We start from the raw sequence: 144,179 nt of genomic DNA, 5'->3' as shown, positions 1-144,179 counted from the left end.
TAAATGTATGTATAATCCATGAAATAAACTATGTTGTAGCCTTGCTTCAGCAAGCAGCCCTGCGAAAATGCAGTTATACTGTCGCCCAGCTGTTTTCTTTGTCAGAGCCTAAGACTGTGTTGGAACTCCCAGCCCTTGCCGTGCTGCAGATCCATCAGTGCCAGGAATATCCCTCTTCTGTAGCATCTCATAAATGTATTCACTTGCTAACAAAATCAGGTTCCAAGATACACAGACTAAGGGCTGCAACCATTGGCTAACTCTTCTTGCAGTTAGATGATACCTTCTGCTCACACAACCAACAAAAACTGAACCGGAATTCCATTAGCCTCAGGAGACATCCTCCTTCTGGATTGCTTGCAGTATGCTGAATATCTACCCCTTCTCCCCAAGACCTTATGACATATAAAAGAAAATAAACATAATTTGTTTTGCTGGTGCAGCAATAAGTTTAATTTAATTCCCTGTGCTGAAGAGAAGAGAGGGTATGACGAAACCACAAAAGAGTGACTAAAATGCTTGCAGGGCAATGCTCAGGAGGTGTTTCTGGCTGATCGTCACTGCGTGGTTTTGCATGTTGAAAAACCATGTAGCCTCTTTAGCTCTGCAGCAGTGTAGTATTTCTGATGTTCATAACCTCTGCACCTCTACCTTTCATCCTTGCATCCCAAGCTTACCTGTTTTCCCTGGGTAGGTTAAATTCTTAGGAGTCTTAAGTCAGACTTATATTTATCATTTGTTCTGAAATGTCACTGATTTTTAAAACCACATGTGAGGGATTTATTCTACATTTAGATTTCTTGTGATTCTAAAACACAGAAACTTCTGAAATACTTTCTGGTAGTGCACTAATGCAGCAGATCTGGAGTGAGATACTTGTGGAGCACAACTCTGTGTCATATGGATCAGTGCAGTTTTCTTTAAAAGCTGACATTTTATTTGTCAGCTAGCAGCTCTGTACATGAGTATAAGGAAAACAAGAAAACAATTCTGTTAATTTGTGCTTTAATGCGATTGTGGAAATGGATCTTGCATTTCTGGAAGCAGCAGTTTTTTTTAAATAATAGTGCAGGAGTTTGTGATCTCTTTGACCATTTTTGAAATGATTTTTGTGTAAAAAGCATGGCTGTTTGGCAGTTGGGAAGTGAGGAAAAACTAAGCAGAAAAGAAATTATCAATTAGTTCTGTTGTTGAATTCTGTCTACTACTATATCTCAAAGGAAATCTGTAACTTCCTTTCCTGTTTCTGTGGATCTGGGTATGAAAATAAGCACAGAGGCAAGTGTAATTGACAGTAAAATAACGATGCTGTATGATTTCATAAACAGTAACCAAACTCATTTTCTTTGAAGTCCCTTTCTCTTTTTCATTAGCATTTGGAAAAATTTATTCTTTTGCTCTTCTAAGTGGTGAAAAGACACGATTGCAGTTAAAAATATAGGACTAATTCTCTTTGTTTGACACTTCTGTTAGTGCTGTGACTGTTTTCTTCTTCTAAATGGGTGCTAGTGATTGTAGAAATAGATGCTAGGATGAAATAGAATTGATGTGTTATAGTAGTAAAAGCTTTTTGATGCCACATGGCTACTGCAGATTAGTAAATGTTTCAATGAAATAATGACGGTCGATAAAGCATTTTATTTTCTAGGATTCCTCTTACAATGTAGTTAATGATTGTTTCTAACCAGATATAGACACAACTGACTACTGAATCAAGTAATTACAGCATGTGAGTGTTTGCATAAGTTCACAAGTTAAGTGAACGTGCTCAGTCAGCCCCAGAAGCCTGCTGGCAGCGCTCCTCCTTGCACCACACAAATAACATGCCAGGCACCATTAGTAACAACAGCGCTCCAGATCCCGTAAACAGTAATCATTTGAAAAATGTTTTAGTGAGCTCACATAAATATGGCAAGGAGAGGGGAATGGGTACTTTCATGGTTTTATTAAGCTGCAGCTTTGCCCTGATTTCAGTGGGGTTTTGGAAAACGCTTCAGAACTCCGCATGTGAAAAGTAAATGATGTGGTGCGAAAAAGAATGCACATTTTGTGTTGCACATTTTGTGTTGCACGTTAGTAGAGATGGCCATTGCTTATTTTTTTCGCAGCCATAAATGTAACTGAGAATGTTGTCAGGCAGGTAATGTGGTGCCAGAGCTGAGTGCAAAGTTATTGTATTTGACCTAGAATTTATGTGATCTGAAAATAAGCTTAGACACAAAATCAGGGAATAGTTTTCAATCTCTAAGGGCTTACGTGGCAGAACTACATTCAGTTCTGGGTTTTTAGAGCTGATTTCAGTGGGATAAACTCATATTTTAGAGGCCTGCATGGGCGCTGGACAGTGCAACTCCTTCAGCAACTCCTTGCATGAATAATTCTCTGTTTCTCAGGCTCCTGCCTGCTCTCCTTAATAATCTGCAATGAAGGATACCTACCCTTCAAAGTTCCCTTCAAACTGATTATTTTCAAGCACCTCATCCTGAAAGGGCCATCCTCTGTAATTGCCTTTCAATCTGCACCATTTATTAGTTGCCCATTTGAGCGATCATCAGGAAGTGAATGCTACAAGCAAAGCCATTTCTAAAGCAATATTTTTGGTGGTGCTGAATGGGGACCCCTTAAAAAACAATACCTCTGTGTTGGTATACAATGTGCTCAGTCAAGAAACGACTGAGACAGGTAGTGGGGCAGTGTATGCATAGAAAATATTTGGTTATCATAGGTTGAAAACTTCAAGGAAAAAGGAAAGGAATGCTGTAGCTTGCAGCGTTAGTTATTCCATGCTGAGCTCCATACTCTTTCTGTGTGGATTACTTCGACAAAAACATTCCTTTACTTTGAATTCTGCAGTGTTTCTCGTAACAGCATGGAGATCTGAGAAACTTAAACTAACTCTGTCAGATCAATCATTTTTAGAAAGTTCTATGTACTCATTTTGGAAAAAGATAAGTTTTAAAAATGCAAAAAATGAAGGTAAGGAACTGTTTTTAGAAGACAAAATTGTTTTAAAGTTTTTCACATGACCCTCTCATCGTGTGTCTGTTTTTGGTTCAGTGATTCTGGTCCTCAGCACATTTTGTTGTCCACTCAATTATTGGATCAGTTATTGTAGAAGCACATTGCAGCAGTCCTTGCTGCACATCCCCTCCCCTTAGGCCACTTCTCAGAGCAGGCTGGTTCTTTTTGGTGTTTATGTGGTAGCCTGGCATTTTCCAAACTAAAGCACTGAAAAAAGGTGCTGATGAAATCAGGACACTTTTTCATCTGCACCATCAAATCACTGCTAATTGCAATTGGAAGGGAATAATGTCTGTTTGCTGATGTGAAGATTATATGAAACACATCACATTTGAAAGAAAAACATCAGCTCTAAACAATTAGGTGTGTGGTCTCTGCCTGTTCTACCTATGCAAAGTAGGGAATTTGTATTTGCTTCTTTGTGTAGGTGGCAATTTCACTCCTAACAAATATATGGAAAATGTTTACAAAACAAGAATGTTTTTTTCCATGTCTGCAGTTACAGCTTTCGTCTAAACACATTTCTGGAGTAAGAAACCTGAGTAGAGACTTCTGTGCTCCATCCATAGTAGAAGCCACAGGAGAATTAGGATGGAGCATTCCAAAGGGGGGAGTAAATGTTGGCAACTTGTTTTGAGCATCATCCCAAGGTTAGCACCCATTTTCAAAATGTCACAGGATCTTTCTATAATGAGCAAAGGTGCATCTGGGTCAAGACAGTCAGCTGAACTGCTTCTGTCTCTCCTGTGTACAGACTCACATGCCCACTGAGAAATGACAGGCCTGCAACTTACGGCCTTCGGCCTCGTGTTGCCCCCCCTGAGATCTTTGTCACTCATTTTAGAGCAGAGGACAGAGACGCCTGAGACTTTCCATCCCTAACAAGTCACTGTGAGAGAGCTGGTAGGCCTGTTCCGCAGCTGGGTTGGCACTGTGTTTGCTAGCAGAACCCCAGCAAGACTGTATGGTGCCCACCAACTGGCTGGGATTGCGTGACCTCACATCCTAAAGATGTCCCTGACATTGTGATAGGTCATTGTGCTGACACATGCACTGGCAAGGGAGATGCTTAAAAGACCTGTGAAAGAGGCAGCAGCTGTGGATAAATGGAGAGGCATGCTTAATCTTGACAGGAACTGCTTATGGCCAAGCACTTCTGAAAATTCAGCAAGCTGCAGTTAGATGGCTGAATAGGTGCCAGACTCAGTGGAAAATTAGGACTCCATTGTGAGGGCTGAGCACTTCTGAAAATGCAGCCCAGAGAACGGCTGCAGATGGCCTGGCCCTCTCTCAACAGGGACAGGCCGCATCATGGAGGGCAGTGAGCGGGATCAGGCTCATGTAGTTGGGGAGAGGAGGCAGATGTGAGCTAACAAAAGGATGGCTGTCAGGTGCAGCAGCAATCCCAAGGGGCGTATCTGCCTTGCTGGGATGTTGCTCTTGAACTGTTCAGGTTACTGAACTTTTCTTTCTCTAACTAATTGTATTTGCTTTTCACAATCAGTTTTATAATTTTGATTTGATGGTTGTATATTTCTGTTGTTCAAATTGTGCCAACTACTGGCTGAGGAGGAGAAGTAAAAATGTGGAATTAAGCACATCCACCTGGGATTATTCAGACTTGCTTGTTCTCTGGCAAAACAAAACAATCCACCTCTCCCCAAGGTTCTCCAGGCTAAAAAAATATTTTTCCCCTCCTTTTTTTTTTCTCTTGAAAAAATGTATGGTTTGCCTCAGCCCTTTCTCATCCTACTTGAATTCTCAGAGAAATGCTATGGTATTCTAAACCTTATAAATGCACACCTGAGTAGCCTTTAGGAAAAAAATAAGTTTACATTAAAAGATGTTCCAAGTACAGAATTACTGTAACCCAAGTTTAACACTGAACCCAAATGGAAAACAGAAACAAAAATTGTGTGACTACGACTTCCTGCTTCCTCAAAAACGAAATCACTCCAGCAGGTAGAAGTTTGTAAATATGGACAAAGGAAGCTAGTGGAAGGATGCCACTGCAAAATACTTGCCTTGTTTTCTGGAGAGTTAAAAGCTACAGTCTAGGTATCTAGTTTCAATTGAAATGCAACCAGTAAGATTTCTTCTAGCTATAGAAAGAAATGCAAGTGCGCTGCCTTACAGTAGAACTTAACAGAGGCTTTATGCAATCAGGGAAGAAGTGGTGACTAAAAAGCCTGTAAGAGTAAGAAAGGTGGAGTGGTTTAACAGCATGTTAGCTAAGTTGCAGTAGCTGTGGGAGAGCACATACGTAGTCTAATTCCAATCCAGTAACACACAGAAAGTGTATCCCTATCTTGCATCTGAACCTTTATACTAATGACCCAACGTGTCTTGTGGTTGCATGTATTACAAGTGAACTTATAATATAGAAAGAATATTTTGCAATAAATGAGTTTAAGTACAGAAGGGACACTGAGAGGTTTGAAGTAATGGTATTTAAATGAGAAGATCGGCACAAATTAAGGTCTTAATCAGGACTGCTGTTCTTTCTGTTCCTTTGAATAGTCAATTGGGTAAAAATAAAGAAATTGTGAAAAGTCCAACAGTGATAAATTTCCAAAATTGTCACTTACTGTGTGAATGAATTAGTGAGTCTTTCTGGACCAGCGTCTCCCAGCATTTCTGTTGCTTGTAATGGACATATTCTGTGGCAACTTGTGGTTTCAGACAGTTAGATCAGAAGGCACCAGTACCATGGTAACTAAGAAATGAGGAGGTCCTCATCTCTGGCGTTTGTAGGTATGGAAGATGATCCACAGGGAAGAATTCATATTACCAGGCTATCTATGCTATTTCAGATTGCAGAACTCCACAAACAGCAGAGAATTTGCTCTAGTAAGTGGCAATCTACTTAGCTGAAGTAGGAGTGCAGTATTTGTGGCTATATCAGATTGAAACTGTTGAAAAGCCTAAATTGCTGGTTTGCCAAAGATGACCTCCTGCTCTTTTTAGTCAGTTTTGAGTTGTTGAAGACAAACAAAAATATCTTTTTTTTCAGGTACTAGTTTGATAAGTTGCCCATGGCAGTCTTTACCATGTAAAAATCTGCTTTCTATCACTTATTAGTAACTAATATCTTTCTGTTAACAGTAGCCAAAAAAAAAAAGAACGAAAAACCAAACCCCAGATATAATGACAGAGCAATTTTAAAGGTGATTGGTGAATTTGGCTTGTACTGGAGCTGAAATGTTTACCTAGTTTTTTCACTGAAGGTAAGACCCTCACTGTGAAAAGCTGTGTCATTCAAGTAGTCGTGTATATTTCATTGCCTAGGTTTTTTGGAAAAATGTGTTAACCTTCCCTTGTGTGCCCTTCAACAGCAGTTAATCATTATAGCAGGATCAGTGCTCTCCGTAAGAGGAAAAGAAGCATTGTTCCTGATTGCAGCTCTAATGATTCAAAGATTGCAATTTCATAATTAGGTGTGTATTTAGAAGTTGTTTACTTCACTTGACTTTGCTTCTTCAGAATTCATGGAGGTGCCTGTTATGACAGATTTCTTTTTGCATACGCTGATAGTATACTCTAAAATTCTACTCAACGTGTCCCCGTGCTGAGTCCCTGTGATTTGAGCACATTTAAACTTTGCAGGAATTTGGATTCCCATCTGAGCTGACATCTGATGGTTATCACCGAGGCATAGCCTTCGGTTTCAGCAAGTGATCCGGACTGAGCAAACCCAGGGCATTTACATATTTTACAAACCCACAGCTTATGCAGAGATTATTTTTTGTTTAAGTATCACTCTCAAGCAACTGGGACAGAGCCTGCTGCAGATCTGTATGAACAACAGATTTTACACATTAGATAGTTCTTATGGATCTAGTTTAGAGCAAAGTACAGTGAAAATCTAGGTATGCCCTTGTCCTGATAAGGTGTTTTTGTTGTTGTTGTTATTGTGTTTTTTCTCTGTGTGTGTGTGTGTGTGGCCAAGGAAAGTACTAGGGTAGCATTTAGGCCAAGAAAATACTGAAAGCAAATCAGATATGTGTAGTGCTATGAATGAGGAGTTGCTGGTTCTTTAAATGACTGCCAGATGTCAAATAGCAAAAGTAACAATAGCTGACTAATAACAATTCAGTCTTGAAGGTCTAGAATTTCTGTCAGAGTTGTATTTCAGCATGCATTTGATACAGCCTAGGGGAGAAGCTGCAAACATGAATGTAATGTAGTTTACCCTGTAATTGGAGGAGAAGGAACAAAAACCTGTGAATTTTAGGACACTAGGCCTCCATTTAACAAGAATTAAAAACAACTATCAAAAGTAGTTTTCTTCTATTGAAGAAGAAACAGTAATTTCTGACATAGGTTAAAAATCAGGGCCTGTCTGAGAGCATATATTTGCTTCTAAGAAATTCTTTTATTCTAAGAGGAATCATGGCTGAACAAAATGTGGTATACTTCTGCATACATGTGCAGATACCCATGTTTCCGTATGTGCAAGAGTAAGCAAAAATTACGTCTGTTTAGATTACTTTTTCAGTTTCTATACTTCAGTGAGTTTTGTATCACATGTAGTTACATTAAAAATTAAGTCCAGTTGTGCACATCTCCTACGAAGTCTAAACTCAACATGTTTATGAGTTGCAGTGTACACAAATTTTTATCAGAAATGTTTCCTTAAATTTGTTGTAAAATATTCAACACAATTAAACTGTGAAAGTTGATGGTCTAAAAGTCTTAATTCTGATGATGTTTAATCATTACAGATTCTACTAGAGGAAGTCATGTTGCACTATTCATTACAGTATTTAGAATAAGTCCATACACCAGCGGATAAGGAAAGCAGTCCAACTGTGTAAGTTGTTTACATTTCAAAAGACTTTAGAGAAGTTTAATCACAGGAGGCCAGAAAAAAAATGAAGAAGTCAGAGAGTCAAAGTTTAGCAATTTATCAAAAGAATGCGTGAGGTAAAAATTAGAATATTAAGAATAAACAGTTGGCTTTCATTTTGGAAGAATACTAAAAGCAAGCTGTCATAAGATTTTGTGCTAGGAAAAGACCTTATCTGGAAAAGAAGAGTATGCAGGAGAGCAACATCATCTGTTGCTTTTATGAAGGAGAAGGTTTGGAGAGGTTTGGAGCAGGCTGAAGTTGTAACAGCATCAAATCATGTTCTTTCTTCTACTGGAGTCAGTTTACATGCAAAAAATTAATTTCTTTAGTCTGTCAAACAATTCTATGACAAATTTTACAGTTTTTACCCTTAAGTGATGATCCTTGATGAAGGAAATTGCAACAGGTTTTATTAAATGTCTTAGAAATGGTTGAAAAATGGACTGCAATCAGCAAGAACCTGTATGAGGCTGTGACTAAAATATGCTGCATGCATTGTCCAACATTGCGTCCTGGTATTCTAGGAATTTTAGTTAAACATAAGAATGCATTGGACATAAGTGAATATGTTGTATCTGTAAATTGGAAAATATCTGTATATATTTTAAGCCAATTTTTTAAAAAGAGAGAAGATTGAGATAGATGTTTTCCAAGCATATATACAACTTTTCTTAATTCTGCTTTTTTAATTATTTGCCAAGCCTGAATTACAAAAACAGGCTTGTTTCTTTCCTGCTTGTTGTAATGCCTTAGTGACTCTTCAGCCACCTACAAAGAACTGCATGCTGTGATGATTTATGGATGCCACCTTTGGGCTTTTCAGAAATGTATCTTGTTCTGTAATGAGTTCTTTTTAAATTGTCCTAAACTGTTTCACAAAGACCTTGGGCTGTCCAGGCTTCCAATTAAGCATTACAATCTAGGGACAGAGTTAAACCTATCCCCTCATTTATAAAACAGGAAGCTTTACAAAGGCTTAAGAATGACTGCTGGAATATCTGCTCGATTTATATACAAGGTATAAAAGATACTTCTATTAAATTTATTGTTAGTATATGTTACTTCATGCTCTCGATAAGTAACCGTTTGGGGGGCAACTTAGAGGACTGTGATTCTTACATGAGAATGTAGGAGGTGAGAGAAGCTGAACCTTCCTCATCCCTTGCATAAAAGAGCAAGGCAAATATGGTTCCTTAAGATTGCAATATTCTTGTAGTGTCAGACACATGTGCTGCAAACACTTCCAAAAAAATGCTATCTCCTGTTCCAGCAAGTCTGTAAATTGAAGTGAACAGAACATAACTGGGGATGGTAGTGATGCATGCGGGAGGAGTTGATCTCTGTTGTGGTATGCTGTGAAAGAAGCTATTTTGGCTGAAAGGAGCTACAACCTGGAGGAATGAGATAGTATAACAAGACTGCTGTGGTGGTTTTAAGTGGCAATCATCTCACACTGACATGGTGAGTCAAGTGAGATCTGAGACTATGGAGGATAATTGTAGGGTGCCAAAAATCATACTCCTACTTCTATATTTTTCCAGCATCTAGTTTCTGCTCCTCCTTCTCCTACACTTCTACTGTGCAGACTTTATTTCACACTTGCAAGTTAACAAGTCACTGTCACTATCATCTTTAACCAGCACAGTAATAAAATTAAAAATAAATTAGCCTTTTAAAGCATCCTCTTATATTCTTATTTCCATTTTATGGTAAAGAAATTGTGCTTTGGTGTAACGTCTGTGCAGGAAGATTCATGGTGCATGCAGGTGAAGCCGGGAGCAGCCAGAGGAGCAAACTGGCTGATTTGTTGGGTAAAAGCTAGGAAGGGACATTTCCTCAGTTGGGACTTGGCTGTGGTTTGCATCTATGGAGAACATATGGTTTAACAGTCACGTGGGGTTCCCCTGCATTAATGGACTGTGTATTTAATGCATTTATTTGCCTGGCTCTTCCATTCCTGTTTGCAACCTGCTTGTTTCTGCAGCTTGTTTCTCTCACTTGGAGTCTGGAGTGACCTCTCTGACTCAAGATCAGAGCCTTCTCCTTTCTTCTGTGTTAGGCACCGCATCACACTGTTATGTGGCATCTGTCTCCAGCCCTGGCATTTACTCTAGTGTTGGTTTTGTTTCATTTCAGGAAATTGAACATAGACAAGGGTCAATTGTAGGACAGTGCAGTGTTGGTAGAAAATGACAGCTTAGTTTAGTGGTCCAAATACTGTCCTCTTTGTTGTGTATTAAGTTGTTTCTCTCTGAAAGGGGATATTACTCGGGGGAAGTCCTTTGCAGAGCCTTTGCATTGTTACTATGTGCCTCAAGCACAGCTAAACCTTCCCTTTTTATATATATATAAATATATATGTGTATATATATATATATATATATATACACATATATATATTTATTGCAATTTCTGAAGAGCAGAATTTTTCTATTGGGTTTGCTTTGCTTTGTATGTGTGCGTGTGTGTAAGTGACAGGAAAGAGGGGGAGTCGGCTGGTTCCATTTACTTATCTTCATCTTTCTGTGCAGCCTGTCACTTTTTCAGTGATGCTTTTAGCAGGGACTAATCTGTACAATGTCCGTAAGACATGCCATGCTTTGGAACAGCATTTCAGTAAAGTAGTTCAAAAGTAACATACCCAGAGCTTAGCCATGCAGTGTTTCAGCAGCTGCACTTAATTTTGTCAGTAAGTTAGCCACAAGTGCGTCCATTCATATTCCGACCCATATTATGGCAGAGCTGCTAGTTATGGTGTACATCAGTCTTCTTTAATTTCTATTTTTTTTACTCCAGAGGCAAAGCTCTTTTAGCTTGCTAAGAAGCAATCTTTTTTTCCTGTGATATTCAGTCTTCAAGAAAACTATTTTTACATCAGTCAGAAATCTATTTTGCTCTCTCTTTCTCTCTCTTTGTCAACGATAGCACATCAGCACCATGTTACCTTCAGGAAGGTCAGTGAAAAAAAGAAAGAAAACCTGTAATTTAAACAGATGTGTCTGAAAGACACCTGCACATTCTGTTTGTTGGCATAGCCAACCACTTCATGAACAGTTTTGCTATGTTCAACAGCTGAGAAGACAGATATGCAAAATATACTCAATTATTATATTAGCAACTGTTGATGTCAACAGCATTGGTTCCTTCTAAAACTTTAATATTTTACCGGCATTTTTGGTCATGTGTTTTGGGAGTGAGGTTACAGTTTAGGAGCTCTGGTTTGATTCTTAGCTCTGTCAGAGGCTCCTTGTGGCATTATGGGAAACATATTTTGTTCTCTCAGAGGTCAGTTCCAAATCATAAAGTGATGATAGCAAGGCTTTTTTTTTTTTCCATTGTATGCACTTCTTGTCCAGTTATACTGCAGGCACGATTTCTCCCAGTAGATGCTTGTATTTTTACAGACTCAAGCATGTCTCAACACAAACACATGTATAGTATACATATGTAGTTTGCATTTATTCACTACAATAGAACTTAAGTACTATTGTATCTGTATTACATATGAAAAAGAAATATTAATGTGTAAAATTTTTTGAGTGATAATGTTAACTGTCACAATAACTTGTATGAATCATTTAAAAATTGCAAGTGTCATAGCTGCCACTCTATGCATTTTAAATAGCGAAAGTGAGATATTATTACATGTAAATCAAAGAGAGCTATGTTGTGCAGGGTGGCATTTAAATTCATATAAAATTATTCATGCTTCTTGTTCTGTGCTCCTGATAGTTTAAAAATCTCTTTATATGTATTTGCCTTCCATAAGCATTTGGATGCTGGAGAGCTATTTTCAATAATTACAATTAATTTAGAATGAGAATTTAGTGTATAAGAAAGATCACTCCTCACTGGTTTTAAGCTCCCTTGACAGATTTAGTTACTAGAAGTTAATTGAAAAGAAGAAATAAGGATAAAATTTGGTTTATCAGATTGAATTCTGTTAACATGACTACCTGTTTTGTAAGGAAAGTCAACAATAGGTCAGTCCATCCTATCACCACCTGATTATTTTTAAGGACTGGATCAAAGGGACAAAGAGGATGCTTGGTTACTCCTGAGTGCCAGTTGTTTGCACTTAGGTCTGCAATCTTTGTGTAGCTAATTGCATTATTGGAACTGCTACCTGACTGCAGTTTCAAGCTGACTGAAATGCTAAATTACGTCAGAATTGTGTTCTCTTTCTCATAAAAAGAGTTCTTTGGAGGGAACATTTTTTTAGGTTTCCTGTCTTGTGTTATATGGGCATTGGTGAGAACATCTGAGACAAATGTGAAGGTCTCCTCTGCCTTGCAAAAACACACTAGTTATGTAATGCTTCTGCATGCTGGTGGAGGTGGTGAGACAACCAGTAAGCCTCTCCTCTAAAAAGCCCTCTGTGAAAGTCTCCAAACCTCTTCATATTTAAGCTTTTGCTGGATCTAGAGGCAGACTAAAAATCGAAAATGTTCTTTTTGTTTGTTTGTTTATTTTGTCTTATTTCTTTTCCTTCTTTTATTTACAAATTAGAAAAAGGAGGAGATGATGCAAGATCTGTATACGTTGGGTGAGTGGAATAGATATTTCTTTTACAAAACTTCTTAAGGAGTGGACATTTCTCTCAGAAACATTCCATTAAGGATATATTTCTGTGTGAGAATTTTCATTTTAAGACAGTGAAGGCAAAGATTACATTCCAGTATTAAAATGATGTTGACGTAATTTTTTGCTTGGCTGAGTTCTAAAGCTGATATGATCTTCTGTACTGCCCAGGGGATTTGGCTGCTCAGATCATTAGGAAAATCTCAATCTTCTTCTCAATATTGATTGGAGGAGTCATTATATTCAATTCTGTCATAGGTTGTTATCTACAATGCTCAGTGTTGAGTGACAAGAAGTAAACGATAATGTGTTCACCTAGGGACTGTAAGACAAATGTTTTATGTGTTCTCTGGACTTTTAAAAATAACACTGTAGTCGTATTATGCTGAATAAACATGGATTTTGCACGAAAAAAGGAATTTGAATTATTGACACATACAGATTCTTAAAACTCAGAAGATGGTAATTTTTCAATATGATTCTTGAGACGAGTACATTTTCTTGAATTTTTTCAAAACGCTAAATTTCTAAATATTTTAATTATTTGGCACAATACAGTTCTGTTAGTTCAGATTAGACCCTTCAAGTTAAGCTCCATTCTTGGCCATAGGAGGATAGAGTTTGTCACCTAGAAGTCCATTCACCAGTCATCAGCTGCCTGGACTGTGAGTGTAGCCCTCTACAATGTGCTACAAAAAGTCCTTAGCCTTGTGCATGTGGTCAGCATGCTTGTGCTTAGAGAAGTGCTCAACCGTATTTTTCACTTTTATCATTTCAGACAGGCTAGAGATGGAAGTGCTGTCAATTTGCTTGCTTTCATAACTGACCTATTTTTGGATACCTGTAATAAGAACATGTTTCTTATACATTTACAGCCTGTGGTATTGCTTTGAGAGTGACATACTATTACTTGCTTATCTTGGTGAGGTTCAGGGGACTTCTAAACTTGAGAGCAAAATTACATCAGTTGTTGTAATAGAAAAACAACTGTTCTGAAACAGGGTTGATATGAGGGCATATCAAAATAATCAGTATGATCTTAAACTATGAATAATAATGTAATACTCTAATAAAACTTGTAATGCTGGGTAGACTGGGAACAATTATCTTCTTTTTCTATTTGTCTTGGATGCTAATAGAAAATAGAAATACAGTGTTATAAACTTCACAAATGATCAAGCCTCTCGAACTGTCAGATTCCTGTAATAAAATGAAACTCAAGAAGATATTTTTCAGTTCAACTGTCATATTCAAATACCAATACATTCTCAGTGATTATGTTTCATAGACCTCTATTTCATCTCTTATAAATACAGATAATTCCCCTCAACTTTATGAAGCTAACAAAGGTGACTCCAGTGAAAACATTTGAAGTGTGCTTTCACCTCCCCCTCACCTCTTAGTGTCATGATTCAAACTGAAGATAAAGAGGGCTTTCAAAGGCATGTTTTTTTAATAAATAGTCTCAGAGGAACAAAGAACCGTGAATTTGCTTGTAAGATACAGTAGCTTCATGACTGAGAGCAGAAGAGCAGAAAGATTCACATTCCCTTGTTGCTCAGTAGCTCTTTTCAAGATGTTTCCCATTTGACCTTTGCCACAAAGAACAGTTCTGTCCAGAATTTCTGAAAAAGAAGTAAGGCAAGATCATGCAGAGATGTCTTAATACTTCCTTTGCACAGAACTCTTTTCATATCTACCTAAAAGCAGTGGACTGCAGCAAATAACTTGTGGATAAGACCACTCAAGGCCAAATGGCCTGAAGGGGCACCATTTAGAATGACCTTTTAACATCCTTTGTCAGTAAGCCTTATAAGTGAAGTCAATTGTCTTAAAAGTCTATCCTTGACTAGCAAGTAAAGATCAGTGAATGTTTTAATTGCAACTTAATCTAATTTGTCTGCAGAAATGATGTAGAGTAACTGTTAGATTTTTAACTCATGTTATATGAGATTCTGGAAGCTCTTAACACTGAGACACAAGAGTGGCTTATCTATTTTATGTTAACAGTCAAGAGCAAAAACTAAACCTGACTACAAAATTTTGCTTATATTTTCAGTTGCTTTTCTGCATTTTCATGGTTCTGGTAGAAAGTGCCATTTTCTTAAAAAATGGTATAGGAAAGTAAGAAAATTCATTAATGTCTAGTTTTGGAGCTGTATTCATTTTTCAAATAGTTTTGGAAGACTTTATTTCTAAGTATGCTGGTGTTTTTTTTTTTTTTTTTTTTTTTTTTTTGACAAAGTACGCTGTGGAAAGGTTGCAGTTGTTGCCAGCAAGGTGACTAGGTTTTGAGTATGTGATAAAAGAGTCAAGACCAACTGAAAGGTCTAAGTAAGATAAATAAGATGACCAACCTAACAAAATGTCAGTTAAGTTGTAATCATGCGTGTGGGAGAGAATTCACATTAGAAAAGAGAGATTTGGAACACCCGTCTTATGAAGACAGGCTGAGGGGGCTGGGCTTGTTCAGCCTGAAGAAGGCTCTGGGGGGACCTCATTGCAACCTTACTGCACTTGAGGGGTGATTACAAGCAGGAAGGAGGCAGGCTTTTCACATTAGCTGATAGGACAAGGGAGAATGGCTTTAAACTAAAAGAGGGTAGATTTAGGCTAGATGAAAATTTTTTACTCAGAGTGGTAACACACTGGAAAAGGTTGCCCAAAGAAGTTGTGGACGCCCCATCCCTGGGGGCATTCAAAGCCAGGTTGGATGGGGCTCTGGACAGCCTGATCTAGTGGTTGGCAACCCTGCTCATGGTAGGGGCTAGATAATTTGTAAGGTTCTTTCCAACCTAAGCCATTCTTTGATTCTATGTTATGATACAAAAGCCCATTAGGAATCAGACTACTAAAGGGCTTAGGAGGCTGTAAAAGTTAACACTTCTAATTAGCTATTTAAGCCGTACCATCAGACAGACTTCAGAAGTAGACTTGTGAACTGCCTAAGAAAGGTTCTATATAGGGATTTTATTGTAGATTCCAGAACTGACGAGAATAGAAAGGGAGCTATTAAAAGTGACATTTCTGGGGGATCTCCATCTTTCTCCTGATATTCACCACGCAGTTAGATAAGAGGAAATGGTACAGTATAGTAGCTGACTTTTTAAAAAGCCTTTTGCATGGTGATCTATCTGGCAATCAAAACAGAACTGTGTGGTTGATTTGGCCAAAACCTAAGATAACCTAGAGTCAGAATATTTGTCCCTACAGAACTCTTGTTTTCCATGTAGTAATGTGTATTTGAATAAGTCACAACATGCTTGCAAGTATTCCATCAGCATTAGTTTCTGAGTTAATTCCGTTAATGATTTATTCATTATTATTGATTCAATATGGTTTTTGCAGCAATACTTACGGATCTACTTCTGCTCTACTGCTCTACTGCTAAGGAATTAATACTATGAATTATATAAATGTACACGTATGAAGCTCCTAATAATTCTGAGCATCTTTGCTATATGTACAGTGTGTTCCTTAGTAACTGACAGTTGCCATCAGTGACAGTTATACCATGGATTTCACTGGCAGCATGCTTGGGTCTTATTATTAGGCGGATTGATTAATGAATTCATCAGTAACCTAGCTGGTCAGCATAAGGGAATATGTTTTTGTTTGTTTTGTTTTGTTTGTTTTTCCTGTGGAAATAGTATCAAGTTTCAGTACTGGAAACTAGCTGATAAACTAGTTGATATGTTGTATACAATCTAGGTTTCTTAGGAAAGAAGAAATGACAGTTGGGCCAAGCCAACTTTTGCCCAGTGAGTGACATTGAATCGGGCAACTTTGTATTGTGTAGGAGAAGAGTCCTGATTGAACACCAAAACAAACACCTGCATTCCTCAGTTATATTCACATTAAATGAGTGCATATGCCTCCTGTTTCTATAATAAGTAGAATCAGCCAGGGATTGCAGTGTCCCTGTATTCTGAGGAAGCCAGATTACAATCTAATATGTGCAGTTTGGACATCTCCCTAATTTGAAACAGAACTGCTACCACTTTGTGAATATTTTGAAAATAATTGAGGTCTGAAAAAAAGCATTTAGTGGTTTATATGAAATTCATTTATTTCCTTTTCTTTTTTGTATGGCAGCATTCTGTCTCCTGGTTTATGAATGGAAAGTATGTTGAGAACAAGTGGTTTTCTTGATACTGGCTAATGATGGCTTTTCAGTATCAGACTTTCCACTGAGCCATAGAAAATTTCCAATTCTTAATTGTTGCCATCAGAAAATTGTAGTATCCCAAAATTAATAGTAATATTTATGGTCTTTCAACTCAAATTTATCTAATGCATTTTTATTTGTACAGAGTTGAACTGAATGTTACTGAAAAGAAATCCCAATTTAATATTTTGAAGGGCCATAACTACTTGGAACACTTGAAGGCAATGGACCAGTGTCTGACCAAAGTGAACGGTCATCTGGCACATTACTGATGTACCTCCTTCAAAACTGAAAACATTCCTGACTTCATTGTATCTACTTTTCAAGCAGACAAAACAATAACTTTTGGATCTGCGTTGCTCATAAAAGTCAACTCTGACTAAGCTCTAGCTGAGCTTTTGAGTCAGGAGACCAAGCATCTTAAATTCCGAAGTGAAGGCTTCTTTCTGGCCAGTTCAAGGGTGCTGAGCACCGGACTTAAAACATACTTCTTTGCCAGCTCATCCACGTGAGTGTGCATTCATGCTTATATGACGTGTGCTGTGAACAGAAAGCAACACACATCTGTATGTTCTAAATAAATGCCTTCTGTAGATGGATCATTCCCTAAATGATCTAGCTGTTTAATTAGGGGCTGGGGGAAAGGAGCTCATGTTTGAAGGATCAGGAACATTTTCGCAGGTCACTGACTATTTTTGTAAGCAGCTGAGACTGATGCAGTGTGTGTATCAAAGAGAGTGAGGGCAGACAGTGACAAAGGTGGAGCTGATAGAGTTTTTCCTTGGTGTTTGAGTATGAACTGCATTTCGTGAGTGATGTTTTTAGTTTGCGTGTGTATGCAGCTCCAAGAATTGAAGACATAAGCAGACTTCACTGTTGAAGACAAGCTATCAGTGTAGTTCAGCCCTTCTCCTCAGCAAGGATCTGGACGAATATGAACCCTGAATATTACAACAAAACATCCACTGAAAGATGGGAGAGAAGAGAGAATTCCAGCCAAGTAGGTATTTCCAAGTAAGGAAGGCTCATTTTGCAAAGCCTAATGAGAGCTAAGAAACCATGCCTCTGGGATCCATACAGATTCCATGAAAAAGCCAGAGAGGGATTGATGAAAGCTAATAATGCTCCATGGTTATAATCTCAAATTCCTCACTCACATTTGTGTTCATCTTAGGCTTGCAATCATTAGTGGAGAAGTGGTTTTGGTCCTGCAGCCCTGTGCCAGAACCAGCTTCAGCCACTGTTGCTGTTGGCCACTGTGTGCCATTAAAAATGGTTTGTTTTTACAAACATGGTCCTTTTCATTAAAATATTTTTTCTGGCTCTCAGACATTTTTTATAAAGGCACGTTTGAAAAATTGCTTTATAGTTTCTCTTATGAAGTCTTACTTCTTACTCTGCAAAGCCTTTCTGATGGACAGCTTGCTGACTTAATCCCACTCTAGTACGTGAAAAGCAGTTGGGCAGCATAGTAAATAACAATATGCTGGCATTACTCAACTAAGCTTGAGGAAAGGTGCAAATTTGGCTGATTTTGTTTCTTAGAAATAAAAATCATCGAGACTGTAGCTGATGCTTAGTGGAAGGCATATCAGAAAAACCCTCTCTCAAGGCATAACTCTCATTCATGTCAGGTAAACTCCCACATTTAGCCAGGGAATTAAGTTTTGCTGTCAAATCTCCTGTCTATTAGTTTCTGGCAGATTTTTGGCATATACTTCAGCCTAACAAGATTGATCCTGCACAACTTAAATCAATGGAGACCTTGTGACTTGAAAAGGATGGAGGGTCATTTCATAGAGTCTGTAATATGAACGACTTGGGTGCTAAATCCTTGACAACTATTTGTGGTTCACTTAGATTTTTTAAAGTTATTTGGAAATCTTGAAGAGCCCTTAATAACCCTATCATTTCCTCCCACCTCAGAAATAGGCTGAAAGGTGAAAAAAAGCAAGGAATGACTGGGAGTTAAAATTGTAAATAAGTAAGGTGTTCTATCCTGTGTACTGCTGGTTTAGGTAAAGTGCATCATCTATGAATTTGCCTACAGAATAGCACTCATATCAGGTGGAATTCACAGACAGTTCATGGCAAGTTATTACAAATTGCTTTTTTAAACCATAGATTGCTTTAGGCTGCTGTGATAAAAAAATAAATGCCAGTGATCAGTACCATATGTGATTTTTATATATGGTTTTCTTTTCTTTGAAGAACCCCCAAAGTAGATTGATTAAGAAGAAGATAATAGCAATTTTTTTTTTTCCCAAAAATTTGGAGACCCAAGGAATCATCTCTTTGCCACGTTCAGCTTACTTTTGTGATTACATAGGGTAGTAGATTTCTTGATGTAGCATTACAAAAACAATCAGGAAAAACTTATGTGTTATCAAAGGGATAACAGCACACTTCTTACTTCAGGGATTGTATTAGTACGCTTAGAACAGCAGCAGAAATGTGTTGGGGAAAAGAGGATGGTGTTGCCAATTGTCAGTTCCTCTCTCAGGTTTTCACTTCTCTTGGAAAACTAAATGAAGACTACAAGATCTCTGTTGGGTTCATCATGTTGAATTTTGTATTCTTACTCATCTTTTCCAAGCTAAACTGCCAAAAGCCCTATTAGGGGGAGAGCTAGAGAGGGAAGGGACAGAGAGGCATTTTCTTTTGCTTTGAATGTCTTTTCCAAATTTCCACATGCTTGTCCTTCATCTTTTTCCCTCTTGGTCCTCTTATTTCATTGGCACCTTTCTCATTCCTCTTTTTTTCTCAGAGAAAGAATATTTTTCAGATATTTCACTGGCAGTTGCCCTTGGGGTTTTCTTTCTTGGTCTCCTTTTTGCTGTTTGCCTATGCAAAGATAAGACTTTCTTGCAGCTGGACTGGTGTGCTCTCACAGGTCATCTGAGGCTTATGTAGGAGAGATGCAGAGAGTTTGGTCGGTTATTTACTGAGCCTGTGTAAGAGCTGCTGTAGTTCACTGCTCTAGGGCATGGCAGGAGAGCAGAAAGGTTGGGATGAACTAATACCTATTACATCTCCAACTGTCAGAGAATGTAGGTGGCATGTGGTTGGGTGGATTGAGGTCATGATGAATCCTCAGCTTTCTTGCTCCTCTTGTCTGTTCTGCACTTCTCAAAACCTGTCTGGCAATCTTCTTCCACAACTGTTTCCTCAAATTGGGAAATACTGTTTGCCAACCAGTATAACAATACCAAATGTTTTCCTGCAATTCAGTTATCAATGGAAGTGAGTGTTTTGCTTTGGTAGATGACCATTAGTCACAAAGATCTAGTTTTATAAAAATAGGTTACTGTTCTTGTTGTTGCATAGCTGAAATGATGTAAATGGCACAGTTCAATGTTCAGGATGGGAGCTTGTGCAATGCTGAATGAGGCAATGGTTAATCCATTGAAATGCTTGGCCTATCTTTTTACAACTCGCTCTAACATGTTGTAGGGAGGCCTAGATAGGGCTATTTGTGTAAACCAGCATAACTTCACTCCTCACGACTTTTCAGTATGTTTGCTAGAATTCAAAATCAAAATGTAGATGTTTTCACTCTCAGCACATAGATAAGTGACTTCCTAGATGACAGAGTGGCATTGATTCCAGAAAGTACAACTTTCTTAAAAATAATAATAATAAACTAGTGTGAAATCTGGGAGATAAATTGTCTGGTAGTATTTGTTGGTTCAATTATACTTTTTTTCATTCCCTGTTACTGCACATGGTGCTGTTTAGTCAAGAGCCTAATCTCAGTTTTGCTTCCATCGTGGTACTCTAATATCTGAAAGAGAACCATATAACTTAATTTTAAATTATGTGTGCCTTGGTCTTTCATAGCATGACAATTAGTAAAAGTGTTAAATCTCAACCAGGAGGAAAACTATGTATTCATCTTAATGGAGTAGGTAGAGTTTTCTTTATTCTGAGGTACCTTGGAGAAAGGTGGTAGGCTGTACTCAGAATTATCCTCATATCTTGCAATTTCTTTTCATGAACCATCATCATTTCTAATTTGACAGTGACCTATTGTCCTGTATTTCAGTTCTACAGAGCAGATTTTGTTTCAGTAGTTTAATCTGGTTTAATTTTAACCAAAGATTGCTGAGTTTGGGAAAGGGGAGAGGAGGAAATTCACTTATTTATTTTGGTCCAGTTAATTTAGATGAGATGTTGTTTTATGAGCAGAAATACAGAAAGGAGCTCAAGAAATTTGTTAGTGGCTCCATTATCCTAACTTGTAAGATGGTGAGGGTTACAGCTGGCTTGAAGCAGCAGAAATGGCCATGATTAAATGCTCCTACTGCTTTACAGCTAAGTGGGTGGGAAGGATTTTGTTTCCTCTTGACCTTTGATGACTTCCATTTGTGTAAAGCTGGTAACTAAAACTTTGAATGGAGAGCCACATTTGTTCTTAGTACAGCTACACATATTTTCTCATAAAAAAAAGATGAATGGTGCATTCCAACCTAAGTCTTACATAGCATTTGACTTTTAAATTGGGGTAGAGACTGTAGGAGTTGAATAGTTCTATCATGGGCTGTTCTTCACTCTGTTCCCTCTGTGTGGAGTAAATACTCCTAAAGGGTCTATGATCTTCCCCTGAGGTAGCCCCTCAATTTCAAACATTTTAATGAATCAGTTTGGAAACATCTCTAAGTTGCAGAGAGAGCTGATTCACACATTTGAAGGCTGTAGACAATTTTTCACTGTTTTCTAGAAAAAAATGTCACTGTCTTTAACAGATTCACATTGAATTTAATTCCTTGCACTTTAATGATGGCCTCTTCACTTCCCTGGACTTACTATTTCAGGAGGTTTCATTTAAGAAGGTTCTTTTTGTAAATTAATGTACTGCAGATTTATTCTCCATCATGTCTACGTCTGATATATACAGTATTAAGTTTGTATTCACTTAGCAAAGCATTTACTCCATTATCATGTAATCATTTCCAGTCCAAATACAGAATCTAGAGATTAATGTACTATAAATTTCTTCTTGCAGCAGTTTTATTGCTATATGAGTTATTAAGTTATGTTTTCATGGAACTTCCACAATTGTTTATGTTTTAAAGTTAGTCTTTTAAATGGTTAAGACTGAAAGACTGAAGATTATAATGTGCAGTATCTTTGCAATTGGTAAAATGTTACCATTCGTATTTGGAAAAAGAAAGTTTCCATTATCACAAATGCTTTTCCTTTTTTCTTTTCTTTTTTTTTTTTTTTTTCTTTTCCCCTGGGTGGTGATGGAATTTTTTTCAAAGGCTACTAAAAGCATGAATTGGAAAATGTGGAAAGAATACTGTATTTCTTTTCAGCCCTTTTTTTTACTAGCTCATGAAAGGAAACTATCTCACTCTTGCAATTTCTTTTCTATTCGAAGTCCTGAACTCCTTCACAACAAGGAAACTATATGGCAGATAAATAGCTAAGGTTACCCCTTAGTTCCTAGGCATGCTTGCTTAAATCCAACTGGAGATGGTTAGTTGCTCAACACGGAATATAAGTACTTACAGCAGCTTAAGACAGGGCACAAAAGTGTTTTAGGATTCAGTTAGACATAGGTTCACTGTATCTGGATCATCCATGAGGTCATTTTTTTCCCTGTGAGGCAGAATGCTGTTAACTGAGAGTCCCCACTGATATCTGCTCCACTTAAGTATCCTGATGTATTTGTGATACTTGAGGAAGGAAAATTGCTAGTCTTAGTCCAATCTGTATGGAAAACTCAGAAATCAAAAAGAGGAAAAGGAATAGGTTATTTTTCAGTTTTATCATCTTTCTATCCAAAATGTTGTCTTCTGCTTCAACAGCTTCAAGACTGTTAGAAGGAATGTCCATCATTGATCTCTAATCACTAGATTTGATATTCAGAATGGCAGTGATTATGATAAATAACAGAATAGCTCATTCTGTGCTAGATGAAGTACACATGGATGTCAGATTTAAGAATAAACATACAGTACCAAAGGCTATATATGTACTTCTGTTTATCATACAGATACTGATGGTGGCATAGGGGCAAGTGATTCTAATTGGTTTACTGTTTCTTCTGAGTTCTCCAATCTTAGCTACTACTATGTAGCCCTACTCTCTATTAATAACCAAGCAAATCTTTCTAAGTATGCCATGTGTTTTGTCATGATAAAATATATATGTTCTACACAATATTTGTGTTACTGTACATATACTGAGGTGTATAATTAACCTATTTTATTAGAGATGTGTGTAATTTTATTGTCCAAAATAAATTTCTAGCCACTTAAAATATGAATTGAGCACAAGAATGTTTGATTGGTCAAGAAGAATTTACATTCTCTGCCTCACTTCATGTCTGTCATTCCTGTCCCTTTTTTCCTCAGTTATTAAAATGCACAAAGCCAATTCTGCCAGCCCACTTATCCCCTGCCACATTGAATCAGCATTTCCACACAGGGTGTTTCCTCTGAGCTTGGAGCTGTCACAGATGGACTAAAAAAGCTGCTTTCTGGTGATTCAGTGCAGCAGGGGACAGATGCTCAAATGGCAGCAGCAGTGCACAATTAACATAGGCTAAAAGAGCATAAAGGAAATTGTAGGGCAGACTGAAAAGCTGTAGAACTCATAGCTGTAACTCACACAGGGCTTCCCAGTTCTCCTTGCAATTTAGTGAAAATGCAAGTTAATAAAGCACTGAATATTTTTGTATGCCAAACTATTGCTCTGTTTTTATGTAGAAATATGAAATATTTCTAAAGACTAAGAAAAATATTCTTAGGGAGAATTTGTGGAACCAGATGATGAATTGTCCTGGTTTTGCCATTCGTTAGAGAAGACTTACCAAATGCTCACAACCTCAGTTTTCTTGATCATTTTAATACTTTGGAAAATAAAAATGTTCTCAAGTGATCTTTACTGAGAAGTCGGTTTTGCTGTGAGTTCTCTTGTACTGCCAAGCTAATCAATAGCCTTGACTGATTGCTATAACTGTTCTGTAAGATATGGGACTGAAGCATGTAGAGTATTTCAAAACATTGCTTAGCATCTCCCAGGAGGGGAGCAGGCCTTGCACTTAGACAAGGTGATCTTGTTCCAAGCTTTGCTTACTGCTGTGCTTTCATAATGCTGTCTCTCTGGGCATGGAAACATCACACTATCTACTGTATCATACTGTCTTTCCTCCTCCAGCCCTGCAAGAATCACTGTAACATCCACATGCTTGCCTGTTAAAATAAATAGTGCTAATGATCTCCGCAGCAGACTCGGCAGACTTTGGAACTTCTTCCTTTTCAAGGTCACAACTCTGCTTGAGGTTGATAAATTCATGAATTAATAATGTTTAGCACTTTTCATCCATGAATGTCAAAGGTGACAAACCACTTTATTCCCATTTTTATCAAGGAGGAAATTGAGCTGTAGAACTCCCATACAAAATCACATCGGAAGCAAACAATAGATCCAGGAAAAGGTGATTCCTGTCACTCAGCCTGCATCTCAGCCCCTGCATCCCACTGCGTCACCGTGCACTTTGCACAACAGTCAAGTCTTATTAAAGTTGAGATTTAAGTCCCGCAAGAGTCAGGAAATTAAACTCAGTCACACAGTGTGCTCACTGCACATTTTTATTGGGCTTAGCTTATGCGTTACCAAGTGGTTATGCTTTTTTCAAAGGGCAACTTTCCGAGGACCTCATACTAGTAACTGATGCATAGCTTATCGTTTACTGTAAGTCTTGTTTATTTTACACTATAACTGCAAGCAAAGCTACATAAAGTTCATTACTCTAAGTTCTGCGATTATTCTAATCAGAAACATTATTGTTTTGGCTTTCCAAAAAGGAATTCAGGAAAATGTCATTCAGTACAAATAAATGTCTGCGTCACTTTATTGGGGTAGTCCAACAATGACTCAGACGTCTCCATGCTCTTCTGGAAGATGAGAATATCACCCAGGGTGAGGACCATCCCCTTCTGGAAACAGTCTCTGGCCATGCTTGATTTTGACATCCCTCACAAAAACCTTTTTTTGACATCCATTTGACAAGGATGTTCTGTCTTTTCCAGTACCTGTCTGATTTTTCCAAAGGATCTCTTGAATGTCTGTTATAATTTTTGTTTCATTCTCAAGGCATTTATTAAAATGAATAATTGTAATAAGCTCCTCTATTCAGATAAGCACTTCAGAAAATCCTCTAGATGTTAAGAGGACGTGCTGAAGAAACACTGAGAGCTGTCAGAGTAATGCTTTTCTCTTCCATACAACTCTGTGAGTTACTCTTGAGAAACCCTGAATGCTCTGCCAGGCTCTCGAGCTGCTATTCAGCCATTTAACAAATGAGACAGCTTCAGCTCTAACCCTATGTAGGATATTCAGACAGAGTGTGGTTAATACCCGGGGGCTGAGACAGGCTGGTTATAGAACAGTCTGAGCAGATCCTCCTTATCCGTTTTGTTAAAATACTGAAATTGCTTCTAAGAAACTAACTGTAAGGTAACTTTGCTTTCTAAAAACTGGTTTAATCTTAAATTAAAGATTAAGTTTTTACACAGTTTGTTTTGGCAGAAGGCAGACACGATGGACTACGTCTTAAAATAGCAATGGTTCTACCTTTGCTGATTTTATTGTACTTTTTCCTTTTTTTCCTAATCTTGAGTTGTAACAACATTATCACTGAACTACTTGTGTGCGATTTCCCATGCTGCTTTGGACTGTATGGGGTATTTGTTTTGAAAGGGAACTTTGCAGAGGAAGAAAAGAAGTCTGAGAAAATATTATAATGGCAATATAGTGGTTGGTGAAAAGTGGCAGATTTATGGCCTCGAGGAATTAAAGATGTTGTTTATCTGTGTGGCTGGTACAGCACGCTCATTGGCAACCTCTCCATAGTAAAAGAGGAGAACTGGGCCTGCTGTAGTTTTGCAGAAGCTTTCTCAGTCTGTACCAGGGATCTGCTCCTAGAGGAGCGATCTTGTTATTTGGTTGGGTGGACTTGCTGCCTTTTCTGTTTACATGATTTTCATGTACAGTTTCTACTACTCCGCACACTTGTCTCACGTTTATTTCTATATAGAAAGACAGAGACCTTTCTGCTAACAGTTTCTCGTTTTCCTCTCCCTGCTTCTAAAGACAGATGCATCTAATTTCCTGTTAAAGATCCCAGATAAAGCAGTTTAGTAATGAGGTAATTTCCTATGACAATAAATAGTTTAACTGGAACTACCACTAGGGGGCTTTAAAAAGGACTAAACCTTATGTCTGTTACACCCTTTTCAATCTGGAGTAATTTAATGGAAAATCTTGTTGCCCATCTGTCTTGAAATTTGAAAGACTGACAGCTTTTTTTCCTTTTAAAGAAAAAAAATCAAAGTTCAGCTTAATAAATCACATAGATGGTTCGTTTCTTTAAAGTTCGGTTAAAAGGGAGACGGGAATTTTCAGAGAGGGCTTGGAAAATGAAAAGCTTTTCTTAATTGTGAAGGAAAAAAACCACCTCTTTAGAGCTGGTTTGCAGAGGGGTGGTTGAAATGCTGATAGTGGCTCTGTTCATGGACAGGAGCTCAGGGTTTGGCACTCAGCAGTGCAGAGCGAGACCCAGTGCTGGGATTGCTCACATGGACCAGCAGCCACAGCTTGGCATGGCTCACACAGTAATACAGAGCAACAAGATTTCTCCAGAGCCTAATGACTAACATTCATCTAATAATACTTAGCACTTACCACTTTGGGTACATCTTCAAAGAGCTGAACTAATAGCAGCTAATTTAATCTTCAAACAAGCTGAGTGAGGAGCATTATCGTGGCTGTTTAACTGGGGCCCATAGCAAAGGAATGGCACTGCAGAGAAACAGAAACGTATGTCTCTGCCCAGCTGCTTTGTGCCTGACTAATAGGAAAGGTTTTTAGCGGATCTAATCCTGATAGGACTTTGGGGGACTGCTGACTCTTCTCAAATTCCAAATAGCTGTTATTTTAAAATCTAAAGGTAGGGTCAAGGTTGTAACTATGAAAAAAAACAACAAACACAACAACCTGAGGGTGCTTTCTATGAGCCTGGAAACACTCTCGCTGTTGTAGGAGGTGGCTAAACCAGCAAAGAGAAGTTTTAGGTCCTTCTCCCTGGTACTGTGATTCTCAAGGGTGGCTTTTATTCCTGATTCTCTTACATTATATTGCAATGGAAGCTCAGCACGCTTAGCCAGGTACCTGGCAGTGCTCCTGGCAGGCTGCTGCCTCCGTGCTGCCTAAGGGTGCTGCAGCCCCTGGAGGGCCCTGTGATGACACTGTGAGCCCTTCAGGGTCACATCATGGGGAAGTTTTGGGCTGGGAAGCTCCACCAGAGAACAAGTGTGCAGGGCATTATGAAGCAGAGGACAGTGTCCTCGTTGCTGCACAACTTGCAGCGCTGAGCCCCCATGACTCTGCCTGAAGCCCATTGAACCCCATGCCAAACCCATCTTCCCCATCCTGCTATGATTGTCTTTGTGAGTGAGATCTGCCACTGTTTCTGCTGTGATCAGGGCATCTTGAGGAGACTCAGCAAAAACATGGCAAAAATATTAGAAACAGACATGAGATTTGTATGAGAAGTACTGGGGGCAAAGGACGATAGTGTCTGATCTGTAAAGAAACAGTAATAGAGGAAAAGGTCTGACCAGTGGCTTGTTTGATTTAATGAAGACGTTGACAGGTTTTTATGAAGCAACCCAGAGATATGGCCAGAGGTGTTTGATGAACTTTCCAAAGTCTGTGTTCAGTCTCCCCTGAGACCTACAAGGAGTATGAATTTATAGTCAGATGCAAAATTAACAATCTCAATACTGCGTAGGCTTAAGAATATTCTTCCTGTTTCATGCTGTCTCTCGCCTGTTGGCGAGGAGCCAGTGATAGTCAATGACATGCACAAATAAGTCTGAAATTTAAATTTAGGATATGTGCTATGTGGAATGTCCCAGACTCACACTCTTGATCTGTTCATTTTCCGTTGGTCATTTCTGGAGCTGATCAAGTCACATACAGATCTTAATCCCTTGAACAGCCACTGACATTTGCCTTCAGGAGAAGAGTTAGTTAGCGAATAATTGAGGTTTCATTTCTGTCATTGCAAATCCCAAAACCGAGTGCACACACTTTTTGTGTACATATGCTTATACTTCTATGCATAAAATTAAGATTGAGTTTTAAGCAAATAACCCAATTTTAAACAAATGACTTGTAGTTTTCAATACATGCCTCTACATATTAATATGTGTAAGTGTTAACTTCTTGAGGAGCAGACAAAATGCCTGAGTAAAGCGAGATGGTTTGGTTAAGGAATCTAACACCTTTCAGTATTTTATGTTTTAGTAAAACTGAAGGGCGTTTGAAAGAAAAAATACTTTGAATTAAAGAGCCAAAGCCCCTAGCTCTATGAGATTTTTAAAAAGTTACTTTCTAATATTAATATTTTTTATTTTATTTAATACTTAAGGTTTTTGTTTGTTCATTTGTTTGTTTTACACGAATAGCTTGTTATCCAGAAGGTTGCAAGTATATTTCTTCCTCATTCTGAACAACTTATGGTATTGTTCACACTCCAAAACCTTGGCTCTGATCCCCAGTTCTCCCTGATGCATGCTGACTGGTTTAGTTCAATGGAGTGATGCTCCCTTTGCCATCCCAGTCTGTATTACTGTGATGTGGCTTTGCTGTGACCATTGCTCCCCTCCTGTCACCATCTTCTTGCAATTGCACTCTTGAAGTATCTAGAGATTTATGTACTTTTGGAGCGATCTACATGGAATCCAGAGTAGCTTCAGGACTTCACACCTTAAGGGACAAGATAATGAAAAGTACATATCTTGATCAAGATGTCCTGAGCCCTTTGTATATCTGTTTTGAGGTGATTACCTTTTTATAAGCACTTTCTGCTTTACACAAAATGGTACCCATCAGAGAAACAACAATTATTTGAAGTTGGTTCGTTTTCATGGCTTTGACCTTGTTATAGATCTAATTCGGGTGAAAAGGGAAAAAGGATATATTGCCCAGTTGGCCATTTCTTTAGCAAGTGGGTGCAGGGCAGAAATTTGGGTTGCCTCAGGCAGGTAAGCAATTACAGGTTACCTACCTACAACAGCATTAACTCAAAGAGCAGTTATAGCCACTTCTGTGTCTACAGGTTATCTTTGAAGAGGAAGAGGTGTAATGTGATCACAGAGCACTCAGAAACAATTGCTCTGCTTTTGTCTTTGTAAATCTTTCCAGTGTTCACAGCCCTGCCGTGGCTGCTAGCTATTAGGGCTGCACACTGCTTTTCAGATTTACAGCTCTGTGCTTGTCATTTCCAGATGCAGTTTTACTAAGACAGTCGCTCAGGAAACGTTGTGAGAAGCAGCAGGTTTCCAGTAAAACATGCCCATAAACACTATGGTTGCTGGCAAAATAAGGCTTACACCCAGATGCTTTAGGAAAAAAACAACAGTCTATTCTTTGTTCACTTTTACCCTGAGGGTTCAACCCATGTCCATAAATATGTACAATGGCACAGCTCGTCCAGCCCAGCCAGTGGGATGCATAATTCCACGTCTCAGACACTTCTGCTGTTTCTATTGCACATCAGTACAAGGGTTCTAGCTGATGAAAGTAGTTTAGAAAGATATTTCAATCAAAACTCAGCTGCCCAGGCACTGCTGTCCTTGCCATCAGATGGAAGCACCGACCTAAACCAGTTTCTCTGGGAGCAGCAGTGGTTCCTAACAGCGTGCTTGCCTGTGTTTCCAGGAAAAGTGCCAAACTTTGGTTTGCCACTATGAAATCAGTAATGGTTAATGTGGACGCAGAAGCCAGAAAGTTCTATATATATCTTATGTTTCTCAGCATGTATATTGACCATATCAGTGAAGTCTAAATACCAGAAATAGACACACCTTAACGCCTTGAGAAAGCTTTTGATCCTCTCCTCTCCTCTCCTCTCCTCTCCTCTCCTCTCCTCTCCTCTCCTCTCCTCTCCTCTCCTCTCCTCTCCTCTCCTCTCCTCTCCTCTCCTCTCCTCTCCTCTCCTCTCCTCTCCTCTCCTCTCCTCTCCTCTCCTCCCTCTCCTCTCCTCCCCTCTCCTCCCCTCCCCTCCCCTCCCCTCCCCTCCCCTCCTCTCCCCTCCCCTCCCCTTCCCTCCCATCCCCTCCCCTTCTCTCCCCTCCCCTCCCCTCTCCTCTCCTCTCCAAGATTTCCTATAGTATTCTTTATTATTATATGCTGCATTTTATAAATTAAGTATTAATTTAATTAGCTATTAGTGTTTAGTGTGGCTAGTAAGAGCATATCACATGCCACTTTTTTTTTCTTTGTTTCTCCTGGCTTTTTATTTAAGCGAAACAAATTCCTCAATCAGTTTCCATTTGAATGGTGAGCAGCATCGCGTGGAAGACTAGAAACTGTATGTACCTGTATTGATGATGTTTGCACCCCTGGTCAGAAGGGGAAGGGTTTATAGTCTACTTAAATTCAGATGGTGTAACCTAAACAGAGCACTTTATCTTTCTCCTTCATCTCTGATGGAGTAGGGCATTTATTTTTCTGGCAAGTGTTGTGTTTTCTTTTTAGTCTGTGTACCCCCTCTGTAGCACAGAAATCATTTCCTTATAGCTGTTTTTACAGAGCAGGGTAAAAGTTGATGTATTCATTACCAAGGCTCCCCAGGCATTTTTTGTGTGCAGTATATAGAGATGTACTGAATGAAAGATATCCACTGCCAACTTGTCAGCCCGAGCATGGGGCTGTGCAGTGCTCCTCGGCATGCCTTGTCTTGTGACTCCTGCCTGCTCTCCAGTGGCTCTAACAAAAAAGCCAAACCATAAGTGATAAATTGAAATGTAGAAGTGATACTTCAGACCATCTCCTTCCCGTGCACACATGGTGCAGGATGATCATTGCCCCTTGAGATGCTGGCTCCTTTGTCAGATGTTTGTTTTATTTCAAAAAATAAAAGAACAAAGGAAAGAACACAGTTTTTTATTTCCTGTAAACTTAATTAAAATGCAAGAGGTCATGCCAGTAGCATATCAGTAGTGCTGAAATATAAAAACGTTGCACCTATTGCATGTTACCTAGAGCTGAAGTTTTTTGTAGGAGAAAAAATACGTTTCCGAGGATAAAAAGAAGAAGTTTATGCTGACATTATGCTTAGAGTTGTGAGCTGAGAATGCCATTCCTGGCCAATGTCGTGTTTTCTTCCTAAAGGATGACTAGGTTCATTACAAGTGAAAATCCTTATGGTCTTAGGAGCTTCTTTTCTGATCTGTTTTCTTCTGCTCTTTCTTCATAGGGACATTTCCCATATGAAAGTCTTTCTTTCACACTTTATTTTTTTCAGGCTCTCCACAAGATTGGCTAAGCAGTGTATAAAATGTCAAGTTCTTGACATATCAATACTAGGGATTTTTGCAGTCCATAATAGAAGAATATATTTTTATGTATTTTGATAAAATCTTTTTTGGGTTTTAGATTTTCTTTCACCGTTTCTTTCTATCTCTCTCTCCTTTTTTTTCTTTTTGCCACAGGTGTGTTGTACATCTCACTGGCTGGATACTCAGGCTTCATTGCATTTCCTTTTGTTCAATTTTAGGTTTTAATTTTACTTTTGAGTAATAGTCTTTTCTTTTAATTTTCCTTTCTCTTAGTACTAAAAGTCAGCCTGAACATATGTAATTTTTTAGGAGTTTTAATTATTTCATCTTAGTTTATAGTAATAGACTTTCTGTCTGTCTTCAGACCGACTTTTCAGTTTACCTGAAGTGACATTAGCTGGCACAGCTTTGGATGAGGATGAGGTCCTCCACAGCTGTCCAAAGAAGCAGCTGTGATTTGTGCTTCAGTTATGTTCCTATGTGTTTGTGCAGCTTCAGATTCCCTGATTTTGTCTTACCCCATGTGTTGGCGTCAGTACAAGCAAACCACATAATGAGACATGCAACTGAGAAAAAGACAAATGGTACAAAAGAGAAAAACGCAGTTACTGTAAATGAGAGGAAGAAGTGCTGCTTTACATTGAACAAGAGGTTTCATTAGAGTCTTATTCTCTTAGCAGAAGGTGTGCCTTCAGGTTGTGGTTGAAAAAATAACTAAATAAATGTTTGTTTTGAGTCAGCATGGCTAACAAGCAAAAGTTATTAGTGAAGCCTCCCTGGGAACATCTTAAGCTTTAGGTCCCATTCTGAATTTCTCCATTTTCTCTAGTTACGCCTAAACTTGTACAGATGGTATAATGTCAACAGTTTGTCTTTGGAATTATTAATTGAAGTATATGCTTGAAAGTGATTGTCTAGAAAGATAGGCAGTTACTCAGAGAAAGAGAATGATTCTTCTCCTCTTGTATTTTATTTTCATGGATGATGCTGATGACATCATTCAGGCAGGGCAGGGTGAAGTACAGTGGTTAGGTCACCTTAATGAGAGCAAATAAAATGTGTTTCTTCCAAAGAGGTGGAGACCCTTTTTAATTAGACATTTGTGAGGCACTGTTATTTTTTATGCGTTATTTTTATTGGTGTTGTTTTCCCAGGAATCTACACTTAGCAGAGGGATGTTTTATGTGGCGTGTTCTGGTTTGTGCATGGAGGCAGGAGTTTTAATGTAATTGTTTAGGAGCAAGTAATATATACAATGTATATATATACTAGTTATACCTGCTGTTTAGATATACTATCCAAGTTTTTATGACTTCAGAATAATAGAAGAAGTAAGCTTTTATACATACCATTTCCTACATAGTGTATGTAACATGACTTCTGGGGATCTGTATGGTTGTGCTCCGCAGTTCCCTAGGTCTAGCACTGTGGAATAAAGAGCTCTGTATGTATTTCTTTATCATTATTTTAATAGACAAACCTTCTTCATTAAGAAGTTTTCCTCTCTAAAACAAAAAATCTCCAAGATAGGTAGTGACTCCATGCCTCCACTGTATTTTGTAATGGCTGTGAAAAGCTTTCAGATTGAGTTTCTTGTTTGAAATAAATCGCCAAAGCATCAGAGGGACCTAAAGGGGCTTTTTGAGACCGAAGCTGGAACACAGAAATCTCAGATACTTGGCCACCTTCTGGAAGGAACAAATTCCAGAACAGACTCCCTGAAGATGTGTGTGGATGTCTGAAAGCAGAGGAACGAGAACCAAAAAGCATGCAGTTGCCTCTGCTTTTGACATGACATGCTAAGAACAAGACTGTGTCTCAAGTGTTGCCCCACACCAGGACTTCAGTGTTTGCATGCTGGGAGGGCACCTTCTTACACTTGGGGTTCCCATTCAAGTGACAACTTTTCTTGCTGGATTTCAAATCCTTTTCCTTCAAAGCACAACTGCCATGGAGGAGCTAATGCCCTTATTTAATGTAATAACTCAGTGATTAATTTATCCTGTCAAAGTGTGGGAAACCTGAATTCAATTTCCTTTTCTGCCTGAGGGATTTGAACTCCAAGACCACACAAAGTGACCTGATCAGCAAGCTATGGTATTTTGTAGCTGAAGAAGATTTTCATTCATGCTTTCTAAGATGTGCAAGCAACATGAAAAAGACATGTATTAAGAAGGCTAATTGCTCTGTTACTTGGTGGTCAGTGTTCAGAAAACTGATCCCAGCTTTTCCCACTCTAAGCTGTGGCTATTATGGTGCTGGGTATCAGGGATGCCTGCTTCAGCCGTGTATGTATGGGCTGGGAGTTTGTGGGCACTTTCCAAGCTTGGGTCTAATAGAGCTCTGCGCATTTAGGACATGAATGCACAAGTTACTCAGGTCCCATAGGACCTTACAGGCAAGTGTAAGTATCAGGCTTCTCTGTGCTCTCTGAAAACAGCCAGAAACACAGCTTTAATGACCAGGACATCTTGAACACATCTTGCAGCTTTGGGTGGCTCTTGAGCAGGAATTCTGGCATGGACACAGGAACCCACAGCTTTCTGCAATTCCAAGGCCCATCTTTCAAAAGCTGGAGGAAAGGGTGACACTTAATCACTTCAGTGCATGTGCAGGGCAATACCATGCTTGGCTGATTGCATTGGGTACGGTTGCCTACTATTCCAACTTGCTGTTATACTGTTACATTTTTTTGGTCACTGAATTATTTTCATTCCCAGTGCCACGGCAGTCCTGAAACAGATTGTGGATGTGTGTAGGTCAAGGGGAAGGAAAATTAAGGGTCATTGTAAGTTTATACAGTGGTGCTTTTTCATTTTCTATAAAGCTAGCTACATTTAGGCTCCCTGTGGGGTTGGCTTTTTTTTCCCTTGTCTATTATTTTCAAAGAAGAGAGTGCATATGACAGTCTGAGAATAGCACCAGCCTGAACGCAGATGGTAGGGATTACACCACACTGAGCCCTGACCTTCAAAAGCCTGCCGTTTCTTTTCAAGGTTTCTCTTCTTTGACAGGTGGACTGGCTTTTGTCAATTACTTTCATTAATGCATTTTTTTCATTATGATCAATTACCTGTGCTTTAGTCTTTGTCTCAAGATTACAGCAAAGCAGGTTCCAAATAGAAAAACTGAAACAGTTTCCCTTACTTATTCCCTTTTTTGTTGCCCCAGGGTTCTCTGAAGCGCTGGAACATTTAACTCACAGTGAAGAAATACTGCCCAGCTTCTGCTCAACATCATCGTCAGCCACTTGGTTCGGAGGCTCTGGCCAGTGCACAAGGTAAAAGATACTCCATCTAACCACAGATCAAGTTTTCAGGGGGCTATGTTTAAAATATATTATTTTCTGAGCTAGTTATAAATGACCAAAACATTAGAAATGGAAGAAGTTAAGCATTTATTTTATAATCTGAATGGCAAGAATGCATAAGACCAGATACAGCCATTCTGTGTGTATCGTAATATTATGTGAAAGTCAGCTACTCCAGAGAAAGTCTGCTGAACTCAGTGGGAGTGCACTGGTATAAGTGAAAACAGGATTTCTTCATTAGAGATACTGACAGACAGGTTAGAAATTCAGATGCTTCTTGGAAAACTCACATCTCCACAAGCCAGAGCACAGAGTCCAGAACTGGCTGCTGATGTAAGAATCTACTCTTGGAAGTGTGAGTTCTTCTCTACTGTTTTGCATTCTGCTGAAAATATTATCAGTGGTTTTCCTCAACATTACAGAGTGTCTGTGACTGTCAGAAACAAGGAAAGCGGTGACCAGTTGTTCCTGCAGCTCAGCATTTCACCAAATGAGTCTGGTCTGCATTTTTTTTCCAACAGACATACAGATTTCACTGGTCACAGTAACTTATTTGTCCCTAACCTGAGATTATCGTTGCTGAAAATAAACCCGTGACCTTATGACAATATGGCAAAATGAGGTTCTTCAATTCCTTAGTCCTTTATGCAGCCTCTCTGCATCTGGAATGAGCAACAGAGAGGCTGGGTGCTGCTCTGCCCTGCCCTGCAGTGTTTGCCCTTAGTCATTCAGAAAAGCACCTCCTAAAATACCGTGCAAGATTTGGCCCAACTTTCCATTTCCAAATGAGCGTCAGCAGACAATTTCTCAAGAGCTGTAGACACAGAGGGAAGAATTTGCAAAGGACTGAAATGCTTTCCTGTTTTGGTTCCTCCTTTTACAGAGGGATGGTCTCGGTCCGAATCAAACCTGAAAAGGTGCTAATGTACAAGGCAGCCAGACTTGTAGTACGCAATGGAGGTAAGCAATTAGTACTCAATAATGCTAGTAAGAGTTCCCACATAGATCCTCTGTTTCCTGGCCCAAACAGGTCAACAAACACAATAAATCTGTCTCAAATTTGGTAATGTTTGCTCCAACTGTGGTACAATCTTTAGAATAACATTGTGGTGCTGTAAAACATGTTGAAATACAGTGTTACATCATCAGTGCTGTTCATTCCTACAATGTTACTACAGTAAATAATGGTGCAATGCATGCCTTGGGATTAAAAGTACATTTTTAATATGGTGTTTTTAATTTGCGCAAGATTTACAATCCAAGACAGTAAAGATTTTGATACAATGTAAAAAGGAGGTGATAAAAAAGCCTAATGAGGTTTGCTTTATTTTAAAACTTCATTTAAAAGAGATTTGTCATTGGCACCAAATGTGTGGGGTCAAAATCAAGACCTCAAACACACAATAGATGCACTGCATTTTAACAGTGAGTTATCACTTAAAAATAGTTTTAAATACTTGTTTCCAATAGAAGCCACTTACAAAAATGAGCTTTGAGAGCTATAAGGTACCTAAAAATTGGAAACAATTGGAGTGTTATTCATTTTTTTTAAGGGAGAAGCGAATATTATTTTCAGACTTCTGATTATATGAATGAGAATTTTGCCTCAGATTCTAGTAAAAAAAAGTAGGTTAGGTCTCTAATGAGTGCTACTGCTCTGAGTAGCTTGAAGGAGGCAAGCCAAGTATGTGCAGGGTTCTGATTTTTTGAACAAACAGAGCAGGAAGATATAATGCATTCTAGAAATTCAGCTATTTAGGAAGAACTTTGCAGGTGGCATCCTCCTAAAATTTAATTATCTACATTACTTCTTATTTATAGGTCTACCAGCTGGTTTAGTAGTCACAGAAAGTATTTATCATAAACAAAGGCTTTGGGAAAAGGGAAATTACATTGCAATCTTCTATATGTACCAGCCCTTTGAAAACGTACTAAAACATTTTACAGAGTAAAGCCCTGAGAGTAATTTCATCAGGGAAGCGATGCACTTCACTCTGCACAAAAGCTAATTTGCATCCTTCCACTGCAAGCCAACGACTGCAGAAAGAGCTGGCCTTTATTTAGACGAGATGCTTGCAGACACACAGGAACCATACCAGCAGCTGTCTGCAGGAGCCAGCCACACCTCGAGATTTTTTCCTTCCTGTACAGCCTGCCTTGGGGATTGCTTTTACATCTAGAGTGGAAATAGCAAGTGAGAGCTACTGACATAAACTCTGAGTATTCATGGCTTATTGTTGCATTCCTCAGCAGAAAAGCTACAGCATCTGTCTGAGCACCCTGGCGAGTAATTGCAGTAATACATGATACAAATAAAAGCCAGTTCCTTAGAAATATGTCGGTTTTCTATTTCATAATTCTTGTCAGTGACTCCTCATCCAACTAGTACCACTACAGGTGGTAAATAAAAATCTAATGATCTCTCTACTGTGGTTTAGTTCGTGCTTATTAAATTATCTGATTACTGATGGTACGCTGTGGAATCATGACACACCATACATCGAAAAAGCACATGAGAAGACCAAAAGCATAGCCTTTGTCTAAACCATATATAACTATTTAAATATATATATAGTTCTGATAAATAAATAAATATGTAGCTATCTAAAAGCACTTGTCAGAAATATTTTCATTCACCACTGGAAGAATATCTAATTTGAAAATGTGTTTCACTCTCCCTCCCCTTCACCAACCCAAAAATGAAGTTGTTAAAAGTTTTCAGTAAAATACCTTTTCTCCCATTATCTATGATCACATTCTGTTATTAAAAAAAAAAAAAAAAAAAAAAAAAGGCAAGAAGTTACTTCTTTGGTTGTTTCAAAGAGAAAGAGAAACATTCTGTATAAGTAGTTAATATTTTATGATTATTACCTTTTTCCTTGTTAATTTGTGCTCAAATTCAGAAACTCCTTTGTTGTCAAGCATGTGCTTGGATCTTACTAAAAGGTACAGGTAAAAAGGACTGACTGTGCAAATAAGCTTGGTGGGATATCTCAAATGTTGGATTATTAATAACCTGTGCTTATGTTGTGCTGAAATGGGTCTGACTGACATTAATGCTAGTGGAAAAAATAAATTTGTAAATTACAAATATAAAATAGTGATTTTTTTTTCCATTGGATCATTCCTATTGGATTTAGTGGTTATGCATGAAAGAAACATTCCCAAAGAATTTGACTAAGTGAAATTTGCACAGGAGTCTACATCTACTGAAAAGCTACGAACTGAGATCTGAAACCAAATTTTATTGAGAGCAGAAGTTCAGTTCATATTTCTAAGAAGTTAACAAGGAGTAATAGGTTTAAAGATCTGCCTTAATATGCTATGCTGTGTGAACTTATCCCCAAACTTTGTGTGTGCTTGCTCTTTAATTCCTTGCTTTGTTCTTAAATTAGCAAGCTCTTAAACATATAATATGACAAATTTGTGTAAAATAACGTGTTATTTTTCTCATTAGTGACATAATTATGTTGCACCACTATAAGATTACTTTGTCTAATTATGTCTAGGCAGAGATTACAGGTAATTAATATAACAAATAATTTTGACTACAACTACTAATAATTGCTTTCTTGAAGAATTTTCTGAGACCCTTAAGTAATTTTATTAGTTCTACATACAGCATTACAATAATTCCTTAGCAGTTGGTAATTAATTACTTAAAGAATTAATTAATTGCTACATTGAATTACATGTTTAAAACCCAGGAAGAACAGAATATACTTTTACTGTCAGAAACGAGGTTTGTAGCTGGCTCCTTCTGGTCAATGAGTCACAGAGTTCCAGCGGTTCTCAGCCTATTGCTGAGTTGTGGCTCAGGTGTGAGACTCAGAAACACTGTCCTAACTGCTGCTCTGCTCCATTCCAGGAGCTGCAGGAGCCCTTCAGTGATTACAGGACACCACCTATGTCCTGAGACACTTACTTTTCCCACAGATGGCATCTGCACCATGGGGATGATGCTGCTGTTTTTGCTGGCAGAAGCTTTGGAAACCTAAAGCAGGAGTGCCAAGAAAATTCCTGTACTCACAAGGTAAAAGAGTAAATTTCTTTCATTGCTGACTAATGTTTTATGTTTGTATATGCATGTGCACTCGTAGCTTGATTGCTGGTAGGGTGTGTGCAGCTCTGGTTAGGAATATCTTTGCAAGGGTGAGGGGTCCAAGATGGTTTAGGCAGTTTTGCCTAAAAGGTGATCTGTGCTGTGAAAGAATCAGAACCACTGATATACTATGTTATCCCAGGACATGCCACATTAAAATATGGGTCTGTGAAAGCCTGTTGTTTAAAAGGCTATCTAGTTCCATGTTTTATAACAGCTGATGCCTGTTTTATCTGCAGATTTTTTTTTTAAAAGATGCGTGGACTAAAATTTAAAAGTAAAATTTAATTTCCTCTCCTTACAAAATACTGTGCCTTAGTACCAGGCTCATGCTTCAAGATCCATTTCACTAAGAAATCATTTTCATCTTCTATACTGTGTTGTCTCTTTATGCCAGATATTTATTTGTGTTTTATGGTTTCCCTGGGCCTTATTTTTCCCCTAATACTGAGCACCAATTGCTGCTGTTGCCACTCATGTCTATCCATTCCCTCAAGTCCTGAAGTTATCGATCAAGGGAGAAGTTTCATAACTCTGAGAAAGAAAGGCCAAATGATTTATCCAAATCCAAAAGAGTTATACTTCGGCTATAATAAGCAACAAAACATAGTAAATGCTGTGTGGCACATGAATGTCTAGAAGACCAAATTAGAGGTATGATCCGGTGCTCATTCTGCCAAACAAGGTGGAAAGAAGCAGCAGCTCAGTGGACCTGGGTAGAAATTTTCCAGCTTAAATTGTTTTCATCAGAAAACCTGTCATTTGTCCAAGATTTACTGAAGCACAGTCAGATGTGACCTCTGAGCAAGGTCTGTTTTGGCCAAATATTTTTCTATTTCATTATGTGTTTCGGTGTTTTCAAATTTCCTACAGTCAGGTGAAGCATGAGCAATCTAACCTAAAATTAAAGAGTTTGACTTGTTCAGAATGCACTTATTTTTTTCCAGAGAATTTCATTTTGCAAGACATCTCCCTTATTTCCTGAATTGATTTCTTTCAGTTAGAGGGTGCAGTTCAAAAAACATGACTCTGAAATTTCCAGTACCCTCAGTCTAATAGATGTACGAGACAGCAGCATGAATTGCACACTAATCTGGTGCCCCTACCAAAGCACTGCTGGCCGTGTCCTCTGGGGTGTCAGCAGGACATCAACCAGAGATGTTAACAAAGTAAACTAAGAACAGTTCTTTCTCACTTTTAAAATAAAACTTCAGTTTTAAGTTTTTCTCACACCATTGAGTTTTTTATTGGATATGGAGATGTTTCACAAAATGCAAAGTTTATTTTGAGACTTGAACAACATTTTGGGCTCCTAAATTTAAGCCATTATTTTGAATATTATCCTTATTATAATTATTAAGCTAAATAAAATCCAAAATGGACCTCATGTTTTTCCTTTATTTGTAGGAATTAAGAGATCAAAATGTTCATTTCCAAACATCCTATAAATTTTGAGCAAAATACCGAATAAGGGTCATAATCCTCCTTTATTATGTTGTCCTATTAATGCACTAAGCTAAAAATATCCTATACATAGTAAAAAGAGTAAGTACACTCTGAATCCTAGCCTAAAGGTTTAATACTGATACACTGATTCAAACCTTTTCCTGGGAAAATTGGGTCTTGAGTCATTATAGGTTAGATTTCAGAGAGCATTCCTCAAGCTGCTATTTGAAGGCTAAATTGGTTTTAAGGAAAGCCTTATTTGGGAATTTATTATTGCACTTCTCATAAAACAACATCCCATAGTTTTATTTCACTTTCTTGTGACATACAGAAATCAGAAAAGGATTAGCTGACGGTAATACCAAACATATTAGAACAATCCCTTTGTATCTGACAGCAAATTGCAAACAGGAGCACTGATCCTATAAGCTGTCGAGTTCATATTTCAGAAGTGCTGAAATATTCAACAGCTTATTAAAAGTCAATACTCACTGTTTCATCTGATGGAAAAATGCAGTGTTCCTCCAGTAATTCCAGTTGCAGCAAGAGATCTACGTAGTTGAGAACTGGAATCTTGGGAATTTCAAAGTGACCTTTTTATTAAATTAATATACACCAATAGTGTAATAATGAACTTTCCTGTCTGCATGGATATGCATAAGCTCGCCATCTTCATGCAGTGTAGATCTTGGTATTCAGTGCTGTGCAGGAATACTTGCTGATTCATAAGCATAGCAAAGTTTGGAATAGGCTCTTAAAAACTTAATAGCATCTTTACATCGTGGTTTGCACAACAAAGTTCTTCACAGGATCAACATACCATATGATTTAACTAAAATTAACACAATTAAATCTATTACAAGGCCTTAGTAGATAAATGTAAAGTTAATAAATGCTAAATTTGGTATGAGAGTGGTTTGAAGTCTAGCATTAGCTCATAGACAGAGCTGAACATGAGCAATCTCTTTTCCCAAAGGAAAGCAAAGGAAATGAATAATGACTTTTTTCTTTTTCATTTTTAAGACATTAGATGTTGCTGTACTGGATAGAGAGCAGGAAAAAGGTGCTTTGTAGGAGTAGCTGCACAAGATGTGTAAAGATTTAACATATATATATAAAATTCAGCAGGAAGTCACACAAGTATGTGGAAAATTTTATTACTTTGTTGAGCATGTCATACAGCTGCTTCTGTATCAGGCTTTGTAGAGAGTCCTTATCAAAAATGTGGAAAGACATCCAAATAATGCTTCTGTTATCAGTGTCAAAACTGAATGGTGGTGAACCCCCAGCAAAAGTCTTGGCAGCTTCCAGGATCACAGCAGAAGTTCTGCACTACTTCTGAACATACAGCTGATGAGCATCATCACAGCTGCACTTGTAATATTACTCTTCTGTGGAGGTTCTGCTTTACCTATGTTCATTATCACACAGCATCTGCATTTGCTAGGTGAAAAGAGAGGGAATTTGTTCTTCATGGAGAAAATATACACAGTGTGTTGGCAGCCAGAGACAGGTCTATAAATGTGGTCACTGATACAGTTCCATGTAAAGACTCACAAAAAGATGTTCTATGATAACTCTTATTAATACAGGCATTCCGTTATTCATAAAGGTCATTGAAACAGGATAGCAGAAGTATTTGAATGTTTTTTGTTTGTATGTTTTTTTATTCATCAGTGCATTACTACAGCTTTTCCTCTTTTGCTTTGTATAGTTTAGGTAAAAAATGTTTAAAGACTACTTTAGAAGAGAAAGGCAATGTTAGAAGACAAAATGAAGTCAAGATGTGCCCTTCTTACAGAGGTAACTGTCATAATGAAGTATGCCAGGCAACTGTTACCATGAGGTGTTTAATATTCGCTGTTTATTTTATTTTTTAATACTAGAGGCAAAAGTACATATAAATCAGAAATTTTCTTCTCACAGTTTAACTGTGTGTATTGCAAAGGATTACTTGCAGTGCTCTGCAACTCCCAGTTCCTTTCCTGTGTTGCATTCATGGTTTCCTTCAGTATGTGAAGAAGAAAAATTCATAAGCAATCTATTCTCTGTTTTAAGAAGCTGGTTTAGGTTCCTACCTTTCAGTAAAGGAAAGAGATTCCCCCATTAAAAAAAAAAAAAAAAAAAAAAAAAGCACTTGAGACCATGTTGTGTTCTTTGCATTCTGCTAGATCCATTATCATTAGTTAGAGCAGGTAAGCAGATGTGCAGGTTGTATAAATGCAAAGCAACCCCTGCAAAACAAAAAGAAGAATAGAATAAGCCATTCTTATTAATTTGCACACATGCTAGACTTGTCCAAACACATTAGGTGTGATAGTTTCACTTCCCAGAGATCTCTGATACGTACTGTAGTAGACCATAAGGTCAGGAGAAAGGGTAATTGCAAAAGCACCTGTCATTGAGCAAAGTACTTAACTGAAAAGTTACCCAAAGGCTTCCTGCTTTTTTTAATACCCCTCTACAAAATCTAGTGCTTCATAGCTCCACGTTAATATTGCTGGTATGAGGTGAATCAGAAACATTGCACAAATGTGATTTGTTTTCTTATGTTGAGCAGTGGCAAGATGTAAGGACATGTTCATTGACTGATGTATTTTCATTTAGTAAAACCATGATATTTTTTGTTATCTAGAGAGCTAACATGAAGCATCCTGTACTCAACAATGTGAAAGATCATTCCTTAAATCTCACTTAAATCTTACGCCTATGTAAATCAGAACAGATATAGTGCAGATCTTAAATGCAGTCTCACTTTGCACTTCTGTCAATGAAATTAAAATTGGCCAACTGTGGTAGTTAAAAAGATATCAAAAGACATCAAATCTGGGCAGTGGCAATCAACGTGATCTGCTGGGCAGTTTGCAGTCAAGACTTAGGTGTAGAGAAATGGTCTTACATGCCTTTGGAAACTGATTTGACAAACGAAAAGTCAATTTCAATTTCCAGAAAACATCCAGAGTTAATAATTTGTTCTTGAAATGTCAGAAATATGTTTGCTGTTTATGTATGTGGGTGTTACATGAGCAATTCAACCTAGATAGACAGGTGATTCCTCACCATGAATCCTCTCATGGTTTGTTTTTTTTTTTTTTTTTTTTTTTGCAATAAATAAATAAATAAAAATCCAAACAACAACAGAACCAACAACCCTACAATTGTTTATTTGGAGCACAGCCTAGTTATTCCTTGTTGGAAAGGTTCTGTATCATGAGTGTGCAAGACCTTTCAGACATAGAATATGTTCAGTCTTGTAAAGGCACAGTTAAATAGTGTTTGTGGTCTAGTAATCTACTGTCATTCTAAAAGAGAGACTTCTCTTTTAAAACATACACAGAATACTAATATTCTGTAGATATTCCCATGCTTTTATCAAAAGTTTCACAGTGTTGGGTATTTCTTCTCAAGTCCAATTGCCTAGAGTGGTGTGATCATGTAAGACTCTTGGGCATCGTTTAAAAAATTAATTTCTTCTTCTTTTAGCTGAACAGAAAAGCATGAAAACGTGACTCAAGTGCTTCTAAAAGCCAAAGGCAAATAAAAAGAACCCAAGCTCTGTTATTTAAAAAACAAGTTCCTTAAATTGTATATTCATAATTTTCAGAAGGGTAAGACCATTTGTTTCTCAACACCCAAGACGATCAATTCTGCACAGCTATAATTGGAGACTTACAGTGTATATATGTGGAAATATATTTTAAATTAAGAGAGTGTCCTTTCATGCTAGTCTGTTTTCTTAGCTTCCTGCATAAGAAATCAGTTATTTCCATTTGCTTAAGAAAATGATGTAATTGTTTTGCTCTTGTAAAATTTAAAGCATTGTAAGCAATGCTGAGCTTTTTCATTATTATCAAACACTTTCTAGACGATGACATACTAAGCTGGCAAGCAATAAATCAAAGTTAGCAATTAAATTACCATTAATTTATTAAAGTTGCTTAAAGTTCCTAGGGGAAACAATTCTGGTTATTCATTAATATCCTCTTCCTGCATTCTTACTGCTCACAGAAAAAAAAGAGCATTCTCCTGAGTCCTAAAGTTCTAAGGACTACTTAAGTAGCAGGTATTTGTAATCTAATCTGTAGGTGCTATCTTCAAATAAATGCAGGAGTAGGATGGAGTGAGCTACAGTAAGTTCAGGATGCAGTACTTCATTTAAAAAATAAAAAGAAAATTAAAAAAAAATCTCATCCTAATTCCATTGTGAGGTACTAATACATCAATTCAAGTTATTTGTGGTTAAGGTTGCTATCTTTATTTCAGTAATATATTAAAGTTACCAAATATTCAGTTTTATATGCAAGTCATAATGCAGACTTCACTCTTAACTTAAATCATCACAGCCATCTGCAATAGAAATCATACTCTCTGTAGTTTTCAGAACCATTCTTAAGCTCCTAGACTAAACATATAGCAGTTGCTAGCAGTCAGCAGCTTTATTACTTCTACTGCCCTTGCAGATGCATCCTGGATTCAATTTGTCCATATACATCAAAGTATTTTAATTTTTAAATACCCTAAGCATTTAAATACCCTAAGCATTTTCAACTTTCAACTAAGACTATTTGTCTTCTAAAATGTTTGAAGGTAAACAAAAATTGAAAATTGTCTTGATGATTATTTTTTTCCAGTTTTAAAGGATTGTCACATTTCTGTTCTGAAAAGGCCCCTAAAGCTCAATTGTACATGAACCTATGATAGGTCATTTTCCCTTTTTTTCCCCCCAAGTAATTTTAATTCAGTCAGTTTTAGGTTACATAGTCAGCTTCAGCTCCTTCATTCTGAGAATTGTCTCTTCCGGTAGAGTTCAATGAATTAAACGCTTATTAATGCCATCAATTTGTCTCAACTTCATTCTAAATTTTTTTTTTCTTCTTGTCTTTTTTTCCCAGCACTAGACTGCAAATAATACATGGTTAATTGATCCATCAGCTTAAGGGAACACATAAACACACAGCTAGTCTTAGACAAGAAAGCCTAAACTGGTTAAACAGTATTTAGCCAGCACAAAACTAGATGAAATATGGGTAGCTGGCTTGCAAAGACAGTCATATAGTCATTTTGTTTGAAAATGCATTCATTACTTTGCAATATTTGAAATATTGTGTAACTAAATTTTAATTCAATTTAACGTGAGTTGCTCAGAAAGTAATGCCTCCTATTTACTTCCATGGAAACTACAACAGGCACAAAGAGCACAATAACACTGTGTGATAGAGAAAATTCTCAGCAACAAATCACTACTTCTCTATATAGTCAGCTATGCATTTTCACCAGCAGTGAATGAGCATGTCATGCTCATAAAAATCTCTACACCAGCGGAGGTGACCTGCTACTTTACAGCTGCTATGATGGTGTCATTGCTGAAACACACCACCCACCACCTCACTGTGCTCACATCCACTGTTTGGTCTCCAGAAACTTTAAGCATCAGTGAATATCAGTGGGTGCCATTTTTAACTCATGGAGGAATTAAATTCCACTCCTTTGGTCCATTTGCACTTCCATGTCAGATGCCATTTTGTCAGACTGCTCCTCTGCTGCCATCTGTGACACAGCAACAAAATGTAATGGGATATTGGTGGGAAGGTTTGACTTCTACTGCCATCCCACCAGCATTCACCTCTGCTGGTGCGGGCCAACATAATAAAATAGGAGGGCATTACGTTCAGAGCAGACCTTGTACATTGTTATAGCTGTTTTTATAAGCTTTAGAAATTAACTAATAGAAATGCATATATATGCATAACCAAAAGTTTATTTTGGTCAGTGTGTACATATTAAATCAATGCCTGGATAGGCTTCCTCATAGCATTTTAGTCCATTCAAAACTCCAAAGGAGTCATAAAACTCTCTTGAAACAGATGTACATTTTTGCTACCATACTCATGATCTGGATGTTATACACATGGATGCATGCAACCATACTTATAAAACCGGAAGACTGGAAAGATTTTGAGAGGTCAGCTTTGTTTATTCTGCATGTCCAAGACAGAATCAGCTCTGCCTGTGTCACTTCTACCAGATGTTTGTCAAAATTATCATTAAAGAGATGATGGCAGTGTGAGAAGATCACAGGCCCACCTGTCTTGGTGAGTCCTTATCACTCCATTTTTTCTCTCCTAATGTGAATTCTCCTAATTTTTATTTTGATTCATTAACATACAGAACAAGTTATAAACTTCCTCTTTACATTATCTTTCTATGTACTTGAAGACTGTTCTTCCATTTCTAGTCATCCCTTTCTACTTTACTGCCAATCTCCTGCTTGTCTGTGGATCGTTCTTTGCTGATCTTAGGGAATTTGTGTACTGACTCTCCCTGTTTTCTGGATCTTCTTTAATACTCTCTCCCCCTGTTTCACATCTTGGTTGAATGCAGCCTCCAGAGCTGAGGCTCAAGGGATGGGTGCACGGCTGTGGCTGCAGATAGCACAAACCAGCTTCTCCTTGGCTTTTTTTTTTTTTTTTGGCTTAAGGATATCCCCAGTATCCTCAGCTGACAGTATGGATGGCATACTGCAGCCTACAGGCATTTGAATAAATGGAAATTTCTAAATATGTCAGTCCTAATTAGTGAGAAGAACCTGATTCACTGGAAAACCCACTCTGCTTCAGCAATCAAAACAGCCACAGAAGCCTTGTAAACTTCTGGTTTGTGTGTCCTAGAATGAAGCGTTCTGTAAGCATGAAATCCCATTTGCGTTCTTTTTTTTTTTTTTTTTTTTTTTTTTAAGGAAGGACAGGCTGGTTAAAATTGTTGTGCAATAATGCCTTCTAACTTATGTGTCTACATACAGTTTCAGTTCCAAAGGATTAGTTACCACAAAATTACAGACTTGTGAGAACAAAAATGCAGCAGCCTAAGTTAAAGGATAGTTAAATATATTCCTTATTTTGTAACTTGGGCATCGTGCTCCCATTTTAAAACTGCCAATGAACCACTGGGAATTTTCGTCCTCTTGCTGATTCTCTTTAAGACCTCCATGAACAGCAGAGAAAACATTTCCACTGTAATAAAAACAGGGGTTTGTTTTCCTTTTTTAAAATTGAGACACTGGGTAAAATAAAGGTCATTGCAACAACCTTTGAAAGAAAAAAAAGAGTAATTTTCCTCCTTTTGCTTTTTTACTGGTTTTCGATGCAATGTGAAAAATCATTTTTAAGTTTGCCCATCTGTTTTACATAAAACCTTAGCTGACCTTACACAAAGTGAAACAAATGCACAAAAAGCTTTGCTGTTGGGTTCTTGCCAGCAAGACAGAAGAGAAAGAAAATAATACATAAAGTTCGATCCTGTTCTTGTGTAGATTAGCCTAGCTCCAGTGGGGACTTGTGTTGATTTATACCAGCAGAGGCTCAGGCTTGTATTTCTTATAAAAGCCAGACTTGTCAGACCCAGTCCTGAAACACTGAAATCATCTGAAGTTTTGATACTGATTTTTGTGGGAAAATGGACACTCGCTGAAGGAGCCATGCTTATTAAAGGTAAACAGCACATATCTGTATAGTCAGCGTGTGCTATTGGGCATATGAAGTGGAAGGACACAGTGTAAATGACTCTGAGATTTGTGGATTAGCAGGTGTGGATTAAGGCTTGAGCTGCACCTCAGCTTTGTATGCTTTGTGTACATGACTGAGTTCAAGCCTTGTCTGATGAAGCTGAGGAGCTCATTTGACATCACACTTGAAGCAAAGAGATTCTCAGAACACACAGGTGAGTCTCATGTCCCATTGCTTCTTTTTTTGTTAGCCTGGCTTCTCTCATGCAATGTGACCAGGTGGATCAGAAGTGAATCTTGAGGAAAGGCAGTAGTGCCAGGTACAGAATTAGGCTAGGTTATGTGGAAGAGCAGCTAAAAGAAAAGTAGAATTTCTAAATCCTCAAGCAACTTAATATGCATTTCAATAAAATTTCTATTAATGTGACTGAGAGGTGAACTATGCCCACTGTATCAACACTCCAATCTAATATGATTAATGAGTATAAAGTAAGGTTCAAGCTTTTAATTAAAAAGGCAATCATGAGTTACTGAACAGTGAAGATCTAGCTAAGTTTCTCAGAAGTAAGTTATTTAACAGAATGAGATACCCCAAAGAGGCACTAGGCCAAAATTCTTTCATTTTGTAGACAGGTATTGACTATGATTTATAACAGAGAGCAGAATTTGATGTATACTGAAATAAGCACATATGGCAATGCCTACATTTAGAGATTGCCTAAATGTACTTCAGTTATTTGTTAATTTGCTGTACTTCAGAGAGTGAAAATTCTTCTTTGTAGTTTATCTATCTGCCACACTTCTTCAATTTTCATTGCATGTTAAAAAACCCTAAGATATTTTATTTTCACATAACCAAGCAAAGACTTTAGGAAAGAATCTCTACATACGGACTGTAGACTCCTAAGAAAGATTCAGTATTTGGATCAAAAGTAATTGCTGTGTATTCATCAGGCAGATGCTTCTTCTTTCTTTTTGTTGAAAATTGTTCAAATTTGACCGCGTAATAAATTCCAGTTCACTCACGTCCAATCAAGATCTGATGGTTGTTGGCATATGCTGTAACTTTATCACTTTTAATTATATTTTAATTAACTTACTTTACAGTATAGCTTATTCCCTAAGTTTTTCTCAGGCCTCTGTCTATGTGAAATGATGGAATTAGATGGAATAGTTGCAATGAATAGCAAGTTCTTTTCTGCAGAAAAATAAATATCTGGCAATAATCATCTACATTTTTAAATGTAATTAATATACAGTGAGGCATATGAATACAACAGATAGTAATTCTACTTGAATCCAACAGTCCATCCCTTAGTTTCTTGTTGACAAAGGATGGCAAGAAAGATGAAAGAAAGGTGAGCAAAACTTTCACCCAATAATTGTGTGGTAACAAGTCCCTCAGGAAGGACAATTCTGGGGGCAAATAATAATAGCATTTACTGTGATACTTGAGATTTTATATCCTTATCCATTTCTGTTCTATCTACCTAAAATAAGCTATTGGTCATTAAAAGGGAAAACAAGTGACATCTAATGCTTTCCATTTATTTTACTTAGAAAGATAAGATCTACTGAAACAAAGGAATCTAAAATATGAATGGAATCATTGGCTTTCTTCTGTGCTAATGTGGTGCCATTTAAAATGGAGGAAAATCATTAATTTTTTCTACTGAAACCAGTTTAGCAGTCAGAAAACTGTGGGCTAGAGGAGGAAACAATGGCAACAGTAATACTCAAAATCACTTTTTTCCATCTAGGTTAGTTTTTCATACATGAACACCATTTCTGACAAGTATAATGATTTTTTTAGCTAGAAAAGAAGTCACATATGGCAGAAACTGTGAATACCAAGAGAAAATGCAAAGAATTTATGTTACCTGCTTGTCTGTGTGAGCTTTTTCTGACCATTTTAAGTTTGCTGACCTATTTCAGCAAAATGTTTTTTGTTTTATAGGCAAAAGGAATAAAAATTTGTGGTGAAGTATTTATAGAACCACAGAACAGTCAGCTTGTCTTTTTTGTCAGCCTAAGGCTGCTGATGGCAACCTAGGGATCTGTGGCACATTTAATACTGCATATATTAGCACGCTTCCAAGGACTTTATACCCTCTCTCCCAGATTAGAGGACAAGCCTGTAACAGCTACCTGCAACACAGAAATCATAGAATAACAGAATGGCCTGGGTTGGAAGGGATCATGAATCTCCAACCCTCCTGTCACATGCAGGGCCACCAACCTCCCCATTTAATACCAGACCAGGCTGCCCAGGGCCCCATCCAACCTGGCCTTGAACACCTCTAGGGATGGGGCATCCACAAGCTCGCTGGACAGCCTGTTCCAGCACCTCACCACTCTAATCCAACAGCAATTACAGAACTAGCAACAGTACCTTGGCCAGCCAAGAGACACTATTCCTCAAAAAGACAAGATAGCATGGAGTAGTGGCTGATAGCTATTGCTAACAATGATACACCCCAGTATCAACTGGGTGTTAAGGTTCAAAACAGCCTCCTGTGAGTGGATATGCTCCCGACCAGCAGACACCCCTGGAATGAACTCCTGCCAGGCCATTTCGGCAGCTGGCTAACACTGCTCCTTTGGGCGCCTGCCTGGAATGTGTTGGAGTGTCTCTGCAAACTCTGCTTCAGCAGCTTGTCCTGCGGTACTCTAGAGCAGCTTTGTGGTTTGGTGCAAGAGGAGACAAACATATAGAAGCTAATAGTTGTGGCACTGCTCTCTAACAGTGTTTAAGTAATTGATAGTATTTATCTTGAACCATTATTTTTCTTTACATCCAATTTTTGCTGAAAAAATAATAAATAACCAGAGCAATAGTTTTTATTTCTGAATTACTACACAGGAACTTCAGGTCTATTAAAGGCTTAGTTGTGGGACTGAGAATTCCCATGGAGTAACTTTATTTATTCACTGCTGCCAGAATTATGGCTATCCTGTACAAGAGAACAAGATGAGGTAGAACTTAACCTTGTAGCAGAATATATAGAAGATTCTCATGACATGGTGAACACATAGAGGATGGGAGGACTGCACTGGGCTGTGGACATTCTGCATAGTCATTGATGAAATCTGTTCCTCCCAGTAGATTTCTGGTCTTTCAGAGGTGGCATCCAGAATCCTTTAGAATACGTCACCTCTGCTCACTGCCCTTCTTCATTTGTCTGGTATGAAAATGTCAATGGCCCTTCTCTCTCACCTTTTAGCTTTCTGTTTGCCTGCTGGCACTGTGAGATCTTCAGGGAACAGCCTGTTTTATATTTGATGTTTGAATAGCTCATGTCCCCAGACATAAAATTATCTCACCTATAAAATTTAGGTCTACTGGAATACAGACAAAAAAGAGCTGACTGCTAAAGTATGCAAATGAGTGAAATCCCTGTGGTCTCTACAGGTGTCACTATGAGGCAGATGAATCTAACTAAAGATAAGAGAAAAAAACAGAAAGCTAGTGTAAATGAAAGGATTGCTGTTTGTTTTGCCAAGATCTGCTGAAATTTTAAGATATGATGCTTTGAATGCATGCTGAGATGAAGAAAGGTGCTATTTTTTTAAGTGCTTTGAGGCATTCTTCCAATAATTTAAGGAGAAAGCACTACATATTCTAAGAAAATATTGCATCCATCCTTGTAATGAAGGTTCATTAGGCATCAGATTGATTTATTGTATTGTTTCTTTTATAAATTATTTTCATTATGTTTTATCACAGTACATGACTACTGCCCTAGGGGAATATGTAGGAATGAACTGAATGGCAAGCGTAATAGACTGCTTTAATTAAAATAGTGTAATGCATATTTCAGTGCTATTAACAAAAACAAAATTGATTTTGTTTTCTGGATAATTGAATATATTAAGGCCCAGGTGCTATGCTTCTATTGTTTAACCCTCTGAGTTCAGTTTCATTTGGTGTTTTGCAGTAGGAAATGCATTTATTATGAAGCATTTCAGAAGAATTTTCTTCTCTGCTGGCAACGTTCCTTTCTTTTCCCCCTTCCTATTCCCTTGTGCGTGTGCATACCATTATTGAGGAACAGAAAAACATAAACATGAATTTCAGTAATGAAAGCCCCTTGATCCTTTCCAGCATCTTCCCAAGCTCCAGACAGTGAGGACACTGATCTTTGATAACGGAAAACCCATTATTTATCTGAGCTTTTTAACCTGATGTTCTGGCAGCAGCAGTCAGCCACCATAATTCCATTAGTTAATGAACACTTCAGAAATTTGTCCATCATAAGAAAAGACCCTTTAAAATTACAGTCAATCAATGACACCTACTCTTCTAAGTGGCTTCCTTTTCTCCTTTTTCTTTTGATTTATATAGGCTATGAGTCTTTTTTATTTCCTTTACCCTCCAGGTACCCAGTTTACCTTATACTGTGAAGATGCATTATGCTAGAGACATGACAGACATGGGCAAATCAGGTTAATGATTTCTGAGTAGAACTGTCAAATGAACCAACCAGCCTAGAAAATGAACAGCATCAGGGAGCTACGCTACATGACCTATTGCCATCTGCCATACCCTAAATAGCAGACAGCCCCTTCACTTTTGTCACAGGAATTTTCTGGAAACTACTACTTTGCAATAAATACTGTAAAGAGTCAGATGGTTCCGTTTCAGCTGTCGTGATTCTCTGAGTTTTTATCAGTTGTTGGGATGGCATGCTGTATTTTATAGAAATGACTTCCTTAATATCAAGGCTTGTGTCTTCGTCACATTCACCCCTGCTTTCTAATTCCAGGAAAAGAACTCATTCTCAGGTGTCTTTCTCGTGCAGTCACTGCAGATAGTTGCAGCTGCAAAAAGGAAAAGAGAAACATTTTAACAGACATCTTTTCTATTCTCTGCAGAGTTAATTGCAGCAGGGTCATAGGAAGAAGATATGTTTGCAGGACTGATGCAGAGCTCCATTGCTTGGTGTGGACTCCGAGGAATAGCTGCTATTTGTTGCAGCCCAACGTACTGGAATTCAAAACCAAGGAGATCGATCATTCTCTCATCAGCTCTGAGGTGTGTATTGTTTATAGCAGAGATGTAGTTATGTAAGATCTTATTTTGCGTTTTACTGGGTGAAAGATTTTGGTCATCCAAGTAAACAATAAAATTCTCATTGATGGCAACAGGAGGTAGTTCACCATTTTGTAAAGCCTGCCCTACTTTTTAGATATATGCAACCTGCTGAAACTGACCTGTGTTGTAAGAGGAGGAAATAGTAATTTTAGTGACAGCAAAAGCAATGAATGCTCCAACTGAATCAATGTCCAACTGAACTATGGCATTGTCTCTCTGGGATATATGAAACTTAGGAATAAGGCAAACAGCTGAACAGAGAGAAAATATATCAGAAATTCAAAATAAGAAAAAGCCAGACTGCATAAAAATAGCTACTTTAAATCTCTCTAGTTGCTCAGGAGCACTCAGACAACACTAATAAGTACGGTAGTCTGAAGACATTCTCTATAAATCTTAAACTCCTTAAAATAAAATATGGGTATCTTTTTTTTTCCTATGAAAGATTTTCTGTTCAAACTCATTTACTCAACAAGAGCCTTTTAAAAATAATTGTTCTGCTTTTATAACAGAAGAGTAGGCCATAATTAAACTGGTGAGTCATCAGTCCACTGAGTTTCATAGGAAATCCCTTATTACTTTAAAGCACCTGCTGTAGCTCTTCTACTCATTTCCCACAGAAGAGTTGCAGATACAGATTGATTCCAAATAGTTCCCATAAAAGAGTAGGCCGCTGAACTGGTTTTACATAAATTTCAGTCTTTATGGTTCTATTCCTGTGCAATTAATGAGATCTGGCTGAATCCCCAGCCTCTTCTAGGTTGTGATTTATAAAGCACAAGTCTGGATTCAGACTTTTTGAAAATGATTTCCCACATTTTAATGTTATTAGCTCACTTTTTATAATGCACCTCTCTCTGTTTCTTCTCCTTCTAACTGGTCACCTTTAATCAGTTAAAGGATGTGTTTCAGGATTAGGAGGAATATGCTGAACTGAAAAGTAAATGCAGCATGAAAAAATGACATCTGTACAGAATATTCTTCTATTTGGATAAATGACTATTAACTATTTAACTTTACAATATTGAATTTAATCAATATATTAAAACAAGCTAAAACTTAATATAATATCAGCAGTTCGTAGGCAGTAGAAATCAGCATTAGATAGACAGAAATTTGTACTTGTTCTTCTATAAAATTTTTAAAGAAAAGACGTATAGGAGCATGTGGAAAAAAAATCATTTAATTATAGTGAACAGTTGAAATCAGCAAAAATAGATTAAGTATTCTGAAATATGCCCAAATATTTAAAAATACGTCAGCAGATATGAAAAATATTTTAAGTACTAACTTAATTAAACTGTATTGATCAAATAATCCTGAACAAGGTGCAATAAATTCAGTAGTTTAAAAAATGTTTCAGAACGATGAAAATATTATTTTTATAGATAAAAGTATTACTGAGCCAGAATGGAGACAATTTAGCTTTTAGAGAAGCAACAGGACTTGACTATTCATGATCAAGCACAGTTTATACCCTCATTTATATTGTGGTATTTATTTTTCTTACAAATGCCCATAAGACAAGTATAAGGCCATATATGCTAAGCAGCTGCTTAGAAAGTACATGTTTTGACTGTGCAAGAAAAAGGAATCAAGAGATGCATGAAAAGAGGTAAATGTGGAATTAATAACAATTGAAACAATAAAGAATTGTCAGAAGTAATTCACTGCTTTAAAAGAAAAGTTTAGAGTTTAAAATTTCCATGTAGTTCAGAAGTAAAATGGGAGGGCTTTTTTTTTTTTTTTTTTTTTTAAATAGAGAATAGCAGAAAAATAGTTTCTTTCAAAAATGTGATCTGGGAGATAAACTTCTACACTTTTTTTTAAAGCAACCCATCTTTGAGAAGCACAAAAGAGAATTCAGTTTGTGCAGAAACATGCAGACCTTTCTGGGTCAAATCTTCACCTTAGTCATGGAGCACTTCCATTGAAGTCAACCTGCCTTCCCTTTAAAGCTTTCTCTTCTCAGCTACCCAGCCCTGGTGTATTCTATGAGAAAAACACATCCTCAGATGTCAGGCTGTGGTGTGTTCTCCGAACAATTGCAACAAGGAAAAAAATGGAAGCAAGTATACTGAGCGTCCCAGGTTGCTGTAGCAGGCTCACAGCTTCTGTAACCACTAAAAAGGGACTGGAATTTGCTCAGAAGAAGACAGCCAGAAATGCACAGGACTCATATATAAAAAAAATAAAATACAAATTTAATTTAGATTTGTTTGGTTTGAAATGTTACGCTCTTGTCATTTATCTTTTATTTGTCTATCTCAAAAGTTCATGTAGTACTAATCCTGCTGCAGTCAAGGGAGGAATGTGGACAGTGACCAATACATACGCTATTGAGGTACACACCCAAATCTATGCAGTCTCCTTAAACTGTAAAGGCTTCAAGATTCAAAGATTCAGATTATTATTGTTTTTTTACTTGTATTTGCAGTTTCTGCAGTGCCCAATGCACACCTTGTTTTAGAAACAGTAACTTATTACAGTATGTTACATTTTCCTTCCTAAGACCAAGAATTAAGGATTAGTTATGTGACCATCAAACTTTCTGCTATTAGGTGAGACACTTTCTACTATTCTCTGCCATTACCAAAGAGAGCTTGGCCTGCTTTCCTTCTGTACTTAAGTGAATATGAAATGGAAAAAACAGTAAATATCTGCTCTCAGACAAGCTGCTAATGTAACATTATTTTCTATAAATAGTCCACATCAACTGAGTTCATCTATTTCTGTCTGCTAATAAGTTGTGCATACTGACTTGTTCGTGTATAGCTTCTCTGAAGTCAAATCCATTCCAGCTAAATATGGTTCTGAAAGTTGAATTTAGTGCAGTAATTCTGGCTCTGATCCAGAGTTTGAACTGGACAGCTGGAACAGGAACTTATCCTGCAGTATGTTTAGATTTCTATGTGCAAAAACCTATGAGATTTTTCTGTACGCAGAACTGAGAAATAATCACAAAAAAACACCATCTTTTGAAGGAATGAATGAAAAAATCCTGATTACCTTTCCCAGTCTCTTAGTCAGTCATGATTGAAAATCCTTCCCACTCCCTTGTTCTTTGTTTGTTTGTTTGTTTTTTAAGGAGAATGAATTCCAGCATTCTCTCTGTCAGTACGGATCAGGACCTCGCTGAAATTAGAGTATTAGAATAAATTTACCTAATATTTGGAAATCCAGTGAACTTCTGGTCCTGGATATAGTGGTACTTAAGAAGGAAATTCAGAGAGTCCTATTACATTTTACCTGTGAGCTCAATTTCAAATCTTAGACTACAAGTCTAGAAAAGAATCAGAGAGTTTATCTAGTTCAGCTCTAAACTAAAGTCAGGATCGGTCCTACAAATGTCTGACACGTCTGCCTACCCTTTTTTTAATGAGATGTTGGTCTCACACACTTTTCAGGCTATTTATTTCAATACTGTTTAGCCAGTTTAGCAAACTGGTATGTATGTGTGTATGTGAACTGTTACAACTGTCTTCTTTTAGACCAGCCCAGAAAGAAATAACAGGTACATCTCCAAAATGTATCATCTAGGGGTATAGAAAATTGATTTCATTTAAATGAAATGACAGAAAGCAAATCTATCAACATATCTGTGCTCTAGGGCGTTTCTGAGCCATGACACTCCCAAGTCATAAAGAAAAGTTACAAATGAAACAAAAAGAAAGAAAAAAAAAGCACAGAGAATTCTTCAGAGATAAAAATTCATATTTTACTTCTTGATAAAATATGATTCATTGCAGGCAAATTACTACCTATCATAATAAGTCATGATTATCTATACTGTAGCAGAGGGAGAGAAAATTCAGTTGTGCTTCAGATTACACCCACTCCTTCTGTATTTATTGTACAAATATATGAAAGCAATTACAAACTAATAACTTACAAAATAATAAATTGAACCCAATAGAACATAATCCAAGATAAAATACCAGACATATGAAGGAATTTGATGAACTGGTAAGTATCTCTATCTATAGCTAATGCCCATTTATCTGTGAGCCTGACATGACGTGATACGATTCCTAAGAGCACTTTCTTTGTTAGTTGAGTTTTCCCAGACTGACCTTCACTAGATTAACATGGCATCACTCTGAAAAAGCTGAAAAGAGGCTGTATGTATGCGTTAGAGAAAGAAATGTATTTTTCTAAGGATTAAAAGCTATGGATTGTCTTAAAGTGAATATTGCCTGATAGAAATGCTTTTTATAGGACTGGAACATTCGCAGATTTTAAATCTTTTCTTTTGGATCATGTCATTGCAAAGAATATGCATTTCATCTGAGATGAACCAGGTTTGTAGTAACTCACCTGTAGTAATTGTCAATTTAGACAGAAGATATTAGAAGGTAATAATACCAGTCTTTCTTTGGCCATCTCACCCATGTTCAAAAACAGAGCTCTCTTCGGTAAGAAAAAAGCACAGTGAAATGACTTTACTGGACTATGACATTCCTTCTGGTTCCAGTCACAAGTTGTGTTCATGCAAGTAAATACAGCTTTTTGTTCCCAGATTCTTATTAACACATACATATATATCATGTAAAAATATAATGTTAAAAGCACTGCCTGTGAGTGCCTGGACAGGAAAACGCAAACTATTGAAAAATATGTCTTTCAGAAGAAGTGCTAAACCAATAGCACAGACATATTTGTAAAATACGTTGTTTTTATTATATGATGTACTCATTTTTTTAGATAATGTTCTTCTATGGGCTGTGTTGCTGCATTTGCTAGAAGTCCTACATTATATTTCAAGATGTAGAAATACACGCTAGATATTCTTGTCTTGAATTTAAAAACCCAAGAGTTTTGGAAAGGGAAGAAGGATGAGTAAGACAAGAATTTTCTACTCTAACTTGAAGCTATTTTGTTAAGATTTCCCCTGTGTTTTCATAAATAAGCAAACAGTTAATTAGCATGGTTACATGTATGCCAACAGACAGCAATCTAAAACACAATGGAAGTCAAAATATGCAACATATAATGGCACATTTCTGTAATGAATACATGCCACAAGTAATCAACAGAAAGTCAATCCAAGAAAAATGTTACAAATTAGTCTTTCTTGTGTACTGGTGAAATATAGCTAGTCTGTGAGCAAGAAAGATAAAGACTTCAAGAAATCTTAAAGATATTTGTGTTAAGGTTAAAAAACAGCAACAACAAACCTGCAATTTTTTTCTGTTCTAGAAGAGATGCATGTGTGGACTTGTCAGTGTGTATAATATTCAATATTCTTCAGTTAGAGATGGGCACATAGGTTAGACAAGTCTGGAACTGTCTTCTTCACAGCTTGGATGTATAAATGTCCTTGAATAACATTTCTACAGGAATAGAAACAAGCTTAGAAGTGCTGGATTTTTATTATTGGAATAATTATTTTGTGTGCATCCTCTAAAACAAATACATATCTACCTTTTATTCAGCACATACTAAAATAATTTTATTATAGTTATTTCACCTGTAGATGCTTTCAGACATGCTTCTCAAATGACTGAATAGTTGTGGAAGTGGTTTGCTGTTTTGAGGGTACTCAAAGCTAAATCTGGCACTTAGTTGCTGAGAATAACATTTTTCCAAAGTGTTGTTTGCTCTCTGATGAAGACATAAGTAATACTGTAGGTTTTTTTAGTTTTTTTTTGTGGTGGTGTTTTTTGTTCATTCATTTATTTATTCAGTTGTTTTGTTTTTCATGCACACCTAGCTTTTTTTTTTTTTTTTTTACCATTCAAGTAAATAATTAAATAATTAAATTAAGGAATAAATACAAGATTATGAAAAAAAAAATCAAAACAAAATAGCAATGAGAAACACTGAGCCTTTTGCCTAAGGTTAGGTAGGATACATTTTCTAGAAGACAACAAAAACCATATGGAAAAAAATAACACAATGCCTAAATGCAGAACCTTCTTCAGGGGCACAGTTGGCTGAGGTTCTCTCTAAAGTCAGTGGAGAAAGAGTGGCACCTCCAGAGAGCTGTTTGTCCTGCTGAAGATCAGTATCTCATTATTCTGATTATAGAGACAGCATAGAAAATGCAGATGACCAATAAATGTTTTTCACTTACAGTTTGTTTTAGATGCATATCATCATAGACATCTAAGCAATCTGAGATGCTGCAGGCTACTGCATCTGCCCTGCTGCTGAGATCCCAATGTCTGTAGATTTTCTGCAGGTGCCGCACTGAATTGGCCAAAATCTGGCAGATGTCCCTGGTAACCAAACATCTCATATGGCATTAGATACCTTTGCTAGGGAAAAGATTGACACATTAGTTATCTAAAGTTTGTTGGTGTTAATCTTTGCTCTGGAGACGTTAAGAACTGAATGTCTTATAAACAATAAACAATTTGGGTTCATTTTCATAAATCCCTGACCTGTAACTCTGATTAGGCTAAGTTGTTTACTCTGCCATCATTCCACACACAGATAGACTATATCTGTGTACTTTTGGCCTCTCTCTGTGCACTGGAGACAACTTCCTTCTCTCTCTCATGTTGCTTATTTGGATACTAAACTATTTGAGATGAGAATGACCTTTCACTATAAATTTGTACACAAGGCATACGAGTTGAGGGTCTTCCTCTCTCCTAGTTGAACAAATTGGTGTATTATTGTTATAACCATTAATGTAGAGCTGAAAAATATATTAAAGTTACTTGAACAGAATATAAGCAGCTTTTATAAAAGACTATAGTTTATTCTACATCTTTATTATGTTTCTATTAGGCTGATGAATGTAAATATTATATTTACTTTTGAAATTATTAGCCTTCAGCCCCAGATAGTTTCATAGAATTATGTTACTGGTGGTTTTGGCAAGACTAGATCTAATTATCCTGGCTCAATCACAGGAAAAGATTTACAGGAAGATTATATTTATATAATGTCTACTTGCTGTTTTCTGGAAAGGAAGAAACCATGTTGCTATTGTCATAATTAATTAGGGACTGTTCCACAAATTGCCTAGAAATTTTTGTTAAGCATATGAACATAGATAAAAAAAGATTAGTGGATACCTACCTATCTGGATTCAAGTTAAGCAAAACATGCCTTTGACTCCATGGAGTCTTCATACAGTCATCTTGAAGCAAAATAAAGATCACCCAAACTACTAAATGTACCAATGACAGCAGTGATAGCAAAATCATTCGCTGTACATGGAACTGAGCAATTCAGCAACTGATAGAAACAACTCTGAATGAAAGAATATTTGTCATTATATAGTTCATCTTCAAATTCCCCTGGTAGACTTAGAAAATATCTTCAGAACAAAGCCTGGGAAAGAGAAGTACATAATTTTACTGGATACAAAAAGCAATAGTTCCATGGATTAAGCAGAGATATTGATTTTATGGGACGTTTTAATATTCTCCATTTTCATTTTAACTACCTTCTCACAGTTCTTGCCTGGCATTTTTTTCCATCCTGCTGCAGAGACTTAAGGTCTTAATATAAAGATAATAATCTGAAACAAGGAGAAAAGATCATTAAGTTGTTTAATTGTTTAGCTTCCTTGTGTTAAACTTGGAGCAATTGCTTGCAGCCCCTATTTAGCTTCTTTTCAGCCAGGTATTTTTCCACCTCTGTTTGCTTAATGAAAGATTCTCAATTCTGCCTCTCTGACATCCTTACATCAAGGTTATTACAACAGGAATCCTATAGCAACAGGTTCAGAAAGTTCTGAGGTAAAGTACCATGTAATCCCCTGAGGGAAAACAGCAGCTTTATAAACTTTGCCTTCTTCACTTAAGGCAAATGGTGAAGACATATTGATAATGCTCCTGTGCACGGCTTATGTTCTAAAAGGACTAAACCCCTTGGGATGCAATGAGAAGAGATAATGGGTCTCATAAGAGATCTTAAATAGCCTTCTGACTCAGGAAGAGTGTGTAAATAAAATCTGGTGCTTATGTTCTGTTGTCTGAGATATGCATGATTTTTTTTTTTAACAAATCATATTCAGAATCACTGATATAATAAAAGGCTTTGCATTGAATTCAGAATCCGCTAAACAACATTCTCAAAGTGAGAAAAAGAACATTGAAATGAACTTAAGATTATGCCTTAAAGTTACCAAGGACCATACCCACAGGTACATACTGAGGTGCATTTTAAGGGTACTGAGACACCTAATAGAACTGTATGCATCTTTTGATTTGTTTCAAAAAACCCAACAATATGGGACTTGTAGATTAAATGTCATTAGGTTTGCATACTACTTTGAATACTCAAGGAGCTTTGAAATGAGATCCAATCTCCTAAATCACTCAGGCAGTTCTGGAAATGGCTGCTTCTGGTTCTTTTCACTGGGATGTGAATGAAACCTGATTAGCCAACACAAATGGCTCCAGATCCCACAGCATTCTCTCAGCACCCACCTCCTGATGTCCATCTTGGGCAGGGGGTTCAGTGCTGCCTGGATCCTTAGTAATTATTTTAACTGCTGGGCTCAACACCATGTCCTGATTTTTCAGTATAAGCCCCCATGTTGTTATCACACTTGGTTTACGAAATCTAATTTGTTGTATAGCACAAGCCTCATTGACTACTGTAACATAAGCTGAGTATTTAAGTAAATGAATTGATAATTATTGATAATTATGTGCAACAAATGTTTACAGGAAATGTGAATTGTTTTCCTTATCGCTGCTAAATGCCATTTAAGAAATTTAGTGGGCACTGATTTTAATTAAAATGATGTTACTTAAGACTAATAAGATCTATGAATAATAATATTTTTCCGTCATTAGTAAAATGCATAAACTTTTGCACCTGATCTTTGAACAATCTTTCTTTCAGATGTGCTTTTGAGAGGTACCACCTATTAATCTGCTTAATAATTTAGCATGTTTCGTTTTATTTGATTTCTTCATTTTTGAACAGAATAGTCAGTTCTCTCATTGGTCAGAAATATGAGATAATTTGGAGGGGAAAAAAAAAAAACTAATTTCAGACAAATGCTTTCACAAGATCATTTCATAGACTTGTGCCTGTCCTATTTCCAATGACTTAGCAATTACATTAACTTTTTGCTGGCTCTATCGCATTGCTAGACAGGCTGATAAGGTTGATTAATAATAGTGATGTTGTTCATCTAAACCATACTCCAGCTAAGCATTTAAGTGTATGAATATCTTAAACATATCTATACTTCACTAAAATCAATTCAACTGCTTGTGAGATTGCTTTTATGTATGCTTTGCTGGGCTAACGCTGCAATTACCACTCTGCTGGAGTGATGCTTAGTAAACCAAATTGAGAGGAACTATCTCTGTGAATAAAGCTAATAATTTGAGAAATTGTTATATAAATTGTAAATATAAGTTGACTAGAGTTTAATTTTCCCTATCATTTTAGAGAATGGTATTAAAAAGCCTTTTCCTAATTGGCTGAGTCATAATTCTTGGCTGACTCTTGGTAAGGGTTCACACTTAGCTCACCTCAATGGTCTTTCAAGTGATGCCTGTTCTCAATCTTTTGGCCTTTCTTCATTTTTTTCTGTCTTTCTTATCACTCTCTCTGGCAACCTACAACATAATATAGCTCGAAATCCCACTCTCTTCTGAGACCTCCTAAAAGATCTGTTGCTATTCACTGTCTCAAAACGGAGTTGCCAGACCTAATGCTTTCCTTCACAAGAGTTTCTCAAGAGAATACAACTTACTGGCTTGTTTACCTCAAGGAGAGACACGGCAAACCAGGATCTGACAGTTCTTTGTGGGCCTCTTACCAGTATCTCTTCCTTAATTTTACAGAACTCTATTTACATGTGTACATCTGTATCTTGTGCATTGATCAGAATTCACTGAATTCTTCTGAGCTTCCAAGCTACCATACATGGATCTGGTGCACTGAAAAAAAAGCAAGCTTAGCAGCAGCTATCAGACATGTTAATTCTGTATTGTGAACTACAGAGGATGTAGGAACTACATGATGAATACTGACCTGTAAATAGGTAGGAAATTACTTATTAAATATTATTATAATTTGGATTAAATTCCATGATATTCCGTGAATTCAACTTTATATATTTTTAAGTAACCTCAAAATCATAGCACTGTACTCCTTTTCCTGTTTTTCTTTTCATATGCTTCTGTTCCTCCCTGAACTGACTTGTAAAACAAGCCTCTCAAATTTCACACAAGTATGTCGTAATATAAAACATGTAAGTCAAGCAGCTTGAAAATAAATGGAAAAGCAGAAATGATTTTCAGTATAAGAGGGTTGAACACTGCGGAGATTCCTCAGTCTTGCTCCTTCAGTGAATGTAGAGGACAATATTAGAATCTATACATAATGATATATTGAATTCTGGGTTTCAGTCAGAGGGGAAGAAAGAGAGCTTACAGAGAAGGACCCATAATATTACTAGGTTTTGCTCCACAGAACCCCAAATGTTGTGATATTGTCAATAAGATTTTTATATACAGACAGGGGAAAATAGAAGATGTAAAAGGGTTTCTAATGAATGGAAGTTAACTTCTGTCCCTTGCACTCTGTTGTCTTTTATAATAAAGTTGCCAAGATAACAGACTTTTTTTTCCAGAGAAAAGCCTGCAAATTCTTTTAACAGAAGAGTGACCTCCCTTAGAGTTTATGTGATTGAAAGCGCTTTTAAATAAACTGTATTTCACTCCACCATAGCTCATTATATTTCCGTTTTATTTAATTTAGAGCAGTGTGGTTTGTAATCTATGAAGTTCCTTAGCTGGAAAGAAGAAGGCTTAAGCTTCAGAACAAATACACAGCATTTTTTCATTTCCTTAATCCTGTGCTGTAGGTGGTCAGTTCCAATTGCTGCATTTGGCACTGGAGATTTGTTTATTTTAAAGCCAAGTAAAACAGACAGAGAATAGCTAAATTGAAAAATTGAATTTAATATGGTAAGTATTATGCTGCAGTTTATATAACATCAGTGTTCCCTAGAGTTATATATTATCGTTGTATTGTTCTTTGACACGGACTGATGTGAACCAGAAGTATAAAAGTACAGGTAGAAACATCAGGTTACTCCTGGGGGAAAAAGCCTGAAGTAGGGTATAAAATTACTCTGGCTAAGGAATAGGCTTCTGCAGAGCTGTGATGCTGTAGTGACAGTGGCATCATGGTTGGTAGAGTAATAATTCACAATCTGGGACAGTGATGTCAGGACAAAATTATTTCTAGCTGTTCGTTTACTGCTGGCATATATTACTTAATTCCCTTTACAGGAAAAGAGAGAAGTAATTAGATCAGGACAACAGTTTTTAATATCATTATACTGTCTCAGGAATTTGAAGATGCACCATGACAAAAGGCCTTATTCAGTGACACCTAACTCGGTATACAGCTCAGTGATGATATCACAGAATCATAGGGGCTGGAAAGGAGACAGTTGATCAGGAAGAGCAAACAGAGGAGTGCGACAGTTAGCAGCTGTTATGGCACAGAATTCCTCTAGGAAAAAGAAAAACCTACTGTTTTTTTGCAGCAGTGCACTGGCTTCTCTTCAGGACATTAATATTCAAACAATTAATGTTGTGAGGGTGTCTGTGGCCTTTATTGCACTTTATAAATTCTATAAACATTGCAGTTTGTTCTATGCTTTGTCTGACCAAGCATTGGGGCATATTTTAATGGCTTTGGGTGGCCGATTCCACGTGTGTATAAAACTACATTAATCTTTGTACTCCACTGCAACCATGACTCTTCCAGGGGCTGAGAACCCAAAGCACAGTTTCCATTTTTTCATGACTATTATAGCAATAAGCAGATTTCTAACAGACAGGCAGAATGCTAAATGTACTCTACCAGGTGAGTTCTCACTGACCAGCTCTTCTCAAAAACTGGGAAATTTGTAATTAAGATTCTTTAGTGCTATTTCCTTTTAATGACTTATATTTGAAGCATTTGTGTATAACTAGGGAATTATCCTACTTTCAAAGAAAAACAATCCAAACTCTTCCTGCCTACTGCAAAGGTCAAAGTTTCAACAGAATTTTCTCTCCTCACATTCAGGCAGCTGTAAGCCCCAAAAAAGGTCTAATGAGGAAATGGAAAGTAGGGGGCCTGGCTTTTTTTTTTTTTTTTTTTTTTTTTTTTTTTCATAAGGAGGCCATTGGATGGTTCCTTTTCTGGATTTTGAATGTCTGTCTCACAGATATGTAACTGTTTAGAAAATTCATAAACTGGAAAAAAGATAAAAATAAGTAATCTTTCCAAATTTACTCTCACTAATAAATGTTACTCTTATTTCCAGATTGATACCAGCAGAACAGTACATGTTATTCCATATTTATACTAACATCTTCTCAGATATTACTTTCTTTTAAAATCAAGAATTTAAGATTACTTTGAACTTCAAGACAGAACTTCTCATTGTGTTCAAAGAGAGGAAGTTTAGGCCAGGTTTTCTTTCTTTTTTCTTTCCCCATGAATTATTATTAAAATTTTAAGTGTTATAAAGCTTTTATTTTTTTGACATCTAAGCAGAATGAGTAGATGAGTGAAAGATTTTTCCAGTCATCTTAGAAAAGCGCTTGTCTTTTTAATATCTAAAAATGACAGCTTTGCAGTTCTACTCTCATTTTATCCATCATTTTTAATTGCAGAATAGAGTGCTACTTCCTCAACTGCATCTAACTTCTGTCGTCATATATTCTACTGCAAAAAAAAGTGGAGAAGACACTATGGAATGCTGTTTAATTCTTAAACTGCCTGTATCGAATTTTTGCCTTTTGGAAGCTGATATTTCTTTTTATCTCTACCTGTGACTGATGGCTTTCCTAATGGTTATAGTGACAACTAGAACAGAGATAATTAAAATTACGATATTGAGTAAGACACTAAAAATGTGAAAATTCATCATGCTTTTATGTTGCCGAGTTCCCTGTGCTGGCTGAACAAAGAATGCTATCTTATTTTGGTAAAATTCTTACAAGATGCCTGTGTGGGAGTTTGGGCAAATTATCATCCTGAGGAGAAACAAGTATCTCTAGAAATCTTCAGAACCTTGAAATATAGATAGAAACAGCCGCTAGTACATGCAGAGCAGCGTTTAAACGTCTCCTCTCTCTCCTACCCAGCATCAAATGACTTTTGAATTTAAACTTGAAAAATGAGAAGCTGCAGTGTTTAAGAAAAAATCACTACAGCATAGTTCAATGGAAGAAATACTGAAAAATACACATACACTTCAGAAAACCTTTTTTGAATGAAATTCACATTGGCTGATGAGATAGCCACATATGCGTATTTGTTACAGATAGTTTAGTGGTATGTAATGCAAAGGGGCAAATGTAGGGATTGTTGGAGAGGAAGAGAAGACAATCACATTTATGGCTACGACACTGCAAGTTTGATTCTGCTGTTTTAGATGCGTGCCTCTGCAAAAGGGTGGACCCTCTTACCGATGACAGGAAGACTGAGCACAGTAAGAGTTCTCCAGAGCCAGCCAAGGGCTTATTTCCATTGTGCAGACAGAACAGGCTAGAGTGGTGGTTAAATAGAGCATAATGTGTTACAGAGGGTACAGAAAATACTTCCAACTCTCTCACTATCACAAGTCATGGACACTCTATGACAAGAGAAGGGGCAACTAAAAACAATCATACAGATAGACTGGCTTGTCCCAAAATAAACAGAAGTTCAACATTCTTATGCCAGAGTAGACGTGAAAAGAAATACAAAATACTTCATTGAAATTAATAAATATCTGTACTCCCTTTGTATTCATATCTGTGGTACACATCTATGATGCTCTTAAGTGAGTTAACTTTTTGTCTTTTGTGATTTTGATGGCAAAAAACATTGATGAATTGAAATATAATTGCATAGATTGTTCCTACTGTCAAGATACACTATTTTGATTTGAACTTGCTTTGCCATTATGTTACCATAAATGAATTATTGTCATTTTTTTAATCTTATTTTTAATACAAATGTTTTGAATTATGCCTATCTGCATCACCTCGTCCCTGTATTTTTATGCTGATTTAATGTTGTTGAATCAACTTTGCATATTTGTACAAGGACCCTGTACCAAAGACTGAAATTAGAATTAGTGGCTAGGTTGTGAGCAAGTCTCCTGTGCAAGTCAATGCTCATATATGAGGTGACTGATATCTAAGTAGGGTGCAGGCATTCTTTGTGAGAATTTCCCACTTACTTATCCTCTCTCCTACAGAACTGCAGAGCAATTCATACATTTCACGTAGGCTCTAGGCCTAGAGCTTGGTTCTCCTATGTTCCTGGGAGGAAATCCATGCAAGCTTTGCTATTCCACTGATATCATATTCCTCTCCTTTCTTCGTGGTTCCCTTCCCAAGCCATAATGGATGACAACAGTAGGGACCAAAACAGGCATGGATAAAGTTATAGTACCATTAAAGTTGACTTTTCCCCCTATAGTATTTGCACTTTAAAAATAAATGATTTTACTTTTTTATTAGCTTTTTTTCATGTTGTACATAGGATGGAAATCCTTGACAATTCTGGTGGATGGAGACACATCTTCATAGTCTTACCAATTTGCAAATTTTGGAGTAACTTTTACTCATTTTCATATTTTGCATAAACATCCCTCTGTTTCTGTTATGGAAGCTCTCTGCAATCCACTAAATAGCCTGGTATACTCAAATGTCTTGTATAGGGAAATTTTTATTCATTCCTGTTTTGAAAATAAAGAGTATTACATGCCATTTTGTAAATAACTCTTACAAGAAGCTTAGACTCATTTTATCACAAGTCCCAGCAATCTGAGCATACCTTTAATTGCTTCCTCCAAATACTTATTGATGAACTGCTGTTGTGCTCCTGCACAATGATAATTATTTTCTTCAGGATAAACAATTTATTTCTATATTTAGCATTTCTAGAAAAAATAAACCAAAGATATTTTTCTAATTTAGTCAATGGATTTGTTACGATAATGTGTTTGAAATTCACTGTAAGTCATTTTGTTGATGTAGGTATTATGACATACCCTATAAATGAAATTGTATTGTATTGTAAAACTGTCTTAGTAGATCAATAGATGTTATGAAGGACCAAGCTGATTTATTTCACTTTTCTTTTAGGTGAAAAACTAACTGTCTGAAACCAGAATATATGAGGGCTGCTCTGGAAATAATGCCTCTTACTTTGGCCCACGCCATCGGAGGTGGATGCTAGTGGTATGGCAGCAGAGGCTGAACCTTCTCACAAATATTCTATTACATTCTGTTGCCGTGTGACAGATGGCAGCAGAGGAACAGTCTGACAAAATGGCATCTGACATGGAAGTGCATATGAAGCAAAAGTGTGGAACTGAGTTCCACACTGAGGAAACAAATGTTACCCACTGACAAACATTGGTGCTTGCTGAACATTTATGGAGACCCAACTGTGAGTGTGTGCACACTGAGGAGCTGAGTGTGAGTTTCAGCAGTGGCAACAGTGATATGAAAGACAAGCCGTGTTCCAGGTGGCCATGCAGAACTGTCACTCCACAAAATGAAGAATGTCTTGATCAGCTCATCTACACAAATTGGTAGATTATGATGAGGGAATTGTGTATAGAGCTGAATATTCCATTACATTGAAAATGATAGTGGCAACACTGGAATTTCACAAAGTTTGGCCATGTGGATCCCACAAATGCTCACATAGGCACAGAAAGAACACTGTGTGCATGTTCGTCAGGACCTATTGAACCAATATGAGGATGAAGATGACAGTTTCCTGGATACTCTCATTACTGGTGATGTGCCAGAGTCAAAATGGCCAGAGAAGACGACAACCTTTCTCCCACAACACAATAATGCCAGGCCCCATACCAATTTGAAGACAGTGAAGCACATTGCCAGTCCTGGCTGGAGTGTCCTACCACATCCACTATATAGTCTGAATTTGGCACATTCTGACTTCTGTTTGTTGGGGATGATGAAAGATGGACTGCAGGGACATTTTCCTAGCAATTGTGCTGTGAAACAGTAGATCACCTCTGCTAGTGCAGAATTTTACAAGCACAGCATGCAAGCTCTTGTTCATCGCTGGCAAAAATGCATAGCTGATGCTGGTGAGTGAAAATATATTTTTTTGTAGCTGAGAATTTGCTCTATCAAATAGTTGTAGTTTATGTGGGAATAAATAGGAGGCAACCTTTTAGAGCAACCTACCTCTACTTGAAATAATCTTTGAAGAGAGATTTTCTACTTAGGATATGGTTAAAAATTTCAAGAAAAAGAAGATAGTTTAAGGCTTAATGATAACTATCTCCCTCTATAACTTTATAGGATAATTTTTCATAAGCTGAAGAAATATATGAGGGAAGAAGAGAGATTAATAACGCAGCATTGGACCCAGGTACTATAGCTCTTTGTGCATTAGTGCTGAGAGAGTGCTAACTTCTACTAGAAACAGAGCAGGCTAGGAACTGAAACCATAATCACATTAGTGGCTTGCTGTTGTTCTTGCTTCTCCTATATATGAAATTTGTGTACATGTATACATATGCTCATCATGTCTGAATTACGGTGCAGCTGTAACAGTTTTAACCTGGCTGTTAAATCATTATTCTTGTAAGAGCATCTATCAGATATCCCAGCTGTTTGCTCAGCTATTTAAAACAGACAAAAAATTAAAATTGAGCCAACATTCTGTAATTTAAACAAATAGTTTCAGATACCTGAGCCATACGAATAGTAGTTACTCTTTTTTACATGTTCTTAAATTTGAAAGAGTTCACTAGGAAGACCAAGAAACTTTATTTGTGCCAGAATTTGATGTCCAGTTAACCTCAAGGCAGAGCAGTGGGGCTTTTAGTATAATAAATGTGAATACTTTTGTTGGTTAAATGTAGAATCCGTTTCTTATATCAGGTCGGGCACGTTGGTAATTACATAGTCAAATAGCTATGTGCTGTTTTCTAAATGTCACAGGTATGTCTTCCCATGCTGTGGGCATAGTTAGCTGGATGATTAACTGGACAAATTTTAAACATTTGAGCTATCGTTACTTTATGTGGCAGAAGATTACTACTAGATTACATCTTAGAATGGCATGCTGTTGATACAGCTTTATGTAATGCAATAATTATGACTGAAAGATAATTCCTTTTTAAACAGCTCATTTTTCGGATCTCTTAGGTTGAGTGTTTGCCTCATAAATAATTTGAAATTACATAAGACATTTGCAATTTCTCTATATTGTGGCAACACTGTGATAAACATATGGTTCTTGGTAAGTCATGGGATACTGTGTTTGCTCTGAGATGGCCTGCACTTTCCATTTCAGAAAATGGTTTGTTGGCATTTGGAATGAATGCAGAACACTAATTCATACCAGGAAAGCATTAATTTAGTTACTTAATGAGAGGACACCTTGTAGCTCTTACTTAGGTGCAAACCCATTCAAAGAAAAGTGCTTTTCAATATTTTTTTTTCATATTTTAGCTTTTTCTTGAATTGCAACGGAATGGAGAAATGAGGATTCTTCAGGGATCTTTCTTATGTGTCCAAGTGGCAGAAAGTGCTGCAGAAATCAACTTCAGAAAGTTAAGTATTCTGGTTACTGTATACTGTGTTTACTATTTTTATATCCGTGGTTGTGAACTAAGTTGTTGGGTTTTTTTTGCCTGTCCACATCCATGATGCCTGCAGAGCTTTCCAGTTGCTAGGCTGTGCTTAATGTGTTATTTTCCCACTGAGACATCTGTGCTCTCTGTCACATCTCTGTTGTCTCTTTTTCAGTACTGTATGATCTCCATCTCTGGCTTCCCTAAATGTCAAAGACTTCTCTTCCAATTATTTATACAGTATTTAAAATAAGTCTCTCTAATATTGACTTCATCAGCCTGACCCTTCTGAACCACCATTCGACCTTGGTTTATCAAATCAGGTTTGGCCTGCCTGCCTTTAGCTTAGGACATTTTAATTCTTTCTTTCTGCAGAGTGCAGAGTTTCTGTCTCGTATATAGAGATTTATTAAATGTATTTAGACATTTTAAGATGAAACCATGTCTGGGTGAATATTCAAAATCAGTGACTACATAATTCCCACTGAGATGAACATTCATTCATTTTTCTCATTAATTTAGCAAGAGGAATTAGAGTCCAGCACTGCAGATTGTCTGCAGGCTTTCATGCCTGAATGTCTCTATTGGGAACATAGATCCTTCCTCTTCTAAGGACAACGAAATTCAGTGTCATCCAGTCTGTGGAGAAAGTTTGCTGCAACTTGGAACAATGTTCTACCAAACAATTTCTTTCTTCCATCTCCAACACAATTTTTTAGGGTTTTCCAACTAATCCAAATAATGAACATATTATAAAGGCACAGAATCTACTTCAAACCAAAGATGGCAATTACAGTTAAGACCTAGAGCTAATTGGAAGGCTTCCTGTTTTTTAACATTTTTCTGTGGCTTTGAAGATCTTTTTGTGTCACTCTGGAATGAAAACCAAGCGCACAAAGACTTTTGGCAAAAATGGGACTTTGGCGAAATGTTCATGTTTGGCTCCAGAAACTGTTTATCTTCTACCCTCATCTTCTAGGAAGCCTATTGTAGAGCTTAGAAATAATCCTGTCAGAACTTCATCAAAGTCAGTATTTGTGTTCAAAATTGTTCAAGTTTTGGCATAACGTTAGTTGGAGAAGAAAGTATTTAGTTCAAAATTTTCTGACTAGTTCCATAAATGTCATTACATTAATTAGGTACATAAGTAACAGTAGCTGAATAAGCTATGTTTACACACATCGAGTCATCTGAAAGAATGCGAAGTCAAACAGGGCTCAAGGGTTGGCTGAGTAAGTGTCATAAATTTTAGTAACCCTTGATCTTGACGCTCATTAGAACACATCTGTGAACAAATCTAATTGAAACATCAGGAAATGGTCAAAACACAAATGAAAAGCATTAGCAAAAAAAATAACAACAAAAAAGTTTATTAATTTAGAATAACGTGTTAGGGCAAGTGGCAAATTAAATTTCTATCCAAGTCCTGACACAGTTTTCTTATTTGAAACTATAACATGATTATTTATCAAATGAATTAATTCTATTTTGATGATAATATTAACTTTTAAGTAACACATAAGGACTAAAAATAGTTTTATACAAGGCTTCAAGGTCATCATTCTCCAATATTACTGTAATCAGGAATACTTCCTATTAATATAATCATGTTGTATTCATGATATGATAAAGGATATATAATTGAAATCAAATTTAGAGCTTTTTGAGGTTTTTATACTTTATCTGATTAGCCTACTATCTCATATGAAATTAGTCAGGTCTTCTGAATCTTACTCATGCTGAGTGAAGACATATCTGTATATTGTGGATATTTCTGAGCCAGTTACTACTGTACTCATACACAATTTCTTCTGTAGTTTCTTTCTGGTTTTGTGTCCATGAATGTGCATTTATTTCATATGTCTAAGATACTCTATCTATCTGAAGACTGCAGGCTTTGGTTGCTATTTCTCTAGTGAATGACTGGGATGGCATATGATGGTGCTTTGTAAAAGGAATAGAGATACGTTAGCCTGAAGAAATTTGTAGGAGATGGCAGGATCTTTCAACTGCGAACTCAGTCCTTTTGTTTGCTTTCTGTTCTTTTGAAACCAGTTTCTTGTGACATATTTTAAAATACTTCAATACAGTTTTTCTCTAAAGCATGCACTATCAGAGAATCACCTCTGATGTAAAGTTGTCCTTTCAAACTTGCAGAGCACATTTCTTGTTTCTTAGAATCTCTTAAAATGTTGGTGTCTAGTACGACCCAATGCACTGAAATATCTTGTATATAATGCTGTTTTCTAATGAACTGTGATTCTCTGGTTCTGTCGAGGGTCATGCTCATATTAGTGAGGGCTAAAGAGAGCACCATTATGTGTCTAGCAGAGATAGTCCTTAACAGACTTGTCAAGTCTTAAGTGGTATGCATGAAAGGTGATGCACCTTGTTACATCTGATACCTCCAACTCAAGTGCTGCTAGGTAGCCATTGCCTTCCTCCCTTCTTCAGGACCATGCAGGCCAGACATGGCTCTTCACATCACTTATGGATAGCTGGCTCCTTGGCTGCAATCATCTGCCAAATGCTTGTGACACTGAGAACCTCATGTCAGATTAAAAGTTTCATGGAGATATTCAGACATCAGTCTCACACCACTTCTTCTGCCCCCAGGGCAAAACAACTGTAGCCCCCAAGAACTCTACCGAATCTGACTTTGTAGAAATAAATATTGATTAGATAGCACAACTGAAAAAACTTTCTGAAGTATGCAATAGCATAATTTGTAATTCTGTCCCTCCACCGTGTTCTGAACTAACTGTGTTCTGTTGAGAGTGAAGCCTGAATGCAATTAGCACTCACTACACTATGGAGAGCATAGTTTCAGATTAATTTATATGATATGATGATGTAAATAAAGAAGAGACTGACTTAAGTCCTCAGAAATCTTGTGTTAAAATAAGGGAATATCTTTCCATTTCAATGATTGCTAAGATGGTCAATGTTAGCTTCCTTATACATTAAGGGTATGAAAGTCTGTGTTGTGTGATTAGTCAGTAAGCATGTTTGTTGAGGGACAATTACGTGGAGTTCCTGATATCAGCGGAGCAGTGGCAGCTGTAGGACTTAGCTTTGCCTGGTTTAATTTTTTTTTTAATTTGAATATGTTGGATTCTCAAATAAGAATTATCATTTTTACTTTTCTGATTCACTCCATTTTATTGGGGCTTAAGTGAAACAAGGTGAATCAGGCCCTGTGCGTAATTTATGTCATCTTACATGATTTCCAATGAAGGATATTTTCAAGTGGGAGCTTGAGCTAAAAAAAAAAGGATTAACTTAATTTCTCTCGAGATACGGTAGAATTCCAGTTGCCCACCTGAATAAACATATGATTTTATCATTTTTACAGTGTTTCTGTGCTGCAAGAGCACAAAAGTACAGAAGCATCTCATGAGTATATAATAAAGAGAAAATAAGCTACCATACTCTTTTCAAAAGAACTAATCAAGTACTAAAAGGAAAATTAATGTAAATAAAATATTGATTAAGAACTAAAAGGATTTTAATTATATTACTTTCAGAAATAATTTAATTTAACCTAAACAGACAACTAAGAGCAGATATTTTGCCATAGCGTTTTTCAAATTGCTAATTAAAATTTCTAGAAGGAAATTCAAGTTCAATGACTGGATTTTAAAGATAAATAATGCTTGCTTATTTTCATAATAGTTTTATGAAGGTTTACAAAGTGCCAAAATACAGTACTGCATGCACGTTTTTTTAAAAACAATCAGATAACCTGTATGCCCTGTGCAAACACCTGGGTATCAAGCACTCTTAAATTAAGAAAACTTGAAAATTAAGTGTATTAAGGTTAAGTATCTGTCATATGTTCGTTATGTAGATTTATATCGACATTGTTTATGGAATTCTTTGGAGATAATTGCTTTTTGGTAAGATAAAGGCAATTATAATGATAGAGCACTCTTTGTGCGTCCATTGCCACTGAGTAGCAATTTTACTATTTATCTGAAAAGAGATGAATCTGATTCTTTATTCTCTGCTGTAATGACTTCATCCAAAATCCAGTGAAGAAAATGGAAATTGCTCATCACTCTATAATTTTGTATAGCATTTGGCTTTCAATGCCGTGTCCTAGTTTACATTGTATTATTTGTAAGACTGCTGATACATATACACCACAAAATGGAATGGAAATGCAATAATAAAGAGGCGCAACATTTGGAAGATTTCTACAAAGAATCTTTAACAAATACAAATTATTTGCTGAGTATTTAGGCAAACTGTTGGGAATTTAATTAAACTCCTTTCATCTTCGTTAGTTGCAGAGTTCTAAATTAAAGAGAAAAGGATGTGACTGAGCTACTTGTCCAAACACTTTAGGCAAAAAAGGTAGAATGAACAGTCCTTAACATTAGATTAGGGAGCAGTATCAGAAAAATTCCCGTTATGCCAAGGCAGAGGGCTAGAACATGCCATAGGGACATGACAAGATTCAGAACCACTCTAAAGAAAATTGTTACACAGAAGAATCATGTATCCCATTACCCAGTGCTCCCTCTCTTGGGCCACTATGCGTACACATCATAAAGCATGTGACATACAATTTCTATGCAATTTGAAACATTTCCTGCAAATTATGCACTACTAGTCTCACTTTGCCTGTTCTGCCCTTGCAAATTTTGATTCAGTTTTATCCAACTTTTCAGCCAACTTGACAAGAGGACTGGGGGAGAGGGTCTCAAAATATGAAAATCAGAAGAGATAGAAAATCTCACAGAGCCCCTGATAATCTGCAGCACACTTTCATGAGTTACTAAATAATAGAGAATCTATAAAACACAGCAATGTTGCAACACCAGCCTATGCAAAGCTTTGGTTTGGTCTCACTTCACAAACACTAGAAACTTGGAAGCACATATCTGAGGAAACCAGGCTTCACTACACTGTTGCTTATGGAAATAATTCCTTTTAAGAGATGAATAGTAATTTACATATTATTGGATTATCTAATCAACATAAAAATGACAACAAAGTGAAGCTTAGGAGTTTGTCCTCTCCATAGGCTTTGACAGAGATGTAATATTGAGCTTGATGGACTTGAACTGATAGGGTTGCCTCTCTGTTCCTTTGGCATAGTCAGGAACAAATGAAAACTAATTTTGGCCACTCAGCATTCTGTGAACCATACAATCCTCTGCACGTGGTGCTTCTGCAAGAGTAAGCTTTAAAAACGAAACTCTTGTTCACTGTAGGCACTAGAGATGCAAATTTGGTGGGACAGAATCTGAAGGCCGTCTCCTCAACTGCGCTTTCTACTACGTAATATTTCCTTTGCACTTTGAAGTGGTTGTATTTAAGCTCAGTTGTGTACATACAAGATGATTTCTGAGGATGAAAGGCAATATGAAACTAAAGAAAGTCTTTGCAACATACTGCATGAAAGAGAAAGAGAAGTAGAGGAGATGCACTGTTGTACACCATTAATCATTCCAGCTGGCTACACCTACATTAAAAATACGTGTGCATGTATTTACACAATACACAACCATTCCATGATGCAAATAGTACACTGCATGTTATGTACACTGAGTGCATGTGCAGCTACATCAGAAGTAAATGAGAATGATGCTGAAACATGAGGTTTAAGCTAAAGGGAATGTTTGAACGGCTGGATGTTCAGAGATGTATGGAGCTGACATTTGCAAATCTAAGTTATATATTCTGTTTTCATTTCTTGACCCTGTCAGCAATTCTTCCACCAGACAAGAAAAAGAAAGAAGAGACATAATCCTGAGAGGTAAATTGCACTTACTTTTCCTCAGTGTGTCGTAGTCTACCCTTTTAACCTTTATCTGCCTCCCTTTCTCTAAGCTTTACATATACAAAACTTGGAAACATAATAATATATTAGATATACTTACTGCATTATGCAGAATTTTATTAAGAAAACTTTTATTCCTGCAAGTCCTTAAGTACTGCTTCCTATTTCACATCCAATAATACTAAATTAATATTGCTGTAAACTGATCTTAACTCAATTCAGTATCTTTTTTTCCATTAAAATCAAAGGCAATCAGACACTTAATATTTTTCTTAATCTGAGCAGCAGTTTCCACTAAAATATTAAAAGTTTTTTGATCATTTGCTATTACTTCCTTTTCTTTTTCCCTCAAATTCTTCTGTTTCCCAACTTTAAAAACCAGGAAAATAATGCTCTAGTAGGTATTGTGAGGATGAGTATGTCTGAATTTGTGAGATGTTTAGGTCCTGCAGTTATCCAGGCAATAGGAATAGGTCAGACATACAGTGGTAATTACTGAAAAAATGAATAGTTTACTTGGTAGAGACCTTCAAAGATCATCATCTAGTCTAACTGCTTGACTACTTTAGGGCTGTATATATATTCCTTACTCAAGCTGACTTGAAACAAAAATGTTGTAAGTACACAGACAATCAAAATCGAACACAATCATTTGATTTTTGATCTGTCTGAATGTAAAATAAAAGTGATCTAAATATCAGTAGGTTTTACTCTAAAGCATACTAAAGTACCTAAAAAGGATAAGAAAATCAGGAAAAAAACTGCTGTCAATCTGTTGTCTGAGTTTCAGCTTGGATGGAATTGTTTTTTCAGAGTGTTTAGTATGATGCAATGTTTGGTTCTAGAGAGAAAAAAAATGTTGACAAGACACTGATGTTCATAGCTGCTGCTAAGCAGTGTTGTATACAGCCAAGACCATTCTCAGCAAAGGGCCTAAGGAGCTGAGTGGGAATAGAATTAAGACAGCTGACTTAAACTGGCCAAAGGGATATTCCATGCCATCTGACATCATGCAGAAGGAATTTTTGAGGGGATGGGAGTTCATCTTCTGTTGCTTATAGGACTAGTTGGACATAAATCGGGGGATGGTGAGCAATTGCTTGTGCATCACTTCTTAGATATATTCATATACACACATACATATACATATATATAGTCATAACTATTATCCTTTTCCCTACCTTAGTAAATGGTTTTATCTCAACCCACAAATTCTATTTTTTTCCTCCAATTCACTCCTTCATCCCACTGGGAAGGGAGGGGAGTGAGTGAATGACTGTATGGTGCTTAGCCACCTGCCACTTTAAACCACAACATCTGTATACCAAGTTCATGAAAGGTCATAATTTACAAAAAATGTTGTATTTATTTAGACTGTTCCATTTGTTTTGTGATTTTCAATCAAATTCAATACTTATTTATTCCTCTTTCTGACCCTCCTTTGACAGAGCCTGATGAATATATATGTTTGCAATTTCCCTTGAAATCTGCACAGAAAATAGGAGTCAACCCTGAATTCAAATAAATCACTGCAAAGACTCACTGGCTGACAGGTATGTCTTGCCTGAATGTGCCTGGTTGTGTGCATATGTGTCTGCTCATTCATGTGGCTGACAAGGTATCATCTTAACAGCCTTTAGCCTTTAAACTGTGACCCAGATGTGGACCTTCCATAGAAGCATTTAATTTCATGAATTTCTCTTTAAGGTGAAGGGTGCAAAAAAAAAAAAAAAAAAGAGGAAAAAAAAGGGGATTATGTCAGCAGTGGAATATATATCCCATATTCTCTAAGGTTTGCTGTAAGATTTTGACTGTTTGATATAAGTTGGATGAATCCTACAAAGAAAGTTGTCATTGGGATATTCTTATTTGTTAAACCAATTTTCCTTCATCATTTCTACTTTTCAGCCATCTGCTCTCTAGGAGATTAATTATTTGATTCAGTTGTGTCAAAGCAGCTGAAGTGAATTAAACCCATGAGAAAGATTATAAGAAGCACAAGCACCGTTTTTTTTTTTTTTTCTTTTTCTTCCCGTGTGTCGTGTGGCTTCTTTCTTTCTTTCCATCTACTGCAAGCTACTTCATCGTACGTATTCATTCATAGCCCCTGAGCCAAGCAGGTGAGTTACATCTCTACTTAAGGTATCCAGCCTTTAAATTCTTTTAAGTGGGACTGGGAGAAGGACAATTACCAACTGTATGCCTGGAAATCTCTAACACAGTTTCCTGGTCTTTTTGCAGCTAGCAATACTAAAGAAAATTCTAATGTCATTTGCCCTACAGGTAAGCTAATAGGTAGGCACCTACAAGCAAGGTATTTGCTTGCTGGTTGCACTGAAAACAGAGGATTTTTCACTCAGAGTCATATGAGAATATGAATCTAGATATTCACCAATTATGTCACCCAGTGAGCGAGCTGACTAGAGTAGGCATAGGGAAGATATTAATCATTCCAGCTAATTAGCATGAGGTAACGCTTGCCTTTCTTTATATAGCTCTTCAGAGTGGGAGGAGATAACTGTGCTTCTGTGGGATAACTTGTGAACTGGATTGACGATACTGAGCTGAGGGTGTGGTTGAGTCTCTGGGAATGTGTGGTGGTAAGTACTTATGTGAGCACAGTAGTACTATGCCTGCAAAATGCTGACTCTGATAGGTGATTTCTGTGAAGATCTCCACGAGCGTCACTAAAATGATGGTGGCTGAAAAAGACAGTGAGAAGGACAGGTAGGATACAGATGTCACCAGGCCCCCCTGCCTGAAGTGCTAATCACTGAATTGGCTTTTGAGACTGGAAATACACTGAAAATGTTGAGGCTGAGGGGTGCAGGGTATTCGGAGTGATAGCAGACTGTGATACTGTGATGTGGTGTTAAGTGGAAAGTAGTGTTGACGGCACTGGGAGATCCTGGCATAACCAGTGGGGATAGAAAGCTCACAATTCCTGTGCAGATGAGATTACAAGAATATGTTACCTGCTGTTGTTATATGATACTATGCACTTATCATGGCTGCTGCTGTTTTTTCCAGTAGAATAACAATAATGATAAAATTATCTCTGACAAAATGGGAGAAAGTTGAAGCCCTTGTATTCATGCTGAAATGGTCACTCCTGACTAAGGGGAAGACAGGAAGAAAAATGGGCCAAATCTACTGCTGCTATCAGTAAAGAAGGTTCAGAGAGAAGGGAGATGACCAGTCCAGAGCCAATTTATCTGAAATGTGTTCTCACAGAGCCCAAGTATTCACAGTAACGTATTCTAAAAAGTAAGCAGCTTAAGGTGTCTACATTGCAGTGTGTTGTTTGTGACTAACAACTATTAGTAGGTGTTAGTAGGTTACTAGGTTAATTAGTAGGTTAGTTCATAGAGTAGGAGGTAAGGCACTATTAGTAGATATTAATACTAGGGGCTAATTATAAAAAAAAAATGTATTTTTAATTCATTAATGTGACAGATACGGTTATGTCTATTTCTTGAAAAGACGGCAAATTTTAATGCTGAATAGCCACAAAGGAATGCTCTTGAACTAGCAGGGGAACAGAATTGTATTTGCAAATGATACAGTGCTTATTTTCAGATAGTGTCTGGGTTCACAGAAAGATGGTGCTTACTTGGACACTACTTCTGAACACAGAAACCACTTATGTTCCATCACTAAGTCAGTCGTAACATTCACACAGCCCCGGTGCGATGGAACTGGTTGTTGCTTTGCCAGGTCATAGTGCTCTCCTTATGGCTGGTGAATTTCTATGTGTATTGTGGCATGTTTTGAGAGTTTAATCCTCTCCATGCAGCAGCTACTGATGTGATTTGCTGCTAATGGAATAATGGGTGAATGAGTGAGGAAGAAAGCTAAAAGGCCACCTGGGCTTGCCAAGTCAGACTCGTGACAGCCAGTGTCCTTTCTTTCTGTATAGCCACGCTTTACTCTTTCAGAAACTATGAACGCTTCAAAAAGTTTATTTGGTTAATCATTTCTCTTATGTCTTCTTCAAACTGAAAGTTTCAGAGCCAAGTAGAAAAAAAAAAAAACATCACATTATTTAAAGAGGTTAAAACATGTGAAGGAACTAGGAATGTAGCTATTGAAACCTTTCTGTGGGAATCACAGTCCTGTTTTACAGTTGTATGACTTCCGTATGATCTTGCTATCTAACATTTTGCCTATTTTCTTTAGTTGTTGTTTGGCATAAGATGCCAACCTATGTTTCCTCTGGAAAAAAAAAAATTTAGAAAAGGCTTGCCTATGCTCCTCCTATAGATTCTGTGCAGCATTTAAAATGCACTTCTTTTTTTTTTCCTGACTTTGATTGGAGTTTTTACCACCCTGCACAATGCACCATTGATGTTACACTTCATCATTACATTTTTCTCTATGCTCTTATCACTGTATTCTATAGAAATTGCCAGTAAAAAAAAGTATGATAAGAAGAAATTGATTTGAAAAATGGAAGAGAAAGCAAATAGTATTTATGAAATGGTGGGAGTATATCAGGTAGATCTAATAATACAAAAATTTCATGAGGATCACTTTCTGAACGTTCAAACCAATGTCCTACTGGATGGAGCTCACTGAAATAGTTGTAACTGTCACATTTCACAATAGAGTGTTATAATGAAACTGAATTCCTCTGTTATGATTGAACTGTGAAACAATGTGGTTATTACACAAGCATTGCTGATGCTAGTTTTTGGTTACCCGATTTTTCCTTACTGGAATTTTTCAATTGCTATTATCTTTTGAGTATTTATTTATTTTCTGTATTTATAAACAATTGTTATACTCCAAACCATTCAAATCACTTTGCAAAGTTTATTAGTAGTCAGTGGAGACCATCAAGTGAATTTTTTGTTCTTGTGCATATGATGTTACTATGACACTGCAATCTAAACAATGATTAGATAGACCCCAATTAATTATCTTGTTATTTTGTCTTTATCCATGACAACAAAAGATATGGACATTAATATCCCTCCTGATCTGAATACATAAATAATTCTTAATGTTAAACTCTGAAATCCTGGCTAGTGCGGGAAAACAAGTTAAATGTCCAGACAAAGTCAGACTCCAAAGTTTTTGGAAGACAGTGGGGAAATTTACAGAGACTTCAGATCAACCTCAGAGTCCTGTCAGAGAAGAGTGGTAGATAGTAACTCCTGATATGGCTGATGTCTGTGTGTGCCACAAATCAGAAAATGTTAGGGAACTCACACAAACGTAGAGAAATCCATTAAGCTCTTTTTCTCTCAGCTCAGAAGCACATTAATCTTCCATCCATTCTCTTTCTCATTACGATTCTGAAATTACAAGCATTGCAAAAAGCAAAATATGTCATGTCCTTTTCTAGTCAGTCCATCATAAAAGGGTAGTATTTCAGAGACATTTTTTGCTCTATTGTACATAAAAAAATTACCTGAGAATCCAGTTTAATTCTTAACTCTTTTCAATTTCTCATTCTGAGAAATGTTCATGAGGAAAAATCACTAATCCAGAAAACAAATTCATGGGCAGAGGAAAGGGTACAAAATTAGTGAGCATCCTAATGATACTTCTGCAAAAAGGCTTTCTTCTAGTGATCTGTTAATCTGAGTGGTTCAGAAGGATTCCTGTTCAGTCTGTTGTTAGAGAAGTTACTTGTATGACTATTTACTTATCTATTTTTAAGCAAAGTGAAAAGATAAAAAGATGGTAGCAGCCACTTCTAGAGATTTGTGTCCTAGTCCTATTAATCTGAAATTCATTCCAGGGCCTTACACTTTATGTCGTGACATAGTTACCTTCTATCCTTGCAGAACAAGAAGGTGTGCCATAATTCTGTATGGCTTTCCTCTGGTATTACTCTTTCAGTGGGGATAAAAGATGAGAGGAATTGTTAAAAACAACATCATCAGATTGTTGTTTGACTTTAAACTCTAATCTGGAAGAGTTCTTTGGCTGGAATGAAAGACAGATAAGAAAGCAGCAAATGACTTATGTAAAGACTTCTTCACTGCCACATCATCAAATAGTGTTAACAGACATTCCTTTATCTGCTCTACTGTGCAATTTTGCTTTCCTTAGAGTCATCAACTTTTTCCAGTGTTGTATTAATGTAAGTCATACCAAGCAAGTCTATACAAGTTTGAATGCTTTCTATAATTTGTTATTGGTCAGTATTTTTTATTCATTGTAATCAAGTAATTTCCCTAAGTTCTGTATATTTCTGTTGCGGAATATGAAAGAATCATCTACGTTTTGATAAATAAATTATCCTGGCATAAAGGCTGAGTGAGTTGCTTGACAGAGGAAACTAGTCTTAAAAACTAATGCCAACTGCCAAAATGAAGGCTCTAGAAGTATTTCAGACATGGCTATTATCTCAGTAATTCACTCAATGAGGCCCCCTGTGGGAACACTAACTCTATCTATCTCATATCTATCTTAGGGGTAAAACTATGCAAAAGGACAAATATTCAGAATATCACTATCACTAACTTAGTGTAATCTGCAGAAATAGGGATGTTCTGCAGCCTTGTGGGGCCCTGACTGCAGTATAATTGAAATCAGATTATTCTGCAAGAGAACATTACTGCCTGTTTGATAATATTAATTACATGAACACCTCTGGTGCAAGGGGTAATTCTGAGTTCTTTCAGTACATTTGAGGGGCTTAGTAATCACCATTTCCACACAGTCCAGGGAGTCTAATTATGATGGTGGAATTCAGAAGACTTCTGTCTTCTGTGGGCCCAGAAATGCTCTCTGAAGTCCAGAGTGGCTTGCACACAGGTTCACATCCCACGGTTGGCTTAGTCTGGTTGGGATGAGGAAATAGCAAGCTCATAAAGCAAGCCCTGAATGCTGGCTTGTGTGGGGCTCGCTGGCATCTGTGTGGAGGTTCTGCCCACAGGGAATGTTGGAGTCACAGAGCCCCAAAGAATATTCTGAAACCAGCGTGGCATTACAGAAGTCAGTAGTGGCTCTAATTTTGTTGAGATTTGTGGAAACAGAATAGGTATATGTATACAACATGTACACGTCCTTGAGTTAAAATGCTTATATGAATAGATATTCTTACAGATGTGTAAATAAGGGAGTAAGAAGGAAGACAAATTCTGGAAATGCCAAGCAAGATTAATGTCTGGCAGACCTAATACACTCCAGGTAGGAGGAAAAAAAATAATAAATTGCCTTCAGAACAAACATTTGATTAAAATCTTTTGAAGTCTGTGCAGGCCAGTTAGTAGCATTTTAAAATTATTTGAAGATAATGGAGAAGAATTCAGTGCTGACAAGCACTCTCTTGAGCTCAGATTCTTGGGCTGCTGCTGCAGTAGCTTCATCTGAAGGCCATATTTTCCATAACAATGGAGAAGCCTGATTCACACATTGCCACTGTGACACATCACGTTATTCCTCAGAACACCAGGGTGCGTTGTTCGTGTCACATTACATTTGTGTTACAATTAAAGCCAGTGCCTGAGTCTGACACAGTTTTATATGATTGTCACACAGGAGATTGTGTGCTGAATGATCTTAAAAAGCAATCAAAAATAATCCTGGAGCTGGCCTGGGAAAGGAATAAGTGTTAAAGATTAACTTTGTAACTATTATGTACATGTATACTGTATGGATATCTCCCTCCATAAAATATCTAAGTGAGTGGGTGGTTTCTTACAAAGGGTTTGTCAGCCTTCACTGCTTACCCCTTATGCTTATCCTCACATAAATAAAAGTTAACAAACCTTCATAGCCAAGTGCAATGTGACAGAATAAAGAAAGCAAACTTTCATTAAATATCAGCCAAAACTGTCAATCCTATGCTAAAATGGCCTGAGGAAATCTATCCAAAACAAAATGGTGGGAGTCCGCTGCTCCAAGCACTGAAAGCCAGACTGGCCAAGGTATGATGCTGTCACATTGCCCAACTTTGCTCCTCTAATTTTCATGATTTGGGTAGGAGCAAGACAGTTAATAGGTCCTCCAAAAAATGAATCAAAGTATGTACTTATTCAGAATTGTGGGGTTGTTTGTTTGTTTGTTTGTTTTTAATGACTACACGGAGAATTAAAGTTTTGTATTTAGGCCTTTAGAGGGAATGCCTTAAGGAAAACATTCACAGTACCAAAGAATGAACAGTTCAGGAAATCTCTTACTGACAGATAATTTTCGTCTTTATAACATCTCCTTAAATCACCTCCTGAAGTACGCACAAAGTTTTCACAAGGCTTCTATGTGGAAACCAGAGAGAAGCAATTTCTCTGAGCGAGCGTGTTGGTGAGTTCAAACAAAATAAGGATTTGAGAAATAATACCTTAATAACAACTAATACCTAATTAATAATTATCATAGCAATGGCCAGGATAGCTTTGATCTGGTTGGATAGCTTATACCTTTGTTTAAAAAAAAGAGACAACAAACAACAGAATCTGCCACAGTGCTTTATGGAAAATGATGAAGAAATTATGTGGCATATATCAGATTTCTGAAATTTAATCCTGACTCAACTGAAGCTGTTCAGAATTTGCCACTGATGTCAACAGGTGTGAAATTTTATTTCTAAAATAGATGTGATAAGGAATCTTTTTTTTCTGATTTAGTAAACTAAACTAAACATTGGCAGAGACATTGCCAATTTTTACTTTGTAGGTATACTTTATGACATTTCTGTCATGCCGTAGTCGGTTAAATAGATGTTCTTGGTTTCATAGAGAACAAACAGACGGACATGTGTTACTTAGATACTTATTTTTGACACTACTAGGACTGTTTTGAACACTTTTGCTGGTGAATCTATAATACAGGGATCAATACATGGAGATATACTATAGGATCATAAAATATACTCCAAGGTTAATTTTTGATAGTGAAATAGTTAAAGAATGTTGACTGATAAACATGCTTAATTGATTATGAGCACCTGATTAAAACATTCTTAATTCCGACGTGAAACATATAACTTACACATTGCAAACCTATAATGTTGTACAGTTAAGGATTTTAACAGAAGTCTTATAACTAAGCCAATCTTAGAGGCATACTGTAATAGCCTTTTCTGCTTGCAAGCAGCATTTTTATACCAATAGATTTCCAGTGAACCATAGACCACATCAATATGTTAATTATTTTGTGTTGCTTGTGTTCTGTTTGCCTCTAAAATCTCCCTGTTGCCCACTTCCTGCTTGTCATCTTTGCTTCTATTAACGATCAGTATTATGTACATACCCATAAGTAAGCACTAAACCAAGCCACCTTCACTTAAACAGTACACTCTTATGTGAATTAAACACTTGGAAGTAACAGATCTTCTGCACTCAAGTATTAGAAATAATTGAAATATTGGAAGCCATAGATCTTATGCATTTGAGTGGTACTTGAGCAGATAACTACAGACAAAGCTTAGTAGATTGATGAGAGTGTTTGGAGAAAGGCTGTCTGCTTCAGGAAAAAATATATGTATAAATGAAGCAACATGTGAGTGGCTCTGCATTACGTTCCTCAGCACTGTCCATTTCAGAGTGAGACTACACAAAGACCACCTAGATCTGCATGCACGATATTAAGCCATTAACATTAGAGCTCAAATTTAACTCCATAGGGAAATCATGGGTGATAAAGTTATGAGAAACACTGAGTTCAGTAAAGTTTATCAACGGCATGTTTTGTGATACTTCCATTTTTAGATATAATACTTGCCATGCAATCCCAAGCCATTAAATTTGAGCTGCATATCAGATATAAAGCAATATGGAAAATAAGATAAGTATTCCACCCACAACTTGGCACTATAGCAGTTGTTGGAGGTAACAGGTTGTCAGGTCAACTATTTGGCCTCACTTTTTTTAAAAGTAGCAAGATATTCTGTCATATTAGAAATGATGAATCAGCTGCTCATAACTGATGAAATACTAAGTGAAAATAATTATACTTTCTATTACAGAAGAGTAATTCCAACACAGACCTTTGTTTTCAAAAGGCTTTCAAACGATGCTATTTTCTTCTGAAATGAGTTTCAAACAGCGTGTGTTTTTACAATTCTCTTTAAATGAATAAATATATTTTGTTAGTAAAGGTCAGAATTAAACGCATAGTTTCTAGAGTACAACTGACCTTGTCCTGGGAAAGATTTTTAACATCTTATGTTATTTTAGTACATATGCAAATTTGTAAATCTTATATGATTATTAGTATTATTAAAGAGGATGGACCTTACAGATATTCCAGGCTAAAGTATAGACAAGTCGTGCATGTAAACCTGCGAGGCAGATGTAGGAAAAATCAAGATTGCAAGTACTGTAAGCCTTACCCAAGTTAATGGCTTTGTGAGAGGGAGAATGAGTTGAAGACTGGGCTAGACATAAAACAGATCAGCTGTATTAATCTCATTTAAAGGTTTTCAGAGGAAATAGAAAAACACTGATGGATTTGTTAGTAAGATACAAAACCTAAATCTCTTCCAATCCACTCCTGTTATCTTAGGCTCAGTCTTAAAAATATTCAGCTGAGTTGGGGTGGCTTTGATTGCTTTGTATTATCTTCAAAGTAGCGACATTTTTACAAAATTCCTTAAGTCTCCTTCCATAAATAGACAAACTGGTGATGTTTCATAAAAGGAATATCCACTGGCCTATTATTAAAACTCTCCATGTTTTATTAAAACTAAATAAAGAAGCATTTCTCCAACAGCTGACAAATCTTGCTAAGGAAAAGAGGCAAACAAGTTACTAAAAAAGCTGTATAGTGTAAAAAAGTGTTTTCCCTCCTCTATTCAACAGAACTCCCTTATACCAAGAATCTCGGTTTCCTTAACTGCCAGATAATAGTGATAATTAAGTAAACATGTGAGGCTTTTCGTAGCATAGATTTATTGAAGGACAAACTACTGTTACAATGGTTTCTCACTAAATTTGTGCTTTCGTGTTGAGGCACTGAAGGCAACCAGCCTATGCTGTTCTCTATTTTCACATATATTTATTGAGAGGGCTCCTTCAGATTAATGCTCAGCTCTTTATTCTCCTGTGTTGTATCTTTATTTTTTTTTAAGGATACCTAGGTGACTTTTTATGGGTCAGTCTAAAGAAAGCAACCATCATTACATCCATGAAGACTGAAATTAAGATGTGTGAGATTCCAAAACATGACAGTGCAGGAAGGTAGGAGATAATCATGCTTAAGTCATACCCAAAAGCCTAGAGTCAGTAATAGCCTTGTTCTGCCTCTATCAAACCAAACTCAGTGTTCAGATCTGCCTTGAAACTTTTCCAGCCAAACCACTTAGCCCATAGATAGTTTGGCTTACATCTTGCCAGCTTGTTCACATACTAAGAACTCATTAAACTGTAAATCCTGTAAGTAATGTTTTCTAGTTCACTACCCTAAGAACACTTTTCAAAAGCAAAATTAATACCTTGATTTGCGAGGGATGAATTCAACAGATATAGTACAAAGGACTGCCTTTCCAGGAACACTTTAAGTTAGATACAGTAGTAGACTAGGAAAAGCTTATGAATGATTTTCCAGTTGCATACTTCTCACTGTCACATTTTCTCTGTCACCTTGTGATTCTCAGATTAGGTCTTTCTGAGAAGAATCAAGTACCACTGCAAATGACAACCACAATTTCTTGATTTCATTAGTGTCTTCAGCTAGCCAGCAAAACTCTGTAGTTTGTCATCATCTTGAAAACTAATTTAATACTGCCCTATGAAATGACCCCTTACTGGTATGGCACAGGGATTTTCTGTCCCAGATACAGCAGAGATCATATAATCATCGAGGAAATAGTGAGAGTACTGTCAGTGTCAGTGTCAGTGATGGAGGAGGTTATTTTAACCCATGCCAAAAGTGCATGGTGTCTCCAATAGAGAAGAACATTTTCTTTCTGCTCGAATGCAAAGGAATGATTGGTTTAAAAAGAAATTAGTTATACACATGCACTGTTCATCAGTTGTCACCTTATCACAAAGTGAAAATTAATTTTAGCAATTCACCCAGACTGGGTGGAGGGCAGACTGTAAGCATTTGAGAAATATTAAGGAAAGTAAAACAGATCTGTTATTACCAGAAGATATATAGGGCCACAATTACAATCTGTTCTTTGGCTTCTGTAATGTGGGAAAGATTCTGCTGCCATTTCATACAAGTATGTTTATAACGGTTGTAAATGGCAAACTGTGAAGAGGAATGGATGCTTGGTTCATTCCTACATTTCCAGAGAGATCTGTTTTTCTGCTAGCTTAAAAAATTAATTTTGAAATCTTAAAAAAAATTTTTATTTTATTTATGTTAGTGGTCGATATTCATCGATTCATCTAAAAAGTTATACAACTGTATTACCGACACTGGGATACAGTACAGGGATAGAAAAGGAATTACGGAGACTAAAAATACAATCAGCGGCCTGAATAATTAAAAAACACTTTGAGATTTGCTATGTGTGAAAATGAAAAATGTTTTAGATGTGCTAGAGATGGATAACTTGAGTAGTTCGTTATCCTGATAGTGCTGTGAATAATGTATATTATTCAATATTATCACTTTGAACAGAGTAATATAAAATGTGTTCTTGCTCTTGAAGTTTCCAAGAGAACCTTGAGAACCTAGGAGGTGAGCAGCTCTCTTTGTCTTGCTTTCCTCCTCTTTTATTTATTCTAAAGAAAAAAGAAAGAGGTAATATTCTCTGCCTACGGTCCCTTCTTCTGATGGAGAGAAGTTTCATGCCTGGTAACATCATGCAAAATAGGTGACTGTGCATATCTAGGACCCTAGATAATCATCCTGTAATTTAATAGGTACTAGTAAATAAATCCCAAACAAAACTCTCGACATATTTTTTTCATAGTTGTGTATTCACTGTGGTATGTTAATATCATTTACCTGAGATAATGTCAAAAGAATATAAAAGTATAACTTTTAGGACTGTAGTGCTTCTCCAACATCCTATTACTCAATAAGAGAAAAGGACGCAATTAAGGCTGTCAGTTTAGACCAAGGCCACAGGCAGTACTGTTTTAATACCCTACGAAGACATCAGGTCATGATATTTTGATCAAAGGGGAATCTGATGAAGCTTTTCCATTCTCTGCTACTTCACAGATACATCAACAAGTATGACCTCTTTTTAAAAAGTTATTTTCTTTAAAAGTACTACAGGCAGAACAGGATAGTGATGATACTGGATATGGCCTGTTAAATTCCAGTCCAATGGCCATTTTATGAAAGATTTGCTGATGTACATTTGTGCTTGCATTTATGTTTACCATTATAGGAGAGAAAGCTGGTAAATCAAAACATGTTTCAAAATACTCCCAGTTTTAAAAAGCAAAAATGTAAAGCCTGTCCTAATCACATAATTTGTACTGGAAAAGACATGAGGTAAATAATTTCATCTCCAGCTGCAAAATGAGAAGATCTTAATGTTGGTTAAATAAACATTAACCAGTGAAGTCAAGACTGTAAGTATTTTGACAGATTAAGAGTAGAAACTCAAAATCACTTTGGAATGTTTACCATTAACACAGATAGCAATGAGGCAATAACTGGAACTACATAGCAATTTCTTCCTATAAGCATTTAAAAGAGAATCAGTATATAATTTTAGATCAATCTGTCTGAATCTGTTTCATTGAATCACATTTTAATCCCAGGGTACTGGGACACTGGGAACTACTGATATTTAGCAGGGGAATTGAAAAGGATGAATAAAAAAAGCCCAATGTTTTGCTTTGGGATGTAGAAAATTCCCATGCTAGAGCAACTTTAAAAAAGAAAAAAAAGTCTTAGTTCTGCTATTAGAAGACTTGTGGCATCCAAATATTGGACTCCTGTTGAAATAGTCCTGTGCTCCTGAAGTAGAAACATGTTTTTAAATGCTTCCTCTCTGTTTGAATGGTTAGCTACTGAAAGAGAATTTATAAGGATTCCTTATTTCCCAGTGACCTGTCTGAGGTGTGAAGCTCCACTAGAAATTCTCCATCTTTTTTAGCAAAAGGTGAGAGAAGATTTGAATGTTTCGCTGGCAAAAGTTATAGAGATATCCCACCTACGCCAATCTTCTATTACATGCTTTTGTATCCACTGTGACATTCAGAATCAGGAAGCAGCTGCTGAGGAAACCAGCAGCAAGGTCTGGCACAAACAGAACTGGCATTTTCAGGACTTAATTTTTTCATGTATTGCTTTCTGCACTTGGAATTTGGCAAAGCAGACATTTACTGACAGAACAAGATAACACAAGCAATTCACATTCACAGCATGTAGGAATCTGAACTGTGCAGAATCTGACAACTATCTAAATATTTACCTTAATGATCTCATAAAAAGGAGAGACTTTTACATGAGAATGAGGGAGACTGTGTTGGAGACAAACTTGGAGAATGCCTGAAAAATCAAGGACTGGTTAAAAATATCTACCCCAGTGAATTTCTGCTAGGAGATCCTTAACCACTGAATCAAGTTTTCTGATGACTCTTGCATTTGTAACTGCAAGCAGATGCCAGGGAAGGCATACATAAAAAGAGTTTAAGTGAGTCTGGTGAGAATTTTGTAAAAATTGAAATAATTTCTCTACAAGCACCAGTTTTTGACACACCATAGAGCACTCAAAATCTCATTTCTTGTGCTCTGCTCGTATGCACTGTCATTCCAGCGAAGGAACAGTGATGACGCAGGAGCACATACCATACTGATTTATGTGAGTAAAGGGATCATTGACAGTGAGAGATTTAGAAGTTTATTTCATTTTTATAAAAGGCACATATGTTTTACATGGGCTATGTAAAATATTTCTGCTAATGGGAACTTATCGCATCCTCTGTGTATAATATACAGAGAAACTTTCAGACAAGGTATGGAAATGTGCCTTTTTTTTCTCTACCTTTTTCTGTTTGTTTGTTTTTTTTCCCTGTAACATGCCAACTCATTCAGATTAATATCTAGGTAGCCTTACTTTCTTGCTGAAAATGCCATCTTAACAACTAGAGTTGGATTGTTGCTGCCTTCCAAGTCTGCAAGACTCAAACATTATCAAACATTACTAACTGGACTTTATTAAATGGCATTTTAAAAGAATTCTTAGAGCACACACATTTGATCCTTAAAAAAATATATTATTTTAAAGGTGGGAATACAATACTGACTGTCCAACTGCGCTAAAATCTTTCATGGCATTTGCTGTACTTTGTAGAGTTTAGTTAACCTTTCATTTTTTCAGCATGTTAGTTTTTGTTACCACACTTAAACATAATCAGCTGGCACTTCACTAAATTGCAGTAGCTTTAGCCTGTTTTCATGGGCTGGATTCTTTTGCGGTGCTTGTGTTTGCAACATAAAAGATATAAGGGAATAAACATTCCAAGGTTTCATTGCCGATATCAAACAAAGGTGAAAAAGAATAATCAGCTCATATGGTGATGTGAGATCATACCTGAAGGGAAAAAAAACTGCCTGTGCTGTTTTAACCAAATCTTTAAAATACAAATACAACAGGGAATCCAATCCTAAAGACATCTCAGGGACCCAGTGGTTAGTGACCTTACACCTGGTATATGAAAAAGTGCTTGTTAACCAGCTTGAAGAACAACCTTCACAGGGCTCAGGCCCTTTGTAGTCTTCACACAAAGGTGTAATCTAGACCACAATGATATCTAGACTTTACCTGCTACACAGATGTGAAAATCATAAACACAGGTTTCTCTCAAGTTAATTGATTTGAATTGCCCTTTGAGGCACAGTCATATGGTATTAACATCGTCAAAGCCAGAGTTTGTCTGCAGCATTTGGATGCACCAGTTGAGGTTGATCTGGGTTCTGAGACTGCTGCACTATGCTCTAATTAACTTTAATAAGAACCTAATTTGGAAATAATTACTGAAGAATTGTTTTCCCTACATTAAAAGCAGGGCACATTTATGGGTAGCTTCCATATAAACTTTCCAATCTGACCGTCTCCTACCCACATGGAGACCTGACTTTGGCATCCTACCAGAACATGTAGTAAGCTAGCTAATATTTGGTAAATTACATATTCAACTGTTTGGTATGTTTGGGCATGTCTTGAAGATAGTCCATAGGATTGCACTTGCAGAGTTGTGATTTGTATTCCTTCTGAGCAGACTTAAGGTGAAGGCGTTATTCACATTTTAATGTCAATATGAAACCTGAGAACCCAGCCTGATCTCGTCAGTGACTGTGCTTTGAGCCAGAGGATGATAGACACCCCCTGAGAGGTCCTTTCCCATCTGAATTACCCTGTGAGGCTAAGTAGATTTACCATAGAATCGCTGATAAATGGTAAATATGCAGTTGCTAGTAATGCTTTTAGATTTACCTTTTGGAGAAGAACTGCATTTCAAGGAGCTGTTGCCCTTTCCGTAAATATAATTTCCATGTGTTGTCACCCCTAATGGGAAGGAGGCCATTAGGTAACCTAATAATCATATTCTGTTTTCAATAAAATCCTAGTGTCTTCAGTTCTTTATCTGGAAAACAACGAAGTCACAAACTGAAAACGAAGGAAAAAACACCACCAATATGAGGGAAAAATATTCAATGAGGACAATACAAAATACTGCACCTAGAAACCCTTCCCCCTCCTTCTCCAGAGAGCTGTTAAAAGATCAAGGTACAGAAACATGGCAAAATAAACAAGCTCTACAGATTTTGCAGTAGGTGGGACCATCTAGACCCAGGTAATGTCACCCTAAACAATCTGCAGTTGCAGGGGAAAGAAAAGAAGTCTTGTGACTCATAGCTAAAAAGCTGAGATGGCAATGTAGCTTATTTGCAGCTTGATCCCATTATAGAAAATAATTATTATTTGTTACTTCAGATAAGGCAAGTGAATATGACCAAGCACCGGATTACATGTTCACGCTATCTGATTTGTGTCAAGTATCTAAAAAACACCAACTGAGCTAATAGATGTGTGCTGATATTCAAGTGGCTTTCTCTGCTGTATTTTTGCAGACCAGCTAGACCACAATCTAGTGTTTTTCCTCAGCGTTTCTTTCCATGTACCATGATTTTGTCTAGCCTTAGAGCAACAGTACAAAGATGGACTGTTTATGCCCTCTGCAAGAACCTTATCTGTTTATTGCAGAATTAGACACATATCAATGAATAAGCATGAGACTGAGTAGTAGTAGTGTATGTACTGTGAAGCAAAGCAGAATAGTTCTCAGCAACCAGCCAAGAATTCAGTCCCTTTAGGAACTTGTAGTGTACTTTTATTTTACATTCTTAAAATAATCTTTTACAGTAGTGCAGTCAGAGGGGTGGCTTCTGAAGGTCATATAGTGTCACTGATGAAAAGCTTAAGCAGGAAGCTGTAAGAGTTCTACTAGATGTGAGGCTTGCTCACATTCTAGAATTTTAAGAGCAACTTTGAATATGTTCTGAGCAATGTAAGGAACTAACTCTTAACTTCCTGTGCAAGAACTATCTTGTTGGAGTCATTAAGTTTTACCACACACAAATTATTTCCAATTAGGACCTAAAGCTGCTTCAAACAACAGAATCCTGACTGATGTATTAGAAGGCAGATAACTTGATTATGGCAACAATAAAAATAACAAGATTTATTTGTTACCTTGCTGCACTATTCTTCTAATAGTATGATTCATGGTCACAATTAGATATTACTAAAAACAGGAAAACAGAGGACAAATATCATCTGATTTCAATTTATGTCAAAGCATTGTGTTTCCTGCTACAAAGTCATGCTGCATGAAGATGGGAACATTTGCAGTGCACTTACAAAATCGTGGTTTGTTTTATGTGAGCTTGGACCTTTCTCTAGCTATATGTGGAGTATTCTGGAGTGCAAATTAGAGAGTTTTAGGCTTACTGGTATAAACTGTTCTGAAAGGAATAAGGAAGCTTGAATACCTTTGCAAGATCATTTTGGTTACTGCTAGGATTGTATTGTTTTGATAAAAGTACTAAGGTTATAACTGGGAAAGCAGTTCCAAACATATTACTGTAAAGAGATAATACTTTTACTCCAAAATAAATGTTGATATTAGATAAAGGCATGAGGTAAAAATAGCAGGCTTCAAACCTATTATAGAGAGGAAAGACAAAACGGTAGATGAAAGAAGAGAAATAAAGGATTCATTACATTCAGATTACATGGGTGAAAATTTCCTTTTCTTGTACAATCTCAAAAAAAGCCCAATCTAATAATCTTCCCAGATAACCACCAAAACACATTTCACTCCATGCCTCTACCTTCTCTTTTTTACTTTTACAGCTTTCCAATCCAATGATTGTTAGATATGTATATAATTATCTACTTGGTTATCTGCTCTAATACATTGGATACAGTCAATCAATTTTCACTGCACTTATAGCTAAGAAAGCTAGAAATGCCTTCATGCCTTAGCTGCTAGCTGTATGCTAGCAGAGATTAGGTGCAAATACAAAAATGCCAAATGTTACTTTTGAATAGAGATCACAATGTAGTTACATGTAGCTCCTGCCTCCATTATACTGTCAATTTCCTCTTTGGGTTCAGGGATCCACATTCTCCTTGATTCTTATTTTAATCTGATAAACATATAATTGAAGAAGTTTTTGTTTTGACTTCAACTTCTCATTTCTGTAGTGCCCCCCACAAGTCTGTACTGATTACTCTTCTTTCTTTAAAGATATGCTAACATTTTTAATGATTTAAAGGTAAGGAATTAAATACCACTTCAGCTTAGACTAGTTAGAACTTGCATTATGTTTCTACACAAGGATGTTCTCTTTGCTTCTCTGCATGTATCACAAGCAATAGGAGATGAGGTATCTCTATCTTCTGTTCTCCATTTTTCACTGGGGGAGAAACTACTTGCAAGTTCCTCTGACTGATGCACTAACTAAAGAGGTTCAGGTCTCTTTCCCCTATGAATGGTAATGGTTTCAGAAAAAAAGATACAGGCTGTACGAGATCTTACAGGAGATCAACTGGAGTACTGTTCTTGGAAGAAAAAAATCAGGTTTAAATCCTTATGTGAACATTTTTGATAACTTACAGCTTATTAAAAAGTTGGGTATTGGTTTAAGGTAGTGGGTATGTCTCTGGTACCATTTTGCTGTGCTATCTCCTATATAATTGCTGAAGTGGGCTGTCAGGCTGCTTAGGGTTTAAAGGATAGGATATTTGAGCCTAGTGGTAACTTTGGTGGGAATCAATCCTAGTTGGCAGCTGAGCTAGGCAGACGGAAACCCTAAAGTCTGAAAGTTTGGTGAAATCTTAGATGCCTTAATATGTGAGAGGATCTATATTTGAAGATAAGCTCAGTGTTAACTTATGTGGTTCCTTTTACCACCCATATGTATTTGAAATTATGGCTCAGCTTCCTCCAGAGCTTCTTTCAGATGTAGCCTGGAGCCATTGCAGATAAAGGCAAGTCTGGACCATAGTAATTATTCCTCGCCCTCATTTGCCTGAAATTCTCTTTTTTTTAATTTATTGTGTTGGATTTGGACAAACGGATCTGTAGTTTAATAAATTATTATTTGCTTTCTGCCCCTGTCATTTAAACAATTTTTGCATTCTAATTCATTTCTCAGAAACTCCAAAACTTATTTCTCAGAAATCCTGAAGATAGATTTCTTTCACTTTGAATTTTAAGATTGTATCAATTGTATCCTGTGCTTAACATCTTGGTAGGAAAAATAAAAAGCATTCATTGAAATTATTAAATAACCTCCACCCAAAATCAAACAACATGCTGGAGAAAACGTAATCTTTTCAGTGGACTATTCTACTTTTTTTCTTCTTTCTCATTTTTCAGTTCAGACAAAAACATACTATCATTCTCTCAGTTCAGATCTCAAACTGTACACTGCCACATCGCTACACTCTAAGTCACCTGCTGAACTACTCATAACACTGCCCATTGCATCAAGGAGGAGTTCCTACATCCAAGTACTAACCCTTTAGCCTGTGGTGACTGACAAAATCACAGCAGAAGGTAATAAATAGTTTTCAGACAGGCATTGTATGCTTTTCTCTGGAATTAATTTTTGCAGGATTTAGGTTAAGCTAATGTGAGCTACATTATTTTATTATACTAGCTCTGAGACACTCATAAAGCCACAGCTTCATTATTTGTGCAGGACTCAAAATGCAAGAAATGCAACATGGCTTGCATAAAACCTGAAAAGATGTGAAGCAGCCATTCAGATCTGCGCACACTGAGATTTCCTATCATTTGATTTTTTGTTGCTTCACTGGTGCTGCTCGCCTCTAAGCAATAAGATGGATGTTTTATGATCTTTAAAGTCCCTTTAAATCCAAGCCATTCTGTAATTATATCTCATATGTAATTGGGATAAACAATGCTTTCATTTTCCAAATACTAAGATTTGTGTAAGAATCCCCTTTCATTGCAGGGGAGTTGGACTAGATGACCTGTAAAGGTCCTTCCCAACTCGAAGGATTCTGTGATTCTATAATGTGAGCACATGGGCTATTCTGCTGTGCAGGCTCTTCATTTTTGTTATTGCATTTGTGCTGTTTTGTTTTTTTAAAAGTCTGGTACAAGGAAGCTAATACAACTGTTTCCAGCCCTTTAGGGGCTGGATTCAATCCAAATTCATGAAGGATGTAGACCATCATCTAAGTAAAAACACTTCCAAAATTTGTCCTTTTGCTAAAACAAGGGCCACCTAGAAGATGAAACCTTTCTTCTTCTTTTTTTTTCCCCTCTAAAAAACATAATTACACTCTGATTTAAAACTGTAATTGAGTGCACTTGCATTGGTAAGATGTTCTTTCCCTTTAGGGACCATATTCCTATTAGTCACACAAGCTGTCTAATCGTTTCATGGTCTTTTTTTGTTTTTTTTTTTTTTTCTACACACCCTGTACTTCTATTATAAAGAGAAACTTAAAGCTTTTTTTTTTAAAAAAAAAAAGAAAGCATCACAATTATATCCCTGTATATTCAGCAATCACTTATGTTGAAACAGTATCTTCATTCACTGTAAATGATGACGATTCTGTGGAATTCAGCAAGGAAAAGATAACTTACTTATATCAGCTAAGAATCTGACCCATGATAACAAAATGAATATACTGAAGAAGTGTAAAACTTAATTTTTTCAATCTGGAGAATTTATACCCTGGCTATTAAAACACAGCAGCTGTGCTGTTAGCTTGAATCTTATTACTGTTGTAAGTTTTTTGCATTAAACAGAATTGCACACAAAAAAAATATCATTCAAAAATGCAATACAATGCAATCCTTCTGGTTAAGGACATTGTACATTTTATAAATATAATGAGCTTTATAGACAACACTACCTTTCCTTTGGCTGAATAGGTGACTTTATTTGAACCTTGATTTTGTAATGAGAACAAAGGGAATGCTGGAATAATCATTTTTTCTGTTACCCCATCTCTGCTATCTCTAAGCTTAGCTTTCTAGGCTTTCTAGTTTGTGAAATTCTGAAATTGCGCTTTTACAGTCAGAACTTATGCTTCACCAAGTGCTTTGTTAAGCTGACAGTGCTTACCTACAGCCATAGGAGTATTTAAATTCTAGGTTATCAGGAGACTACATTGGTTTTTTTCCACCAAATCACATGGAATGCTGGTAAGTCCTGGTAAAATCAAGTATGTGTGCTTTTCTAAAGCTAAGGAGTTAGTTAGAGCTTCTGTTGTCATTGCATAGTCTGTAAAATAAAAGACGCTAGCATTTAAGCATATTTTACGTTCTTTGCCTTCAGGCCTTAATTCATAAGCATCATCTTTTTTGTAAGTTTAAAGCTTTTAAGGGAAAACACTCAATTACATGTAGTGTATGGAAAATCTAGGTCTTAACCACTAAGCTGTGGCTTGTAATGAATTTGGATGGAAGGAATTTAAGGCTCTGAAGTATCATGTTTCTCTCATGCTTCTCTTTACTGACTGCAAAAGTTGTAGGGTTTCTCAATGAAGTTCATCATTTGCTTAAATAAAAAAAAACCAAAATGATCCACCATGAATTTTGTCAGTTTGGGAAATCTTTCATTGCTTCTGTGCTTTTCTTTGGTAAAGATTTATCCATGATTGCATGAAGGAAAATAACAAGAAAGGATTATTTCTAGAAATAATAATAATGAATCTTACAAAAGATTCATTAAAATTCAATACAGATAAACTTCTATCAGTATTTACTTTACTGGATGCAAAAAAACATACAGGTCTGCTTTCATTGTTTTTCAGGTATGGAAACAAGAGATGATCCAAAATACACTTAATAGTAGAGGACCAGATACACTGGTGAACATGTACATAAGTCAACTAATATTAGGCTACTTTCTGTTTCTTCTAGCTAAAAATCAAGCTCAGGACATGTTACTTTTCCATTATGATGCCAGTAATTATCCTCCTTTCTGCCCTGTCAGATCTGGATGTATTTGGTCTTATCTTAAACAAACACATCTGGTGGTGAATCTGAAAATACAGTTTGTTTCGGACCCCAAACCTTCCTTTCTCACATACAAGGACCCTGAGGATGTTGAAGGCTATTAAGGAAAAATTCCAAGGCTGTAAGAAAGCCTCCGAATGAATAATATTTTAGAACAGTAGCCCAAGGCTGCAGCATTTAATTGAATTCATTGAATTTCAGCTAAGTAGGCAACTATCTTTCTGACCTGAGGGAGACCTGTATATATTAATAACATAAATGTTATTAACAAAGCAGCTAACATAGCACTGGAGACAAGTTAGGAAGTTTTATATTGTTAGGTGAAAAAAATACCTTTGATTGATATGATTCGTGATCAGTCATTTACGTCTTACTGTTGTGACCTTGCTGATCCTCACAGTTCTGCTGCATTACATTTAATTGCCACAGTGTGTAATTGCTATGTGGCAGTTGTTATCACCCGCACTGTAGATGGGCTATTTGTCATCTAACTGTGCTTAATTAATAATAGAATATCCTAACTCAATATTCACTTTTGACAGCCTGAGTTCATGATTAATTGTTTGCTATTTAGTTATTATGATACTGTGCAAGTGACTAACTGTCAGCTGAGAAGGAGCAGGCTAAAGTACAGTGGATGTTTGTGGTATGCTGAAGGAACAAATTTAGCAGAACGGTTAGGGATTAAAAATACCACAGTGTCATCAGTCAGGCATCATTTGGGTATCTTGTGGCTCCATAAAGGCCATTCGGAGGAGCAGCTGAATTTTCATGTGTGAACATGCTCATTTTGGAGCTCCCTTAAAATCGTGGGTAGTACTTGTTAGACCAAGTTTGGTAAGGGATGAAATACCAGCTGAGTTGGTGTCAGAAAAAACTCTGTGTTTATGGAATTAAAAAAAAAAAAAAAAAGGAACCAGAAAACCACAACCAGAAAACAAAAAGACATAATATTTCAGAATAGTATGTTCTTTTCCACTAGTTGCTGACAGAAAATGAAATTCAATAAATTGCTTCATTTAGTAAGGGTACAAAATACAGCATTTGGGTCTCCTGTTAAAAATATCTTGAAAATGTGCGGCTTCTCTATCCTGACACCCCCTCCCTTATCACTGTCTAATTTGCATGGCCTTTAAAACTGACAGTGAGAGAAAACAAAATTCTAAATCAAGAAAAAGTAAATGAAGGTAAGAAACACTAGGGAGAAAGTGGGCAGTTGCCTACTTTTATCACAAGCACACACTGAGAAAGAAAACTGTCAGGAAATGACAGACTCTCTACCAGTAACAGCTGTCTTTGCAAGCTTTCTCGATAAATCCAAATAAATAATACTCATAGCTAAAAAAAAACCCATTGTTGCTGATAGATTTTTGAAAATACCCATTTTGCAGGCATTATAGATAGCAATTTACATCAGTGATTCATAACTACAGCACATTTCTAAAACTGAAACCGATGATTCGTAAAAATGTCTGTGTCCCGGGTATTCTTTATTGCCAACAAAAGGTGATACTTTCCAATAAGCAGCTTAGATGCAACACTGAAAAACTTGGCTTCTGATCCACATCTGAGAATCTGTATGAGATAGTTTGGAGACACTGGAAGCATCTGCAAGAGGAATTTTGGCACTTGCTCTTCCTCTATTGATGTGGCATTGGCAGTTCTTTAAAACCGTCAGAAGTAGCTTTGAATCAAGAGTTCCCTCAGAAGAAGTGACATTATCAGCATAAGCCAAAGTGGTGGCAGTTACGTCATTTTTCCTGAACAAACAGGAATGGTTAAGGAAAATGAAGTTCCTATTAGACTTGTAAGGGTAAAGGATGTTTATGGAGGAGCACAGATTCTCAAAATGTTAGTACCAGCAGACACATTACAAACATGCGACACTGGGTTTGCTTTTTTGGTATTATCTCTCTTCTCACCCAGGCAGCTCTTAGATGGATTTAACACACTTGATTAGCTTCTATTTGTCACTATTGTAACAATAAAGAAATTTACTCTGTCCATCTCAATACTGGCATTCTTGTTCACCAAAGTGAATGCTTTTTAAAGCCTTAAAGTCTGTGGGAGATCTTCAGCTGTTATAGATCTGCCACAGCACGCAGTTCAGTGTACAGAATTACATGATGCAAAATTTATTTCTTCTGCAAAACAGTCATCAGTGAGGCCATAGAGAAGAATATAACATTTCATTTGTTTTAAACATGAAAGATTTCGTAAGGAAGTCATATCAATGCAGTCCTAATGGTTAATTCTGTGTATCAAGCTCCACTCTCACATGACTGTATCTAAAACATGATAGAACCTTTCAAATACACAGCAAGTAGTAATAATGATGAAAAATGTGAAAACTGTGCAATGGGCTTCTTTGTTTAACTTTATGTATAAATTATTCCATACCATGAGGGATTATTGTGTCAAGCCAATTTTGTAGTGTGCTTGAAATCTTCATTAAAAAAATCTTTTATACTACTTATTTACTGTTCACTGTTTGTTAATGATCATTTCTTACCTATAGGCTAGAGCAGTGTTTTCTATCTTTCTTGCTGGGCAGAAGCTTTTGGCCATGGCAGCCAAAGCTTACAAAGCATAGACATTCCTGCCCCATTAATACGACTCTTACAGAAAGCAGTGGAATTACCACTACTGTGAATGCATTTAACTGTTAGTAAAAACAAATGTCTCACTTGGTACTTAAATACATGGAAAAGAGGGCAACCAGTGAGAGGCTGCTGTCTTCTGCTCCTATCTACTCTCCTTTATTCTATAAAACACAGCTGCCCTTATGAGCAGTATTGCTAACGCAAGGAAAGGCATATTGCAGTTTTGGTTTCCACTTTGTAATTTTTGATGAGCCAATCAAAATTCTTAGGTTAGATAATAATTACCTATGAGGCTATTTCCTGATATTTTATGGCAACAATTTCCAGTCTCTAATTATATTACTTCGAATATTTGTTCTTCATGATGATCAGCTAAATTGCATGTCACAGCCTTACTTTCTCACTGTATTGCAATGGAGCAGGAAATGAATGCCAGCACAGCAGCAAATGACACACATACTTTCAAGACGGATTTGAGCCAAAATGATTCACAGCTACATTTATGAAAGTTTAGACATTCAGAGCACTTTCATAAACATGCATCAGTCACTCATCTTCTACCTAACAACAAATAACAAAATATAACTGCAAAGAGAGTATATTGATATTAATCCTGAAAATACTTGTGAATTGCTCTTTGTGTTATTTAGCCACTCATATTATATGAAGTTTCTTTACAAATATCATTTCTGAGATGCACTAAAGGATCTTTTCCTGTCTCTAACTATACCTCTAAACAATTACTCACCTTACTCTTTATCAATCTAAAGTGGTTTAACGTGTTAGATAATTGAAAATACTCACTCTAATTGCTATTCAACAGCTGACATGCTTTTTGTTGTTTTTTTTTTACACCTTTTAAAATAAAACCAGACTAATGAAGTTATTAACTTTCTTGAGATAATTAATAGCTCATTGGTGGTTTTTTTTTTCAATTTGCTTGCATGAGAGAATCTCTCATAAAATCCAGTTCAGCATTTGTCTGATTTCTTCCCTTGATCTCTAGCTATCCTATAACACTGCCAAAACAACACAACTAGGATTACTAGTTCAAAAATTTCCTTTTCCTGAATCAACCCAAGCAGAGAATCTACTTTCTGTAGAACAGTCTTATTTCTGAACTGCTTGATACACCAACATCTTTTCGTTTAGCCTACCTTCACGCGAAACACTGAGCCAGCCATGTGCCAGGCCACATAGTCAAAAACTCTATGAATTTAAATGAGGTTAGGGATTAATGTTTATGAGAAGGAAGGCTTGACAACTCCTCTTTCTATGAGCAAGGATTTCTCCAGCAAAAACTCCTTCTATTGCAATAACAGCTTGTATATCTTAGGAACCTGGAGCTAAATTCTAAAGTTTGGACTAATTGCTAATTCCTTTTCATTTTAAAGAGGTTTTGCCAAAGGTGGTAGTGGTGCTAATTTTGTTCAGCATGAAAGAAGATGCTTGATATTGAGAAATCATTAGCTCACTGCTTTTACCTTTTTACAACAAGTAATTATAATTGTCTGCATTTTACTTATTTTAGTGAAACGACTGCAAGAGTTCAATCTCATCACCAGCTTCCATCTCTTAATGAGAAATCATTCAATTATTATTAATAATAATTAAAATCTTAATTTTTGCAGTTTAAGATAGAGCAACGCAGACAAAAAGTTATAAAATCTCATGTATAGTAACATTTACTTAGAGTAGTTCTAACTTCTGTTTATGAATCAACATCTCAGGTATAAAGTGATCTCTTAAATAGATACTTTATCCTACACAGGATAGGATACACAGAGTAGACTTTTTTTTTGTTCTATCAAAAGAATTCAACGGAAACTGAAAGGAGATCAGTAGTAAAACTGCCATCAAACACTGACTGTTTTGAGATACCTGAATGTTCTTTCTGCCTATGAATATGAAATTCAACAGGGTCAAAGCAGCACAGAACATCAAAACCAGCACACAGTTGATGGAAGGAGATTGTTTAGACATCAGCCAACCACACCTTATTTACTACATCTTAGATCTCTAGCAAGAAATATGCTATCAGCTGCTGTAAGTGCAGCTAAGGTATAAAAATGCCTTAATGACTGCTATTCCTGGTTTTTGATTCAATTCTCTTTGACCAATATTAGTTCAAAATAGAGAATGCAAAATCTTGCACTTAACAACATCATTTCCTGTTCATGATCTACTGGAGAATTGCATCTTTTTTATGTATATTTTGGCAATCCTTGAGACCTGGTACAGTATAGTCAAACAATAGCTAGGGCTGTAGATTATACTCCTAGCTTTGCATCTAATAGGTACAAAATAGCATCTTCCTTAGGGAGTTCACACACATTCTTAGACAATTATTAATATGTACTTCATGTTATTTCATGAAATTTTTTGATTAATTCATTTGTATTTTCATCTTATGTAATATTTCAAAAATTGCTCCAATTCACTTGTGCTTACATATTCCTGCAAGTTTCCTCTGTTAATTCAAGCACTGGTTACAAGTATGGAAAACAAAAACAAAACAAAACAAAAAAAACAACAAAACAACAAGCGACCAACTGTCGTTACAGCAACAAAACAAGAATTCTAGATAGATTCAACAGAATGGTTTTGTCATTATGCAAGTCTCCTAGTTCTGACAGCCTCATCAAAAACCCAGCAGAGGAAACATGGATGCTCCTGTTTGCTACACTCAACTTTCAGTGAGCCCTAAGGGGAATGGATATTGGTTAATGGCCAAGATTAAATTTTGGATCACAACATGGTTATTTTTATCTGACAGAATCCTGGTCAGTATAGCAGCCAAGCTGCTATTCAGCTGAAGTTCCTGGTACAGCTTTTAACTTGATGCAAATTGACATAATTTTATTAAGGCTAATGCAAATTTTAAATTTGCTTTGGATTTAATTTTGGGATTGCTTCGGATATATATTACTGAGGAAGAACACTATCATGACCAAGGTCCAAGTTACTAAAACAAAAACATAAACAGATTTGAAAAACATATATGGGGTGGGGTTGAGCCTAGTATTTTATCCCACCTGATTGTTGCAGCTGAAATCACAGGCTGTCTGGTCAGAACCAAGAAGCTTCCCTCATGCAACAGGGAGCACAAATCAATCATGTTTCAGTAAAATCCTTTACTGTGTATTTACATGTAGAAGAATTAAGAGTGACCCTGTCCTTAGGAAGCTCTCCATATTTCACCTAGATATCTTCTTTAAGGTGTAAGAGAAATTATTTATGGAAAAGGTACATTAGTATTCCATGCAACTATTTCTTTAAGTCCTATTTGTTTTTCTGTTGTTACTGTATATAAATCATACACATAAGCTCCTGTCAAAATATTTTTCTCCACATATAGCAATGATGAAGGGGGCAAGAGGTTTGAGAAGGCAGAATATCAATGCTGAATTGCTTTGCTGCATCTATATTCGTTAACTCCTGCATACTATGAAGCTGTTAAGGCTGCTGAAGGGATCAGTGAACTGAGAGCAAAGCTGGGCACAAGTAAAGCAAAAAAACAAGAGAAGCAAGAAAGTTATGTTTAGATGGAGACGTCTTTGTAGCGGCATAATGAATGTAGCCATTAAATAAAGATTTTACAGCAAAGGAAAAGCTGTTTGTAGGAGGGAGAAGCCAGTTCTGCCATAAATAATAGAGAGAAATTCTTCATTGTGAAATGCAAATATCCCTTTCGCTCTTAGTCACTGTAGTGGATTCTAAAATAAATATTAAGCTCCTTCAGGATTATCTGTAATTCTTTTATGAGGGTATGTGTGTGTGCATGCATGCGTGTTCATACATGCACTTCTGAAAATAGATATACTATGTTCGTAATTACAGTTTTATTCCTTTTATTATTTCTTCCTGGCAAATACCTATGCTTAAAGGTCAAGCTACTAGAAGACATAAAGTTAACAACAGGGAGAGAAACTGCTGAGGTAGCAGAATTCAGTGAAATATTTCTTCAAATGCTTGTATTTGTTACACTAGCACATATAAAGCTCACAAAAGTCTCAGGGGAGGTGACAGTATCCCAGGCTGTGAGAGAAAAGCACCGGGTACAATAGGACCAAGGGCTGGTAGTTTGTAGCTCTGCTCCGGAAACAAACTGGCAGGAGAAAGACACCAATCTCAACAAAGCTCACAAGGCTGATGGGGAGGAATGATCTAGCCTTCCTATAATTGTTCCCAAATCTTCTACAAATCTTTTCCAGCATCTTTTCTGAACTTCCAGATGCATTTTCTTTTATCTTGATGCATTTGATCCATACTTGATGCTTTAAAGTTAGCTTAAGATTGGCCCCTCTGAAACTTCCAAACATAGTCCTAGATATAAGGAGGGTGTCTGTTTTCCAAGACGCAGAGTAACGACTACACTTTCCACTTTGTTTGCAATCTGGTCTCAATAACTTGTACTCAAATTTGAGAAATAATTCATAGAAGAAGAAGTGAAGAAGAATTATGGTCTCTCATGAGATAGATAACCTTGCCATGACAGTTCAGTTTTCAACCTCAAATACTTTATTCAGAGGAGAAAAGCCCAGAGATGTATTTCACAGAGGGCTCTTGGACGCTGCTGACCTAAATTTATACCAGCAGATAGAAAACCTGACTATAATCGGTTATGGGTAACATAATATCAAGGTATTATGGGTCTGTTTAGAACATGAGATAGAACAAAAAGTTGATTTTCAGTTTCAAATATATCCACGACCAATTCACAAATCATGCTTGGTTAGCCACACAGCTACGCCTTTGAACTCATGCAGGGCTTTAGGAAAGTCAGGGTGTCCTTTATCAACTACAGCACCGAGGCCAAAATGAAGGACATATGCAGTGGCATAATACGGAAGATTTTTCTAAAAAGCTGATATGACAAAGAACATTAGTTTTCCTAAAGCAGACATTTTTATGTATGTGACTACAATAACTAATGGAAGCATTTTGAAAATATACGAGTATTTAAGATTAGCATTAAATATTCTGCAAATGAAATAGCCTCTAAGAATCAGTAGTTTTGGCACTCTGAATTGGATGAAGCCCCAAGAACACTTTAACTTTTAAAGGAAGAAAATTTGCATGAAGAAGAGAAAAATATACATACATATATACTCAAGCACAACAATACTTAATCATCTTAACCACAAATTCTACTTTTTTCCCAGGTAAAGTAATTCCTATCTTAAGGAAAAATACCACTATTTTAAAGTGCTGTATGGGGACTGCTGAATCACGGCCTGAACCTCTGATTGATCACCTGAGGTGAGCAGTGAGTCAGCCACGGGTGAAGGCAATTCACCTGTGCTGCAGGAAGGGGTGGATCTCCCAGACCCATTTAAGAGCTGACTGCCAGTGGGGAAAGATCTCTTCTGGAGATCCACTCCACTGGAGTCTATTTTGTGAGCCCAGGATAGGGTGAGTGTCTTTCTTTTCCTACTCCAATATAATAATTACATCAGCCAAGCTCCTGGATATACTATACCATCTATATATTCATTGATTGTACAAGTGCATACTTTAACATTCATCTAAATTAATAATATACTTCAGAACACTGGTTTTTGGAAATCTATCCACTATTCTAAATATTCTGGAACCATACAAATTCTCCTGCTTAATAAATCACTTTGGTAGCCAAGATGTCAGACTTCACTACCTACCATATAGAAGGAGATCTCCCTGGTGAGACCTGGATAATTACAAAAGCATTATTTGCTTCAGATTTGCTCCAGTGGGCCAGAATGTTCACTGTGCATGAATTAATCTCTAAGTCAAGGGACTTACATGATGATACCTTATCTCCTGAATAATTTGAATTAAGTACATGATGACAAAAAAATGGGATAACTTTTTTAGATTCTCTTTAGTTATATCACTTTTCTGTCAGATAAAATTGAAGGGTAATAAATGGAATCAAAGAATACACTTACTATGCTTGAGAACAGAGGACTTACATATAAAATGGTGAAATAAATTTGAAGGGAAACATTCTCTAGTAGTCACTTGCTACTGATCTGCAGATTGGAAAGTCTAGATAACAGAAGATGCATCATTGCTTTTGCAAGGTTTATTATGTGCTCTTATATTATTTGATAGATTTATACATAGATCAGGAATCTTGTTGCTCTCATAGAAAGTTAAAATTGGTTCAGTTCTTTGTCATTTTGTGTCTGTTCACTTTTTGAAATAGTAACAGGACTCTGTCTTATACTCCTCACTTCATGTCTTAATTGCCTCTCAAAGAATTGTGTTCAATTAAAGAAGCATAGACAATATACTTAAAGAAAAAAAAAAGAGTATTTTAATGCTGTATGCAAGGAGCATGAAAATCTGCTTAGTCTTCCGCAGTTTTGGTGGAAGACATTTTTCTGTATTGTTATTTTGATGCGTTTCACTAGGAAAAAAACAAACAAACAACCCACAGATCTAACAAAACAGTTCTGAGTAATTTTGACATAAATACTAAAATGCGAGACTATAAAAAAAGTATCCAAGTCTGAATAATAAGAGATGGTCATCTCTTTTAGAGTTCACTTTTTCTTTTTTTTAAAACAGTCTTTCAAGTTTACGCTTAGAAAATGGATGTGTTATTATAAATAGAAGTCCATTTTTCTCTTTCTCCTTCTACACTCTGACAAGTATTGGTAGTATTACACATTTTAACTACCAGTAACAGCTCCAAAACTCATCATGTTTGTAATCCTTTTTCTGACACTGAAATGAACCAAGGATTCATGATACTTCTTAGAAAATCTGCTATAGGTATTAGGTAAGTTGTTAAAATGTGTGATGCAATATCTGGTCAGAAAGTGAAGTACTGAAAGAGTGTTATGAACCTGCTAGACTTCCCAGAGTTCACAAGCAGATTTTCCATTTTCTGAGGATGATAACCACAGAGGCCACTCCAGTTTCCACACCCTACATTTCATTTGCTCATGACCACCTTTGGAAAGTGTACTTTTTTTTTTTCCCAAGTCCTGTGAAAAACTGTTCTACTAGAAATCTCTTGAAGTTAACATAGAAGAAACATTTTATGAAAAGAAGGAAATAATTTAGCCAATAGGCATTTAAATGTGTAGCTGAAGGGAACAAATATGGTACATGATATGAACCTAAGTGATTTAAGCATTATGTCATGGACACTGGAATGGCAAATGGTATGCTACATCAATTCTTACGCATTTATCGGATGGATAGAAAATTAAAAAGGACACAACCTTTAACCTTTTTTAACCACAAGTTAAAGCACCTAAAACTCATTTTAAGTTGTTCCATTGAGGAAGAAAAGAAGAACATCATATTTATTACTACCGAAATATGTCAAAGTTGCAGATACAAGCACTGCAAGCAGCAAAGTGCAACCTAGTTAAAGCTCACCCACATTTGAGGAGAAACTACTTGTAAGGCAGAAAAAGTAGATTAATCATCTCACTCATTCAGTACTTAACCTTGTGTCTTAGATTGTCAAAGTATGATGACTTCACATTGCTGTTCCTGTTCATTGTAAACCATTTGAAAATCACCAGTTCATTTTCTACAGGTGGCTAAATTAATTGTCTGATGCTGACACTCCCACAGTAGATAGTCTAAAAGATGATGGAATGCTGAGCCTGAATTTTCCATTTCTAAAACAGAATGAGATAGCATTTAATCTCTATGCCATGCAGTTTTCTCAGTTATGCTTTTATAAGGATGGGCATCTGTGGAAATGACCAGAGTTTTGCAAGATAGAACTGGAATTAAGACAGTCACAGTTTTATTGTAGAATTCTCAGCCAAACTGCAGAATGCAAACTAAATGGTTTTCTGATGATAAAATACTACATATATATATGATTCCACAGACATGAATATTTATGAAGTAGTCTTTATAGAATCTGGTAACTGGTTTATTTGAAGGAGAAAATAATTATCTAATTAAAACAAATTTAATTTGTTTAAATGGAAAAAGTTCATTTTTAAGTCATAGCAGGTTGTAACACAAATGTATTGACTACAGACTTTCAGCTTATACTATCAGTTTATCCAGGAGAATGTTACCATTCTCAAACCCATTTACTGATAAATACATAAGTGAGAAAAAAATTCTCTCAAGTCTGAAAAGCAACCTGCTGCCCCATATTTACAGTTTTGTAAGTCTTAAACTGCTTGTCTGTCTTCAGTTCCTTTGCAAGCAAAAGATTAAATAATGAAAGATATTGGTACAACAAAAAAAGTGGAAATTAATGTTTTGAAGTGGTTTATATATATACACTCAGATGAAGCAGACTGTAATTAATGTATATTAAAAATTTATTACAGAAACAAAACATGATAAGTTTGCATATTTAATTGTTAATGAAAGTTCTGAGTATAATCCTAAATCTGATTGCTGGAATTTGTTTTTAATTATTTATACTGTCCTTGGAAGTTTCAGCATTACAGATTTCAGAGGAACACAAAAATTACTTTCATTTCAAGGTAATTTTGTAGCTTTTAAAAAATACCACTGGAATCAAATCAGTTATTCCACAGTCATCCCTCATAAAAATACGTATGCATACATTGATACACATCTCCTGTGTTAGTATCTAAAAACTCCTTTGTTAGTATCTAAAAAAAATGCTATGATATTATGCAGGGTTTGATAACTTGGAAGAACTGGGGTTTTCAGTTTTATTGGGGAAGCAATATGTTTATTAGGACAGTAAGTAGATGCACAGTAAGACGAAAAACTACCTTCCAGAAGAGAATATCTAAAATTTTCATGTAAAATAAGACAGAACTAATTAGTCTCACACTAATAATGGAATGTTTACGGGAATCCTGTCCACATGCCCATTCACACTGCTGAAACAGAAAACGTGAGTTCTTCTTCTCCCTACTACAATTACTATTTTATTTTTGTTACTTCTTCCTGGTTATGTTACATGTACAGGCATGGTAAATTAGTAAGAGGGTTTTCTTTGTTGTTGGTTTTTGTTTGTTTTAGTTGAATGTTCCTCATTAATAAGGCAGTACTTCCAGAAAAGTACAGGACTGTGTGTGGGTTAAATATCTCTGAGCCTCAAGATTAAAATGCTTTAGTATATGTAGATAAAAGAATATTTCTTTCTTCTGACATATGGCGTGCCAAGTGACAAATATCATGCTGCATATATACACACAGGTGTATATATATCAGTGTCAACTCACTACATTAGCATAGATTCTTCAAAGGCAGCAGAAGACACAGGGGCACATGAGCAACTCAACTACTTCAGCCAGCCTGTTCTGATGAATACAACTCAACAAGCTCTGCACAGAATTTCCACTGAATTCTCTCAGCACACAGTTTCCAGACGTGTATTTTTGTATTTACTTTGTGATTACTGAGATTCCCATTTAATGTTCCTGTGCCCCATGTGACTGCTCCTGAACAGAATGTCAGATATACATGTGAGCAGTCACTCAAGCCTGATCCATTACCTAATTTCCCAACCAAAACTATATTATTATCCAGCAGTTGCAGTCTCCTTTGCAGTCTGCTTTGGTTCATTACAACTACCTTAATGTGACAAAAACCAGAACTACTTCTCAGTTTTGAGGTTGATGCATACAGCTCTGTAGGAGCTTCTGCTAAACAGCCTGGGGAGCTGAGCTATGCACACACTGCTGTCATCTCACAGGCAGGAACTACAGCACACAGCCCTGACAGAGGCTAAACAGGGGCTCATGATGCAACAGACCACTACGCTCTTTTCTTCCTCGACATTTAAGTGCAGATACTGCCTGTAAAACTCTGATCTCTACCAACAAGATCTGCAGAGTCTCTCAAGTTTTTCTTGATTGATTTCCTAGTCTGCAAGAAGTTCCTGGGGCCATAAATCAACATGCTTTACATTTTGATACGTTTGCTTCAGAAAATCATGCTCTTTATAGAAACAGTACAACTAAGTATCTTTGATTACAAACAGTGATTGTAGTCACACCACAATGTGCCCAACACTGAAACATGTTTGAAAATTCCTGTTAAGGGTGGATGATGTCTCTGTAAAATTTAGGAAACTTGATTCTGCCTTCCTAAATTGACACAATATGAGTTATTCTTGAATTTAATGGCCATCTCCTATTTTTTCTTATGCTAACCAAGTCAGTTCACAGGATTGACTCAATGTTCAACAGATAATGTGAACAAAAATTCATGTTCATTCTCCCTCTCACACTCTCACTCCTAAATGGTCTGATATTTCATTTATTAGAGAAATGTGATATAGGTTGTCTACGAGTTTTCTTGCATCAATCTTACGTATTGTAAAGTCTACTGGAATAATGTAATAAAAGATGCATCTATCTAACTGTAAGCATCAGAGTACTATATTTTATCCATATTAAGCAGAATGTAGCTCTCTGACAAGCAAATAAAGATTGCACCCACTTTTCGCTACCCATTACAACAATGTTTATCATAGAACAGCTTGAGTCGAAGGAAAGTCAAGGGCTCAAGGTCCACCTGCTCTGCCGCAGGCAGGGTTGCCAACCTCTAGATCAAGCACTAGATCAGGTTGCCCAAGGTCCCATTTCCATAGGAAACAGAATAGTTTTTAATGAAAAGATGCTTTAAACTACTAAGAGAATATACAGAATTGCTCCCTGGACAATGTAAGTGTGACAATCTATTCCTTTTAAAAGGACTTTATTATTTGCTCTTTGGTGTGAAGTATTCTCAGTCTGCACTGCTTCCTCAAGGCTATTTCCTATTTACAGTGACAGGAGGTGGGTTGAAGAGAATGGTAGGCATTCTGAAGCTTGTTTCTTTTTTCCAGTCTTACTTAAACATATACTATCTACCCAGAGGAGAGATTCCAGAGCTAGACCAATATTAAAATACCAAAACATTGCTAATTGTAGCTGAGGAGTTGTAAACCCTGATCATAAATTATTAAGTGAATTAGAGAGACACATTTTGAGGACTAACTGCTGGTTCAGACTAATGGGAGGAAACTGCAAGCACATTCACAATACTTAACAAGTCTGTATTGATTTTTACTCACAAACATTTTTGTCTGTATTGTCTTTAATGCATTTCAAGTCTAATCCAAGTCCTTCTGAAGTTAATGGAAATATCTCCACTGACTATACTATGCTTTGCATTAAGCCATTCATATAGCTCACTAATTTACTATATCTGACCCTAAAGACTTCATACTCTCAGTCTTTTCCTTTTAAAGAACTTGACAAAATACAAGGGGATATAAATCAGTGAGATTTGTCCTCTAAACTTTAGTTTTCTTATTTTTTTTTTACACAGGGATTTGCCATATAAGTGCTTGTGACTATGTTTAAAACAAATGCAAAATTTAAGAAAAACATTCTCTTTTTTTCTCTAAAATTATTCCTGCTAAACCAATAGAGGTTGGTTAAGGAAAAGCATGATTTTTATTGTTCTTCAGTAGAACTTAGTCAAAAGCTAGGACTATATTTCCTAGACTAAATTTTAGGGTATTTCACATTACTGCAAATTTACTGACTTAAGCAGAGATGTACAAGTTTTAACCTCCTATAAACATGAGCCTTTATATTTAAAATGCCTGCTGGTCTGATATAGTAGACAGGCATCCATCCTTAAATAGGAATGAAAAATGGAGTTACAAAACGTATTTCAGATTTTGTTAGTGTCTTAGGAGGCTCTCTCTCTCTCTTTTTTTTTTAACTGTCCTATAAAGTCTTATAAACTGGGAGAGGCAGACTTCTTATTCTTCTAGTTATTTCTCACTGAAGCATGGTTAGTAACAGTCTCAATCATCTTACTCTTCTTACTTCTTCATTCTTAATCTTTAAAGTTTCAAAAGTCTTCATTTTCAATTCAAATATATATATTTTACATTGAGGAATCCACGGGATTAATAAACAAGAATAGAAACTAAATTTTAAGAATTATTCTATAAAATTCAAAAACTTTGCAAATTTTTCTTGCAATGAAAATGGGTAAAATAAACAAAATTCCTACGAGGGAATGATCTGCTGCTAATGTTCACGTCTTTTGAACACATGTCCATGAAGAATAGTTATTTATCATCCGATGAGAATAAACAGATTATTGTTCACTTTAGGTGAACAGATATTATTTACATTTCTGACTTTAGCCGGGATGAAACCTAAGCTTGTTCTGGTAGCATGATATTCTGAGGCTGAGTAACCAAAAAAGACAAAGTAGAAGAACCAGACATCAGAATAAAATTAAGTTGCATGGAAAACTAAGATATCTCTGGAAAAAGAAGAATAAACTATGACGTGACATTGAACAGCCTATAGACTGGGATCAAAAGGGCCACCAGATAAGCATTGTCCTGAAAGGCCAAAAAAAAAAAAAAAGTTTCTGGTGCAGAAAGCTGATGGATGAAGCACTGCAATGGAGTGGAAATTTTAAGGTGAATGAGAACAAAAAGGAGATGCAACTAAGAAAGCTGAATACAATAAAAGAACAAGATAAAGAGATAAAGATCAAAGAAAAGGACAAGGAGAAATTATATCCTGAGGGACTCAGATCAAAGAAGGAGGAATTAGAAGGATGACATAAAAAGAGGAAATGGATTAGCCACTGCTGATTTGGAAACATAGCAATATCTAGATGTAAAGAAATTTCAATAAGAAATGGCAAGAATTATGTTGCTTGTATGCTAATATTACAACATGGAGTGGAACAGTAGGCTGAGGAAAGTCAGTGAATGAAAGACACTTTAGCTAGGTTGTCTGTGTGGGAAAGAATTTAAGGACTGAAAAGTTAAACATTAAAAATGATAGGAAAAAAACAGATGAGATGAGAAAATTTACTTCTGTAAAAATTCTTGAGAAAGATTACGTTAGTATATGAAGAGTAGGTCTGTAAAATATGTCATATCTAAAGGAGAGAAATCAAAAATGTAATAAACAATAAACACAATACAATTGAGCAGATGTAGGAAAAGTTATATGGAATATAAATATGAACAGAATAAAACATTAATGAATTTGGATAAAACTGGAAATTGCAAAAAGTAATGTAGTTTGGGCCTAGAACCACTATTGGACTGACAGAAAAAAAATAATAAAATAATCCCTTGGGTTACACAGGAAGCATTCAAGTTTCTGTTTAGCCCAGACTATATATTTCACTAATATTCTAGAAAGCATGATTCAGCAAGAACCTGTACTAATGTCAATCATTCTTTATGTTTTTGAACCAGGAATGAATTAAAAGCAATCAAAAGGATAAAAAAAACCCCTCTGAGTTTAACGGACAAAAGTTCACATTGAACATGCCTATGTCATTAATTGATTTCCCCAGTAGTCTTTAAGTTCAAACTGGGTGGCATGTTATAAGTTTAGGGCTAGTCTTCTGCTGGAGGTCAGGTTTTTAATTTCATATTGTAGCTCAATTCAATATTCAGTTTGTCTCCTTTGCTGTGTAAATTTCTGCTAAGATCACTATATGTTGTTACTGTTAAAAAAAAAAAATGTTGCTTGTGATATATAATGCACAGAATTCCTCTGTAAATGTCTCTTTTGCTAGAGGTGTTGAAAATGTGGCCCAGTTTGTCAAAAACACAGCTGCTTTCCTTGGGGTTCCAGAATGCTCATAACAAGTAGATTTTTTTATGAATTTGTGAGAACACCCTGAGGAAAACAGCTGCGTTATTACAGAACTCATGAAATCTCAGACGAGTCTGAACTGTTGTATTTTTAAATGACTCCTACTTTAAAGTCTTCCTATTTTCAAGAAATATAGCTTGATTTGATTTTAAAAATACATATTTTAGGGGAATATACAATGGTGATTATTTTTAGTTGACTGGCACTGAAAAACCTTGGTTGTTGCTATCACTTTTCAAATGGAGACAATACATACCAACATACTGAAAAAAACAGAGGTGGCAGGATTTTCTATTAAGCACTCAACAGCTGAACTGGGAATTAGGTGATCCAAGAAACTGTATAGAAAGGTAGATTCACTAATCTGTATGTACACAGCTCTGTCAACAAATCCAAGCTTACTTCATGGCTGAAGTCCTACTCCTTACTGAATGTTTGCTATGAGGATTCTCAAAGCCAGCATTTATAAAGCACTGGTAGGTTCTTGAGTGGAAAAAGTGCTCTGGAAATGCAAAGTAGCCTTTGCAGCAAGGAATTATTTCAACTAAATATTGAACTGAATGGTAGTTGGCTTTCACAGATAGACTATTACTTGACAGTTTATGGCTCTGTCTATAAATCCAGAAAATCTCTATGGGCACAAGACAAAGGATGATGAAATATGGTGCAATCACTTCTTCCTAAATATGTCCTAAAATATATCTATAGGCTAGGAACAAGATAAAAAGTAGACAAGATATAAATAATGTTATTTTATTTATATACAACCTATTTAATTAATTTACAGCCAGCAGAATTAAATGGCCGTAGGTGTCTCTGCCATGGCAGACATTAAACTTACTCAAGAACAATGATCCTGGGTTTGATCATTAAAATTGAGTCAACCATAAATCAACTTGCACTGTTACAAAGTCTGGCATCATACGGTACTGTTGTGCAGAGGTGTTAATTTAATCAGTCTGATACTGAAACTTGGCTCCAAGCAGCATGTATTTGGCAGACACATTTTATAGCTAATGCAGGTGAAAGTTCTGTAAGCTAAATTGCTACTACAAGCTACTGTATTTCACAACCCATTTTCTTTAGCTTATTTCTTTCCATCCAGCCACCCATGATTTTGTAAATATAACTATGCAAACTGTTTTCAGTTCCTTACGCCTTTGCACTGAGAAAAAAATCTAGACTTCAAAATACCTAGAAAAGTTTTAAACAGAAAAATTCATCACAGGAAACATGCTGGGGAAGTTCCTAGACAACACTGGATGTTTCCTAGAGAGGAAATTCTAGAAAGAAACTAGATTTCAGAGAAGAGTTCAGGGGATGGAGATGCTGGGAAAACACAGATAAAAGAGCATGGGATGCAGTGGGACCCCATGACCCTGCAACAGGGTTTGAGTCCCTCTCTTCAACATCCAGATATCCCCAAGAGACAGGCGGAGAATCTCCCTCAGCCCTGCACAGGAGCTATAGAGAGTGTGATTACAACATGACTACAGGCACTAGGGTAGTCTCCCTGACTTGTCCTGAGCCATGCCACTGCTGCCACAGAACAGGGAAGCAATTTGTAAAATTGATAATAGCTGCGATTTAAGTGCTTTGGTATTAAAGTACATTTAGCCTCCACACTGTCATTGGCTCTTGAAACACAATGGCTATAGAAATCTCATTTACATTCTGTAAGTGATAATCTATCATTTCACCTGAAAACATGGGTCAGGCATAGCACAGAGCACATACACAATGAGAACGAGTTGGAGTCCGAAGGCAAATGCAATTTAAAAAGTAAAGACAGACAGTGGAAATACTAACCCATACTTTTGAAGGAATGCACTCCATGTTATGTAGCAGGACAACAGCAGATTACAGACCAGGGACAGTCAGCTAACAAACTCAAGCCAAGAAAAAAATGTGGACTAAATTTAACTTTAACCTCATTTATTATCTCAGTTTTGAACTGCCATCAATGTTGCAACACCACCAGTTCTCTGGCAGTACTACTGTAGAACCAGCTTCTAAGAGGGTTTGTTGAGTTATTTCCTTTTACACCAGTCCTACTGCACAGCATAAAGAAGAGAACATGTGAATTTTTTAGCCTAGGTCTCCTGAGTCCAAGCTCACTACAGCTTTTAAAATTTCACTGCTTCTGTTCAGTGGCTACATATAGATTAGAAAAGGTTTAAGACTCAATTACATGGAATTACCTCCAGAGACGTTAATCATGTCAAGATTTTTTTTTTTTTTTTTTTTTTTGACAGAGCTTTTGTAAGGATAAATGATCTCAGGTAGTTGCATTTAACCAGAATTCTAATCAAGCAAACATTTTAAATAAATATTGTCTATTTTAGTGCCTCATTTGCTTAAAGACAGAATTCAGTAAAAGCTGAATACTGTCAAGTTGTATATCACAAGGTAAACAGCACTACTTATGACAAAAAAACTATGCAGGAGAGGGTTGAAAGATGACTCTCCTAGCTCTCTCGTGCCATAGCAGTGAACTAATAAACCAGTGGCTGAATGTCAGAAAGGAGAAGAAAACAGTGACGGGAGAGAAATTACTTTAGTATGTTGTGGAAACTTCTGTAACATTCAGTAAAGAAAATAGGGTTCCTTTTGAAAGTAGTAGTCAACTTTTCAGGAATATAGGTAATTTGGGGCATTTTAAAAGTCAAGAACAGATACATTTCAAAATAGTCTTTCTCTGTCCTATTTAAGGATTGCTCAGCTAATTTAATTTCTAATAAGCACACTGTTATTGTTGTCTGCACTATACTGCCTAGTGAGACAGCCTACAATAATCCTGAATTATGACCCCCAGATATTCTCTTGAAAGGTGTTGTGAGAACAGCAATATTTTATTAGTTTTAGAGGCCAAATGATTTATTGAAAGTTGCACAGTGCCTTGCTTGGGTCTAGAACAGCAGTTATTAATCTGGAAAAAGTTGGTCTGAGAGAGCCAAAATCAGAATCCGATTAAAATTCATCATTTGCCTTTAGAAACAAACAAACAAAAAATTAATGTAAGCTGTAGACTGGGATTGATATTTCTGGTAGGTGATTTTGTGTTTTCCACACACAATACAGTTATTCATTTTTAAGCTTTCTATGTTTTGTCACATTTCAAAATAAAGAATAAAGCCTAAAACTTTGGAGGAAGCCACTAAATAGGTCAACTTCTGGATTTTATACATGACTGCACTCTCACCATTGCAACAAGTTCTGCTTTTACGTATCTTCCAAGGTTTTAGCATTAGTACTGCAATTTAGGATTAGAAATTACTGGCATTCCAGGATTCTCCAGATATTGATTAAAGCCCTGGCTGTATTTTCCATCCTTATTACAGATCCGTGATTCTTAACCGTTCACATTTATGATCAAAATCCAAAAGGAAGGTAACTGGGGATCAGCAAGCATCTACAAAAAATTTACAACTATATAGCACTGAGAGCCATGTCATAAATCCTCAGTGCTTTTAAATATTCTCACTCTGTTAAGGGTGTGGAATTCAATTTTAAGTTCTCACACTTAATTTCACATAAATATGTTTCGTGTATAAGTAATATTTGTGCATCTGTATATGCCTTTGAATTTGATCACCTATTTCTGTATTTGCAATAACAGTGAAAATTCTCCCTATATTGAAAAATTGCAAGACGTTTTGCAAAGACTCAGTAAGATTTCACTTGTTGATAGGCATATTCAGAAAGCTGAACAGATACTGAAACATGCAAATAAATTAAAATACAGACATTTCACAAAACATTTTTTGGTAGAAAAAATGATGAACTGATTGATCTGTATTTCATGTGTGCAAACTTATTACTAGACTTTTGAAAACCTTGAAATTTCATTTTTCAGGCACATATCAGTTTAACTGTCTCTAGTGTGGAGAACTGTTTCCTTTTAACTTTGGCAAGCCAGACATTAATGGTTTAATTATACAGTCTGATTAATTTTTCAATTTTATGATTGTAACATAGATATATATTTTCATTCTTCTAACATTTTTATTTTTTACTCATTATTTATTGAATACTTCTAAATATATATTCAAATCAGTTGCACTCTTATTCCTCACTATTGTTGTAACAATTGTAGTGGCAATTTCACTTTGTATTTTTTGTATTTACTGTGTTTCATTAAACAGCCAATTAGGTGACCTAATTTCCAGTTTTGGCAAATTATATATTAAATACGTAAAGCTGTTTATTTAGCATAATATCTATATAAAGATATATATGTATATACACAGAGTATATGTAAATACATATATATATGTGTATAGATATACACACAGTGAAGGCCTTCCACTTTCCATGACATACACAGCTATAGGGATTTCATAATATGAAATGTAATATACAAATGTAGAGTTTTACAGTAGTAGACTTTATCAGTTACTCAGTCCACTTCTTGTGAACAGTAAGAATGTCAGCTATCAGACTGGAATAAAACACAGACACAAGACTGAAAGTCAAGGCATTCAGGATGTGAAATCTGTGGAGTCTTCAATCCAGAATCAAAGCACTCAGTGAATGGCCAGCTGGTCTGGGCAGTTTGCCCACTGTAAACATCTGGAAGGTAACCAAGTGGCCTGCCTGCCTGCCTGGTTTCCATCATAAACATTAATAGATTCAACATATTCCAGTAGGAAATTTGCCCTTTGACTTTTCTATATGTAGGAATCAAATGGAAGGATTTGGTATATGCTCTATTACTCATTCTCTGCATAGTATCACCACAACACTGAATACCTACAGCTTTTTTTTTTTGTTCTTAGATTCTTTCCATGCACCTAACTCAGCAATTACTGAGTCTGGTAAAGTTGAAATAGAAATTGAAAACAGGTTATTCATAAAGAAACAGGAGGGTAAGAATATTCTTATTTTTCTGCTATCATAACAGATTTTTCTGCCTAACAGAAAAAGTCAAAAAAGGAAAGGGGAAAAAAAAAAAAAAAAAAAAGCCAAATAAACTCCACCCTCCTAAATAACAAGATTGTAAATTTATGTTCATATAAAGCTTTATCTCCATGATGCATCAAATCAAAAACTAAGCTGCCCTTTAGAGAAATTCACAAATAACTGACAAAGGTAATAACAAAATAATTATGTTTTATGTGCTATCATTCAAATTGCCATAAAGCTTCTGAATTAAGAGCTAATTAATATGAATGAGGGCTGCACTGTTGCTATAGGGATAGAAATGGCAGAAATCTATTAAATAAAAACCAGCATCGCTTACACCTCTTGATGACATTCTAGCAGTCTGTCTAGCTCAGCTACAGACAAGGCAAGACTGCAGAATTAATTTATACAAAGAAATTAATCTTTGGAACTAGGGTCATATTTAATTTGTATGTAGTTAGAGGATTGTATAGGGACTTCAGTGGGATTCCCAAGCACATGTAACTGATTTAGGAGTAGAGGCCCTTCTGGCTTTCAAACACAAGTCAGGCTCTAAGTCACCTAGACCTTTATTTTTTTTGTACAGACCTCCAATCATATATCAGGCACAAGAAAAGATGAAGAGGAAAAAAAACCTGCACAAGGAAAAAAAAATCATCTGGAACCTACTACCTGGTCTTTTTTAAAATCTACATATTTCTGTTGTATTTCTCTGTTTAGTTACAGATTACTATTCTCATTTTCAAACACAAGAACTAATTGCCAGACCTGCAGAGTGATAATTGCAGGCAAACATAGAAGCCAGTATCAAGAGAACTGCTGGTTTCAAGCAGTTTTCATACTCCCTAAAGGCTCATATTCATAAGCCTTGGTTGGGATGGAGAAATGGGCTTGTTATTTTTGTGGAATCTATCTTGTGCTTAATTTACACAGATTCCACTTATTTAAACTGTTTTTATTCTTGATAGACATAATATCATATTCTATTGAGTGTGCTGTTGATTTTAAAAATAAGGTACCTATTAACAGTGAATCAAATGCACTAAAATTGATTAAAATTTTACTTACATGTTATATTTTCAGAAAATAAATTAGAACTAATTACTGTTCAAAAGTGCTTATGAAGCATGATATAATAGTGTTACAAATAATGATAAAAATAGAGAAGACAAATGAAATACTTCAAAGCTACACCTCACTCTTGTTTACTTCAGTTCATTCTCATACCTCTGCCTGACTGCTGTTCACAAAAACTTCCAACTACAAACAACAGCAGGAGGAGGCTGGGTCAGTTATTCCCTTCTAACAGTTTTCAGAGGTTAGTTAGAAAGGAGTGTTTTCTCCTTTTGCTCACGTAAGCCTGTAATCTCACCTGTGATACAAAAGCAGGAAGTTGCCTGAAATAAAATTGCCAATTTTATTTTAATCAGAAGAGTGGTAGTGACAACAGGAATTAATGTACTTCAGCCAAAGAAGCTCATATGAACACTCAATCTATGCAGTAATCAGAAGTAGAGTGCAAATTCACATGAAACCAGTAATTCTTTCATTTCCTCACTAAGTATTTTTAGTTCTTAAGAATTCACTGCATTTAGATTTCCTGCATATTGTTATTTTCCTTTTGTTCAGTATAAGTACTTGGTATACCAGTACAGTCATTTGCAGACATTGTCAAGAGTATGGAATTTTCCTTAGCTTTACACAAACACATCATTATAAACAATGATTCTGTGGTATCGGAGAGGTCAGGGAGAGCCTTCCATAGCTCCTCATCAAAGCTGTCACCTGATATTTGCAGAAAAACTCTTTAAGATGATGCAGTTAGAGAAACACAAAGTCCACCAACCAAGAAAATGAAATCTTGACAAGTATCTAGTCAGTATGCTCTTAATAAAAGATAGCGATGAAGTAACAAGCTAATCTGTGCATTGCAGTTTGCTTGATTTAGGAGACAGGAAGTTTCAGGAAACTCTTAAAAAGAACAAGGAGATGAATGGGATAGAAGCCCAAAACTGAAATGCTTCAAGCTTTGTATTTGAAGAATGAGAGGATCCAAAGGAAATCCAGTCTGCTTCCAAGTGTGTCTCTGTTAAGACTCGAGGGGAAGCCTGATGCTGCCCAAAACAATATTTCATTGTAATTCTTTTCAGGCTATCATAATTTATGGGAAGGACTATAAGGCAAGTTCAGGGTCAGTAATCAGAAGAATACATGAGTTACTGTCCCAGCTTGTACCCTTGCTGGCCTTAATTTAACATGGCTCAGTCACATTCTCTCAAGCACTTAACTTTTAACCATCCACCTTAAAAGATACAGCAATTAGTGATTAAAAAAAAAAACACAAAAAAAACAGGAGAGAAAGGCTACATTCCTGAAACATCTGGAGGAGAGGCCTCCACTCAAGGATATTTGCAGACAGTGGGATGCCTCAAATAAGACGGAAAAAAATGTGGCTTTGATTTATGTAAAAATAAGCTTTCTAACAAAACAAATTTTATGACAAAGTCTTTCATATAAGGAATCATAACATTTCTTCTAACATTAAAGTTTGTTTGCCAAGCCTCACATATTAAGAGTAGTTATAATCTTTCATATGTATTTTCAGTAACTTATGAAGCAGAGATATCTAAGAACAGGAAGACGCTTAAGTAGTTCATTAAATTTCATTCTCTTCACATGTAGAATATATTTTTCACTTGTCTAAACCAGATTTAGAATGTAGGACTTCCACACTTTGTGTGTGTGCGTGTGTATGTGTGAAATATTGAACAATTTTCTACTTACTACAGCTATATCTTGCTTTTTTTTTTTTTTTTTTAATAGTATACTCATAGTTTTCCATTATTAGTTTCAGTTTGGTTTTCTCCTCCTGCATTACTTTTATTTCCTCTTTCTTGGTGGTACTCTAAATTCTTTCCAATTTTTATTAGCTTTTTGGTAGGAAAGTGCCCAAAGTCTGTGAAACAGTTCAGGTAAGGTAGCATGCAAAAGAAGATACCCACTGTTGTTCATGAATTCCTGATAAATTCATTGTTTATCTGCAACTTTCTGCTCCATTTGAAATATACTTCTTTGTTGTTGTTAATAATGTTGGCATGAGCATGCAATAATCAACAAGATTATGGCATTACAAGCTTCAGTATTGCTTAGTTTTGTCTTTCCAGGTGCTCCATTAGTTGACATGACTTAAAACTAAACGATGAATGATTCTACTTGATTTATTTTCTGGATAACAAACTAACCTGGCTCAGAAATCTATTTTGATTAGCAATATAGTTCTCCTCACTTTATTACAAGAGCAAGAGCAAGAATCTGCATAATGTAGCCTTGGCTATGTTCATTAATAAAGAAAATTTTGTCTGTATTGATGCAGAAATTGAGAAAGAAAGCTTAAGCTAATTGGCTTTGTTCTTTGGGTCAGCTATCATCTGGAAGAGAAATTCTAAAAGCATTGTTTCTAGATTTTTTTTTTCCATTGGTTTTAAAATGGGAATATTAAATATTTAATTCTACTTTTCAAATAACAGAATTACTTGGACTGGACAAGATTAAACTGACTTCATTTACAATCTTCATTTTCTGCAGATAAAAGTCACAGCATTTTTATAACAATTTCTTATTTGAATAATCTGAATATTTTCTAGGCTTTGTCCACATAAAGCTTGGATTTAAAAATGGAAAAATTTGTTCTTATGTATACTATGCTGAATCTCCATAACAGTTTTTCAGAGCACTAGAAATGTGGGGTTTTATTGTAGCTGTCTTTTGGGGTTGCAAATCGTTAACATCTGCCTTTTTTTTTTTAACAATAGTCTGCTCTCTAGATATTCTGTTAATGACTGTAATTTTCTAGTCAGCTGCTATCTGTCAAGGTAGTTTAAAGGTCACTTTTTGCTATGTAATAGAGAACCTAATGTAGAAAGTGGACACAAGTTCTTTATAGTAAACAGAGCTTATACTTGGATTTGCTTTGTGCTTGAAAACAGGGAGTTTAGCAGCCCTAGGCCACATTGATCTTTCAGTTTTTACTCTACTTTGTTGCTTGATCTTTGGTCATGCTCTTTTCTATACAATTTTTTTTCTAACAGCAGCTTGCTACTTTTTTTAAATCCCTACTTCATTCATAGAACATTTCTTACTCAACTGCATAACTAGTAGCACGAGTAAAACCTAGATACTATACATTTCTCACTCAACTCTCCCATAGTGAACTTGTTTTCTTGAGATTTTAATTAAATTCAAAATGTCAGTGGATGCATGAAACCTTTTCATTATTACTTACAAATGTTATCCCATAAAGAACATTAAAGAGCTTGCCTATTTATAGCTTTGTTTATATGTGCTGAATTAAGCTTTTCAGCAGTGACTAAATGCATGTTTGACCATTTGCCTTGGAAATACCATTCCCCCTACCCTAGGTATTTGTTAGTATGACTTACATCAGAAAGACTGTGTTCCCCCAATGGCTAAAATCAAACAAAGATAATGAGAAAATATCTAACTTCTTTTAGTGAAAAGGCAGCCATACATATATGAGGGAACTGATTCACATATGAGGCATATACATATATATATTTTAATGTTTACATAGAATTTCCTGTACTTCAATACATCATTTGCAAAATCATTTACAGTTACACATTAAGGGAAAGCATAGTCATTAATAAACCAGGCTGTAGAATACAGAAGTTGAGAGCTGAATGAAATTTATTGGGCAAAACTTAGTCCTCTTAGCTTTATCAGTCAGAGTTTAAATTAATCAGGTGGTCTTTGCTCTTCAGTAAAGCTCATCTGCTCCCACTGTGCAGGGACTGAGCTGTTAGAGGACTTTCATCTTATAGATGAAAGACACGAAAAATAAGCAAGCACAGTATCTTGTGGGGTATTTGTGGTTTTTTTTTTTTTGTTGTTGTTGTTGTTGTTGTTTTTGTTTTTAATGTAAGGTCTCAACTGGCACTACCACTTCCCTAAGGGGGCTTATAGCTCTGAGCTCTGTCTGAAAAAGCTGAGGCCTTCTAACTTGTCTTCACCACTTTGACTTGTCATCTGTGTCACTTCTGCTAATTTAGGTGATGAAGTTTACCAGTTGGTTTGTCTAGACCCCCTTTTAAGAGACAAAGGAGGTACCTACCTGTATAAATCTGTATTTACAGCAGGAAGGTAAGTATATTGGAAAGTTATGTTGATTACATAAATCATGTAAGAACCTTCTTTTTGCTCCTGGTCTTTGACTCAGGTCTGCAGATCCCAGTAAGATAAGTGCATAAATGTAAAATTTTGCATAACTGTAATGTACATTCCGTTTTTAGGGTTAGCTTCAAGCCTCAGATCATTAGGTGCCCTTGTGTATTTAGCAGTGAAGAGCACGGGAACCTAGCAGAGCTTAGTGCAGGGTGCCATAAGCCACCAGTCTAAGAGATACCATGGTGCAAAGGATGTTCGCAAACTGAATAACTGAACAATTAAGAGAGAGATCTTTAACTATTGAGAGAATACCTAAGGACTTCTATGTTTAAAAACTCATTTTAAAAGTGCACATAGAAGCGATGAAGATATGTTTCACAACTCATTAAAATATTCTTCTGTCATGAAAATTTTCTCTGAATGCAAGAGGTTTGTAGAGATGATTTCTGAAGAAAAGCAAGTTATTGCGGGAGACACACTGTAGCCATCTAAGGCAAGATACCACCTGACAGCAGAATCACCATAAGAGAAACCTGAGCTTATATCTGTTTGGAAACTCACTATCATGATAAGGCATCAACCAGATCTTTCACTGTAACTGACAAAAACAGTATGTAGAATTCTTTTCTCAGCTGTTGACTGGAGATGATGAATAGTAATAGATTTTGCATATTGAAACTAATAAATGCAGGCACTGGTGCTCTGGGACTATAATGAATTCCATGAAATTGCTCACTTGTTAGCTGAATGGCATTAATGAATGACCTTCCCAACTCAAATTCAGAAATTCACAGATTAGATAGGTCATCTCTAACTGCCATCACCTATTCATATGTATATTCTACATCACACTTAAAATTGGGGCTGTTGTCTCCACATTAAGAGAAAATCAACAACAACATCATTATTTCCAAGAATTCTTTGTCTTGAGAATGATAAAAATCTTTGCATACTAACAAGCATTTGAATATTAATTGCCATAGCAGTTGTCATCTGCAACACCCACACAGTGGAGATTTGCACACTGAGTTTTGTGCCATGTAGTGTTCCCAGTAAAAATATCAATTTTCAAATGCAGTACTTTACTAGCTATTTAGGAGGAAGACATAACACATTAAAATTTTATTTTGGATATACAATCTCAACTAACCTTTTAGTAAAAGAGAGTTTTTAATTTAGTCTTCATTTTTGTGAGTCATATAATAGCAATAATATATATAATAACAAACATGGCCTGAACTTCACCATATTATTTTGTACCATTGACTAGATAGAAGTATTAAAAAAAAAAAAAAAAAAAGTGTCAAAAATAAGGCAGTAAAAACATCACTTTAAACTATCATTTTTCTGAGTAGCAAAAAGCAGTGCAATATTAACAATTTTGATCAAATCTGAACAGGTCTAGTAGATAAAGACTAAAACATGATGGTATCATTTAAAAAGTCATAGTGCAAAAATAGATTAAAAGCAGATGTTTATAGGTGAAATAACCTTTCATACCAAGAAGCTATTAGGTTACTGAATAAAGCTGAATTTATCATCGCCCTGAACTCTGCAGAAGTTTCCTTGGCATGGCAATTGCCTGTTGTTTATTGATATTTAACCTAAGAATGATGTACACTTTGTAAAGCATTAGCCCAGCTTCTTTAGGCTATGTACTGGAACAACAACTGATGGAAACAACTAGAAACAAATATAGTTCAGACTTGAGAGATTTCAGACCTACATAATGGATTAGATTATACGAAGAATGTAGTGGCCTTCAGCTTCCTGCCTTTAGTCATAAGAAACAGCCTCCTAAATCTGAGAACCTTTAAAGCATGAGCCTTGCTCACCATCTGTACAACAGTACTTGTCCTAAGAAGTATCACAGAAACTGGGTATACGAGATCTACTTTTGAAAACTTGAGCCTAAGTTTTTATTGTTATTCTTCTTCCTTGTGAATTCAACGATTATATATTAAAAACTGCATATTAAAGCCACAATAAAACATCAACAGATTTAATCCCAAGTTTGAGAACGGAATATCTTCATATCATTTTTAAGTGTTCAGTGTACTGTGGCTGGTTAATACGTATAGTGAATTAATCTACTGGAGAGTATTACTGCAGATATCAGAATATCTCACACTTTCACAAAATATTTGGATCACATACTCCTCCTTCTATAAAATGCAGTTAGTGATATTTATATGTATTTCTCTTTCAATGAAGAATGATATATTTAACTCTCACTATGTTGTACATTCAATTTAATTATTATACTACTCAGTTGTATTATGATACTTACCACTGACTACGCAATCTTGTTAGTACGTATCATGCAAGCACAGAATGAAAAGTCACTCCTCACTTGGCTTTTGCAATCAACTGACTGGGTCCTAGAACTGGTCTTACCTTTTTTTCTTGTCCACTGTCTATGTGTGGGTGTTTCCCAATGGTCTTTGTCTTTATTATTTTTCTTATCCTCCCAATAACCACATCATTCATCCTGTAAGTATAAAAACCACATTAGCCTTAGAAGGTGGACCTATAAAGCAGCTAAAAACTTTCTGCTTGCTGTCTGTGCTGTGCAGCTCACGTGTACAGAGAAGAAATACATCAAGTCCCTTTAACTTCCAATTATTCTTGAATCACTGAATTACAGTTAAGTAGGTTAGACATCACTCATGCGCAATCTGAAGATTTACATTAGACTTAAGTAGAGAAAGAGATGGGCAACCAGTACAGCTTGTGAAGTACTGAAACTGAAAAAAAGCTATAGTTTTACTTTTTCCTAAATTCTCAAAACAATTACCCCTATTTTTGACAGAAACTGGGTAAACACATTGAATTAAACATATCCAGTGTATGTTCTGTTTTACTATAAGCAGTCACTTAAGATCTAGTATATATCTTTTAGCCATTTTACACAGAATACAAATGGTCAATATGAAACCTTTTAACAAATACCAATTAGTACTAGGAGGTTTTCCTTTATGTTGGCACCCTTAAACTAGTAACAGAAGACAGCTATTTTCCTGTGCCCACAGTTCTATACTGAGACTTAATTCTGTTCTGCCTAAAGCAGATTTGACAATGACAATTGTCATTTACACATTTATTGCTTAGTTTTGAGTTGAATTACAATTACTTTCTTTCAATGTCAAAGTGACTGTGCTGGATCTAAGTATTGACAGCTGGTGACAAAAACAGAAAAAATGTACAGCAGAATGGGATGTGGAAATTCAGGGTTTTTTGGTGTTTTTTTTTTTTTGCAGCACTTTGCAGTAACAGTGAAAAGGAACAGAAAAAGAGCAAGCAGGCACTCACACTGTGATGCAAATATCCGTGAAAGTTATTAATTTTTCTGGAGTCTTACTTTTATTGGTGTTTATAATTGAAAAGATTATATTGTATACAAACTGCTTATTCAAAGGAAAATACATTCTATTTTCCTTCGGCTAAAGAATTCAGCCACAGAGAGCTTTCCTAACAGAAAATAAATCAGTAACTTGGTCCTTAGAATATGAAGACAGACTTCTCACCTTACCTAAGAATAAGGGCATTCTACTTTTGATAGTGATAAGGACATAAAAGACATAGGTCTTTAGAGTTACTTTTGTGTTATAAAAAGACCAACAGCCTTCATAGAGTGGACAGCTTATATTTGCAATTGCTGTCATATTACTTTAGCTACCTTCTCTTGTTTACAGATAATTATTAAGAATTGCATTCAGTGTCCATTGGACACCAATGTAGGAGACATCACCTGGATTTCTAGTCTGTAATTCAAACAAAGTACAACTTCCTGAGCCAACCGTCATCTTACAGTGTCTCATAGTGGTCAGGAAAGAAATATTGCTGGTAGCCTTGATGTGATCTGTGTTAACAGTCATATATCAATATATCTTCCAGACAGATATTTCTATTCAGTCTTATCCCAGGAACTTCAGCTTCATAGAAACCTGCTCACTGTCCCAGGTCACGTTTTTCTATTAAATAAATTGTTCTTATCCAGATCAAAGCATAATCTAGTTAAAATAGGAGGATTTTTTCATATTTTCCTGTACATCAATTTAGGTGTCAATCATCACACAAACTGCAGTCTTAAGAAAGACCATCTCCCAAATGGGATGCTTAAAAATAAACATTGTTTTTCCAACAGAACCTGCCAGAACCCGGCTGATCTATCAAGCTTAGGAAAATACTGGACATTAGCTGCCTCTTATAGAAATTCTTCTGCAGTCTGTGGTAAAAAAAAGTTGTCTCCCTTAGTTCTATTTATAAGCAAAGGAATCTTTTTATTTATTTTTAATTTCCTAATTCTTCTATATTATTTTCTATCATTCTCAGAGAACTTCCCCTTTCAGCCTCAGTTGGGTTGCAGTTTTCCTTGGAGAGCTGAAATCTTTATGTTCCTTTTGGTGTTCTGACAGCAACTTCCCTGCCCTATCCCACCTCCAAGCACTATTGGTGTTCTCCCCCCACTGCTGCACCTCTTCTTATTACACTCACATTACATAATTTCATCCATTTGTTATGTGCTTTAGAGACAAAATTTTCTAATGGAGGCAAGATCACTACACGAAGCCCAGTATTCTGCTTGTACTGCAACCTGTGGCTAATCTTCAGCGTTACTTTTACTGATTACGGCATGCTGCTGATCCACGCATTGCATCAAATAAAAGTTGGTTTTCTGTTTGCTTTCAGCCTGATTGTTTCTGTGGAAAGGCAAAAAGGTTTCCAGGAACCAGGGATTAAAAAACACATCTAGCATTTTTTCTAAATAAAATGAAATACCACAGCTTTCTAAAAATGTATGAAGAAGCAGAAAACCTAAATGTTACCACACTGGTCTAACAGCCAGACACCTTCTGTTCTTTCTGTGTTCAGGGATATGCTTTCTACTTTGGTACGTCTTCTAGAAAATATCTGCATATACTCCATTTGAAGTAATGGAACAAAAGAAGTATTCTCATGGTTGATTTTCGTGTTACAAAGTCTCAACTGCCAAAGCACTGTAACATCAAACTGCTTGAATTTCCATGCCACCAGTAAATGAAGATTAAGAGTACCTCAGCATCATGTGAACTTACCCACCCTGTTTAACTACAGCACTTTTTTGAGAAAGAAAAGGCAATTTCTTAAAACCCCGGGCACCCTTCAGTCACCCTACCAGCTCTTTATTTTAACTCTTCCATGCTACAATTCATTTTTATAACTGTTTCATTACTGAATCAAAAATGTTATTTACAGTGCAGTCTGAAAGCACAGCACATAAGCTGAGCTAAGTATTGCCATTATTACAGCATGGCAACAAAGCTCATACATACAAGATCAACTAATTTTGTCTTTGCAAAATGGTGTGATTTTTTTTTTTTTCTTTTCATTTTTCATTGCTGAGTACAAAGCAGCCCAAATGTCAAAAAAACAAATGGAAAAATGAAGGAGAACAAAGAAGAACAGAGTCTGGTTTGAGGGTTATAGTCATACTTCAGCAGTTTCTTCTGAAATTATGATCTCAAGAAACCACACACACACACACACACACACACACACACACAAAAAGGATAAAAATAAAATTGAATTAGCACAAATCTTGCAGTTATAGTCATTAAATAAAAATAATTAGTGGAATTTAAATTATCCATCACAAAGCCTGTTTTTCCACCATGAGCTTTTATTATTTTTTCCAAGAAATTCAAGTAAATTTTTATTTTAGCGTCTGCTTAATGTTACCTCTTTAGACCTTTTCTGTCAGCGTTGAACCAAACTACACATGGATTTGACAATGACCACACATGCATTTTCAGAATTTCTTTTCTATGGAAATTATAATTTTTATTTTTACTTTTCAACTCTGGTTTGCAATGCAAACAAATACATGGTGTACTGCTCAAGAAGAGGGAGAGGTGGAGTATTTACAGAGATTGTGAAAGAGCACTAAACTAGAACCGGCAAAGAACTGCTTCTAAGCAGAATGAGAGACACATGAACATTTGAGTCATATACTTCATTCATTCAGCAATGCAGAGTTAACAGAAATGGGACTGCTTTATCTGGGAAATAAAGGAATGTTTTAAAAATATATTTTAAAACATTATCACATTTAAATTTCAAAAAAAGTAATTAAGATTCAAACTGAAATGATAAATGTAGCCATAAATATACTGATACCATTCCAGCAGCAAACTGTAAAAACACAGATTAGCATAAAAAAAGAAACAGACAAAAAAAAAAAGGACTCTATGATGTGTCGAGGTCCAACTATTAGACTTTCATACTTAAAAGTTTAACCCTTGAAGTTTACTGTGCATTTTCCCTCTTTTAGGTCAGCCAGTAGATAACTTCTCAGTCAAATTATGCAGAGGTTGTTTCTTCCTACAGACATGATAATTTTTAAGAGACTGAAATTGTTCTGAGCCAGCCCTTTTGCTTGCAATTCAGTAACAGCAGGCAACGGGCACAGATTGTCCCTGTAAAAGATTTACTGTGGGTCTAGAAAGAGAATAACAATCTGTAGTGTCATAATATGTTTGGCAGATTCTCATTGTTACAGGCTATGCTCGTTCCTAGGAGAGAAATGAAGCAAGTGCAAAGGAGCATGACTATATTTTGCAGTACTAAACAAATGATTCAGATATCAAATCACTGTCAAACACTTCTACTTTTTTTCCTTCCGTGAACATCCCTACACAGCCTTCAAAAATCATGAAATTCTCAAAAATATCAAAATCTATGTAGACCTAAAATTTATTCTTTGGCTCACTTGAAATTTTATATTTTAAACTCAAGAGAAACTGAACGTATGTATAGACTTTCTTTGCTGTTTGTTTTTAAACGAAATGTTAGGAAGCAAATACCAGCATTTATTGAAAATTAAGGATTTTTTCTAAAAAGAATGCCAGTGGGAATTTAACAGAAACAGGAATCCTTTCAGATAAATCTCACTGAAAGTTTAAGACCACATATTTTGAACTTTTAAAAAACATCAAAGGAAGCAGCCAGAACTCTGATTTTGTGCAAATGTTTAGGCAATTAGCACAGCATAGCCCATTGGAGTAAAGCAATAAACAGGAAAATACAATTCCTGATTTCTGCTATAGAATCCATTACTCAGGCAGGTAATTGTGGCTCCCTGCACCTCTGCCACTCATTATCTACCCTGCTGATTGAGACTGAGATCATCTGTACAAGAACTGCCTTTCATCAGATATGTATATAATATCCAGCACAACAAGGTGACAGTATCTAGCAGAATTAGGAGGAGGACTTCTGGTATAAATAAACCTTCAATAATACAGCAAAAATATATAAAGGATAAGAATTTCTCCATCTCTTCATTTATCCAAGAATATGTAAATAAAAATTAAAAATGTTTTCTTACCATACGAGTGCAGATGTATGTATATTGTATTACAGCTCAGAAATTATCCTCTGAGAATGAATTTCATGTACAATAATAATAAAATATCCAATCTTGTGACTGACAATTACTTGTTGTAACTACTTTTTTTTCAAAATAATTTCATATCTATATATGACTGACTATATTCATGACTATATGGTATAATATTTTCCAGTGAAAAATATATCCAGTCATTTCACTCATTACCCAATCAATTGTTAAAATAAATTATTCATGAAGAGAATTAGTATCTTTGACCATTGGAAGAAAGAAGACACTAATGACCTCAAATAATTAGGAGCTCCAATTACAAATATGAAGGAAATAGGGAACTGTGTGACTGTACTTTGACTGCAAAGTCTCACAAGAATTAAGTTGTTCAAAAAAAAAAAAAAAAAAGTGCATTTAATTTCCTCACTGTGATGATGCCATGAATATTTACAGGACTGCAACATTTTATTCTTTACAGACTATTTCTAATTCCAGTACACCTTTAATCCAGAGAAACACATCAATAACCAGAGGTAATTTTTACTTTACCAGCCTGAGTCCAAACAAAACAGCCAGCCAGCTCTCCTGGAGCCTGCTCTGGGAAAAGCTATTCTCAGTGCATGGGCAGAAATTCATGCGATTCATCACTTAAATACATGATCAACGTCTCTGAACATAAAATAGCTATGCATGCCACTGGAGAAGCAACACATATGAAATATAATCTTACTACCTTTTCTGGTGGCTGTGTTTACCAATTGTAACTCCTCAATTATGTCATGTTTCTCTTTTTGAACGTCATACTTTAAGTACATTCCTTGATTTCCCAGTTGCTTGAATTTCTGCTACTTTGGAAATACTAAATGTGCAAAGATGCATGTTTGCTCTTTTTGTTAAATAAGAAATTGAAAATGTTTTTTTCTGTAGTCAGGTAATGTTTATATAAAATTGCTTTTCTTATTTTCCTTTTTGATTCCATGAAACTGCTTCATCTGCAAACTGTCCAACAGATCAAAGCTCAGCTTCCATATTTGGAAGCTTCTGATGCTTTTGACTTATTTCCTGGAGAAGCAATAAACTTGGAGAGCCATGTTCTTGTTCCTAATTACATAAGAATTTTACTGCGGGATGTGGCAAGAATATTTTCCTTACTGCAGAGGTAATATGAATTTTATTCAGGATATGGTATGTAGATATGGCATCCTTGTTTAAATTACACATAAACACTTATAGGATATAATATAGGATAGAATGAAAACATGTTTTCATCCACGACCTAACTTGTCCATTGAATATTAAGTAGGACTTTAACTTTTTATCGTTGACTTTTATAAGTTGCTTTAGTAATGCTTTAGAAATGTACACTTTTTTTTTTTTTTAATAATCAGTCTTGCATTTCACTGCTTTTGCCCTCTTAAAGAAATTACAGGAACACACATGAGAAATTATTAACACAGAAGTTAAACTAAAATTCTCATAGCTTGCAATGTTATAGCAGTGGTCACCAACAGCAGGATTTCTCTATATTTGCTGTGAGTAGATCACTCAAAATCTACTGTGGAACAAGAGTTACTTGGCCTCCAACAAACAGCTCTAGTTCACTTTCACTGTTAATTCTGCAAAAAGATGAGGCTCAGGTTAAGTGGTGCAGACTGCCAAAAGTCAAACATTTCTACTCAACAGCTCTGTATATGATTGTCTTATTTTCAGATGCCCAGCACTGAGTGAACAAAGACCCTAAAGCTGCCCTATTCCAACACTAATCAAAAGGCAAATTCTGCAGTGCTTGAATATGATGATACAGGAAATGGGCTTTCTTGGGGCTTACCTCAAACAGCATGTTTACTAAAGAAAAACCCACACTGCTGGTTTATTCTGCCTTTTGCTAGCTGCCTGAAATTGGAACTAAGTGTTTTTTTTTCTTTTGCAAAGCTGCCTGAAATATTACCGTGCTAAAGTCATAACCCCTTTGTAGCTTGTAGGGCTGGATGGCAAACGCAAGCTTAAAATCTGCCAGTCCAAAGGTGCTGAACCATGAATGCCAATGAAAGCCTCTTGCTTTCTGAATGTCATCAGCATTAGAAGTTAATTTATGGACTCCTTTTCCTGAAGTACCGACACTTAATCTGAAATCACTGACAGGCTGGCAGTTTTAACATTGAGTTGGGTATCAAAGTTCTTCTAGACAGAGAGGCAGGAGAGCAGCTTCCCTGATTGCCTGATCAATATTCCGCTTCAGCTGAGATACCTGCCACTGCTATTGTATCTCCTGAGTACATTCTGCTGCTTCTGCTTAATATTTAAAACGTGTACCTATCTAGTGCAAAACCAGATGCAGAAAGATATGAATGCAGTTTTATTCACAAATTCTAAAGCATTTTAGACCGTCATATTTCTGAAAAGGTTGCCTTATTAAAAAAAAATAATGTAAAGAGAACTCAGATTTTCAGGTGTTTAGGGTTTTTGTTTGTTTTTCTCTCAATACCTTGGAAGACAGAAAAATGTACTGAAAGCCCACAGCTGAGTTTCAGAGGCTCAGGAGCAAATCAGGCTCTAATTTAGCTGGGTGTCTCTTCAGAGTAATTCCATTAAAGCTCCACTGAGGGACTGAGCAGACAACAATTTAAATGCTGGGTTCCAGTTTTGACTAGGCCTTAATTTTAATTATTATTATTATTATTAGGCCTTCAGCTATCATTTTGTTAGGTGGAGATATCTGGTGATCAGCTTAAGGTACAGTGCCATGTAATATCATGTAATGACTCTCCACTCTGACAGCAGAAAACACAGAACACTACTACTATAATCAAAAGAGAGATTTTAAAGATATTTTGCTTTTTTAGTGCAAAAAATTTGAAATAGGAGAGCTGTTTGACACATTCAGAATTTTTGGTTAGGTTAAAGTCCCTTTTCAGGATCAACAAAAAGTACTAATGTTGGCATCTCTTTGCTGTTGTCCAAAAAATAATTCCCCTATGCAGACCCAGAATGAACAAAATCACAATGAAAGAAACCAGACTGGGATTCCTAGAGGATGAGAGCTGAACAGGGAACTCAAACTGGGAGATGTGTAAGTAATTTTGAAATAAATTATATGAGATATTAAGTTACTATTATAGTTGTGTATGTTATTAGAGCAAATAGGAAATCTATAGTTATGTCATCACTTTCTGCTGACACCAACGGCTCTATCTATGAGCAGCCTTCAGGAAAGCAGGGGACAAACAAAAAGAAGAATGGGAAAAATGAATGTGAAAGAGAAACATGACAAGCAGCTGACTGATGAGGTTAGGGCGATCATCACAGCCATTAAGAAAAGCATATAAAGATAGCTTTGTCAAGAGGGCTAACCAATTCCAAAATGCATTTTTCTCGCTCTGCCACATGTCCAGCTAACAGATTTCAAAATGCTGTTTTTGCTACAAGTCCACCACATTTTCAAATTAATCGATATAAACTGGGAGTCCATTGTTTAGATTGTTCAACTGCTGAAATAAGCATGCTTGATTGCCAGGGTCTGTGATTCCAGAGGCCAAATCAAAGACATGATATTAACTTCTTTCAAAGATGCAGCAACCAAGGCACTAGAAGAATGCAAATAAATCAATTCTGCATGCTTAATCCCATCTCCCTTTCATGCACGCCTGGTAATAGAAAATGATTTTTTTCCACCCTGCCTTATCATTCTGAGGTATGAAAAAGAGATTTTGTCACAGTAATGAAGCACAGGAAAAGGGAGCTTGTTATAAACTGATTACAGTTTAGATTGAAGGGCAGGTTTTCATTAGCTTTGTTAGATTGGGCGTAATCATTGGACTGGAGTAATTACCCCACAAGAAACTTCTGAATGAGAAGGTGAGTCCGATGTACAGTGCACAAAAATAAAAAGCAATGAACTAAGGTATAAAAAAGAAAAACAGAAGATCTTCCAAGCTACATCAATGAAAACAGCTGAGCTTCTCACTAAGAAACTCAACAAAGAATCCTATTTGAGAAATCAAGAATTTTCTTCATGCAATCAGCTATCCAACCTTTTTTTGTCCCATGATGTCCAGGGTGATGCACCTATCTTTTCACCTGCAATTACTCAAGCATTAGTGGCAGGAATACAAATCAGACTGGTCATCGTGTGGCTCTGATTTACAGTCAGAAGCACATATATAGCTGAACCTGTCCTGAGTGCAACTTACTGTACTTGCTTCCATAGGGATTAACCCATTGTAATCTGCACTAGCCTAAAGAAACTGTTACAGATCTTACCTCTTTTCTCAGGAAGATGCCAAACAAAATGCTTTCATTTCACACTCAGAAGCAAAACCTTAAAAAATTTGCTTACTCAAAAATTTTAGAGAATTCTTCTCTAAAGGACAAATTGTTCACAGAAGGAGAAGTAGTTCTCTATAAAATAGATTAAAGACTGTGATGATGGTATCATTAATTCTCTTACAATTCAATCTTTTCTATGTATAAAGCACCAACCCCCTCAACTACATTATATTTTAGTGCCCGATTTATGAAATAATCCCAGAACATTAATGATGCCACAGGTAACAGTTGTAATATCTCAAGTAGTTTAAGGCACTGTTCTAACAATGGAGTACATTTTGTTTGAACTCCACTGCACTTTATTTTTCATCTTGCAATACTTGCTTTGGGGAACACTGAGCAATATAGGCACAGTTTCAGTTGCAATACTTCATACATTCCTTTCTTCCATAACTTACCCTCTCTCCTGACTCTCTACTGGTTGCCCTTTACTCTTCCCTGGATCTCCTTTCAGTACTCACACCTTTGCTGCATATCTGCAGCAGCCTTCATATTCACATACACCAAATGTGTTTCTCCACATCCTTCAGCAAATCTACCCATCTTCTCTTGTCGTTAATACTCTTAAGCTCCTTTTCAAGCGTGGTCCCACTTGTACAGATATACACATGCACACACACAATTTTCCGCTCATATTTAAAATGCAATTTCTTGCAGGCATGGTCCACTGGTAGAAGAAGTTGTTCATGGATATGTCATCTGAGAGAAGCCGGATCACAGAGGCTCTGAGCCTTGCTCAGTAACTGCTACCTTATTCCCTTTCCTTCCTCCTCTCTGTCACAGCTTGAGTTTAAGCAGTCTCTAGAGCTTCTCACTGCACAGTTTTGGTTCACTTAGCAGTGGCAGTTCTGCTACTACAGCACCTTGCCTGAGAGAGCCCTGATCTCAGGCTGAGTCTCTGCAGATTAGGATGACACACACAGACAGCACTGGATGTAATAGCAGACTTCTGCATTGAAGATCAGATGAGTAATGGCATGAGATTATCTATTCCACAGAAAGAATCAAATTTTCATATGCATTTTATCCTGGTTTATCATGAAAAGCTGAAACTTCAAACTGTAGCATGGGTGAGTGCAGAACAGCTATAGGGAAGTTCTTAATTATGCCTTGTGCAATGAATGCCCCTACAATGTCCTAACTATTCTTTCCTTAGCAACTCTTTACTCCTGAAAGTTATCTCTTATGGAAAGAAAAGAGATTACATCTAATCCTGTGTTATTTCCCTTCAGTTAGGCTGTAGTATGAATGCTTTAGAAAAGGAGTCTATGTGGGTTTTAAATCAGACAACTTTTTGATTTGAAAATTTTCTTATTCTTTTTTTTTATTTTTTAAAGTATGCTTACCAAAGCCATTTTTTTCAACTTCTGCCCCAAGATCTCCTTCAACTACACATACTATAACTTGTAAAAACCCAAACAGGTCACATTGTTCAAAAATCTATTTACTTGTTTTCTGAGAAGGGCATGAATTTTCACTGATAACAACACTTTTGTTCAATACTGTGCCCTTTATCTGATTAGTTAAGAGTTTTATAAACTTTAATTAAATCTGAAAGCACTCTTACAAATTAAAGAAGCAACACTATATTCACTTTGAGTCACTTAAACTGAAATGAGTGAAAGAATGGATCCTGTTCAAGCAAAATTTTGGGCCATCACTGTACAGCAAAGTAATTTATATTAACTTTTGCAGTTATTGAGGACTAAATTGGACAGACTAGTACCCACCGCAAAGCTCACTCGTGTTTGTATATTCCCATCTGTTTTCACTTGATTAACATCATAATATTTGTTAGGCAAAAAAAAAAAAACTGAACTAGTGCTGAAGAGGATATATATCAGTAACAGACTGAGATCCTGTTTCTCATAAATATTAAACTTTGCATCAAAGTCTTTTCAAAAGACATCTTAAAATAGTTAATGCAAATGATCACTCTCTCTCTCTCTCTCTCTCCATTTTTCTTGAACAAAATTGAGAGCAAAAGCATTACCTATTCTATTGCAAGTTTGTATGACACAATCACTGTACTGATTGCCATGGACATCCTGCTTCTTCCTACTGCTACAAAATCAAGTTTTTAAAGGTTGCTGGAAGAATTTAACCCCAATAGATCCTGCCATCACACTTTGCTTTTACATGGTTTGTTATTTCTACTGTGCATGACACTGTGAAAGCAGAGGTCAGTGCCTTATTAAGACAGGTTACCAAAAGCTGGAGGAAAATGAATTCCTATCCCCATCACCATTAGACGCAATGACCAGACTTGCCTCTCACTGTTCATTGTTTAAGTCAAACCTTGACCTAGCAACACACAAAAAAAGGAACTTTACTGCCTTCTTTATTCTCTACTGATGAAAAAGAAAGCCTTATCCTCTATTTCCAGCTCATACATCTAATATCCATCACAAAGACTACTTTGCAAAACATAGGCCCTAAAATTTATCACATTAAGCAGAACTACCCAGAGCTATGAGCAACATGCATGACACAACAGACTCAGCATCTACTTTAATATTAGAAAGAAAAGGAAAAAGTTCTGAATTTGTGCATTGAGTTGTCTAGATTAGTAGAACTTGGCTCACTCAAATGCAAGGAATTGACACACAGTTCTTTATGAGCTTTTTGCTTTGTTCCAGTATAATAAATACCATATAATCCAGTCAAATGACCATCCACTACTCCTTATTCATAGCACTTATACCTGCACCAGGGAAGGCAAATTACATGGGGTTTCACCCTTCTTAAGCAAGAGAAAGCTTAGAAAGTGCCAGGAAATAGATAAACCATGGCAATTAAGCAAACGGACAAAGGCAGAAGAGAAGCATCCCTCTTCACATGGAAAAGGGATGGGTTGGGAGCATGTGTGTAATGTACAGAATGTCGCAGACAGAACCAGATTTTTGGTAATCTACACATCCTGTTTCAAACAATGGAAAATAGTCAAGGAACATGTACTGGATGCAGAGAAAGAATACAGAATAGATGACACAGTAGAAGCAGACTTCAAGAAACTTAGCTGAGAGTGAGAGTAACTATTAGTCAGCTGGAGAGACAGATGTTTTCTTTCCCCTTTCTTTGCCTAAGATCTTCTCATTCAGAGCCTCATACAGTGCTTGCTCTGTAAATTTTGAGAAATCCAAACTGTGCTTCAAGGAATTGGTGTGCATTAGAGGAAGAGAAATGGAAAAAAAACAAGAGTGGTCAAGATAGAGTTGAGGGTCAGAAGACACTGCGCATTTTGCTTGTTCTCTCATTTCACTTGAAATAAATCAGCCTTTTTTTTTTTTTTTTCCCAGCTGTGTGATCTATGTTCATGGGGATGCAAAGTTTGGATGCAAATTTGACAAAACTGAAGACGGATGTCTTCTATTTACAGAATTACCATTCCAATTAAACAATGCTTATTGCCATTAGTTTGACATCAGTTCTCTGAGATTAAACAGATTCTTGATTAGGCATGTCCTGAACAAGTGCAATACACTGTGCAGTTGTTTTAATATTATGCACCAGTGGATATTTTGAATTGCTCAATTAAACAATACCTAAATTTAAAATTAAAAAGGTAAAGGAAAAAAGAAAACTTCCCAACAATGAACAAAAGAAAAGTTATTATAGCATGATGGCACTTCCTTTGGGGAAAACGGCTTTGAAAAGCTTACCAGACTAAGATGTACACTTACGCAAGATTTACATTATGCAAAATAATGTCCTGACAGTGGCAGTATTGGAAATGGTATGAACAAATCAGTGCTAAACATGTTAATCTATTAAACACATTACTTAATACTTCCAACAGTTTTCAAGCATATAAGATTTTTTATTATTATTATTATTTTATTTTTTTTTTTAATCTCTGGACAAGAATAAGTCCATCCTTTTATAACACACACATTATGATATTATTATTACGTCAGTATGACATGTCCTCTCCCTCATTTTCATATGTTTTATTGTAATATTTTTCTCATTTTCTCTGACACTGATTATTTTAATTTATAGTCACAGCCAGAGCACTTGTAAAAATAAAAATATTTTTTGTTCCTTATTACAATACAGAAATTAAGCGTATTTGAATCCATCTCCTCTGACAATCATCAGTTGAGGAAAATAGATCATTTTTACCTGATGCACTGATTATAGACTAGGTTTCATAAAACAGCAAGGAATCTAATGACCTTTCAACCATTCTTCATTGCAGAGAAATCATCAAGTTCTTTAGACTCCAGCAGAGCACTCATAAACAGTAATGCTTATTTAAGATAATTCAACATACAATAAAAGAGACATAGAGAAGAATCCTCATTAGATTGAATAAACAGAAGGGAGTAAATTCATGCTGCGTATTTTTTCATTTCTAAATAATTATTTGACATAATCTCTATAAGAATTTGAGCTATCTTAGTTTCCTACTGCAATACAATGTAGATTACTATAGGATTGTAAATATTGGTCTTCTAAAACTGACACTCACATTTATTTGGGGTAATCATCCTCTACCCATCCCCAACCTGATTAAAGTTTCTTCAGTCTTCCAGCCATCCCCACCAAGTTGGATGCTTAAGTTTGTGGATTATGCACCATTACTTTATCAGCATGATGCTGTTTGTCACAACTGAACCAAACAAATTATTTGATATCTGATTAATGATTCCATCAAAATGGATCTTTTTATTTCTCTGTTTCATCATAAGATAGATTTAATATTAAGAAATGTCTGATTAAATTCATAAAGAACTACCCAAATGATCTGTTGATCTGGACTCTGTAGAATTAAAATTCTCCATGCCATTCTCTCCATCGTCCTGCACTTTATGGCCCAAATTTTCTTCCACCTACATTAGACTTCCCCTAAGATAACTATACAGACTTTACTGGAAATATGTTGGTATAAATCACAGAGAGAAATAGAAGGACTCTAAAAGATATTCAGAAAAGAAATAGAAGTTCATTTGAGTTTTTAATAAGAATAAACAAAAGCCTCAAAATAACACTTCCACTCTAGTTCTGAATCCCTGTTCTTGAAACAGAGGATGTTTTCAATTCCTTTGATAACAAAAGAAAAGAGTGCTGAATAAGCCTATTATCTTTTCTGTGTGCCTATTTTTGCTTTGATGTAAAATAAATAAAAAATGAACTGACAATTCTAAGATATGAAGACACCGCATTGTTGTCATTTTGTGTTCTTACAAATCTGATTCACTCATGCCATTTAAGCTGCTGAAGCCTTTGAAGTTGGAAAATACTACCACATGAACTTCTAGCATTGGTAATTAAGACATAGTGTGGCAAATCAAAGGGGACATGCTACCTAGTGTCTACAGTTCCTTCCTAAAAAAATGCAAGCTGAGAGTCATGATAATAAATCAATTGGTTCTGCCTTTCAGTAGGAAAAGACCTGTAACTTGTTATATTATAACTCAATCCCATCTTGTACCCAAGATCAATTCCTCTTTCTCTTCATTCTTTATTATCTTTGAAGTTCTTTTCCTTCAGACTAATTTTTCTTCTAGGAATGGATGAGAACAGTGAGTTAAAAAAAAAAAATGAGAAAAAAGAAAAAGAATCTCATCATTTGTCTTCTCAGTGGGAAGAACAGGATCATTCCTTTTCTCCTCTCCATTCACTACCACGTACTTCTTCAAGTTGTTGTTTTCCCATAAATTTAATCAGGTTGATCTTCTCAGGCCATGCTAAGAGCTGAGCTGGCAAAACACAGCATATAAAGGTTTATTAGCACAACTGGATTATTTAATGTGTGTGAGCCTCAGGGAGTCTTATGTTCCGTGTAGCAGAGTACCTTCACATTTCATTCTGTATTAAAAATATAAACCATACAACATTTCCATAAAAAGAAATTGATATGTGCCCTAATTGGAAAGGTACAAAAAGCTCACTGCTATGTTAATTTGCTTACTACAGTAAACCATCATATGGTGCATGTATTTTGTCTAAAGTAAAGTCATAGGTTTCATAAAACATTTCTTTTTCCCATCTCTATTATTTTTATGGGTTAGCTTTTGCTTCAAAATGGGTAGTAGGATAACTAGCTGTTAAAAATTCATGTATACCTGGGGGCACTGAGTAGTTTGTTTGACTCTAAGAAGGAAAAATAGAAAAATTTCTGCACAGTAGTAACATAATTCACCATAACATAACTCAGGGCTTTAAACCAGCCTTTTCTGTCTGAGTTTCTATTCTTCAGATAAAGCTCTAGGCTCCTTCTCAGAACTGTGTGCATCTCCAGCTTCTATAAATCTACACTGGACTTATGGGTGGTCAGCACACCAACCCAGGCAGATTCTACAAGCCAAACTGTGCACATGTAGATAGCACTAGCCATCTCCCTCCTCCCTTTCTATTGCTGTTACATCAGTGAAGCCTGGGAGAACAGATCTAAAAGGATTTAGACAAACTGTGATAAACTGTAGTAACACATGCAAAAGGCAATCTCATATGCTTACATTGTTCCATTACCTTGGACTCCTCAAATTTATTACTGCATTACCATATAGCTGTTAGATTTCTGCTGAAAAAAGCTTTAAGCTCCTACTTGTACTGATGGGTGCTGTTTGAATAGCACTGAATGCAATTTTGCTCATGGCTCTGACACTTACTGCATGGTCCTGCAAAAATTATTCATTTCACCCAGAAAACCACCCTACTTAAATCATAAGGTGTTTAGGACAAAGAGTGTTTTCTCATTATACACATGTACAGTGTCTTTTCTAAAAGGAACTAATCTTGTTTGGGATTTATAGGTGTTTTAAAAATGAATATTAAATACCAGTCCTAAAATGCTGTCTATTGTGACTTACATCACAAAATATGGTATATCGTCAAGTATGAGCGACTTACTTAGTTTTAAGGTTGTTGTTGTTTTTTTGTTTACCCACAATATCTGTATCTAAATGCTTCCAGTGACACAATTTTCCCTTGATATCTGAACTGTGATATAAAGTATATATGGATACACTCAGTGATATCCAATTATTTCCTTATATTTTGGCTGTCTAATACATAAAATTAGTACAGAATTCTGCCACAGAAATCCTAAAAGACGATAACTGCTGTTTTCATTTTAAAATATTGTTGAACACTGATAGTATTAATAAAAGAAAAAAAAAAGGAAACTATTTCACAACAATGACAACAGCAGCAAAAAAAAAAAAAAAAAGAATCTTTTATGTGTTTGTGCATATAAATATACATAGAAAACAGAGCAAATTCCTTTTTTATCCTCCTTAAATCTATTCCATATCTGAAGAGAGCTTGCTAAGGTGACAGTGAGACACTGCACTGAAATGAAACACACAATCAAATACCACCCAGGGCTCAGAAAGAGTCATATTGTTCATCCAAACGAGTGTGCCTATAATAGTACAGACGCACTTTGCTGGCCCAGAGACAGCTCTTTCTGCTGAACAGATTATCTCTGCTGGTAGCAGAGGGGACATGAGCATCTTAAAGATAAGATCATCAGATAAATTTGAAAAAACATTTTGACCTGACATTTTGAACTGACAAATCAATCCCTTATATTTTTCCGACAGTTTCCCAGCCCAGAATTAAAAACATTTATTTAGCAGTGACTCTTGTCAGAATCAAAACAAGCCTATGATTCATAGTTAATCAAGGAAATTCAAAAGCAAATGTAAGAATAGGTTTAAAATGCAGCAGAGAGACTTTGCTGAACATAAGCATTTCACATATCTGATTAAGCTGGTCATTTAAGCTTTCTGAGTTGCACTCCATATTCCTCGAAAGCTTAAACTCCTAAAATCAACAAAATTATTTGCACGTAAATATAAAAAATAAATGCAATAAGGCTTTGTAACACTCACTCAACTAAAATTATGTTTAAAGATATATATATATATGATTATATAATAATCATTTAGTTTAAAAATGCATTGTCTCAGTAAAATTAAACCTGCACAATACACAAACCAAAGGGATTATCCTGTTTCTGAAGGTGAATATATGCATAAGCTCCTATGCAAGTATTTGAGTGCATGCCATTGCTCTTCATTC

General features: G+C 36.3%; 1 long non-coding RNA gene across 3 annotated transcripts; it reads left to right on the top strand.

The window, feature by feature from the left end:
• Positions 1 to 69,866: 69,866 nt before the first annotated feature.
• LOC146543616 (uncharacterized) lies at positions 69,867 to 131,907 on the top strand. 3 transcript variants are annotated; one of them, XR_014885532.1, is made up of 6 exons: positions 69,867 to 75,748; positions 77,221 to 77,325; positions 77,681 to 77,892; positions 78,014 to 78,055; positions 78,268 to 78,372; positions 129,314 to 131,907. It is a non-coding gene; the product is annotated as an uncharacterized LOC146543616 (long non-coding RNA). The 3 variants fall into 3 exon arrangements; XR_014885531.1 differs by lacking the exon at positions 129,314 to 131,907 and adding an exon at positions 81,568 to 81,914; XR_014885533.1 differs by lacking the exons at positions 77,681 to 77,892; positions 78,014 to 78,055; positions 129,314 to 131,907 and adding an exon at positions 81,568 to 81,914.
• The last annotated feature ends 12,272 nt before the right edge of the window (positions 131,908 to 144,179 follow it).

Source organism: Meleagris gallopavo, chromosome 11 (assembly GCF_905368555.1).
Source record: "Meleagris gallopavo chromosome 11, MGAL_WU_HG_1.1, whole genome shotgun sequence".
NCBI lineage: Eukaryota > Metazoa > Chordata > Aves > Galliformes > Phasianidae > Meleagris > Meleagris gallopavo.
This window is presented reverse-complemented; position numbering and strand designations above follow the sequence as displayed.